This window comes from Scyliorhinus torazame, chromosome 11, assembly GCF_047496885.1.
Source record: "Scyliorhinus torazame isolate Kashiwa2021f chromosome 11, sScyTor2.1, whole genome shotgun sequence".
NCBI lineage: Eukaryota > Metazoa > Chordata > Chondrichthyes > Carcharhiniformes > Scyliorhinidae > Scyliorhinus > Scyliorhinus torazame.
In genome coordinates this window covers 149,517,648-149,639,663 of record NC_092717.1, presented here as the reverse complement: position 1 = coordinate 149,639,663, position 122,016 = coordinate 149,517,648, and the positions used below count along the sequence as shown (strand labels likewise).

At 45.7% G+C, this 122,016-nt stretch overlaps 1 protein-coding gene across 3 annotated transcripts; it reads right to left on the bottom strand.

Annotated features, from left to right (window-relative positions):
• Nucleotides 1–10,720: 10,720 nt before the first annotated feature.
• Nucleotides 10,721–113,957, bottom strand: thoc1 (THO complex 1). Of its 3 annotated transcripts, XM_072467878.1 has the most exons (22): nt 113,871–113,957; nt 111,837–111,910; nt 98,379–98,439; nt 96,307–96,373; nt 93,951–94,069; nt 83,937–83,985; nt 73,842–73,937; nt 64,040–64,122; nt 63,856–63,938; nt 53,566–53,674; nt 49,249–49,383; nt 47,108–47,208; nt 39,613–39,679; nt 36,259–36,309; nt 34,677–34,747; nt 34,059–34,154; nt 33,238–33,303; nt 26,251–26,334; nt 25,987–26,134; nt 20,388–20,472; nt 18,332–18,417; nt 11,848–12,006 (listed from the first exon to the last, which is right to left on the bottom strand). In XM_072467878.1, the coding sequence occupies exons 1-21, from the start codon at nt 113,916–113,918 to the stop codon at nt 18,380–18,382; spliced, it is 1,731 nt and encodes a 576-aa protein (XP_072323979.1). In that variant the 5' UTR covers nt 113,919–113,957; the 3' UTR covers nt 11,848–12,006; nt 18,332–18,379. The 3 variants fall into 3 exon arrangements, with proteins under 3 accessions (XP_072323977.1, XP_072323978.1, XP_072323979.1); XM_072467876.1 differs by lacking the exon at nt 18,332–18,417 and having other exon boundaries at nt 10,721–12,006; XM_072467877.1 differs by lacking the exon at nt 18,332–18,417 and having other exon boundaries at nt 10,721–12,006; nt 63,856–63,929.
• Nucleotides 113,958–122,016: the final 8,059 nt, after the last annotated feature.

Below are 122,016 nucleotides of genomic sequence, written 5' to 3'. Positions count from 1 at the left end.
TGTTTACAGCCTACAAGGAGCTGGAGGCAAAATCTAGATCAACGGACAATGCAGGAGGAGCTAATGTAGATCTCTGGAAAGTGCAGCCTCTGTTGGAAGTGTAAGGATTTCCCCTGTTGCCTTCCTACAGCTTCACCTTTCCACATTGCTGCTGTTTTTCCCTCCCTAACCAGAAGAAAATAGCCAAAATATTCTCATTTTCAGAAAAAAAGGGTTGTCAAGCAAGAGTTAGGAGTTAAACTAAAAAGTAGGACTTCAAAGATAGTAATCTCAGGATTGCTACCAGTGCCACGAGCTCGTCAGAGTAGGAATGTCAGGATAGATGGGATGAATGCGTGGCTCGAGAGATGGTGCAAGAGGGAGGAATTCAAATTCCTGGGGCATTGGAACTGATTCTGGGGGAGGTGGGGCCAGTACAAACTTGACAGTCTGCACCTAGGCAGGACTGGAACCAATGTCCTGGGGGGCAGTAAGGTGGTGGGGGGGAGGGGGAGTGTAAGACCGAGAAGGCACAGTCAAACATCAGAAAGGGCCACAGTATAGGATATAGTGACTGAGGAGAGCTCAGTGAATAGGCCCAGTAATACTAAAAGGAATAAAACGGGAAGTAAAAACACAAATGGAAAGTGAAGCAGTGGGTTATTACATGAAGATATAGGTTCAATGATAAGGAAAATTATGAGAAAAGGAAAAATAACGTAGGAGAGGTTACTGATAGAGGTGCTAAGATTCAAAACCGAGGTAGAAAAGCCAACATAAGGGTACTTTACCTGAATGCTCGTCGTATTCAGAATAAGGTAAATGAGTTGATGGCGCAAAGCATCATGAATGACTATGATGTAATGGCAATTATTGAAACATGGTTAAATGATGGTCACGACTGGGAGTTAAATATCCACGGGTATCAAACTATTCAGAAGGACAGAGTGGATGGTAAGGGGGGGGGGGGGGGGGGGGGGGTGCAGCGCTGTTATTTAAGGATGACTTCTGGCCAGTGGTGAGGGATGACAACGGTGCTATGGAGGATACGGTTGAATCCATTTGGGTGAAAATCTGGAATAGTAAGGCGAAAAAGTCACTGATAGGAGTAGTCGAGAGGTCACCAAATAGTAACATTACGGTGGGGCGGGCAATAAACAAAGAAATAACCGATGCATGTAGAAATGGTACAGCAGTTATCATGGAGGATTTTAATCTACATGTCGATTGGTTTAACCAGGTCGGTCAAGGCAGCCTTGAGGAATTACATTGACTGGCATCCTTACATTCACCGACAACTGCTTTCCCTTCGTAAACCCTGTCTGATCTTCGCCTATCACCCCCGGGACACAGTTCTCAACATCGAGTTTCTTAGGTGTACAATCATACTTGTTAGCGAGTGATCACTCGCTAGAAGTTGTTCAGAGAAAGTGCCCGAGGTTGATTCCTGAGATGAAGGTGTTGACTTGAGGAAAGGCTATACTTTATTGGCGTTTAGCCGAATGAGAAATAATCTTTCTGAAACCTACAAGATTCTGAATGGGGTTAGCAGGGTAAATGCTGAGAGGATGTTTCCCCTTGTGGGATAATCTAGAACAAGGGGACAGTTTCAGAACAAGGAGTCCCTTGTTTATGAAGAGTTATTTCTACCCCACAAAGCAGTGAAGGCTGGGTTGTTGAATACATTTAGGGCTCAGTTAGACTCATGCTCCTGCTTCTTCTGTTATATTCTTATTTGATCCTGCAATAAGCTGACTTTGTATCGCAACATTATTTTTTTTAAAATATTTTATTGAAAATTTTTGGTCAACGAACACAGTACATTGTGCATCCTTTACACAATATTATAACAACACAAATAACAATGACCTATTTTATAAACAGAAAATGAATAAATAATAAATAACAAAAATGAAAACTAACCCTAATTGGCAACTGCCTTATCACAACACTCTCCAAAAATATAATTTAACAGTCCAATATATAATTATCTGTAGCAACGACCTATACATATTATACAGTATATATTAACAACCCTGAGAGTCCTTCTGGTTCCTAGCCCCCCCCCACCCCGGATCCTGGGCTGCTGCTGCTGCCTTTTTTCCCTTCCATCTATCTTACTGCGAGGTATTCGACGAACGGTTGCCACCGCCTGGTGAACCCTTGAGCCGACCCCCTTAGAACAAACTTAATCCACTCTAGCTTTATAAACCCTGCCATGTCATTTATCCAGGTCTCCACCCCCGGGGGCTTGGCTTCTTTCCACATTAGCAATATCTTGCGCCGGGCGACGAGGGACGCAAAGGCCAAAACATCGGCCTCTCTCGCCTCCTGCACTCCCGGCTCTTGTGCAACCCCAAATATAGCCAACCCCCAGCTTGGTTCGACCCGGACCCCCACTACTTTTGAAAGCACCATTGTCACCCCATCCAAAACCCCTGTAGTGCCGGGCATGACCAAAACATATGGGTATGATTCGCTGGGCTTCTCGAGCACCTCGCACACCTATCCTCCACCCCGAAAAATTTACTGAGCCGTGCTCCAGTCATATGCGCCCTGTGTAATACCTTAAACTGAATCAGGCTTAGCCTGGCACATGAGGATGACGAGTTTACCCTGCTTAGGGCATCTGCCCACAGCCCCTCCTCGATCTCCTCCCCCAGCTCTTCTTCCCATTTCCCTTTTAGTTCATCGACCATAGTCTCCCCTTCGTCCCTCATTGCCCTATATATATCTGACACCTTACCATCCCCCACCCATGTCTTTGAGATCACTCTGTCCTGCACCTCTTGTGTCAGGAGCTGCGGGAATTCCCTCACCTGTTGCCTCGCAAAAGCCCTCAGTTGCATATACCTGAATGCATTCCCTTGGGGCAACCCATATTTCTCGGTCAGCGCTCCCAGACTCGCGAACTTCCCATCCACAAACAGATCTTTCAGTTGCGTTATTCCTGCTCTTTGCCACATTCCATATCCCCCATCCATTCCCCCCCCGGGGCAAACCTATGGTTGTTTCTTATCGGGGACCCCCCCCAAGGCTCCAGTCTTTCCCCTATGCCGTCTCCACTGTCCCCAAATCTTCAATGTAGCCACCACCACCGGGCTTGTGGTGTAGTTCCTCGGTGAGAACGGCAATGGGGCTGTCACCATAGCCTGTAGGCTAGTCCCCCTACAGGACGCCCTCTCTAATCTCTTCCACGCCGCTTCCTCCTCCTCTCCCATCCACTTACTCACCATTGAAATATTAGCGGCCCAATAATACTCACTTAGGCTCGGTAGTGCCAGCCCCCCCCCTATCCCTGCTACGCTGTAAGAATCCCTTCCTCACTCTCGGGGTCTTCCCGGCCCACGCAAAACCCATGATGCTGTTTTCAATCCTTTTAAAAAAAGTCTTTGTGATCACCACCGGGAGGCACTGAAACACAAAGAGGAATCTCGGGAGGACCACCATCTTAACCGCCTGCACCCTCCCTGCCACTGACAGGGATACCATATCCCATCTCTTGAAATCCTCCTCCATTTGTTCCACCAACTGCGTTAAATTTAACCTATGCAATGTGCCCCAATTCTTGGCTATCTGGATCCCCAGGTAACGAAAGTCCCTCGTTACCTTCCTCAACGGTAGGTCCTCTATTTCTCTACTCTGCTCCCCTGGATGCACCACAAACAACTCACTTTTCCCCATGTTCAATTTATACCCTGAAAAATCCCCAAACTCCCCAAGTATCCGCATTATTTCTGGCATCCCCTCCGCCGGGTCTGCCACATATAGTAACAAATCGTCCGCATACAAAGATGCCCGGTGTTCTTCTCCTCATCTAAGTACTCCCCTCCACTTCTTGGAACCCCTCAACGCTATCGCCAGGGGCTCAATCGCCAGTGCAAACAATAATGGGGACAGAGGGCATCCCTGCCTTGTCCCTCTATGGAACCGAAAATATGCAGATCCCCGTCCATTCGTGACCACGCTCGCCATCGGGGCCCTATACAACAGCTGCACCCATCTAACATACCCCTCTCCAAAACCAAATCTCCTCAACACCTCCCACAAATAATCCCACTCCTCTCTATCAAATGCTTTCTCGGCATCCATCGCCACTACTATCTCCGTTTCCCCCTCTGGTGGGGGCATCATCATTACCCCTAACAGCCTCCGTATATTCGTGTTCAGCTGTCTCCCCTTCACAAACCCAGTTTGGTCCTCGTGGACCACCCCCGGGACACATTCCTCTATTCTCATTGCCATTACCTCGGCCAGGATCTTGGCATCTACATTTAGGAGGGAAATAGGTCTATAGGACCCGCATTGTAGCAGGTCCTTTTCCTTCTTTAAGAGAAGCGATATCGTTGCTTCAGACATAGTCGGGGGCAGTTGTCCCCTTTCCTTTGCCTCATTAGAGGTCCTCGTCAATACCGGGGCGAGCAAGTCCACATATTTTCTATAGAATTCGACTGGGAATCCATCCGGTCCCGGGGCCTTTCCCGCCTGCATGCTCCTAATTCCTTTCACCACTTCTTCTACCTCGATCTGTGCTCCCAGTCCCACCCTTTCCTGCTCTTCCACCTTGGGAAATTCCAGCCGATCCAAAAAGCCCATCATTCTCTCCCTCCCATCCGGGGGTTGAGCTTCATATAATTTTTTATAAAATGTCTTGAACACTCCATTCACTCTCTCCGCTCCCCGCTCCATCTCTCCTTCCTCATCCCTCACTCCCCCTATTTCCCTCGCTGCTCCCCTTTTCCTCAATTGGTGTGCCAGCAACCTGCTCGCCTTCTCCCCATATTCGTACTGTACACCCTGTGCCTTCCTCCATTGTGCCTCTGCAGTGCCCGTAGTCAGCAAGTCAAATTCTACATGTAGCCTTTGCCTTTCCCTGTACAGTCCCTCCTCCGGTGCTTCCGCATATTGTCTGTCCACCCTCAAAAGTTCTTGCAGCAACCGCTCCCGTTCCTTACTCTCCTGCTTCCCTTTATGTGCCCTTATTGATATCAGCTCCCCTCTAACCACCGCCTTCAACGCCTCCCAGACCACTCCCACCTGGACCTCCCCATTATCATTGAGTTCCAAGTACTTTCCAATGCACCCCCTCACCCTTCGACACACCCCTTCATCTGCCATTAGTCCCATGTCCATTCTCCAGGGTGGGCGCCCTCCTGTTTCCTCCCCTATCTCCAAGTCCACCCAGTGTGGAGCGTGATCCGAAATGGCTATAGCCGTATACTCCGTTCCCCTCACCTTCGGGATCAATGCCCTACCCAGCACAAAAAAGTCTATTCGCGAGTAGACTTTATGGACATAGGAGAAAAACGAGAACTCCTTACTCCTAGGTCTGCTAAATCTCCACGGGTCTACACCTCCCATCTGCTCCATAAAATCTTTAAGTACCTTGGCTGCTGCCGGCCTCCTTCCAGTCCTGGACTTCGACCTATCCAGCCCTGGTTCCAACACCGTATTAAAATCTCCCCCCATTATCAGCTTTCCCATCTCTAGGTCCGGAATGCGTCCTAGCATCCGCCTCATAAAATTGGCATCATCCCAGTTCGGGGCATATACGTTTACCAAAACCACCGTCTCCCCCTGTAGTTTGCCACTCACCATCATGTATCTGCCTCCGTTATCCGCCACTATAGTCTTTGTCTCGAACATTACCCGCTTCCCCACTAATATAGCCACCCCCCCTGTTTTTCGCATCTAGCCCCGAATGGAACACCTGCCCCACCCATCCTTTGCGTAGCCTAACCTGGTCTATCAGTTTCAGGTGCGTTTCCTGTAACATAACCACATCTGTCTTAAGTTTCTTAAGGTGTGCGAGTACCCGTGCCCTCTTAATCGGCCCGTTCAGCCCTCTCACGTTCCACGTGATCAGCCGGGTTGGAGGGCTTCCTTAACCCCCCCCCCCTCCCCCTTGTCGATTAGCCATCCCCTTTTTCCAGCTCCTCACCCGGTTCCCACGCAGCTGTATCTCCCCCAGGCGGTGCCCCCCCGCCCATCCCCTCCCCTCCCATACCAGCTCCCCCCTCTCCCCAGCAGCAGCAACCCAGTAATTCCCCCCCCTCCCATACCAGCTCCCCCCTCTCCCCAGCAGCAGCAACCCAGTAATTCCCCCCTCCCCCCCCCCCCCCCCGCTAGATCCCCCACTAGCGTAATTACTCCCCCCATGTTGCTCCCAGAAGTCAGCAAACTCTGGCTGACCTCGGCTCGCACCGTGCGACGCCCCCTCCTTCCTGCTTCTCTATTCCCGCCACGATTATCATAGCGCGGGAACCAAGCCCGCGCTTCTCCCTTGGCCCCGCCCCCAATGGCCAACGCCCCATCTCCTCCACCTCCCCTCCTCACCACCTGTGGAAGAGAGAAAAGTTACCACATCGCAGGATTAGTACATAAAACTCCTCTTTCCCCCCCTTTTAACCCCCCTCTTCGCCCCACCACTTTGTTCAAACGTTCTTTTTAATAACCCGCTCATTCCAGTTTTTCTTCCACAATAAAAGTCCACACTTCATCCACCGTCTCAAAGTAGTGGTGCCTCTCTCGATATGTGGACCACAGTCTTGCTGGTTGCAGCATTCCAAATTTTATCTTCTTTTTATGAAGCACCGCCTTGGCCCGATTATAGCTCGCACTCCTTCTCGCCACCTCCGCACTCCAGTCTTGATAAACGCGGATCACCGCGTTCTCCCATTTACTGCTCCGAGTTTTCTTTGCCCATCTAAGGACCATTTCTCTATCCTTAAAACGGAGGAATCTCACCACTATGGCTCTGGGAATTTCTCCTGCTCTCGGTCCTCGCGCCATCACTCGGTATGCTCCCTCCACCTCCAACGGACCCGCCGGGGCCTCCGCTCCCATTAACGAGTGCAGCATCGTGCTCGCATATGCCCCGACGTCCGCTCCCTCTGCACCTTCAGGAAGACCAAGAATCCTCAGGTTGTTCCTCCTTGCATTGTTCTCCAGTGCCTCCAACCTTTCCACACATCGTTTCTGATGTGCCTCATGCATCTCCGTCTTCACCACCAGGCCCTGTATGTCGTCCTCATTCTCGGCTGCCTTTGCCTTCACGACCCGAAGCTCCCGCTCCTGGGTCTTTTGTTCCTCCTTTAGCCCTTCGATCGCCTGTAGTATCAGGGCCAACAGCTCTTTCTTCATTTCCTTTTTGATCTCTTCCACACAGCATTTCAAGAACTCTTGTTGTTCAGGGCCCCATGTTAAACTGCCACCTTCTGACGCCATCTTGGTTTTTGCTTGCCTTCCTTGCCGCTGTTCTAAAGGATCCACTGCAATCCGACCACTTTCTCCTCCTTTTTCCATCCGTATCCAGGGGGGATTCCCTTCTGGTTTACCACACAGTGTTTTTAGCCGTCAAAATTGCCGTTGGGGCTCCTATCAAGAGCCCAAAAGTCCGTTTCACCGGGAGCTTCCGAAACGTGCGACTCAGCTGGTCATCGCCGCACCCGGAAGTCCATCGCAACATTATTAAGACTGCCCATTTCCACCTCTGTAACATCATTCAACTTTGCTCCTGTCTCAGCTCACCTTGTGTTTCAACTCTTATTCTTGCCAGTGCTCCCTTCTGTCCTGACTATTCCAAAGCACTTTGGACTGATCTCCCATATTCATACTCCATAAACTCGAGGTCACCCGCAACTCTGCTGCGTGTGTCATACTTGCACCAAGTGCACTTTGCCTATCACACTTTGGCTCCCATTCTAACAATGCCTAGATTTTAAAATTCTCATCCTTGTTATCAAATTCCCCCATCCCGTGGCTTCTCCAACCCTCCAAGATATCGTCACTCATCTAAAACTAGCCTCCTGAGCACTCCAATTGTAATTGCTCCACTATTGGTGACTATGCCTTCAGATACCTAATTCTTAAGCTCTGATTCCCTCTGTCACGCACTCTGGCTGCTTCGTCCTTTAAGATGCTCAGCTCTTGGACCATGTGGCTGCCTTAATGCAGACATTTGTGGGTCAGTATCTAATTCTACTTTCTAGTCTTCTATGAAGCACATCGGAACATTTAATTTTGTTAAGGGTGCTATATAAATACATTTTTAACAACTTATTCATGCACAGGATGTGGGCATCACCGGTCAGGCCAGTATTTATTACGCTGGATTTGTGATGCGCAAATCCAGGATGCAAATTGCAACCGCAGCTTATGTAATAAAGATGAAAGCCCCTGCCACTCCCACTCCTACAAATAACATCACTCATCAACAAAATCAATAGTCAAACAAACAAGAAACAAACATTTTCTGGTGTTAACGATCACACCACGAGAGTTTGAAACATGAATTGAAATAAAGTGATCCATAAGTCCTGTTGTGCTCAGGGCTGGGCACTCAATTGTTGCGGAGTAGTTGCTGCCCTCAGCTGGAGCCCTCAGAAATGGCATTCAGCACCACCAGCGTGAGGTTAGTTTGAAACTCCCTTCTCACCATTGCTGGGTGGGAACCTGGCAGGGAGACTCAATGCTCATAAATCTCTGCCAGCCCATGCGAATGGCCAGTACCATCCCATTGTGCCCTACCCTGGGAGCCAATGAATTTAAACCCATTGTCACACTAATTGTACGAAGTCTTACAACACCAGGTTAAAGTCCAACAGGTTTGTTTCAATGTCACTAGCTTTCGGAGCGCTGCTCCTTCCTCAGGTGAAGGTTCTGGTTTAGAGAATGACACGAGTGTCCTTCATTGGAGTTAAATGGAGGAAGCCCCCACCCTCCGGAGCTTCTTGAGACCATTTCAGTATGTTCACTGTCAATGTGCATGCTTGTCACTGGAAAACCCACTGATTTGTGCTCTCCCCATCACTCTCACATCTGTACACTGCACTCTTACCTTCCTCAAGAGACTCTCGTCTCATCGTGTCCAGTGAAACAAGCTGCTCAATAGCTTTCTATCTCTAGGGCGTCCATCTATATTGGCTGAGTACCAGGATATTGGGCTCCCCACCAACCATTCTTCGGTGCTTCGCCACACTATGGTTTCTCTTCTGAAAGGGATGAACAGATTTCACCCATAGTGCTAACTACCCCTGCACCATTCCAGCCTGGAGAGGCCTGCCAAATGGCACACCTCACCCACCAATGCTCTCAGGCCCAGCAGGCAGACCTCAGAGCCTTGGCTGGCGCACGCTTCAGTCAATGTTGGTGCACACACTCTTACACCCCTGCACCTTATGTGGAATGGCCAGCTAAAAACATATCTCCACGCAGTTCCATGCCATCTCTGTACTCGCCCTAGCCAAATGCAAATGGTTGAACCTTTTGCATGTTCAGCACACCACATCATGCCCACTGAGTAGTCACCTCTGGCTATGCTTTGTGAGATGCAGCAGCCTCCTCATCCCACCACAGAGAATGAGGACATCAAACCTCGCATCGATCTCCTCTGTGAGGATGCCCAGGCATTCATCTGCAAAACAGAGGGCAGAGTACCCACTGGACTTGTCCTACCACATTCAATGCCCACCAGTGCAGAGGCCATTAGCGTTGCATACATTTCCTTTTTGATCCCATAAAGAACACTGCTGCAGCCGTCCCCATAACCCCCGGCAGCCTTCAAGATGCTGCCTGCAGTTTTTAAAAGCCCTCACCGGGCGCAGTGCCCAATTCATTTCCACCCTCACCTGCTTCTTCCAGCCTATCACAGGACGTGTTACATGCTGAGCAGTCCTTAATTGGCCACCCAGTGTGAAATTGCATTGACAACACAATCGCACCCAGGAGCAGATTCGACATTTGCAAGCGCAAAATTCAGGCCATGCAAAATAAATGGTAGAAGGGAACAGAAAAGCTAAGATAGATGATAAAAGTATAATTTTGTGAATTCTTTGTCATGTGCACAAAAAATGGGGAGAAGTCACTATATTAGCCAACTGTCTAATGTAACACACAGGGGCATTATTGATCGCAAGGATAATTTTCATTCCCCACACTACATTTCTTTAGTAAATCACACGTAAAGACTTCAAATTTTCTTTAGCTTCATTTCCGTAAGGAGAGAATAGTACATTATATATTTATCTCAAAATCATGTATTTTGTGGAATTTGTTGGTTTTACAAGAACATTTAATAGGTGGCACAGTAGCTAGCACTGTTGCTTCACAGCCCCAGGGACCCCGGTTCGATGCACGGCTTGGGTCACTGTGCGGAGTTTGCATGTTCTCCTCGTGTCTGTGTAGGCTTCCTTCGGGTGCTTCAGCTTCCTTCCACAAGTCCCGAAAGATGTGTTTGTTAGGTGAAGTCGACATTCTGAATTCTCCCTCAAGAGTACCCAAACAGGTGCCGTAGTGTGGCAACTAGGAGATTTTCACAGTAACTTCCTACTTGTAGCACTAATAAAGATTATTGTTAAGTAATGGTTGGTAGTTCCTGGTCATTTCATCAGGATTCCAACAAAGTTAATGGACATGGAATTTAAGAGAATAAATTAATGGCAAAATAAAATCTGAATAAACGAATAAAAGCAAATTACTGCGAATGTTGGAATCTTAAGTCAAAAGAGAAAATGCTGGAAAGTCTCAGCAGGTCTGGCAGCATCTGTAGGGAGAGAAAATAGGTAATGTTTCGCATGATAAAGCTTTGCCAAAGGGTCACCTGGACTCGAAACATTACCTCTTTTCTCTCCCTACAGGTGCTGCTGATATTTTTCAGCATTTTCTCTTCTGGTGTCGGAATAAACTAAATCTTAGTACATACTGTTTATTGTAACTTGTAGAACCACATAAAATACTTCAGTTTTGATAAGAATTATTTATTAAACAGTCACATGCAATTCAGAAATGAGTTTAAATTGAGTGGCAGTGCGTTCACACAATATAGTAAGTCAGGTTGCACATCTGCAATCCTCAGACGCTGGGATTCTTGATCTCAGTTGTGGTGCAATGGGGAACTCTGAAACTGAGACATTTCCATGTTGCCAGGGAAATAGAGGATAAAATGAAAGGATACATGTTCTTCCAGTCTACTCTCATACTCTTCTTGGTAGAAGATTGTTTTGGAATGGAACTGACTGAGGTTGTCCATCTGTTTTAGTTGGGGATGTTGTATCGCATATGGAAACTCTAAAGAAGTGGCACCAGTGTGAGAAAGACAAATGACATTCCACAACTCTGAATGGAAGCCCCTAGAAATTGAGGCGGTAAAAAGGCGACCGACTCAATGGAAGGAATAAAATGCTGGACTGATTGAAAACTTGTACCATATATCATCACAGTAAATTTTCAAGCTGCTGGCTCAAAACGACATCAGTTCACAAATCAACAGATTTGGCCTATTAATCCATAATCAGGAATACTGAACAGCTGGTCATCTGGTATACACATACTGTTATCTCAACAGAGGGTGGCAACCAATGATATTGACATTTGTCCACTAATCAAACGGAGTACAGATTTATGCCAAAGTAGTTATTGAGATTACACTAAAATATGGCAGCCAGCCACTTTCAACTTTAATGAAGAACTCCCCATTCTCAAAATGAACTTTTGTAATGGTGAAATGAACACAATGCCAAGTTTTGCTCATCAACTAAAGAAAACCTTTCAGTAACAGAGATGACTAGAAACTGCTGGTGAACGGACAGTAAGCTAACAAATTTCCACCTCAAAGAAACTGGTTTGTAAAAAAAGTCGCTTTTGTAAAATTAACCACACCCTTTTACTTAAAGTAGAACAGTAAAAAGAAATTACTTGTTCAATTTGTACACTTGCTTAGTTTTTCAGTAATTTACTAGCTGATACTATCAGTCTCGTTTGTCAGGATTTCTGCAAGTTCAGTTAAACCAGCATCAGTCAGTGCAGACAAAATACTCTCTACTGTAGCTTGCAGTCCCTCACGATCATGCCATGCAACCAGCAGTAGTTTAGCACGCATCTTCACATCCTCGCTATCAGATTCAATTCCACGGATGTCAGACTCCTTCATTTCAAAGTGTGGTGCCAATACTTTCCACTGTTCGCCAAGCTTATTGGCAAGGACATCTATCTGTTCACCTGTTACAAGCTTAGTCTGCACATCAGGGCCTAAAAAAATAAGGAACATTGTTAAATACCATCTTCAGACATTCAATCCCTAATTCATGCCAAATATTGAGTAATGTTTATGGTAAAAACTATAATCTAGATCTACAAGTTAATTGATAATAAAACATTGGACTTCAATACATATTATCATAGAAAATAAGCATAAAAATAAACACTTTCACAGCACTGAGGACCCAGATTCGATCCTGGCCCCGGGTCACTATCCGTGTGGAGTTTGTACATTCGTCCAATGTCTGTGTAGGTCCCATCCCACAACCCAAAGATGTACAGGGTAGGTGGATTGGCCACGCTAATTTGCCCCTTAATAAATAAATAAAAATAAACACTATGTGCAAGAAAATGATAGGACAGGGATATAACTCCCATGATGTACTACAACTGGAATGATGCATGCAGCTCAAATTAAATTCCACATTTCTTTGTCTATGAAAAACTACCTGGCACCTTAGTTAGGATTTTGCTACCGAGGGAGAAAGGTCACTCACTGATTTTTTTGTGGGCCTTTCCTAATATGCCTTTACTTTAACCTCCTGGACTATGGGTGTTGGTGCAAGTCCAATGCCCCAAAACTTTTTTTTTTGTTGATAAATTTAGAGAACCCAATTATTTTTTTCCAATTAAGGGGCAATTTAGCGTGGCCAATCCACTTAACCTGCACATCTTTGGGTTGTGGGAGTGAAACCCACGCAAACACGGGGAGAATGTGCAAACTCCACACGGACAGTGACCCAGGGCCGGGATTCGAACCCGGGTCCTCAGCGCCGCAGTCGCAGTGCTATCCACTGCGTCACATGCCGGCCCACAATTTAATGGTAGAATAAAATCAAACTTTAATATGCTGGGTTGTCTTGACTGGAATGGATTATTCAAAGAAAGAGTTTGCATTTTGCAACTTCAGGATGTTCGAAAGCACTTTATTTTTTTAAATTCTCCTTTTTCACATTTTCTCCCACATTTACATCCATCAACAATAAACAATAATCAGCAAGATATGTCAGTCCCCATAATAACAACGATCCATCCTACCCACCAACCCCCAAACCTCAACCCGCATGTTTACATAAACAAATGGCAAAAACGAATCAGGGATTACCCGTAGTCACCCTTAATCTTACACAGCTCTCCCCCACCCTTCACCCCCCCACAGGTCTCCAGCTCCTCCTGTCCACTGCCTCTTGTAAAACTCCACCTCCCAACCTCGGTTCCTTCCCCCCAACTTTCCACCCCGGCTAGACCACTCGGACCCTGTTCTGCCAGGCTCCGATGGCCACAGCCCCTCCCCCCACCTCACTCCCATTCACTGGCCGGCTTAAACCGGCCAGCGTGGAGGCCCCTGCCCAGGTCCCTTTCCCATTTGCCCAGCCCTAGGAAAGCCCAAAGATCCCCTTTTAGCACACAAACCCCGCATATCCACCTACACCCCAAAGAACTCTCATTTCGAGTGAAAGTCACGTCCCTTCCCTTGTCCAAATATATACCACCTTGGCTCCTTTAATCTCTACACCCACGCGCAGTGATACAAAAAAGAAGAAAATACAGTCATGAGGTTACATCGGCAAATGGCCATTCCTCAATTTGTCAGTAGTGCCACAATCCTTCTGCTTTTGCAAACTCCTCCGCTGCTTCCGCCGTTTCAAAATAAAAGTCCCTGAGCTTATAAGTCACCCTCAGCTTCGCTGGATATACAATGCCGCACCGCACCTTGCTAATGTACAGTGCCCTCTTCACCCGGTTGAAGGCAGCCCGCCTCCTTGCCAGCTCCACCGTAAAGTCCTGGTATACCAGCTCCAGCCCACTGCACCACCCGCTTCTGCTTGGCCCAGCTCAGGATCATCTCCTTCACCCTGTACCTACGGAAGCACAGAGTCACTGCCCTTGGCGGCTCACTCGCCTTTGGTATAGGCCTCCACGACCCATGAGCCCGATCCAGTTCATATCGGGAGGGATCCTCCCCCTCCCCCAATAGTTTTTTTTGCCAGCATCGCGGCAAAGTACTCAGTCGGCTTTGGTCCTTCAACTCCTTCAGGCAGCCCCACAATCCTCAAATTCTATCGCCTAGATTTGTTTTCCAGGTCTTCCATTTTTCCTCGCAGATCCTTGTTAGTATCCATCACCTTCCGCATCTCTTTCCCCATCGAGGCAAGTTGATCACCGTGCTGCAATAACGTCTCCTCCACTTCCTTCAGCGCCTCCCCTTGCTCTCGCACCTCCGCCACTGCGCTCGCCACCTCCGTCCTCACCGGGGAAACCGCCTCCTCCACCAACACACTCAAAACCTCCCTCATCTCCTTCCTCACCATCTCCATGCATTTTGCAATCTCGCCAACTGCTTTTCAAATTCTGCAGCCATCACCTTAGTTATTTCTTCAGCCGTAAGCAGTGCGGCCTTCCCTGGTGCTCCAGCCTCCATTTTTCCTGGTGACCCCGCGGTGACCTTTCCACTCCCCTTCGGACCTCCAGCTGTTTTTTTTTTCTGGCCGTTTTTTTGCTCACCCTCGACATTTTTCTCTGTGCCTTTTCTCCTCCTGTGTCTTCACTGTGCCTCCTCCGTGCCTTCTCCCTTCTTCTGCTGCCTCCACGGACCCTGGGACCGGGCTTAAAGCCCCGAATATGCCGTTGCCGACCGGGAACCCTCCATTGTGCGGCCGCCTCCCGGCCGCCGTCACCGGAAGTCTCTCGAAAGCACTTTATGGCCAATGAAGTACTTTTGAAATGTAAATTAAGTACTTTTGAAATGTAATCAGTGTTGTAATGCAGCAAAACCGGTTTCATCCAACTTCATGTGCTTAAGGGCTAAACATTCTCCAATTTGCTAATTTTAGCTTTACACTAAAATGAGAACATAGATACAAGCACGGCCTCCAATTCTTGACATGGCAATCCCTTTCAGAATGTTATTATAACATTATACATTCTCTGACTATATTGACACATTTAGAACTGAATTTGGTGTGTTCATACTTCTCTTGGATCTATCAGATTTTCAACACATTTTATGCTATTGACTCATCAATTTCAGAAAGGATTTCTTTCGGGTATAGTTTTGAATAGAGCTAACCGAAATCTTTTTTAATGTCGCACCATAAATCATTACAGTCTGTGCGGAGTCTGCACGTTCTCCCAGTGTGTGCGTGGGTTTCCTCCGGGTGCTCCGGTTTCCTCCCAGTCCAAAGATGTGCAGGTTAGGTGAATTGGCCATCATAAATTGCCCTTCGTGACCAAAAAGGTGAGGCGGGGTTATTGGGTTACGGGGATAGGGTGGAAGTGAGGACTTAAGTGGGTCGGAACAGACTCGATGGGCCGAATGGCCTCCTTCTGCACTGTATGTTCTATGTTCTTAAAAGATTACCATTCTGATGGTGGAACTTGTGGCAACAGACTAAGCGTCTACTAATGCTCCTTTAACTGCTAGCAGGTACAAAGAAAAGCTGCTCAGGCACCTCCTTTTTAAACACTTTCTCTGAGTAAGTACTTGGCTCTGCTGAGAATGAAACTCAAGATACAAAGCTATCTGCTATTGTTCCCTGGCATTGCAAGTTGAAGTTATGACACAATGTGCTATCATGTTGTCAGACATTAAATCTGAAATAAAAACAGAAAATTTGATGAAAGGTCAGCACCCTGAAACATTAACTGTTTTTCACTCTCTGCAGATGCTGCCTGACATGAATATTTCCAGCAGTTTCTGTTTTTATTTTGGATTTCCATCATCTGCAAAGCAAGGGGTGGAGAGATGACATCTGGTATCAGTAGATATGGCAAAGGTCAGCAATGGTGAAATTGCAGTACTGGTCTGTACATCAGGCTAATGGGGAAACCAAGAGAAGAACTAGCAGCAAGACCTATCATATTCGCAGCCATACCCTCATTGCCTCTCTGCATCTGGAGTTTGGGCCACTACCCGTGCAATCATTGATCACTTCCTCAACTTCCTGACCACATACGAAGTCCCCTCCAATCCCAATACTCCCTTCGCCCCAGTCATGGTGAAACCTTTCCTCCAGATCCCTCTCAAAATACAAATGAACTTACTTTTAAATACCATCTCAGGATGCCCCAAACTCTTAACAGCCAATTAAATCTAAATGAAATGTAAATATTGTTGCATTGTGGGAAATGCAGCAGCCAAACTGCACAATGTCCCACTAACAGCTATGAGATAAATGACCGGATTATCTGTTTGAGGAATAGAGTATTGACCAGGACATCTATAACACTTCCCTGTACTTCTTTTGACACCATGGGATCATTTGCATCCAACCGTGAGGACAAAGGGGGCCTCGGTTTAGCACCTCATCCAAAAATTGGCACTTACGACAGTGAAGCGCGCCCTCATTCCTACAGTGAAATAATTTGTTTGAGACTTAGGAGCATAAGAAATAGGAGCAGAATAGGCCATTCAGCCTTTCAAGCTCACTCCACCATTCAATGAAATTACGGCAATAACGTTGCAACACCATTTTTCTGCGTTATCCACGTATCGCTTTATATTTTTGATATGTAGAGATCTATCAATCTGTCTTGAACATATTCAATGATTGAGCCTCCCTCACTCTCTGCAGCACATAATTCCTTAGATTCACCACCCTCAGTGAAGAAATCCCTCCTCATCTCAGTCCTGCTCCTTATTTGGAGACTATGACCCCTGGTTCGAAAGATCTTTCCTTCGGTAAGGAGACCAAATTTGCGCACAGTACTCTAGGTGTGGTCTCACTAAGGTTCTGTACATTTGCAGTATGACGTCTTTACTCCTATACTCAAACCCTCTTGAAAATGATGCATGCAGCACAAATTACCTTGCATACTTATTTGTGGAAAAACTGCCTGGCGCCTTAGTTGGGATTTTGCCACCGAGGGAGAAAGGTCACTCACTGATTTTTGTTCTTTGGTTCTTTCCTAATTTGCCTTTACTTTAACCTCCTCGACCATGGGTAGTTGATGCAACTCAAATGCCACACCATTTCATGGCAGTTGCCCAGCCTCCTAGGTGCAGTGCTAAGATTTCTTTCCTGAAGTCAGCAGGATGCAAATTCAAGCTCACCTGGTTCAGAATAATTGGTCCAATCATTCGTCAATAGATCGGATTTAATAGTTTTAATCTCCTCAGCCAAAGCCTTTGATAAATCCTGAATCATTCTGCAACCTCTAATCTCCAAGATCAGTTGTCTCCTTAAGACCCTCCATTCTTGTCCACTTCAATCGCAATCTCTCAATTCTGGAGAGAATCCATGTGGCTTTCATCACTGCTTCTTCCTGCCCCCAACATCCAACCAGTCTCCCACCCATACTAGATGTTATCTTTCGGCTTCTTGACGATTTGTGTTTGTGCTCATCAATCACCATTCCCATAATATCCGCGTTGCCTCAACCCAGATCCCTTTCCTGACTCACATGTCAGCTGACATCAATGGGACCATTTCTTCAGGCATTGTCTCTTTCCCTTCAAAACTCAGATTATGTCCAACTTGCTCAAAATATCCAACTCAATACAATCACACTCTTTGACTGCCTCTTCCATTTATGGGGTTCTCATATTGTTGCATTTCAGCCGTGTGTTCACATCAGGTGATAGTCCCTCTTTAAATCCTCACGATAGTACTGAAACAGCCTTAACCAAAGTTACAAATTACATCTTTAATGATTATAAAACATTATTCTCCTCAAAGTTTCTGCAGCATTTGATGTAGTTTGCTATGTCATTCTCATCTGCCAGCTAATATATGTATCCTTTACATTATAGAATCCCAAGTGGCAAAAAAAAGAGGGCATCGTGTTCAAACAACTGATGAACGAGCTACACTGGAAATCTTTCATTCTTCTGCAGTTAAATATGCTACTACTATAAAAATGGGAGAACTAAACATTTATAATTTATACTTAATTTACAAAGTATAACTCCTGACAGCATACTCCTCCATTATTTAATCCCGAGAACCAATTCATGATTAAATATCTCATCTATACCAGATTCAATGTCCATTTATATTGTAGGAAGATGCAAAGTAGTCCTGTCATCTACTGCGCTCCTGAATATAAAGGAGGCAATTTTGGGAGATTCAATGAGATCAGAAATCTAGATTTTCATAAGACTTGGGAAATGCTATCAAGTTTTTACTTCAAACTGAAGTCATGAAGCTAGATTTTTTTCTCAGTTACCTACAGGAATTGCTGTGTTCAGTTTCTGATGGTCTAAATAAATGGGGCAGTGTGGCACATGAAGGTCACAGGTCTCCATTTGAGTGCTGTTTCCTGGGACCTCAAGTAACAGTGTAAAAATGCCTTCAAAGTGGATATTTCTACCTACCTGATAGCAACCATTAACTGCTTGGGAGAGGTCGTTAGCAGCCTTTTGTCACCAGACGATGATGTCAGGTAGCCTGCTGTTGTTGGCTGAAATACATGGGAAACTAGAAATGTCAACATTGGAGGTTTTCTTTAAAAAAATTAAGATTTCATTATATATTTTGATAGTTCTTATTAAACAGAAGAGGAGCATCTGTTTCAGTCACATTTGTTATTTCAAGAATGAATATCATGGATTTTCCTAGTTTTATTCGCCTTCAGTGTGATTCTTGAATGAATCAATGTAAATGTCATGATTCAAAGAAGAACAAAGAAAAGTACAGCACAGGAACAGGCCCTTCGGCCCTCCAAGCCTGCGCCGACCATGCTGCCCGTCTAAACTAAAATCTTCTACACTTCCAGGGTCCATATCCCTCTATTCCCATCCAATTTGTCAAGTTTGTCAAGATGCCCCTTAAACATCACTATCGTCCCTGCTTACACCACCTCCTCCGGCAGCGGGTTCCAGGCACCCACTACCCTGTGTGTAAAAAAACTTGCCTCGTACATCTCCTCTAAACCTTGCCCCTCGCACCTTAAACATATGCCCCCTAGTAATTGACCCCTCTACCCTGGGAAAAAGCCTCTGACTATCCACTCCGTCTATGCCCCTCATAATTTTGTAGACCTCTATCAGGTCGCCCCTCAACCTCCGTCGTTCCAGTGAGAACAAACCAAGTTTATTCAACCGCTCCTCATAGCTAATGCCCTCCATACCAGGCAACATTCTGGTAAATCTCTTCTGCACCCTCACTAAAGCCTCCACATCCTTCTGGTAGTGTGGCAACCAGAATTGAACACGATACTCCAAGTGTGGCCTAACTGAGGTTCTATACAGCTGCAACATGACTTGCCAATTCTTATACTCAATGCCCCGGCCAATGAAGGCAAGCATGCAGTATGCCTTCTTGACTACCTTCTCCACCTGTGTTGTCCCTTTCAGTGACCTGTGGACCTGTACGCCTAGATCTCTCTGACTGTCAATACTCGTGAGAGTTCTACCAGTCACTGTATATTCCCTACCTGCATTAGACCTTCCAAAATCCATTACCTCACATTTGTCCGGATTCATCAGGCTGCTATTCCCTTCCACAAGGATCATCATTGCTTTGTGTGGATAAGTGCTGTATTTTAGCAAGGCTATCAAGTATCAACACTACACGTGGCAAGTGGGCCAAATTTTGTTAAATATCTAACACTTCTTGTATTTTTAGTGACAGAATTTGATTGGACACACATAAAACAAGGTTAGCAGCAACAATGATTCCGAACTTGGTGCCAATGCAATCATGCCTTTAATCTGTGGCATAATTTAAGACAAAAATAGTGGCCAGCTCATATATAAGTTTTCATCTCATTGGGAGCCTGGAAATCCCTACGACTGTTCAGCATCTAGATGTGCCCATTTTAAATAGTTTTTTAAAATCACAACAGAGCAGTCACTTGTACACAAAAAAAGATTTTAAAACTGAAATAAAAATGTCAAATTGTGCAAGTGGCGATTTTTGCTTGTACTACACAGCAAGCTCCATCTACATTTGTTAACAACATCATTTCCCACTGACCAATTATAATAGTCAGTTTTCTGTAGTTCAGCAGTTGTCCTGCACTCTGCAGAGAAATAATATTTACAAACTTCACAATTTTAGATTCCCATGTATTTTTCAGCTGGCGGCAGACTACCTGACTGACATTTGTCATCATGCAGTGACAAAACTTTGCTAAGAACGTCCTCTAGGCACTTAGTGGCTGCTTTCAAATCGCTGAAACATTCAAAATAAAATAATCAAATTCAATGCTCTTTCGAAACCAGCTTTGTGGATGAAGTATGCTGTTTTGAGACATGAGTTTTCTATTAACATTTATTATTATCTTTGTATATTACACTTCCAGGTGAGGGTTGAAGACATAATTACATCATTAGGTCCACGATCTATCACTGTTAAGAAATTAATACTAGGTCCAAATTACTATGAATCCTCAATATACATCACATAAAAGCTGAATTTTAGACTTACTTTCATTGCTTTCCTTTAGCAATGCATCGTCATTGTCTTCTTCTTCATCTTCATCCTCTGCTGTCTTTATCTCTTCAGAAGGAGGCTGCAAGTAGTCACAGAAGTGATTGAAGAAATTTCCAATACAGCTTCAAGAGAATTACTGGGTTCAAGTGTTTTAGAGACATAACTTTTACTTTTAGGAATATAACTTTTAGATTGGGGATTAAAGTGTTGAATATAAGTCAAATGACAGCATCTCATGGTGAAACGGATTTAAAAAAAACACTGGAAAAAAGCAAATTATTGCGGACGCTGGAATCTGAAACCAAAGAGAAAATGCTGGAAAATCTCAGCAGGTCTGGCAGACCCAAAGGGTCATATGGACTCGAAACGTTTGCTCTTTTCTCTCCCTACAGATGCTGCCAGACCCGCTGAGATTTTCTCTTTGATAAAGAAGAACCGTCAGGTAAGTGCTATTCAAAAAGGCCTGGGGTAATTACAGTTCAAAGCATTTATTTAATGTCAGAATTAGAAGGGAGAAAACTTAAACAATAGGCTTAAAAACAAACCAACAGCTTAAACATCTTTGAGCTTTGGAGGGACTTCCTTCTTTGACACTATTCCTCCGCTCCTAGAACAAGAAATGGGGGGATCTCACAACACATATTGCTCTCCAAGATTGCTACCATACACTCAGTCCCTCAGTTGTCTTATTCATTTTACTCCACCCAGCAGTCTCCACACCACCACCTCTACCCGACATCAGTCGTTTCTCCCTCATTGCCTCTAAGTTCATAAATAAGATCCATTTCCTCCATTTGACTCTCTTTCAACTCATCACACAAGTACCAGTCTATCAGCACTGGAAAACTTGGTTCTCTGTTCACCCAGTTTGCCATCATTAATCTCTTTCCTCAAAAATGTTTTCCTTCTCTCCAACTATCTGCCCTTTCTCTTTAAATTTTTTGAACATATCATTGAGACCTAGCTCCATGTCAAAACATCCTTTCAATACCTTCAATTTGATTTCTGTCCTGTCTATCCAATCTAATTAATCCATTCAGTAAAATCCTATGTCACTGTCATCAGCATGCACTACCTTACTTTTCCTGATTTTTCTGTGACATTTAACCCCTCCATTCTTCCCCATCATCTTGCCATTTGCCGGCTTCTGTTGCACTGCTACAGCAAGGTTCCACCCCTACCTGCCCTCACTCAGCCAGCAGTGGCATTCATCCTGTTCTTCCAAGTTTAGGTCCAAAAGATGCACCCACGGCACTCTTCTTTTCCCCTTTATTTCTTCATGGGGTGTGGACATTGATGACAACGTCAGCATTCATTGCTATCCCAATTGCCCTTGAACTGAATGGCTTGGTAGGCCATTGCAGAGGGCAGTTGAGTGAACCACATTGCTGTGGGTCTGGAGTCACATATAGGCCAGGCAAGGGTGGAAATTTCCTGAGCCAGATGGGTGTTTGCGACAATTGATGAAAGTTCCATATTTAGCATTATTGAGATTGGCTTTCAATTAGTTTAGGACTTTGGATTATGAGTTTAATGATTTTACCACTACACTACCACTCCCTGTCTATATACATCTCCTTGGCGGGGGGTGGGGGGGTCATTCATAAGCATTGGTTCAGTTTTTACATGTATTTTGGCAGTGCCCAGTTTTATCTTTTCTGGCACCATGTTGAAGCTTTAACCATCGTCAAGCTCTGGGTGCCGAGCTGATACCAAGCCATGGATAAGCAAGAGCTATCCTTTACTTAAGTGGAAAATCTGGTCATTGGGTTGTTCACTCACTTGAAACTCTGCAGTTTAGTACTAGACTCCCTCAACCTTTGGGAAATTCATCACATTGAACCGACAGTGTGCAGTTTTAGTTTCCTGTTCAGCACTTAGCCGATAAGACCTTAAGAAATAGGAGCAAAACTAGGCCATTTGGTCCAACACTCAATAAAATCATGGATGATCTGATCATGGCCCTCAACTCCAACTTCTTACCTTTCCCCAATTACCCTTGATACTAACATATCTAAGTTTGCTGATGATAGTAAGCTACGTGGAAAAGTAAGCTGTGGGGAGTACACAAAGGCTACAAAGAGAAAAGGGCAGTTAAGAGCAGGCAACAAGATGGCAGATGGAGAGTAATAAAGGGAAGTGTGAAGTAAAAAAGCAGAAATATTTTTTGAAAGGTGTAAAACTTGTAAACGGTGATGTTCAAAGAGACTTGGGTGTGCTCATAGAAGAAATGCCGAAAGTTAACATGCGAGTGCAGCAAGCAATTAGGAAGACAAATGGCATGTTGGTCTTTAATATCTTGCTGCAATTGTATAAGTTTTGGCGAGGCCACATCTGGAATACGGTGTGCAGTTTTGGTCTCCACATTTAAGAAAGGGTATACTTGCAGTGAAGGCAGTACAGTGAACGTTTACTAGCTTGTCCCTATGAAGAAAGACTGAGTAAATAGGATTTATATTCTCTGAAGTTTAGAAGAATGAATGGTAATCTCCATTGAAACTCACATAATTCTGAGGAGCTCGTGCGGAGCTGGGTCAGAGGGGTTGATTCCCAGTGGGTCAGAATGGAGGAGAGTTTGTGTCGGGGGTCGGGATTGAAGGCGCTAGCAATTGATGCCCCGGGGAAATACTAGGGGAGTCCGGTAATAATAGCTTCATTCAGAATTTGGAGGCAGTTTCGGCAACACTTAGGGTTGGGGGCAGGGTCAAGGGAAATGCTGATTTGGGGGAACCACAGATTTGAGCCAGGGAAGTGGGATGAAAATTTTCGGAAATGGGAGGAGAAGGGGATTAAGACACTAAACGATTGGTTTCTTGGGAGTCGGTTGCAGGATTGAAGGAGCTGGGAGCGAAGTATGGGCTGGAGCAGGGGGAAATGTTTAGATACATGCAGGTTCGAGATTTTGCCAGGAAGAAGATACAGAGCTTCCCGGTGGAGCCGGCCTCCACATTGATGGAGGAGGTGCTGACAACAGAGGGACTGGAGAAGGGGATAGTGTCAGCTATTTTGGAAGAGGAGAAGGCACCACTGGAAGGGATCAAAGCAAAGTGAGAGGAAGAGTTGGGAGAGGGTATGGAGGAGGGGTTCTGGTGTGAGGTGCTCCGGAGAGTGAACGCCTGCACCTCGTGTGTGAGGTTGGGGCTGATACAACTGAAGATGATATATAGAGCACACCTCACAAGGGTGAGGATGAGCCGGCTCAACTGGACCCGGGCCCTCAGGAGGCCGTATTCGGGGTGTCGGACCAGCCAGGGGTTGGAAACGGGTGCGGAGGCAGATGTTGTAGCCTTCGCCTCGTTGATTGCCCAAAGGTGGATCCTGTTGGGATGGAGAGCAGCCTCTCCACCCTTTGCCCTGGCATGGCGACCTGTTGGAATTCTTGACTCCTGAGAAGGTTAAGTTTGAACTGAGGGGAAGGATAGAGGAGTTCTACAATTCATGGGCGTCATTCATTGTGCACTTTCAAGAATTGGATAACATAGAACATAGAAAATACAGCACAGAACAGGCCCTTTGGCCCACGATGTTGTGCCGAACCTTTGTCCTAGATTAATCATAGATTATCATTGAAACATCGAACATTGGGGGGGGGAGAGACTGTACGTGTTAATGATGACTATGGGTCATTCCTGATTCCTTGTTGTTATTTGTTTATGTTAACATGCGGGCAGTTGTTTGGGGTTTGGTGGGAGAATGGGATTGTTGTTGATAAGGGGATTGACATTATATTCATTACTGCTTATTGTTTATTGTAGGTGGGTGCAAATTTGGGAGAAAATGTGAAAAAGGAGAATAAAAATATTTTAAAAACAAATTATGAGAAGCTTGATAGGGCAGACGCTGAAAGATTGTTTTCCATTGAAACTCACATAATTCTGAGGGAGCTTGATAGGGTAGATGCTGAGAGAATGTTTCTGCTGGTCGGGGAATCTAAAACATGGTGTCACAGTCTCAAGACATCATTTCGGATTGAGATTAGGAGAAATTACGTCACTTATGTTAAGTAATTAACAAAATTTAAGAAATTTAATGTAATTTAAGAAATTACGTTAGTTTATGAATCTTTGGAATTCTCTACCCCAGAAGGTTGGGATGGGTTAAAGACAGATTTTTAGTCTCTTACGGATTTAAGAGATATGGGGAGCAGGCAGGAATATGGAGTTGAAACCCAGTATCAGCCATGATTACATTGAACATGGTGGGGTGGGGGGGGCAGGCTGGACAGGTCATATGGTCTACCACTGCTCCTATTTCTTGTGATCTGGTAATCATTCAAATCCCACATTCTCATTACCATCAAGACCACTAGTGCCCATCTCCAAAACATCACTAGTGTCTGCACCTACCTCATGCACACTTCTACAAAAATGTTCAGCCGCGGTTTTGCCACATTCAGAATCAAATAGACTCCCCTTGCCAGAGTCTTGAGTGCTACCCTTTTATAATGTGCTGATTAACAAAAATTATCTTAGCGACACCCACTACCACACTGTCGCTATATCTATGCTTGCCAACCTTCACTGGGCCTCTACCTCATCTGTATATCAATTTAAAACCCTTGTGTCCTCTTCTTTAAATCCATCCTTCAGCTTACCCCTCCTTCAACAACCACATTCACCACCCATGGGAAATATTGCATAACAGTAATGTTACTGGGCTAGTAATTCAGAGGTCCAGACTAATCTTCCAGAGACATGGGTTCAAATTCCACCATGACATTGGGTAGTTTAAATTCAGTTAATAAATCTGGAATAAAATGCTAGTTTCTTTAATAATGATCAAGGAACAATTGAATTGTTACAAAAACCCACGTCCTTCAGGGAAGGAATCGGCAATCCTCCAGATACACAGTAACGCGGTTGACTCTGAACTGACCTCAGAATTGGCATAGCAAGCCATTCAGTTGTATAAAAGCACTGCAGGAAATAAAATAGCACTCTGGGTGTATTTACATCACATCGACTCCAGCATTTCAAGAAGACGGCCCACCACCACCTTCTCAAGGGCAATTAGAGATGGGCAACAGATGATGGCCCAGCCAGCAATGCTCAAACTCCAAGAACAAATGAAATGCTCCGGCATGCACTTCTGCTCTTACAATCTAAACTAATTTGCATCCTTTCTTTTCTGTAAGGTTTACAGCCATTTTGAACAAATGTTTACTTTCTCCTCAAAACCCATCTCTTTAATTTAGCTTTTGGCCACCTCTTCTAATCCTTCTTGCTGGATTGCTTGGTCTCTGTCTTTGTAAAACGCTTTGGTACATTTTATGTGATCAACTTTAAATTGCTTCACTCAAGGTGCACAGTGGGATGTATTGGGCAAAGGTTTGTTTTCCAGTTATTCAGACGTTTGCCTGTTTCTCATTCAATTTAGCACTCCAAAAGATATATAAGCCCTACCTGTAGCAAGGGTAGTGGTAACTGTTCAGCCGACCTTGTTCCTCACAATGATGGTACACAAACAAACAGTGAGGTTTGTGACTTTGAATATCATATACTAAATTATTTCATTATTCAGGCATCTCTTCCAGATTTTAAAATACGGCACTGCTCTTCATGCTTCACAAACACGAGGCAGACAAGATACTTACAGGTAGTTCCTTGGCCAATTTGATAACCATGTTGTCTAGGTATTCAGGCAAGCTCTTGAACTGTTGGTTAGTTGGCTGGAAGAAGTGTGGACTTCGTCGTGCTAGCAGCCTCAAAGCCCTCCAGCCATAATTGGAATTGTTTACCACCCTGCATCATCCAAGTAAAAACTGTTATCAGGATATGAACAGATTCCTGATAATCATACTTTCATGGACAGGTAACAGGTTTAAACCTTCTAAGTTTGTGAAATCGCAATAACTTACTTGTACTCTTCTTCAACCATGTTTTCTGGATCAGCTTGTTCAATAGCATCTTCGAAAAACTCTTCCAAAGTGGGCATAAACTCTCTGCAATCCATATAGATCACATCAAAATAAAGATAAAAGCACAATAAAACTTATCAGAATGGCAGTACGATGTAAAATGGCCATTTGCAAAACATAATAGCCTTCACTGGAACAATTCTTGATTCTTGAACCCAGTGACGATCATTTCTCTGCTAACCTACTAGGTGCAGTTATATCCAGTTAAATCTCAATAGTTTAGACGTTAGCAGGTAAACTGATGTTCCTTATCTACCAACAAGCTAGTCAGGCGTTGAAGTCCCACAGAAAGTTCACGTCTATCGAGATTCGTCGGGAATAAAATAAAAAAGATTTACTTTATTGCAATTAGGAAATGGAGCCAGGGGCCTAAAAAAAAATTAGAAGCACGCTCAACCACTACACTGCAAATATTTACATTGGAAGATGATCTCCACACTTCAGGTGGGGACCTTTGGTAGCAATGTGGTGTAAAGCCAGATATTCATAAATGTGACTTTGAGTAACAGCACTTAAATGCCATTGTTAACATCAGAATCCAAATCAACACGACAGCATAGATTAAACATAACAGGAATCAGATCATTTGGCAGAACCGCAATCATTTGAAGAAGTTTTGCAAGAATAATAGCTGTTAACTGCTGACTGGAGCACCCAGGGATCACATCATGAAAAATTAGCCTGAGCATTTTGAATGTGATTCTTACATAGCTATTGGACAATGTACGGGTGTATTATTTTGCAGAGTAGTTTTCAAGAGCCAAAAATATAAGCCTTTTGTAGACCTCCGAACAAGGTTGCTTGAAGCTTTCCTTTAAAATCTAGTTTTTCCACTTACAACCAAGTATTCTCATATTAGGTCTTCAGTGTTAAGTTCAGACCACAAGGACAGATAGAAAATCTGCTCCCAGCATCTTCTGATATAACAATGTTACTGTCGGTGTGCATCACGTGATTATGCCAACAGTCATTTCCAATTTTCAACACCGTGCTTAGTAGGGAGGAAACCGTTGCTGCTTCACATTTCCCAGTTAGAACTGGAAATTGAGGACTTCCGGGTGCGGCGATGACCAGCTGAGTCGCACGTTTCGGCAGCTCCCGGTGAAACTGACTTTTGGGCTCTTGATAGGAGCCCCAACGGCAATTTTGACGGCTAAAAACACTGTGCGGTAAACCAGAAGGGAATCCCCCCTGGATACGGATGGAAAAAGGAGGAGAAAGTGGCCGGATTGCAGTGGATCCTTTAGAACAGCGGCAAGGAAGGCAAGCAAAAACCAAGATGGCGTCGGAAGGTGGCAGTTTAATATGGGGCCCTGAACAACACGAGTTCTTGAAATGCTGTGTGGAAGAGATCAAAAAGGAAATGAAGAAAGAGCTGTTGGCCCCGATACTACAGGCGATCGAAGGGCTAAAGGAGGAACAAAAGACCCAGGAGCGGGAGCTTCGGGTCGTGAAGGCAAAGGCAGCCGAGAATGAGGACGACATACAGGGCCTGGTGGTGAAGACGGAGACGCAGGAGGCACATCAGAAACGATGTGTGGAAAGGTTGGAGGCACTGGAAAACAACGCAAGGAGGAACAACCTGAGGATTCTTGGTCTTCCTGAAGGTGTGGAGGGAGCAGACGTCGGGGCATATGTGAGCACGATGCTGCACTCGTTAATGGGAGCGGAGGCCCCGGCGGGTCCGTTGGAGGTGGAGGGAGCATACAGAGTGATGGCGCGAGGACCGAGAGCAGGAGAAATTCCCAGAGCCATAGTGGTGAGATTCCTCCGTTTTAAGGATAGAGAAATGGTCCTTAGATGGGCAAAGAAAACTCGGAGCAGTAAATGGGAGAACGCGGTGATCCGCGTTTATCAACACTGGAGTGCGGAGGTGGCGAGAAGGAGGGCGAGCTTTAATCGGGCCAAGGCGGTGCTTCAGAAAAAGAAGATAAAATTTGGAATGCTGCAACCGGCAAGACTGTGGGTCACATATCGAGGGAGGCACCACTACTTTGAGACGGCGGATGAAGCGTGGACTTTTATTGTGGAAGAAAAACTGGAATGAGCGGGTTATTAAAAAGAACGTTTGAACAAAGTGGTGGGGCGAATGTGGGGGGCAAAGAGGGGGGTTAAAAAGGGGGGAAAGAGGAGTTTTATGTACTAATCCTGCGATGTGGAAACTTTTCTCTCTCCCACAGGTGGTGATGGGGGGAGGAGGGGAGGTGGAGGAGATGGGGCGTTGGCCATTGGGGGCGGGGCCAAGGGAGAAGCGCGGGCTTGGTTCCCGCGCTATGATAATCATGGCGGGAATAGAGAAGCAGGAAGGAGGGGGCGTCGCACGGTGCGAGCCGAGGTCACGGGGGGAAGCCAAGGTCGGCCAGAGTTTGCTAACTTCTGGGAGCAACATGGGGGGAGTAATTACGCGAGCGGGGTATCTAGCGGGGGGGGGGGGGGGGGGGGGGGGGGGGGGGGGGGGGGTGGTGGGGGGGGGGAATTACTGGGTTGCTGCTGCTGGGGAGAGGGGGGAGCTGGTATGGGAGAGGATGGGCGGTGGGGGCACCGCCTGGGGGAGATACAGCTGCGTGGGAACCGGGCGAGGAGCTGGAAAAAGGTGATGGCTAATCGACAAGGGGGGGGGTAGGAAGCCCCCCAACTCGGCTGATCACGTGGAACGTGAGAGGGCTGAACGGGCCGATAAAGAGGGCACGGGTACTCGCACACCTTAAGAAACTTAAGACAGATGTGGTTATGTTACAGGAAACGCACCTGAAACTGATAGACCAGGTTAGGCTACGCAAAGGATGGGTGGGGCAGGTGTTCCATTCGGGGCTAGATGCGAAAAACAGGGGGGTGGCTATATTAGTGGGGAAGCGGGTAATGTTCGAGGCAAAGACTATAGTGGCGGATAACGGGGGCAGATACGTGATGGTGAGTGGCAAACTACAGGGGGAGACGGTGGTTTTGGTAAACGTATATGCCCCAAACTGGGATGATGCCAATTTTATGAGGCGGATGCTAGGACGCATTCCGGACCTAGAGATGGGAAAGCTGATAATGGGGGGAGATTTTAATACGGTGTTGGAACCAGGGCTGGATAGGTCGAAGTCCAGGACTGGAAGGAGGCCGGCAGCAGCCAAGGTACTTAAAGATTTTATGGAGCAGATGGGAGGTGTAGACCCGTGGAGATTTAGCAGACCTAGGAGTAAGGAGTTCTCGTTTTTCTCCTATGTCCATAAAGTCTACTCGCGAATAGACGTTTTTGTGCTGGGTAGGGCATTGATCCCGAAGGTGAGGGGAACGGAGTATACGGCTATAGCCATTTCGGATCACGCTCCACACTGGGTGGACTTGGAGATAGGGGAGGAAACAGGAGGGCGCCCACCCTGGAGAATGGACATGGGACTAATGGCAGATGAAGGGGTGTGTCTAAGGGTGAGGGGGTGCATTGAAAAGTACTTGGAACTCAATGATAATGGGGAGGTCCAGGTGGGAGTGGTCTGGGAGGCGTTGAAGGCGGTGGTTCGAGGGGAGCTGATATCAATAAGGGCACATAAAGGGAAGCAGGAGAGTAAGGAACGGGAGCGGTTGCTGCAAGAACTTTTGAGGGTGGACAGACAATATGCGGAAGCACCGGAGGAGGGACTGTACAGGGAAAGGCAAAGGCTACATGTAGAATTTAACTTGCTGACTACGGGCACTGCAGAGGCACAATGGAGGAAGGCACAGGGTGTACAGTACGAATATGGGGAGAAGGCGAGCAGGTTGCTGGCACACCAATTGAGGAAAAGGGGAGCAGCGAGGGAAATAGGGGGAAGTGAGGGATGAGGAAGGAGAGATGGAGCGGAGAGAGTGAATGGAGTGTTCAAGGCATTTTATAAAAAATTATATGAAGCTCAACCCCCGGATGGGAGGGAGAGAATGATGGGCTTCTTGGATCGGCTGGAATTTCCCAAGGTGGAAGAGCAGAAAAGGGTGGGACTGGGAGCACAGATCGAGGGCGAAGAAGTGGTGAAAGGAATTAGGAGCATGCAGGCGGGAAAGGCCCCGGGACCGGATGGATTCCCAGTCGAATTCTATAGAAAATATGTGGACTTGCTCGCCCCGGTACTGACGAGGACCTTTAATGAGGCAAAGGAAAGGGGACAACTGCCCCCGACTATGTCTGAAGCAACAATATCGCTTCTCTTAAAGAAGGAAAAGGACCTGCTACAATGCGGGTCCTATAGACCTATTTCCCTCCTAAATGTAGATGCCAAGATCCTGGCCAAGGTAATGGCAATGAGAATAGAGGAATGTGTCCGGGGGTGGTCCACGAGGACCAAACTGGGTTTGTGAAGGGGAGACAGCTGAACACGAATATACGGAGGTTGTTAGGGGTAATGATGATGGCCCCACCAGAGGGAGAAACGGAGATAGTAGTGGCGATGGATGCCGAGAAAGCATTTGATAGAGTGGAGTGGGATTATTTGTGGGAGGTGTTGAGGAGATTTGGTTTTGGAGAGGGGTATGTTAGATGGGTGCAGCTGTTGTATAGGGCCCCAATGGCGAGCGTGGTCACGAATGGACGGGGATCTGCATATTTTCGGCTCCATAGAGGGACAAGGCAGGGATGCCCTCTGTCCCCATTATTGTTTGCACTGGCGATTGAGCCCCTGGCGATAGCGTTGAGGGGTTCCAAGAAGTGGAGGGGAGTACTTAGGGGAGGAGAAGAACACCAGGTATCTTTGTATGCGGACGATTTGCTACTATACGTGGCGGACCCGGCGGAGGGGATGCCAGAAATAATGCGGATACTTGGGGAGTTTGGGGATTTTTCAGGGTATAAATTGAACATGGGGAAAAGTGAGTTGTTTGTGGTGCATCCAGGGGAGCAGAGTAGAGAAATAGAGGACCTACCGTTGAGGAAGGTAACAAGGGACTTGCGTTACCTGGGGATCCAGATAGCTAAGAATTGGGGCACATTGCAGAGGTTAAATTTAACGCGGTTGGTGGAACAGATGGAGGAGGATTTCAAGAGATGGGATATGGTATCCCTGTCACTGGCAGGGAGGGTGCAGGCGGTTAAGATGGTGGTCCTCCCGAGATTCCTCTTTGTGTTTCAGTGCCTCCCGGTGGTGATCACGAAGGCTTTTTTTAAAAGGATTGAAAAGAGCATCATGGGTTTTGTGTGGGCCGGGAAGACCCCGAGAGTGAGGAAGGGATTCTTACAGCGTAGCAGGGATAGGCTGGCACTACCGAGCCTAAGTGAGTATTATTGGGCCGCTAATATTTCAATGGTGAGTAAGTGGATGGGAGAGGAGGAGGGAGCGGCGTGGAAGAGATTAGAGAGGGCGTCCTGTAGGGGGACTAGCCTACAGGCTATGGTGACAGCCCCATTGCCGTTCTCACCGAGGAACTACACCACAAGCCCGGTGGTGGTGGCTACACTGAAGATCTGGGGACAGTGGAGACGGCATAGGGGAAAGACTGGAGCCTTGGGGGGGTCCCCGATAAGAAACAATCATAGGTTTGCCCCGGGGGGAATGGATGGGGGATATGGAATGTGGCAAAGAGCAGGAATAACACAACTGAAAGATCTGTTTGTGGATGGGAAGTTCGCGAGTCTGGGAGCGCTGACCGAGAAATATGGGTTGCCCCAAGGGAATGCATTCAGGTATATGCAACTGAGGGCTTTTGCGAGGCAACAGGTGAGGGAATTCCCGCAGCTCCCGACACAAGAGGTGCAGGACAGGGTGATCTCAAAGACATGGGTGGGGGATGGTAAGGTGTCAGATATATATAGGGAAATGAGGGACGAAGGGGAGACTATGGTAGATGAACTAAAAGGGAAATGGGAAGAAGAGCTGGGGGAGGAGATCGAGGAGGGGCTGTGGGCAGATGCCCTAAGCAGGGTAAACTCGTCGTCCTCGTGTGCCAGGCTAAGCCTGATTCAGTTTAAGGTATTACACAGGGCGCATGTGACTGGAGCACGGCTCAGTAAATTTTTTGGGGTGGAGGATAGGTGTGCGAGGTGCTCGAGAAGCCCAGCGAATCATACCCATATGTTTTGGTCATGCCCGGCACTACAGGGGTTTTGGATGGGGGTGACAAAGGTGCTTTCAAAAGTAGTAGGAGTCCGGGTCGAACCAAGCTGGGGGTTGGCTATATTTGGGGTTGCACAAGAGCCGGGAGTGCAGGAGGCGAGAGAGGCCGATGTTTTGGCCTTTGCGTCCCTAGTAGCCCGGCGCAGGATATTGCTAATGTGGAATGAAGCCAAGCCCCCGGGGGTGGAGACCTGGATAAATGACATGGCGGGGTTTATAAAGCTAGAGCGGATTAAGTTCGTCCTCAGGGGGTCGGCTCAAGGGTTCACCAGGCCGTGGCAACCGTTCGTCGAATACCTCGCAGAAAGATAGACGGAATGGAAAAAAGAAGGCAGCAGCAGCAGCCCAGGATCAGGGGGGGGGGGGGGGGGGGGAGGAACCAGAAGGACTCTCAGGGTTGTTAATATATACTGTATAATATGTATAGGTCGTTGCTACAGATAATTATATATTGGACTGTTAAATTATATTTTTGGAGAGTGTTACTTGTGACAAGGCAGTTGCCAATTAGGGCTAGTTTTCATTTTTGTTATTTATTATCTATTCATTTTTTGTTTATAAAATAGGTCATTGTTATTTGTGTTGTTATAATATTGTGTAAAGGATGCACAATGTACTGTGTTGATTGACCAAAAATTTTCAATAAAATATTTATTAAAAAAAAAGAACTGGAAATTGACTCAGCAGGAAACCTCAAATTCAGGACAGATTCCTAACTCTTCATGTTGTGATATGCCAATGCTTCAATACACTGTACCACTGATCCACAAATACACAGATAGCTTCTTGATTTTATATAAAGGCAGTACCTGCGGTTGATTAACTATATAAAAAGATCTCAATGTCAAGATGAATCTCTCACCTGCTTTCAGACTTACAGGCTTCCATGTTGTCAGGGCAGAGATTCCAAAGCCGTGTCAGTTCTTCACTGCAGGAAACCAAAAACTTAACTTTAGGTATGTGAAGTATGATATTATAATTTACACAGACGTATTATTTAATTTTATAAGTTTAAAGTGAATAATTTAATTGGCTAAGTTTTTTTACACAGTGTTTTTCATCATAGAGGGATCCAAGGTGTAATCCAAAGGGGTAAAAAAAACTACTTCTATCCTTGTGTGTCCACTGCAAGGGAGATTGATCCAAGACCACAGTCTAACTGTAAACTATTGAACCTTCTTCTCAAAGATTATGACCGAAATAAAATGTGACCAAATAATTAACCAGGTGTGCTGGATAATATCATAATCTTGAAGTTCAAAAATCATGAACTTGACATTATGAAAACGAAACACCATCCATCAATCAAATCTTTGTTGAAAGTGAAATTAACAGGATGGTTCATAAAATTTTATGCTGAGAATTCACAAAGTTGTTTGCAAAATTAATTAGCAACACAATTTTTGAATTTATTTGGATCATTTAAATTGGAGGTAGAGGACATGCACAATTATTATTTACGGTTAGATTATTATAAATGCTATACTGACTAAGCTATTCACATATTTTACTGAGCTCAGTTATTCTTATCTGGCTTTTTGTATCTTGTATGCTGATGAAAACACTTCTTGGGTAGTAGACAAGCACCAGACTACTTGTTCCTACTGACATGCCGAATTCCAGTTTTGGTAGTGCTTGATCATGTCCCATACAACAGCTATTCAAAATAGCATTGGTACTCACTTTCCCATCAAGACCTTCTTGCCTGGTCCTTTTCCAAAGAAATCCTCAGGAGCAGGTCGTTTTCTTACAGGCTTTGGAACTTTGGATTCAGGCGGCCTTTAAAAACCAAATGAACTAATTAAATAAGATTATGATTGAGTGTGAAAAACAGAACACTGGCACAATCTGAAACATGTCAAATTTCTAGAATTATCATTTTTAGTATATGTTTAATAATTGAATCCCATTAACCATCAAGACAGAATATCAGGTGGTTCTTAGTTTATTCCTTGAATTAAATCAATTTCAGTGCTCATATTTCCCAATATGGTACAAATGAAAACCGACATGAAACCACAAAATACCAGCTACTGTCATTCATTCGGCACCATTTGATAAGAATTGCCTATTTGAAATTCACTGAACAAAATTAAATCTTCACGACAAGACTACATACAAACTTCTAAAAAGAAAATATGAGTAATCGGAGAGGTCAAATGGTATAGCTTTTAGTTTACCTGTTGTGCCATTGATTGTTAAGGAAAGTTACACGAGACAAATTATATAAGCTACGTAAAGTAGGAGGTGGAGGGTGATTACAAGCATGTAAAAAGTGATATTAAGTCTAAAAAAAAATACCTTTCTTTAACAAAACTTGGGCAACCTTCATTCTTCCATGCAATCCAATTTTCTTCACTGTGTAGTATATGCTGTAATCAAATACGTACAGAAACTCTTAATACATATTAGAACAAACCAATTTGCTTTCAGCATATAGATAAATATGAATCAAAAATATGTCTAATAAGTGGCTTTGTTGCTTTACCAATGGTTTAGTGAGGATGTGCACTGAACATTTAATGAGCCAAACAGGATCATCTGCAAATCACAGGCCATCCTGACCATAAGACGTAGGAGCAGAATTAGGCTATTTGGCCCATTGAGTCTGCTCTGCCGTTCAATCATGGTTGGTATCTTTCTCATCCCCATTCTCCAGCCTTCTCCCCATAACCCCTGATCCCCTCATGAATCAAGAATCTATCTATCTCTGTGTTAAAGACACTCAGTGATTTGGCCTCCACAGCCTTCTGATTCAGAGTTTCACAGATTCACGACACTCTGGTTGAAGAAACTCCTCATCTTAGTTTTAAAGGATCATCCCTTCAGTTTGAGGCTGTGCCCTCTGGTTCTAGTTTCTCCTACGAGTGGAAACATCCTCTCCATGTTCACTCTATCCAGGCCTCTCAGTATTGTGTAAGTTTCAATGAAATTCCCCCCTCATCCTTCTTAACTCCAATGAGTACAGACCCAGAGTCCTCAACTGCTCCTCATATGACAAGCTCTTCATTCCAGGGATCATTCTTGTGAATCTCCTCTGGGCCCATTCCGGACTTGGATATATATATATCACTGTCCCTTCACTGCCATTTTTAAAAAAAATTCCAATTAAGGGGCAATTTAGCGTGGTCAAATTGTCACTGCTAACCACTGCGCCACCGTGCCGCCCCCTTCACTGTCATTTGATTAAAATCTTGGAACTCCCCAATTAACAGCGCTGTGGGAGTAGCTTCCCCAGACAGACAAGAATGCTGCCACCAATGTCTCGGGGACAACTGGGGATGGCCAATAATTGCTGGCCTTTCTAGTGACACACACATTCCAAGAATGAATTAACAAAGAGATCTCATATTTGGCTTGTGTTACTAGTTGACCTTCGTTAGAACAGTGCACAGCAGGGCAGCACAGTGGCACCGTGGTTAGCAGTGCTGTCGCACGGCGCCGAGGTTCCAGGTTCGATCCGGGCTCTGGGTCACTGTCCGTGTGGAGTTTGCACATTCTTCCCGTGTTTGCGTGGGTTTTGCCCCCACAACCCAAAGATGTGCAGGGTAGGTGGATTGGCCACACTAAATTGCCCCTTAATTGGAAAAAATGAATTGGGTACTCTAAAAATTTTTTTTTTTTTTTTTAAAAGAACAGTGCATAGCATTATAATTGGCCTCCATGTTCCTGAACAAAGTGAGGTGTGAAAAGGGGAAGAAATGAAGGAAACATTAGCTTGAGTAGCTATTCCTGATCACAATAAAGATTATTATTATTCAGTACACTTGTAGGAAAGCATGTGGGTGCTGAAAGAAATGATAGCTTTGTTGTGGCCAATTATTTTCAATCTGGTACAGGCAGATTTAATTCAGATATTCAACGCAAATATATTTTGACATACCTCTACCATGCTGGAAAACTTTTCCCCATCAGGTGGCGTCTCTTTGAATAACTACATAAACGAATAAGGAACAAAATTGTCAAAACAACATTTTTATTCAAATAGTCCTACAGGATGATTAAAATTGGTTAATATAATTAACCTAATCAGGATTGAAGAAAGATTCCCATTAAAACACAAGCTTTTTTTTTCTTTTTAAAAATTAATTTAGAGTACCCAATTATTTTTTTTCCAAATAAGGGGCAATTTAGTGTGGCCAATCCACCTAACCTGCACATCTTTGGGTTGTGGGGATGAAACCCACGCAGACATGGGGAGAATGTGCAAACTGCACATGGACAGTGACCGGAGTCGAACCCGAATCCTCAGCTCCATAGGCAGCAGTGCTAACCACTGGGCCATCGTGCCGCTCTGAAATACAAATCTAAACTTGAAAGTTATCCTTTCTTCAAGAAAATGCTGCAAATTCACTTTGTCAAATATTTAATTTAGCGGTCAAATTTAATTACATATTGGTATTTACGGATCAAAGAAAATAACTCAAATAAACAAAGAAGTGCAGATTGATACAGCAGCACATTTTCTCTGTGCTCGATCCTTTTATAAAGGAAATACAGCACAGAAACAGGTCCTTCAGCCCAATCGATTCTAGTGTTTATGCTCCACTCAAGCCTCATTCCATCTTTCTTCATTTAAATCTACCATCATAACCATCTGTTCCTTTCCCCTCATATCCTTGTTTAGTGCCCCATTAGGTGCATCTACACTACTTACTTCAACCACTCTCAGCAGTAGTGAGTTCCACATTTTCACCACTCTTTGGGTAAAGAAGTTTCTTATTTAATTTCTATTTAATTTCATGATGACAATTTTATGGTGGCCTCTAATTATGCTCTACCCACAAGAGGAACCATTCTCTCTGTATTCACTACTTCCTTGTAAATCTTCTCTGCTCCCTCTCTCCAATGCCTCTATATCATTTTTCTATACGGTGACTGGAACTGTACATGGTTCAATACAAGTAAACGATGCTTTTCAATCTTGTCCCACTTTTATATTTTCATGACCAACTAGCTCAGTGTAGCCATTTATCTCTTTGAGCCTGTGCAGCCAGTCAATGAGATTGTGGTTGATCTGCAATCTAACCACATATACCTAACAATACACCATATTCATTAATATCTTACTAACAACTGACCGAGCATCAATTGCCATATGTGGAATAGAGTTCCAAACTTCTACCACCCTTTGTATGTGGAGTACTTTCTAATTTCATTCCTGGAAAACCTGGTTCTATTTTTAAAAAAATATTTTTATTGAAGTTTTTCCATTTTAACAAACGACACAACAAAATCACAAAAAAATGGAAAGGTTGCTCATTCGAAAACTCACTCAGCCTCTCAGAACATCCCAGCTAAGAAGGAACGTCCCAAACATAAGAGGGAAAGCGGATACAAACCACAGTACAGGACCTGGCCCAGTCCCACACACACTTGCACATAGGAGTCAGTCCACCCAGGATACCCAGAACTTTCATAGGGGATGAGCAAGGATTCTCTAAACTCAAATTAACAAAATTACAAAAACCCGATATAGATAGCTCTAACTGGGGGCTTTCCTCAATCCAAATGAGGACTTACCTAACCCACCACATCAACCATCCACCCACCACCCTGCGTGGCTCTATCATCTTTATAAACAAGATGAGGGGTGTTGGAAATGCACTCCCACTTTGCAAATGCATGGATTACAGCACATAAAAAAGGGCACAACTGTGCACAAACCACATGTCACATTACCGACTCAGTATGGTTTTTGCCAAAACAGGATAACAGGCGCCCCTCACCCTCGTGCTCATATATTGTACACCCTTGTCTTAAAAGAAGACAATAACGTGAAATCAGCAGCATAATCACAAGGGACTAACTTCCGGATTATTAATGAACTGCAGGATAATTACACCATCTATGGCGCTTGGAAAGGCCAAAGCCATGACAGGCTCCCTCTGCGTTCCAACGAATGAAGCATCTTCACCTATGCCATGCCATCACCCTGATGCCAAGGGATCGAGGGTCTGGCTGGAGGAGATGACTTGACATGGCTAGCTACCTTCAACTCCTCACAACGAGCATCGAGGACAAAACAACAGTGGTTGGGATCTCCCACCGACCCCAGGCCTTGGAAACCGGATACAATGCGCTCCATCGAAACTGAAATGCCCAGCTTTCAAACGGAGATTGCGAAAGTATAGCAGTCAACTCTCAAAATCGGCCAGGAATTTACCCCCCACTCCTCGCAAGAGACCGGGCACATGAACACTCCTGTCATGCCCCTACTCCCCAAGTCGATCAGGAAGAACAACATACTGTGCATCAGGGGTTCCAAGAACCGGAGGCGAGCCCTCACCAGGGAGTTTGCTCTATCAAATTACAAGATTCTCTTCTCCACTTCCACTATTAGCCATAGAATCCCTACAGTGCAGGAGGTATTCGCCCATTGAACTAGCACTGACCCTCTGAAAGAGCACTCTACCTAAGCCCACTCCTCCACCCTATCCCCATAACTCCGTGCATTGATCATTGCAAATTCATCTAGCCACCCATCTTTATACTGTGGGAGAAAATTGGAGGAAACCCACGCAGACACAGGGAGAACGTACAAACTGTATGCAGTCACCCAAGGCCGGAATCAAACCAGGGTCCCTGGCGCTGTCTAGCAGTTAAAAGCGCAGAGAAACCGTGTGGAGTTTGCACATTCTCCCCGTGTTCGCGTGGGTTTCGACCCCACAACCCAAAGATGTACAGGCTAGGTGGATTGGCCACGCTAAATTGCCCCTTAATTGGAAAAAATTAATTGGGTACACTAAATTTATTTTAAAATAGCACAGAGAAAGGCACCAATCCGAATCCCTGGTGGGATCTGCGGTCCACCTGGAAGTCAACAAATTACATAAGAAACCCAGTACAAACTATGAGCCTAGCAGTATAATGTGCCAGTTTACCCCAAACTGGTTGCCATCTGCCTGGTTTGAGATAATCAAGGTTGAACTATAGTGCTAATCAGATGGTTCCAACTTGAAGAAACTGTAAAAATGCAGATTTTGAGACCAGGAGAAAAGAACCTAAAGAAATGTCAAACATGAAGGATATACCCTTCACATTTTTGCAATATGGATGATTTACATGGTGCAGGGAAATCTCCTGCACATTCCCATTAGACTGCACAATTTAAGCAATGAATATGGGGACTAATGAAAAGACAGAATGCATTGAGTACTTTTTTTTTTTAAACAAAATTTCTGAGAAAGTGAATGAAGTTCCAGTACAACTAAGCAATTAATTCCTTTCGACCAACCTGATAAACTGCTTTGGTGGTATCTTCAATCCAAAGAGACTGTTCATCAGTCAACACACAGTAGGAGCTGTGAAGCAAGATTATACTAGATCATACTTCATTTAATGTGGCAAGATATTTGAAAACTGCTCATTATTTGTGGTCTCTGTGCTCAAGAGGAACACCACCAGCGTAAATAATAAGGGTGAGCATCTTCCTTACCACCATTACACTAATTCATTCTCCCATAACTCACTCTACAATCTTGGAGATGGACTCCATTGTTGAATATATATTGCAGGCAAGATTGAGCAGGTTCTTTGGAGTGGAGGACAAATGTGGGAGGTGTGGCGGGAACCCGGCAAACCACGCACATGTTTTGGGCATGCCCGGCACTGGAAGGGTATTGGAAGGGAGTGACGGGAGTGATTTCGCGGGTGGTGAAGGCCCGGGTCAAACCAGGCTGGGGGTTAGCTCTATTTGGAGTTGCGGAAGAGCCGGGAGTGCAGGAGGCGAAAGAGGCCGACGTTGTGGCCTTTGCGTCCCTAGTAGCCCGGCGCAGGATCCTACTCATGTGGAAGGAGGCGAAACCCCCCGGACTGGAGGCCTGGGTAAATGATATGGCGGGGTTCATTAAACTGGAGCAGATAAAGTTTGCCCTGAGAGGATCGGCTCAAGGGTTCACCAGGCGGTGGCAGCCATTTCTCGACTACCTAGGGGAACGTTAGAGGGAAGACAGATGACCAGCAGCAGCAACCCAGGGGGAGGGGGGGGGGGGGGGGGGGGGGGGGGAAGGGGGGGGGGGTTAGTTTAGGTCAAAGATAAAGGGGTTTTGTTACTTGTGTATTGTTTAAAATTTCTGTATTGTTATTGTTGCGTTTGCTTTGTAAGAGGGGAAAAATTGTTGTTTGGGAAAAAAATTTCAATAAAACATTTATAAAAAAAAAAAAAAGAATATATATTGCAGGTATAAAGTTTCTGGTATATTAATCAAAGTCTCAGCCATTTATTTCCCTATAGCCTTAAAGACCATCTGCTACATGTGTCCTTTAACCAAATACCATCTTGCATTACATCATAACAATGTAACTATTGGTAATTCTTCACTTCTGACACAGATAAAGTGACTAGAAAGTAAAACTGATAGAGGATCATGCTTAACAAGGCAGGTCAACTTGGGGTGGCTGGGGAGAAAGAGAACTTTACAATGAGCAAGCTGCACCATGGTTTTCACAATGGTTCAGCTGGTTTAGTCAAGGAATAGCTAGACGCTAGGGTTTGTCCGGAGGTGGCAGCCGTTTGTTGACTTCTTTGGAGAAAACAAACTGTCAGCAGAGGTGGGGGGGAAGGAGTTAGATTATTGTTTAGAGGAGGTGGGACTTGTGAGGGAGGGAGGCGGTCTTTGTACTATGTTTATATTTGTATTTGTATTGTTTACTGTTATTATTATAAAATTATAAATGCCTTAATAAAAAAAAAAATGGAATAGCTGAGCCATACAGAACAACAAACGCACTGATGTGATTCCTGGTCAATAAAAAGTTAATTGAACGGTGACTCTCGTATTTGTAAGAGGCATGTTCGCCAGGACACCCATTCCTAGTCACTATCCAGCTGCCATACTTGAATTGTGTGCAGTGCAGCTTAGCTGAGGATAATATCAGAGTCAACTGTGACAGCTTTGGAGTGAACTGTATTGGCATGGATAGAACATTGGTATGCTAACAGGAAACAGAGTTGACATAAATGGGTCGTTAACTGGTTGGCAGGATGTGGAGTGATGTGCCTCAAATTATTACAATTTAAATAAATGACTTGGATGAAGGGAGTGAAGGAATGATTGCCAAATTTGCTGATGACACACACATAGGTAGGAAATTAAATTGTGAAGAGGACACAAATAGACTACAAAGGGACATAGATTGGTTAAGTGAGTGGGCAAAGATCTGGCAAATGGACTATAATGTGGACAAATGTGAAATTTCCCATTTTGGCAGGAAGAATAAATAAGAAGCTTATTAACAAAATGGTGAAGAGATTGCAGAGCTCTGAGGTGCAAAGGGAACTGGGTATCCCCATGCATGAATCACAAAAGGGTAGTACACAGGTACAGTGAGTATTAGGAAAGCTAATTGAACCTTATCATCTATTGTGAGAGGAACTGATGCCAAAGGATGGAGGTTATACGTCAGTTGGAGGTTATACATCTGGAGCACCGTATACAGTATCAGTCTCCTTATTTAAGGAAAGATGTAAACGCAGTAGGCACAATTCACAGAAGATTTACTAGACTAATACCAGGAACTGACGGGTTATCTTACGAGGAAAGGTTGGACAGGTGAAGCCTTTATCCACTGGAGTTTATAAGAGAATGAGGCGACTTGGTCAAAACCTTTAAGATCCTGAGGAGTCTTGAGAGGATAGATTTGGAGAGGATGTTTCCTCTTTTGGGAGGATCTAGAACTAGGGGCCACTGTTTAAAAACAACATGTCACTCATTGAAGACATTTTATATCTTAAGGGGACGCATGTCTCTGGAGCTCTCTTCCTCAAAAGGTGGTGGGAGTCGCTGAATCTTTTAATGCAGTTAGATGGATTCTTAATTATCGGGGGGGGTGAAAGGTTATTGGGGTTGGCATGAATGTGGGGCGAGGTTACAATCAGATCAGCCCAAGATCTTATTAAATAATAGAGCAGGCTCAAGGAGCCAAGTGGCCTACTCCCGCTTGTAAATCGTATGCTCGCATGTAACTATATTGCAAGTACTCACTACAAGAGTTTAAATGAATAACTGATTTAGGAGGTTGGGTTGCGGGCGACAGAGGGGGGAAAGAGAGAGGGGGACAAGAGAAGAAAGAGAGGGTAGAGAGGAGGGAAAAGAATGGAGGAGAGGGGGTGAAGAGGAGGAGAGCGAGAGGGGAAGAAAGGGGGGGAAGAGAATGGGGAAGAGAAGGGGAGGAGAGGGGCGGAGGAGGAGAGGGCAGCACAGTGGTACAGTGGTTAACACTATTACCTCAGTGCCCGGGACACGGTTCAATTCTGGCCTTGGGTTACTCCTGTGTGGAGTTTGCATGTTCTCCCCGTGTCTGTGTGGGTTTCTTCCGAATGCTCCGGTTTCCTCCCTCAGTCCAAAGATGTGCAGTTTAGGTGGATTGGCCATGCTAAATTGCCCCTTAGTGCCAAAAGGTTAGCTGGGGTCATGGGTTTGTGGGGTGTGGGCAGAGGTAGGGTGCTATTTCAGAGGGTCGGTCGAATGGCCTCCATTTGCACTGTAGGGATACCTGAAAGGGGGAGGAGTGAGGGTGGAAGAAAAAGGAGAGAAGAGAAGGGGGTGGGAGAGAGATGAGGAGTGGAGGGGGGCAAAGAGAGAGGGAAAGGAGGAGAGAGAAAAAGTGAGGTAGAGGGAGCAGCCAGACAGTTGGTTTGTTGAATAATCACCACAGTGACAGGTGTTAACTTGTGAAGACAATCCATATAAAACAAGTAATCATAGTCATTAACAATCATTAAAATGAAAATAAAAGTTGAAAATAATGAAAGAATTGCACAATCATGAACATCTCAGTATACAAATACAATCACCGAATATAATCCCTACAGTGCAGAAGGAGGCCATTTGGTCCATCGAGTCTGCACCGGCCCTCTGAAAGATTACCCTCCCTAGGCTCATTCCCCTGTCCTACCAAACCTGCACATCTTTGAACACTAAGGGGCAACTTCAGCATGGCCGATCCATCTAACCTGCACATCTTTGGACTGTGGGAGGAAACCACAGCACCCGGAGAAAACCCGTGCAGACATGGGGAGGATGTGCAAACTCCATACAATCACCCAAGGCCGGAATTGAACCCAGGTCCCTGGCAGAGGAAGGCAGCAGTGCGAACCACTTCGCCACCTTGCCCCCATACCAATTTTTCCCGCTGACTCCTTTTCTGTGTAGCCGCCTAAAATGGCTGATTCCCTATTAATTTGGCCAAAACCCGATTTAAAATGGCTAACCGAAAAGGCTGATGGGCAAAGCAGCCAACAGGACACAAACGGACAGCTGCAGACAGAATAGCGTATTCGGCTCTGGGGAAGTCGGCCCAGATCGATACTCAAGACCATTAGCAGCACATCAACCCAGACATCTGCAGTTTAATCGGCTATCCCCGGGAACAATTGCAACATATTAGCAATTGAATGCCGGGCCAGACCTGTCGGCGCCTGCAGTGGCCGAAACAAAGAGAGGTGAACGACCCCCCCCCCCCCCCACCCCCCCTCTCGATCGAAGAATCACCCCGTTATTGGACGTATCGAACCCAGTGATGGGGAACAAGTCCAATCACTTGGGACTCAGGGTCAAGGGCCACCCCGAGAGGCGGGAAGCCCCTGGGCCCTATAAAGTGAGGGGCCAAGTTCAGATCTCTCTCTCTCCCTTCTTCTCCTGCTGGAGACCTTCGCAAGAACATCGACCAGAAACTGTAAGTTTGACTCCAGCGATTGCTACCCGATAAAGACTCCTAGCCATCGACCCGTATCAGCCTTTTGAATCCCGCGGGCCAGATCCGATTCGATAAGCCATTCGTTTCCCTGACCTAGTGGGCTCTTCCTAAAGTTAAGTATTGGCCAGTAGTGGTAGGTTTCGATATAGATAGTAGGATTATTGTGTAAGCATTAATTGTTGTATATAATAAATGGCCGTTGATTTCAATCTTACTAAGCGGTGTGCTGACTTATTAATCATAACTCGAGCTTGAACCACGTGGCGGTATCAGAAAGATACCTGGCGACTCGTGAGCAAAGGTGACATAATCAGAGCTAATAAACTAAGGCTAAAAAGAGCAACATAATTGGCGACTCTGGTGGGACCCGACATAGAAGTGGAAAACCACTCCGGGAGAAACCCAACAATTTGAATAGAATCCAATCGGAAACAAAAACAAAAAGACCCACAAGTGTTCAAGCGGTTCTGGTTAATAATTCACAATTCGGAAGTGTGTTATGCATGCGTAACTAACAGGGTTATAAGGTAAAACTGATAGATTTTTGTTGCGTCAAAACCGTCGGAAGTCGGTATTTTCGGAAATTAGCGCAAGCCGTACCCGCATCTACGACACCACCTGAGCCCCCTGTTCCAAATTTGAACGTAACGAGCAGATAAGAGAGATGGCCATGCAGGCAATGCAACGCCTCATGAACCCCGAAGAATTTGCGGTCGCACCGATCAGCAGCATTAAAGTGGGACAGTGTCCCATTTGGGAAGTGGAAATTCGCAAATTTCTGCAGGGCAAAGGATGGCCCGTGTGAAGCGGTTTCTGTAATAATGACGACTCGGGTCCCGGAAGTATAGGGCATACTTGGTGGGAGAACATGAGTGAAATCCATAAGAAAAGCTTAGCGAAAGCGCGCAAGCCGATGGCAATCGTGTCCTGCATGGCACAATTGCGAGGCACAGAGGAGGTCGTCAGGATGCTCCGAAAAGAAATAGAAGGCATACATGTATGAGTAAAATCGATGTATGCGAGATGGAAAAGGAGAACCTGGAATTGAAAAGGCAGTTAGAAGCCAAGGACGAAGAGGTGGCTGACGCCAAACGGGGTCACCAGTCTTGTCTGGCGCATTTAAGCAGATTTCAATCCCAGTATGAGAAGGCTTATCAGGACACGCAGCGTGCCGTCATGGTTAAGAAAGAGATGGAGAAGCAGATGGAGACGCTACAGAAGCAATGTAGTGATCTCAAGGCAGCCTTGAGAGCGCTCCACGCTGCAACCACGGAACAAAGGCAGAGTACCTTAGACCACGCGAAGTGCCGAAAGCAAATTGCAGACTTGCAAGCAATGCTTTCTGTCCAAAAAGGATTCCAAGACACCTTTGGGGAAAGTTTAGACCAGGAAGACGGCCCTGATTGGGAAGAACTGCAAGAGACAGCCCAGAGATATGTTCAGGGAACATGTGCGCAGGGAAAACCCCAAAGGAGGAGAGCACCCCCACCCCCCACACAGCAGGGAATACAGGCTCCCATGAACCCTGTAACAACCCACCGCACCGCCACAGCAGTCGAGGCGGAAGTCTTATATTCCACCCCCCTCACAGTGACCCAATTACGGGACGCATGTGATAAAATTACACCGTTCCTCCCCACTTCAGACCCACACCATTTCTTTGCCACCGTCAAACACCAGGCGACCATGTACGGCCTGGATGAGAAAGAGCAGGTAAAGCTCACGGTCCTCAGCTTAGACCCATCGGTCGCAGCAGCCCTTCCCAACCCACAAAATGTAGGAGGCACCCTTGCAGAAATGCATACCGCGATCCTGGATGCAATCGGGTATAGCCGGGGCAACCCCGTAGACGGTCTAAGTAAGTGCAGACAGAAAAAGTCTGAACACCCCACAGCGTTCGCAGGACGCTTGTGGATTCACTTTGAAGCCATTTTCGGAAATGTAGACTGTGCCTATTTGTCCGCAGACAATATGGCCAAATGGACCCGCACCCTTATCTCCCATGCCACGGAAGCAGGACAGAATGCCTGTTGTAATTATGACCCCACGGAGGAGGCTCATAATGAGAAGTGGGTGGTCAAAAGATTGTCCCGCGTTTGGGAACAAGCGGCTCACAGTAAACCCGCAGCTAGAACCCCTGAGGAAAAACAAGCCGCCGCAGACGTGCAGGCAGTAAGAACCACTCTTCACAACCCCGCCTGGGTAAACGAGGGAAAGAGCAGCCCCCCAGCAAAACCGCAAGAATGCTACAATTGCGGACAGTTGGGGCATTTTGCCAAAGAATGCAAGGCCCCTAAAAAACCACAGAAAGCCCAACAGACAGGCACTCTCAATAAGAAAAAGACAGAGCCCATACATAGCGTTAGCGCCCAGTCCGATCAGGCAGACTTGACCGGAACGGACTGACGGTGTACAGGCTCCCCCAGCTGGGTCTGCGATACCCTGTGCGATAGGTCAGGACGACCCGTAGTCGCAGCAAAGGTTAGGGGACAGCAGATCGAGCTTCTCTGGGACACAGGAGGGTCCCACACAACCTTAAATTCCTCCACCCTTGGTAAGGACACGTGGTCCACCACAGCCACTATCACCCTCAGCGGCTTCACAGGCCAGTAGTGGTAGGTTTCAATATAAATAGTAGGATTATTGTTGTGTAAGCATTAATTGTTGTATATAATAAATGACCGTTGATTTCAATCTTACTAAGCGGTGTGCTGACTTATTAATCATAACTCGAGCTTGAACCACGTGGCGGTATCAGAAAGATACCTGGCGACTCGTGAGCAAAGGTGACATAATCAGAGCTAATAAACTAAGGCTAAAAAGAGCAACATCTGCCTCCCCACCCTCATCCCATGACTTATGCCTTTGCTATGACCTTCCTATTGTTCTATTCACATGTTTAATCTGAAAAACCTAGAATGTTTTCTGATGTACCATTAAACTTAATTCAGCAGTAATGGTGCATCCTTAACTGCAGACATTAAGACTGTATAACCACCACTGATATATCCTCAACGTGTTCAGACGGTTACCTTTTAAATTTGACTTGGCCTTTCAGATATTGAAACAATATCAAATATTGTAAAAGGATATGCCGTCTAAAGTTGCTGTCGTTCAGTTGTAGATCCATCAACTAGCAAAAGAAAAAGTAATGTCAGGAAATTTGCAAGTAAAATTTTCTGAATCCAAGTAGTCAAGTATGTTTGGCAATATTTCATGTCATTACAGGAGCCTCACAAAATTATTTTGGAAAATCGGAGGTGGGAGAACAGGGGGCAGTAAGGGAGTGGGCTGTTGGTATCAATTGGGATCCTGCATAATTGGTCTCATGCCATTGATGTCAGCAACTGGAATATAAAAACGAGTATTCTCAACTCCAGTATGAAACAACGGTCCAGTAATGTGGAAATGAAAATATATATATTTTTAAAACTTTTATAAGCGGTTTTGATAAAGGTAAACAGATAAAAAATGTCAATATTTGCCAGAAATGCATGCAGATAATGTTGTATGCTGATTTATGGATGACAAAATCTATTCTACTCCCAACCTATATTAATCAATCCCAAAGAGGCTATTGTAACAATAGACATGTTTTTGTACTTCTTGGGTTTTTAAACAATTCAAATTAAAATGGAAGCCACCATTTCTTATCAAAATACAAAACTAAAATCAGAGACAAACAACATGCCATGTCCAGAATGATTGATCATGAAATTAGTCAAGAAATGGGGGCTTCGTTTGAAATGCTAATTAGATTATACTTGGTCATGGCACTAACCAGTATATTACAATCCCAGACCAGACGCCAATAGTGGCCAGAACACTGGACCGAAACTTCAAAATTTTAGTTTATTTTGTAATACTGTGTGGAAAAAAGGATCTACTCCAGGAGTGATTGCACGAAGCAATAGGGATTTGATATGTTTAAAACAAAACTTTATGAATACAATATTAAAACTCTTTAACTTCACAATCGAAAAGAGCAGCTTACAATTATCCCATAAACACTACTATTCTATTCCCCACTAAACAACAAGAAAAGAAACAAACAGCTCTCAATCCATCTTAAAATCAGCATGGCACAGAGTAACACTTGTTTTGCAGAACAGATCTGGACTCCTGTTAGACTCTGGCTCAATGTCTTCAAAAAGCTGTTTCAACTGGCTTGTTTCATTTTCTTTCTTGTCTTCAGACAAAACTGCTCTGCTTTAAATATTATTACTCTTTTTTAACTACCCTGCTGTGAGAAAACTGTCTTTACTTGTGGTCAAAACAAGAGTTGCCAGATGAGACTTCAACTCCTCACCAAAGCTTTCTCAAAGTCTCTCTGAATCCCTCAGCTCCACCCAGCAATGACATCATCTTCCCCAAGCTGAAAAACAAATCAACTCTCCAGGCTGAAAGCACATCAACTCCACAGGGACTTTCCATAGTCAAACCACAGTACATTAGCCCAGATTGAAAAACACATTCCTTTGGTCAATTTCATCTTCTGGCTCCTAAAAGCTTGCAGACTCTGTAAAACAAAATCCTTTTTAAAAACATGACGCTGCAGTTAAAAACGCTATAACCCCAGGCATTTAACCCTTCTGAAATCATTGGTTATATATATTGACATGATCGCCTTAGGCTTTGGTGCTTGCTGCAGATTTGAAATCCATGATTGAAGATCATGTTCAGCAGTACATTGTGTAAGATCACAAAAGCCCCATCAATTATCCAGTGATGGAATAAATCTGTTCTGAAAAAAAGGCCTTCTTGGACTGATTCTAATTTTGTATTTGAATATTGTGTTGATTGTACCTTACTCTACTAGTTTGCGTTTGTGGTTTAATTAACTTGCAAATGTGGAATAAGTAGGGTCAACCTATTAGGTGATAATATGTCACTGTGTAATAGCTACCCTTTGAGAGACAGGGGAACATGGACAACCCACGGAACCTCTACTATGTTATATATTGTAATTAGTGAGTGTATTAATCTTGAGCAATTTATTTTATATGCAACGTGTATACAATTTTGTACCACAGTAAACTCAAGTTTACTTATGAAAGCTGCAAGAGAAAAAGTCACAGAAAAAAGCAATCACTTGTGCATGCAATTCCATATCCAAAAGAATGGAAATCCAACGACCAAAAGAAAAATTTGTGAAGAACTATCAAATAATTACCTTTTCACTAGTCAAGAATTTTGCAAAGTAAACATGCTCCTCCCCTGAACATTTTAATTCTTCATGCTTCTTCTTTGAAGCCTGCATATCATCCAGTTTGTAGCTTCTGAAAACATCCAACACTTCATCTGAATGCTGTGAAATAAATGCACATAAGTGAGTTAAGATAAAAGTTATTTAATTGTGCAGGACCATGAGGGGTACCTGGACCAGAGGGGTACCAAAATCCTGGGGGGGGGGAAATTTGCTAATGCTCTTCGGGAGGGTTTAAACTAGTTCAGCAGGGGCTTGGTAACCTGAATTGTAGCTCCAGTATACAGGAGGTTGAGAGTAGTGAGGTCATGAGTAAGGTTTCAAAGTTGCTGGAGTGTACCGGCAGGCAGGAAGGTGGTTTAAAGTATGTCTTCTTCAATGCCAGGAGTATCTGGAATAAGGTGGGTGAACTTGCGGCATGGGTTGATACATGGGACTTCGATGTTGTGGCCATTTCGGAGACATGGATAGAGCAGGGACAGGAATGGTTGTTGCTGGTGCCGAGGTTTAGATATTTCAGTAAGCTCAGGGAAGGTGGTAAAAGAGGGGGAGGGGTGGCATTGTTAGTCAATGACAATATTACGGTGGCAGAAAGGACATTTGATGAGGACTCGTCTACTGAGGTAGTATGGGCTGAGGTTAAAAACAGGAAAGGAGAGGTCACCCTGTTAGGGGTTTTCTATAGGACTCCGAAAGTTCCAGAGATGTAGAGGAAAGGATTGCAAAGATGCTTCTGGATAGCAGCGAAAGCAACAGGGTAGTTGTTATGGGGGACTTTAACTTTCCAAATATTGACTGGAAATGCTATAGTTCCGAGTACCTCAGATGGGTCCGTTTTTGTCCAATGTGTGCAGGAGGGTTTCCTGACACAGTATGTAGATAGGCCAACGAGAGGCGAGGCCATTTTGCATTTGGTACTGGGTAATGAACCAGGACAGGTGTTAGATTTGGAGGTAGGTGAGCACTTTGGTGATAGTGACCACAATTCGATTACGTTTACTTTAGTGATGGAAAGGGATAGGTATATACCGCAGGGCAAGAGTTATATCTGGGGGAAAGGCAATTATGATGCGATGAGGCAAGACATAGGATGCATCGGATTGAGAGGAAAACTGCAGGGGATGAGCACAATGGAAATGTGGAACTTGTTCAAGGAAAACCTACTGCGTGTCCTTGATAAGTATGTACCTGTCAGGCAAGGAGGAAGTGGTCGAGCAAGGGAACCGTGGTTTACTAAAGCAGTCGAAACAATTGTCAAGAGGAAGAAGGAGGCTTATGTAAAGATGAGACATGAAGGTTCAGTTAAGGCGCTCGAGAGTTACTAGTTAGCTAGGAAGGACCTAAAGAGAGAGCTAAGAAGGGCCAGGAGGGGACATGAGAAGTCTTTGGCATGTAGGATCAAGGATAACCCTAAAGCTTTCTATAGATATGTCAGGAATAAAAGAATGACTCGGGTAGGAGTAGGGCCAGTCAAGGACAGTAGCCGGAAGTTGTGCGTGGAGTCCAAGGAGATAGGAGAGGTGCTAAATGAATATTTTTCGTCAGTATTCACACAGGAAAAAGACAATGTTGTCGAGGAGAATACTGAGATTCAGGCTACTAGACTAGAAGGGCTTGAGGTTCATAAGGGGGAGGTGTTAGCAATTCTGGAAAGTGTGAAAATAGATAAGTCCCCTGGGCCGGATGGGATTTATCCTAGGATTCTCTGGGAAGCTAGGGAGGAGATTGCTGAGCCTTCGGCTTTGATTTTGAAGTCATCTTTGTCTACAGGAATAGTGCTAGAAGACTGGAGGATAGCAAATGTTGTCCCCTTGTTCAAGAAGGGAAGTAGAGACAACCCTGGTAACTATAGACCAGTGAGCCTTACTTCTGTTGTGGGCAAAATCTTGGAAAGGTTGATAAGAGATAGGATGTATAATCATCTGGAAAGGAATAATTTGATTAGAGATAGTGAACACGGTTTTGTGAAGGGTAGGTCGTGCCTCACAAACCTTATTGATTTCTTTGAGAAGGTGACCAAACAGGTGGATGAGGGTAAAGCAGTTGATGTGGTGTATATGGATTTCAGTAAAGCTTTTGATAAGGTTCCCCACGGTAGGCTACTGCAGAAAATACGGAGGCATGGGATTCAGGGTGATTTAGCAGTTTGGATCTGAAATTGGCTAGCTGGAAGAAGACAAAGGGAGTTGGTTGATGGAAAATGTTCAGACTGGAGTCCAGTTACTAGTGGTGTACCCCAAGGATCTGTTTTGGGGCCACTGCTGTTTGTCATTTTTATAAATGACCTGGAGGAGGGCGTAGAAGGATGGGCGAGTAAATTTGCAGATGAAACTAAAGTTGGTGGAGTTGTGGACAGTGCGGAAGGATGTTACAAGTTACAGAGCGACATAGATAAGCTGCAGCCCTGGGCTGAGAGGTGGCAAATGGAGTTTAATGCAGAAAAGTGTGAGGTGATTCATTTTGGAAGGAATAACAGGAAGACAGAGGACTGGGCTAATGGTAAGATTCTTGGCAGTGTGGATGAGCAGAGAGATCTCGGTGTCCATGTCCATAGATCCCTGAAAGTTGCCACCCAGGTTGAGAGGGTTAAGAAGGTGTGTGGCGTGTTAGCTTTTATTGGTAGAGGGATTGAGTTTCGGAGCCATGAGGTCATGTTGCAGCTATACAACACTCTGGTGCGGCCGCATTTGGAGTATTGCGTGCAATTCTGGACGGCGCATTATAGGAAGGATGTGGAAGCATTGGAAAGGGTGCAGAGGACATTTACCAGAATGTTGCCTGATATGGAGGGAAGATCTTATGAGGAAAGGCTGAGGGACTTGAGGCTGTTTTCGTTAGAGAGAAGGTTAAGAGGTGACTTAATTGAGGCATACAAGATGATCAGAGGATTGGATAGGGTGGACAGTGAGAGCCTTTTTCCTCGGATGGTGATGTCTAGCATGAGGGGACATAGCTTTAAATTGAAGGGAGATAGATATAGGACAGATGTCAGAGGTAGGTTCTTTACTCAGAGAGTAGTAAGGGCGAGGAATGCCCTGCCTGCAACAGTAGTGGACTCGCCAACACTAAGGGCATTCAAATTGTCATTGGATAGACAAATGGATGATAAGGGAATAGTGTAGATAAGCTGTAGAGTGGTTTCACAGGTCGGCGCAACATCGAGGGCCGAAGGGCCTGTACTGCGCTGTAATGTTCTATGTTTTATGAACATTTTACAAACATAAAACGAGGTGCTTTATTCTATTATGGAGACTCTTCATAGGTTGCATTCTGAAATTAATTGAATGGACAGAAGCCAACGGTCAAATTAAATTGGACTCATTTAAATGAATCAAAACCAGAAAATAACGGACAATCTCAACAGGTCTGACAGCATTTGTGGAGAGAAAAGGGAGTTAACTTTTCGAATCTGGATGACTCTTTGTCAAAGCGTTGGACATATTTTTTGTTACTTGTCCCATTTCGACTCACTTTGGCTCACCCCTGTCATAATATCCACACATGTATATAATGAAGTGCAGGCAGGCAGTGATTGACACACAGGATGACCAGTAAGCACACAGCACAGTGCAGCCAATCACCAGACAGGACACCACCACTATAAAGCCAGAGTGCACTAGGTTTCTGCTCTCTCTGGACCCAGCCACTGAGACAGTCAGAGTCCACGAGTTAGTACAGTGCAAACACCATGCGGTAGCTAGTAAGTCTGGTCAGGCTAGTACAAGGTCTCCAGTCAGTTCAGTATAGTGTCGACCCACAGTTAAATATGTATGTTAGTTCTATCGTTCAATAAAACCGTGTTGGATCTTCTAGTGTTAGAGGTCTGTTTCTCGCATCGCTGCATCAAGTGTAGTCCACACCGAACCGACCTGCCTAACACATCAACCCCCACCAATTATTTTGTCATTTAATATCTCCTATTTCTGTCCTATCACAGATCTTTCCTTTTGTTCATTTTCCAACCTCCATTTGACATGCTGAAAACGTATTACATTTCTAACGTTTCCCAGTTCTGATATAAGTTCATCAACCGGAAACATTAACTGTTTCTCATTACAGATACTGCCAGACCTGCTGAGTATTTCCAGAATTTTCTGTTTTAATTCCAAGCTTTAGCAACAGGTGGAACGAATATCTCACTTCCTCCAAAAACAACTTGTACACAATTACAGGATCTCTTCTGGGAATTGTAACAATCTAACACCATCACTTGATGAATGTGAATTTTTTATAATAAAACACAAGCACAACTACAGCTGCATCATGCTAATGAATGGATTTTACCTTTAGAAATGTCTTCCAATAGATTTTCTCATAACATTGCAATGGATTTCTGAAGAAGTCTTGGAGTGACCAAAACTTGCGGTATAGGTTGTAATCAATTGGAACAGAGCTATTCAAAACAAGAAAACACACATAAATACCGACACTAATTAAGGCTATGGCAGAAAACAATTAAACCTGGGTTTTGTAAGTGACAAGAGTGGAACGATATTTTGAATATGCAAGCCTGAAAAGTAATGAACAAAAATCCAATCACTTTCTTCAATTATGACAGCTTGCAGCCAATTTTGAGATGGGCTTATAAAAAATATATATACCTAAAAGAATGAAACACAAGAGCTTATAAAGCAATATACATAAAGATCTAGTTACACAATCGTTACACATTCAAAGATCATTTCATAACCCAAAAAACAGCATCATTTGACATATCACATCCTTATCATGAAAATCTGCTGAAATCCAATAGATTTTTCTGACATCGACAATAATATCCTACTTAATGCTCATATAAATATACTTCAAGTTTCTATCTATTATAGTGGAAGTTGGTGAATACAATTAATTATTTTTTTTTAAATTAAGGATCACATACATTCTAGTGTTTGCTTGTACACTACAAATGATTGATTGAATAAAGGGGAAAAAAATGGCTTTCTCTGGCGCATGCTTGTTAGTGTTAAAATGTTTAACAAAGAAAAGTTATTTTACGGTGACGCAGAAGCTTGGTTTGACCTCATTGGAGTGTTGTGCACTATATAATTATAAAAAGACAGTTGAAAAACTGGAGAAGGCGCAAAGAGCATTTACAAGGGTGAAAACAGAACTGAGGTTATCGACTAGAAAATAAAAGTTCGAGGAATGACCTGAAACAGGTGGGACGAATGTAGGAATTTCAGCTATATTGTATTATTAGTATTTGTGAAGGGTTAAAAGCCTGGTTACAGTGTGTTTGACTGCTAAAGTCATGTTTTAAAAGAATCTAGTTTTGAAAGACAACAAAGCTTTTAGGAGCCAGAGATGCAATTAACCATAGGAAAAAAGCTTGGGCTAATACAATTTTGTTTTATGGGGATTCCCTGGGGAATTAATTAGTTTTCAACTTAGTGAGATGATGTCATTGCTGGGTGGAGCCAAGGCTTTTTGAGAGAGCATTTTCAGTTCTGATCGGGCTGAAGCTGTGTGCACAGTGAAACAGTTCTGCTCTTGTTGTAAGTTAGTTAAAAGAGATTAAAGATATTTAAAACAGTGCAAACTTGTCTGAAACAAGCCAAGTGAAACAGGCTTTGAAGACATACAGCCAGAGATTCTGCATGGGTCTGACCGGAGTTAGGTCTGTTCTGCAAAGTAGTGTCAAGTGATCTTTCTCAAAAGAATATCTTCGTAAAGCAAGTATTCCTCTGTGCCATTGGTATTTAAAACATACATATTTTGTTAGGTATGTTACTTTGGGTTTTTTGCGTGTGATGGATCTCTCGGTTGTTTAAAATGTGAAAATGTTAAAATTATAAATGCCTCAATAAAAAAATAAATATAACATAAATATTTTTATTAAAGATTTTACAATAAAACCCATAGTCCACAGCAGATGACACACAAAAACCAACATAACAAAACCCCCAAACGATCATACCCACCCCATCCGCCAAGATAAAAATGACAACCAAAAGAAGTCTCCTTTCCAACAGAGACTCCCCAGGTGCTTCAGGAAATGTTGGGAAGGCCACCCGCACAAAGTTCCTTATCTGTAGGTACATGAAGGAGTCTCTCTCTCTCTCTCTCTTCCCCCCCCCCCCCCCCCCCCCCACTCCACCCGGTCGATTGCCTTTTCGGTATCTAATGACACAATCACCTTTGGCACGGACTCCTCAGACGAAGAGACCACACATTCAACAGCATCCGAACATTGGCTGACAACGTCCAGCCTTTGACAAAGCCTGTCTTATCCTCCACAATCACCTCAGGGAGACAGGGCCCCAGCCTTACCGCCAATGTCGAAGCCAGTATCTTGGTGTCCACATTTAGCAGCGAGATAGACCGGTATGACCCACACTCCTTTTGGTCTTTATCCTTCTTCAAAAGCAGCAAAATGGAGGCCTGCGAAAGTGTAGTCGGCAGGGTCCCTGGGACAGAGAGTCATTCAACGTGTCTACCAGCAACGGAACCAACTGATCTGCAAACTTCTTACAGCAATTCCACTGGGAACCCATCAGAGCCAGACAATTTACCCATTTGCATCTTCCCAATACCAGCCAGAATTTCCAGTGCCAAATGAGGCCTCCATAAGACCATAAGACAGAGGAGTGGAAGTAAGGCCATTCGGCCCATCGAGTCCACTCCACCATTCAATCATGGCTGATTTCAACTCCATTTACCCGCTCTCTCTCCATAGCCCTTAAATTCCTCGAGAAATCAAGAATTTATCAACTTCTGTCTTAAAGACACTCAACGTCCCGGTCTCCACCGGCCTCTGTGGCAATGAATTCCACATACCCACCACTCTCTGGCTGAAGAAATTTCTCCTCATCTCTGTTCTAAAGTGACTCCCTTTTATTCTAAGGCTGTGCCCCCGGGTCCTAGTCTCCCCTGCTAATGGAAACAACTTCCCTACATCCACCCTATCTAAGCCATTCATTATCTTGTAAGTTTCTATTAGATCTCCCCTCAACCTCCTAAACTCCATTGAATATAATCCCAGGATCCTCAGACGTTCATCGTATGTTAGGCCTACCATTCCTGGGATCATCCATGTGAATCTCCGCTGGACCCGCTGCAGTGCCAGTATGTCCTTCCTGAGGTGTGGGGCCCAAAATTGCTCACAGTATTCTAAATGGGGCCTAACGAATGCTTTATAAAGCTTCAGAAGTACATCCCTGCTTTTATATTCCAAGCCTCTTGAGATGAATGACAACATTGCATTTGCTTTGTTAATTACGGACTCAACCTGCAAGTTTACCTTTAGAGAATCCTGGACTTGGACTCCCAAGTCCCTTTGCACTTCAGCATTATGAATTTTGTCACCGTTTAGAAAATAGTCCACGCCTCTATTCTTTTTTCCAAAGTGCAAGACCTCGCACTTGCCCACGTTGAATTTCATCAGCCATTTCTTGGACCACTCTCCTAAACTGTCTAAATCTTTTTGCAGCCTCCCCACCTCCTCCATACTACCTGCCCCTCCACCTATCTTCGTATCAGCGGCAAACTTAGCCAGAATGCCCTCAGTCCCATTATCTAGATCGTTAATATATAAGGAGAACAGCTGTGGCCCCAACACTGAACCTGCGGGACACCACTCGTCACCGGTTGCCATTCCGAAAAAGAACCTTTTATCCCAACTCTCTGCCTTCTGCCTGACAGCCAATCGTCAATCCATGTTAGTACCTTGCCTCGAATACCATGGGCCCTTATTTTACTCAGCAGTCTCCCGTGAGGCACCTTATCAAAGGCCTTTTGGAAGTCAAGATAGTTAACATCCATTGGCTCTCCTTGGTCTAACCTATTTTTTATCTCTTCAAAGAACTCTAACAGGTTTGTCAGGCACGACCTCCCCTTACTAAATCCATGCTGACTTGTCCTAATCCGACCCTGCACTTCCAAGAATTTAGAAATCTCATCCTTAACAATGGATTCTAGAATCTTGCCAACAACCCAGGTCAGGCTAATTGGCCTATAATTTTCCATCTTTTTCCTTGTTCCCTTCTTGAACAGTGGGGTTACAACAGCGATTTTCCAATCCTCTGGTACTTTCCCTGACTCCAGTGACTGTTGAAACATCATCACCAACGCCTCCACTATTTCTTCAGCTATCTCCTTTAGAACTCTAGGATGTAGCCCATCTGGGACCGGAGATTTGTCAATTTTTAGACCTCTTAGTTTCTCTAGCACTTTCTCTTTTGTGATGGCTACCATATTCAACTCTGTCCCCTGACTCTCCGGAATTGTTGGGATATTACTCATGTCTTCTACTGTGAAGACTGACGCAAAGTACTTATTCAGTTCCTCGGCTATTTCTATGTCTCCCATCACAAAATTACCAGCGTCATTTTGGAGCAGCCCAATGTCAACTTTTGCCTCCCGTTTGTTTTTAATGTATTTAAAGAAACTTTTACTATCATTCCTAATGTTACTGGCTAGCCTACCTTCAAATTTGATCCTCTCTTTCCTTATTTCTCTCTTTGTTATCCTCTGTTTGTTTTTGTAGCCTTCCCAATCTTCTGACTTCCCACTACTCTTTGCCACATTATAGGCTTTCTCTTTTGCTTTGATGCATTCCCTAACTTCCTTTGTCAGCCATGGCTGCCTAATCCCCCCTCTGATAAACTTTCTTTTCTTTGGGATGAACCTCTGTACTGTGTCCTCAATTACTCCCAGAAACTCCTGCCATTGCTGTTCTACTGTCTTTCCCACTGGGGTCTGATCCCAGTCGATTTTCGTCAGTTCCTCCCTCATGCCCCTGTAGTTACCTTTATTTAACTGTAACACCTTTACATCTGATTCTACCTTCTTTCTTTCAAATTGGAGATTGAATTCGACCATATTATGATCACTGCCTCCTAAGTGCTCCCTTACTTTAAGATCTTTAATCAAGTCTGGCTCATTACATAACACTAAGTCCAGAATGGCCTGTTCCCTCGTGGGCTCCATCACAAGCTGTTCCAAAAAGCCCTCCTGTAAACACTCAATGAATTCCCTTTCCTTGGGTCCACTGGCAGCATTATTTACCCAGTCCACCTGCATATTAAAGTCCCCCATGATCACTGTGACCTTGCCTTTCTGACACGCACTTTCTATTTCGTGGTGCATCTTGTGCCCCTGGTCCTGACCACTGTTAGGAGGCCTGTACATAACTCCCATTATGTTTTTTTTGCCTTTGTGATTCCTCAACTCTACCCACACAGACTCCACATCATCCGACCCCATGTCGTTTAGTGCTATTGATTTAATTTCATTCCTAATTAACAAGGCAACCCCGCCCCCTCTGCCCACCTCTCTATCTTTTCGATAGGTTGTGAATCCCTGGATGTTTAAATGCCAGTCATGAACCCCCTGCAACCATGTCTCTGTGATGCCTACCACATCATACCTGCCAGTCACAATCTGGGCCACAAGCTCATCTACCTTGTTCCGTACACTGCGCGCATTTAAATATAGCACCTTTAATTCTCTATTGACCGTCCCTTTTTGTTTTCTTAGTGTGGTGGACCTTGGTTTACTGAGCCTTTCCATACACTGTGTCATATTTTGTGGGATGGGGACTATCGTAACCTCTCCTGAGTTTTGTCTTTTCGTATTCCTAAGCAGCTACGCTTCCCACTGATTACTTCACCTCTTGGTTCCCTGACTTTCCCTTCCCCCCCAATCTTTAGTTTAAAGTCCTATTGACCACCCTATTTACTCTTTTCGCCAGAACACTGGTCCCAGCTCGGTTCAGGTGGAGACCACCCCAACGGTATAGGTCCCCCCGTCCCAAAACTGATGCCAGTGTCCCATGAAAAGGAACCCCTCATTCCCACACCACTCTTTCACTCACCACTCTCCAACGCCTCCCGTCTCTTAACCCCCACCTCCGGAACCTCCAACCCATCTAAATATGTCAACGTGTCAACTCCCCCCACCGATGGCTCCGACCTGTAAAGATTCTTGTAAAAAGTCTAAATACCACGTTGGCTTTGTCTGGGGCGGAAACTATACCACTCGAATTCTGAACCTGAATAATTTCCCGAGAGAACGCTTGCCGCCTCAGCTGATGAGCAAACAGACGGTTCGCCTTCTCCCCATACTCATAAAAGTTCCCCCTTAAACGCCACACAATAAATGGTAGAACTCCTGCGAGTACTGGCAAGCAATTTAAATCACCCCCAAAAATCAGTTGTACGTCTCCAAATCCAGAATGGAAGCCAACAACTTCCTATCAAATGTTGTGTCGTCCCAGTTCGGTATACGTTAACTAACACCACCAACCACGGAACCTGTAACCACCACATAGGTACCACATGGGTCCACCACTACCTTGTCTGCCGAAAAACAAACCCATTTGTTGATTGAAATCGCCCGCCCTACCATCGAAGTCTGAATGTTGCTTCACAGTGCCAGGGTCTCAGATTCGATTCTGACTTGGGTAACTGTCTATGCGGAGTCTACACGTTCTCCCAGAGTCAGCGTGGGTTTCCTCCGGGTGCTCCCGTTTCCTCCCACAAGCCTCGAAAGATGGTCTTGTTAGGTGAATTGGACATTCTGAATTCTCCCTCAGAGTACCCGAACAGATGGCAGAGTGTGGCGAGTAGGGGATTTTATAGAACATATAACAATACAGCGCAGTACAGGCCCTTCGGCCCACGATGTTGCACCGAAACAAAAGCCATCTAACCTACACTATGCCATTATCATCCATATGTTTATCTAATAAACTTTTAAATGCCCTCAATGTTGGCGAGTTCACTACTGTAGCAGGTAGGGCACTCCACGGCCTCACTACTCTTTGCGTAAAGAACCTACCTCTGACCTCTGTCCTATATCTATTACCCCTCAGTTTAAAGTTATGTCCCCTCGTGCCAGCCATATCCATCCGCGGGAGAAGGCTCTCACTGTCCACCCTATCCAACCCCCTGATCATTTTGTATGCCTCTATTAAGTCTCCTCTTAACCTTCTTCTCTCCAACGAAAACAACCTCAAGTCCATCAGCCTTTCCTCATAAGATTTTCCCTCCATACCAGGCAACATCCTGGTAAATCTCCTCTGCACCCGCTCCAAAGCCTCCACGTCCTTCCTATAATGCGGTGACCAGAACTGTACGCAATACTCCAAATGCGGCCGTACCAGAGTTCTGTACAGCTGCAACATGACCTCCCGACTCCGGAACTCAATCCCTCTACCAATAAAGGCCAACACTCCATAGGCCTTCTTCACAACCCTATCAACCTGGGTGGCAACTTTCAGGGATCTATGTACATGGACACCTAGATCCCTCTGCTCATCCACACTTTCAAGAACTTTACCATTAGCCAAATATTCCGCATTCCTGTTATTCCTTCCAAAGTGAATCACCTCACACTTCTCTACATTAAACTCCATTATCCACCTCTCAGCCCAGCTCTGCAGCTTATCTATATCCCTCTGTAACCTGCTACATTCTTCCACACTATCGACAACACCACCGACTTTAGTATTGTCTGCAAATTTACTCACCCACCCTTCTGCGCCTTCCTCTAGGTCATTGATAAAAATGACAAACAGCAACGGCCCCAGAACAGATCCTTGTGGTACTCCACTTGTGACTGAACTCCATTCTGAACATTTCCCATCAACCACCACCCTCTGTCTTCTTTCAGCTAGCCAATTTCTGATCCACATCTCTAAATCACCCTCAATCCCCAGCCTCCGTATTTTTTGCAATAGCCTACCGTGGGGAACCTTATCAAATGCTTTGCTGAAATCCATATACACCACATCAACTGCTCTACCCTCGTCTACCTGTTCACCTTCTCAAAGAACTCAATAAGGTTTGTGAGGCATGACCTACCCTTCACAAAGCCATGCTGACTATCCCTGATCATATTATTCCTATCTAGATGATTATAAATCTTGTCTCTTATAATCCCCTCCAAGACTTTACCCACTACAGATGTGAGGCTCACCGGTCTATAGTTGCCGGGGTTGTCTCTGCTCCCCTTTTTGAACAAAGGGACCACATTTGCTGTCCTCCAGTCCTCTGGCACTATTCCTGTAGCCAATGATGACATAAAAATCAAAGCCAAAGGTCCAGCAATCTCTTCCCTGGCCTCCCAGAGAATCCTAGGATAAATCCCATCAGGTCCCGGGGACTTATCTATTTTCAGCCTGTCCAGAATTGCCAACACCTCTTCCCTACGTACCTCAATGCCATCTATTCCATTAGCCTGGGGCTCAGCATTCTCCTCCACAACATTATCTTTTCCCTGAGTGAAAACTGACGAAAAATATTCATTTAGTATCTCGCCTATCTCTTCAGACTCCACACACAATTTCCCATCCCTGTCCTTGTCTGGTCCTTCGCTTATTCCTGACATACCTATAGAAAGCTTTTGGGTTTTCCTTGATCCTTCCTGCCAAATACTTCTCATGTCCCCTCCTTGCTCGTCTTAGCTCTCTCTTTAGATCCTTCCTCGCTACCTTGTAACTATCCATCGCCCCAACCGAAACTTCACACTTCATCTTCACATAGGCCTCCTTCTTCCTCTTAACAAGAGATTCCACTTCCTTGGTAAACCACGGTTCCCTCGCTCGACGCCTTCCTCCCTGTCTGACCGGTACATACTTATCAAGAACACGCAGTAGCTGATCCTTGAACAAGCCCCACTTATCCAGTGTGCCCAACACTTGCAGCCTACTTCTCCACCTTATCCCCCCCCAAGTCACGTCTAATGGCATCATAATTGCCCTTCCCCCAGCTATATCCCACAGAAACTTAGCCTCCCACCCCCCACCATACACTTTTTGCAAAACAACTCCCTTCCAATAAAAGAAACAAAGAAATAACAAATACATACAAAAGTACCCCAAACCCCTTCCCATAAACAACCGCAACAAGTCCACTCAAGAGTCCATTTAACACAAAGTATCGAAGTAATGGTCCTTTGTGTTGCAGCCTCGCTGGGTACACCACTCCAAACCTTATTCCTCTCTTGTATAAAGCTGCTTTGGCCGCCCACTGTTTCGGCAGCTCCGCACTACCATCCTGATATAGTCTAACATGGCTTCCTTCCCATCTCATGTCACGATTCTCCATGGCCCACTTCAGGACCCGTTCTTTCTCCTGGAAGCTGTGGAATCTGGCTATCACCACTCGTGGTGGCTAATTCGCCCGAGCCTTCTGCCAGAGTGTTCGATGGGCCCTATCCAACTCACGAGGGGACGCCAGTACACCTTCCCCAACCATCTTACCAAACATCTGTGAAGGGTACGCAGTTGGATTTGGGCCCTTCACCCCCTCTGGCAACCATACCGCCCTGAGGTTTTGTCTCCTCGACCAATTCACCAGGTCATCTACCTTCGCACTCAAATTCGTCTTCACCACCACCGAGATCTCAGCCTCCAACAAAGCGATTTGGTCGTTGCGCCTCGACAAACCTTCCTCCGCCCCTTTCAACACCTCGCCATGCTCCTTTATAGCTTCCAAAGTCCTCTCCAACTTGTCACGGACAGGACCCAGCGCCTCCTCAACATCGCTCTCCATTGCCTCTCAAAAACGTTTTCAAAGTGCTCCTCAAACTCCGTAGCCAATTCCTCAGTTAGCATATACACTGTGGTCGGGATGGCCACAACTGCCAGAGCCCCCAATCGCCATCTTACCTGCTGAGACTCAATGCTAAGCCTCCGAGTAGGCTGAGGAATCTCCACCTGCAAACGACTTAGTTGTGGTCTTCTTTGGCATACTTCCACACTAGGACCCCTCTACCTTCTTGCAGGAAGCGATTAACCACCAAAAAACCCCGGGAACTATGTAAAAAGAGCCAAAAAGAAAAGTACCCTGGAGGGAGCTACCTCATGCACGACCATTTCCTAAAAGCCACACTGGAAGTCAAGCCTGCCATTGGTATTTAAGATGGATTGAGAGCCGAGATTGGGTTTTGTCTTGTGTTTAATTAGAAATAAAGATAGCAATTAAGGGTATTGTATTCACTGTATTGAATAGCATTGTTGAAGGGGTATTTGTAAATTATTTTCAGCTATGATGTTAAAGATTTTAATACTGTGCCAGTAATAAAGTTTGTTTTAATATGCCCTAACCCTATTGCTTCATGCAACCACTCCTGGAGCAAAGTATCCTTTCCTCACAATCTTAAAATAAAATATTAGGGTTTCTGCCACTAATACAGCCACTGCTGGGATCTGGTCTAGGTTCATAATACAGGTCTGTAGAATCATTAAGGCATTTGATAGGGTAAATGTAGAGATGATGTATCCACTTGTAGGGGAGCCCACAATTAAGAGCTGTAATATAAGACAGTCACTGGTTAAATGTGGAACTTGAGTAACTAAATAGCACAGGTGCCTTTAAGTCATAGCTAGTTAGGAGAAACGAATAGAAGAATATGCAGTTAATGACAGAAGATTGGAAGGGTCTCGTGTGGAGCACTAACAACAATACAGACCAGTTGAGCCAAATGGTCTTTTTCTATGCTGTAAATTTTATGTAATGCTATGCTTACATTGCAAATTTCATACAAATTATATTTAAACACACATGCTCTAGATAAGGCTAAGTATGGGTCATTTCTGTTATTCTCCAAGGTTAATAAAAAGTTCTTCACCAAGTTGTGGTGGGCTCCTCATCACCCGTCTCTCCTTCTTCAACTTCCATTCCATCTTCTCTATCTTCGGTGTGCTGCAAATTCTCAAAATATATCAAACATAATTAATAATCACACAACAAACATATAACAACATTTAATGGTATTTAGCTCGATTATAGTTTCTCGCCCAATAAATACTCACCTTAAGCCCCAAGGTACTATCCTGTTCATTCGTGTTAAATACGGTAACATTTTCCAAGTTAAACTGGCTTTGCAAGTTGAGCCCTGAAATTTAAAAAAGCAGACTTACACCAATAAACTAGGACAGTGATGCTAAACCTGCGACAATTGTGGCTACTTCTTGTGGCATAGCTCTAGACATGTTTTTCCTTAACACGATGATTATTGGAGTCAAATTGGATAAAGTTCCTGGATTGGGGAGAAAGCTTTTTGAAAATTTATTCTTACCTGGGATGTGGGCATCACTGGCAAGGCCAGCATTTGTTGCTCATCCCTTAGTGTCCTTGAACCCAGTGGCATGCTTGGCCATTACCGAGGGCAGTTAATCCACATTGCTGTAGATCTGAGGTCTGTTGCTCTCTTTGGTTGTTTCTAAATATGGCGGTCAATCTGGTCGCCTACCTTAATTCTAATTACGTTTGCTTTAGAGTTCGGCAGGTATCTTTCGATACCGCCACAAGGTTCAAACCCGAATACTGATCAAAGAATCGGTACACCAGTTAGTTAGTTCAATTCAATACTATTTATTTACATACACAGCAATATCTACTCGGGCACAAAATACTACAGACTAAAATATCACTACTGCTGAAGCCTGTACTTAGCTTCGGGCGCCCATTCAGTCAGGGGAACAATGGCCGTTGTTCGGTTCTGAGGCTGCTGGGGTCGAAATGGTGAAGGGGAACAGCTAAGGTCGTCCGTCTGGTAGCGAGCGTTGACCTTGGACTTACTTGCTTCTGGTGTCGCTGGTGGCCGGGTCTCTCCACTGTGAGAGCCAAGTCCAAGAGAGCGATTCTCTCTTGGGGCCTTCTTCTTATACCCGATGGGGGCTTCGAGCACGTATGGGCGGGCCTTGAACTTGGCCCCAATCAATTGGGCCGTTTCTTGATCATTCGCATTGATCCGGACCAATAATGGGGTGGGTGCCCTGATGGCTGGGTGTGTCCTAGGTGGCCTGCTTTGTTTTCTGCTTTCGGTTTGGGGAACTGGCGTCGCGAGGTCTGGGACCAGATCGGTTACTTAAGTATCTTCCTTTGTTCCCGGTGATGGGCCATCCATATGCTAATGGGCCTACAGTTTCAGTCTTGCTGGGAGCTGCGGCTCAAATATGCAGACAGGCTCTGTGCCTGCTTGCTTTCTTAGCATTGTCCATTTTTCCCTGCAATCTTTGCAATGTCCATTTTGTATTCTGGAAGTGGCCATCCCAGATGGCTACAGGTCACATGCAGGCCAAGCCAGTAAGAATGGCAGATTTCCTTCCTTAAAGGGCATGAGCTAACCAGATCGATTTTTAATGACAATTGTTGATGGTTTCATGGTCACCATGGCTGAGACTAGCTTTAAATCCAGATTTAATTGAATTTAAATTCCACCAGCTGCCATAGTGGAATTTGAATCCATGTTTCTAGAGCATTCGCCTGGACCTCTGGATTACTAATCCAGTGACATAACCAATAAGTGAGTGTCCCCACATGGGTTTATGAAGAAGAGAGAATCACACCAACTAAATCCAGTGTCCATTCGCAGATCAAAAGAACTTGCTGTTGTTTACTCCCTCACCCCGATTCCTGATATTAAAAGGCCAAGGTTTGGGTTGATGTGGAGGGGGGCCAAAGTTGTCATACTATCAGCAGCATCCAGAGCATGCTAAAGGTGCAAGAACCAACATTTTGGTACAAGCCGAAAGGTAGCAGAAAAACAAGTACATTTTCTTTTTAAAACGCCCAAATACAAAAAAAAGGAGCGATAAGAAACTAGGTGGCGTGAAAACTCAAAAGAGTGCAGACAAAATTAAATGAAATAAATAGGTTTTTATGGGGAAAAACAAGTAAAAGAAAGGAATCGCAGAAAATACAATGCAGAAGAGGCCCTTCGGCACATGGAGTCTGCATCGACACATGAAAAATATCTGACCTACCTACCTAATCCCATGTGCCAGCATTTGGCCCATAGCTTTGAATGTTATGACATGCTAAATGCTCATCCAGGTACTTTTAAAGAAAATGTGAGGCAACCCGCCTCTTCCACCCTCCCAGGCAGTGCATTCCAGACTATTACCATCCTCTGGGTAAAAATGTTTTTCCTCACATCCCCCCCCACATTTCTGCCCTTTCATCATGAACTTGTATCCCCTCGTGACTTACCCTTCAACTAAGGGGAACAGCTGCTCCCTATCTATGCCCCTCAATCTTGTACACCTCGATCAGGACTCCCCTCAGTCTTCTCTGCTCCAACAAAAACAACCCAAGCCTATCCAACCTCTCTTCATAGCTTTAATGTTCCATCCCAGGCAACGTTCTGGTGAACTTCTCTGCACCCGCTCCAGTGCAATCACATCCTCCTGAAAATGTGGTAACCAGAGTTGTACAGATTACTCCAGCTGTGGCCCCATCAATATTTCATACAACTCCACCATGACCTCCCTGCTTTTGTAATCTACGCCTTGATAGATAAAGGTAAATGTCCCAGAAGCCTTTTTCACCAGCCTATTAACCTGCTCTCCCGCCTTCAGAGATCTATGGACAAACACGCCACGGTCTCTTTGTTCCTTGGAACTTCCCAGTGTCATGGCGTTCATTGAATACGTCCTAGTCACATTACTCCTTTCAAAGTGTATCACCTCACTTTCTAGGGTTAAATTCCATCTGCCACTTATCTGCCCATTTGACCATCCTATCTATATATTCCATAACCCAAGACACTTAATGCTACTGTTAACCACCAGGCCAATCTTTACTTATCCCATCCCCCATATAGTCATCAATGTTGTTCATAAAAATGACGAATAACAAAGAAGCCGTACCAAGCAGAGCCAAGGAAAGAAAATACGATTTTAAAACAGCCTAATTTTGCAGAAGGGGGAGCTGGAACTCAAAATCAAAGACAAAAAAGAAAAAGCCTAAAAACCAGCCGAAGACAAACACAGCTAACTACTGGAAACATACAGGAGTCGCGATAACCACGGAGGGAAATTGAACCAACTTAACATGACAGCAATGTCCTATGTTTAAGCACAGAGCAAGAAGGTGGTCACACTAGTATTTAAAATAGAGAGACTTTGAGACATGGCACCGGTAATCCAGGCTTGGGCTGACAAGTGGCAAGTAACATCCATGCCACACAAGTGTCAGGCAATGACCATCTCCAGTAAGAGAGAATCAAACCATTGCTTTTTGACATTCGATAACTGAATCCCCCATTATCAAAATCCTGGGGTTACCACTGAAAATAAATTGTACTGGACGAGCCATATAAATACTGTGGTTACAAGAATAGGTCAGAGGCTAAGAATCCTACAGCGAGTAATCACCTCCTGACTCCCCAAAGAATGTCCACTGCCTGCAAGGCACAAATCAGAGGTGTGATGGAATACTCCCCGCTTGCCTGGATGAGTGCAGCTCCAACAACACTCAAGAAGCTCGACGCCATGCAGGAAAAATACAGGCGCTTGGTTGGCACCCCTTGCACAAACATGCACTCCCTCACCCCCAATGTACAGTAGCAGCAGTGGTCACCATCTACAAGATGTACTGCAGGAACTCACCAAGGTTCCTTTGGCAGCATCAAACCCATGACCACTACCATCGAGAAAGACAAGGGCAACAGATACATGGGAACACCTCCACCTGGACGTTTCCCTCCAAGTCACTCACCATTCTGACTTGGAAATATATTACCTTTCCTTCACTGTCGCTGGGTCAAAATACTGGAACTCCCTCCCTAAAAGCACAGTGTGTGTACCTGTCCCACATGGACTTCAGCGGTTCAAGGCAGCAGCTTGCCACCACCTTCTCAAAGGCAATTAGGGATGGGCAACAAATGCTGGCCTAGCCAGCTATGTCCACATCCCACATAATGAAAAATCCTCTTGTTCTAAACAGAGGCTGCTTGGATAAACAAGAATGATGGCTGCAGAAATTAAAACAGGTGAATTATTATTTTCTCTCCCTCTGTTCCATTGAAAGTTTTAGCTTGGATCAGTTGGTGGCACCCCTGACCTCTTAAGTTAGAGGGCTCATGTTATGAAGCATATGTATAGCAATGTATAACACTGGTTTGGCCTCAACTAGAGTACTTTGTCCAGTTCAGGGACTACACTTTAGAAAGCATGTAAAGGCTTTAGAGTGGGAACAGAAAAAAAATGATTCTAGGGATGAGAAACTTCACATGTATGGATGAGAGAAGATGTTGTTCTCCTTGGAGAAGATAATATTAAAAGGAGATTTAATAGAGGTATTCAAAATTACGAGGTATTTGGTCAGAGTAGACAGGGAGAAACTGCTCCTGTTGGTGGAAGATTCGACAACCAGAAAACACCGATTTACGGTGATCAGCAAAAGAAGCAACGGTGACAGAAACAAAAACTTTCTTTGCAGAGCGAGGGTTATGCTCTGGAAAGCACTGCCTAAGTGTGTGGTGGAGGCAGATTCAATCAGTCTTCAAAAGAGAACTGGATAATTATCTGGAGAGGAAAATGTGCGGGGTTTTGGGGAAAAGGCAGAGGAGTATGGCTAAATGAGTTGCTCTTGCAGAGAGTCAGCAAAGACACGAAAGGAGAATGGCCTCCTCCTGTGCTGTAACATTTCTATGATTCTATATAGATTTGGCAGCTCTCTGGCAGCTCCTACAATTCAGGCAACTTCTACAGCAGAGCTGGTACTAACCAATACTGGTTTCATCCTTTCATTTGGATAATACTGGCAATGCTGAGAGGGCGGTGCTGATGTTTGGGCAACTTCGAGTCTCAAAATATTTGCTCAGCCCTGTGGCCTGCAGATGACACCCCAATTGTATGGTTTAACATTGGTACAACACGGGAAGCAACAATTACTGGTTATATAGAACAAAGAACAAAGAAAATTACAGCACAGGAACAGGTCCTTCGGCCCTCCCAGCCTGCGCTGATCCAAATCCTTTATCTAAACCTGTCGCCTATTTTCCAAGGATCGACTTCCCTCTGTTCCCCGCCATTTCATATATCTGTCCAGATGCATCTTGAATGATGCTATCGTGCCCGCCTCTACCACCTCCGCTGGCAAAGCGTTCCAGGCACCCATCACCCTCTGCGTAAAAAACTTTCCAAGCACATCGCCCTTAAACTTTCCCCCTCTCACCTTGAAATCATGACCACTTGTAATTGACACCCCCATTCTTGGAAAAAGCTTGTTGCTATCCACCCTGTCCATATCTCTCATAATTTTGTAGACCTCAATCAGGTCCCCCCTCAACCTCCGTCTTTCCAACGAAAACAATCCTAATCTACTCAACCTTTCTTCATAGCTAGCACCCTCCATACCAGGCAACATCCTGGTGAACCTCCTCTGCACCCCCTCTAAAGCATTCACATCCTTCTGGTAATGTGGCGACCAGAACTGCACGCAATATTCCAAATGTGGCCTTAGCAAAGTCCTATACAACTGTAACATGACCTGCCGACTCTTGTACTCAATACCCCGTCCGATGAAGGCAAGCATGCTGTATGCCTTCTTGACCACTCTATCGGCCTGCGTTCCCACCTTCAGGGTACAATGGACCTGAACTCCCAGATCTCTCTGTACATCAATTTTCCCCAGGACTCTTCCATTGACCGTATAGTCCACTCTTGAATTAGATCTTCCAAAATGCATCACCTCAAATTTGCCTAGATTGAACTCCCTCTGCCATTTCTCTGCCCACCTCTCCAATCTATCTATATTTTGCTGTATTCTCTGACAGTCCTCCTCGCTATCTGCAAATCCACCAATCTTAGTATCATCTGCAAACCTTCTAATCAGACCACCTATACCTTCGTCCAGATCATTTATGTATATCACAAACAGTGGTCCGAGCACAGATCCCTGTGGAACACCACTAGTTACCTTTCTCCATTTTGAGACACTCCCTTCCACCATTACTGTGTCTCCTGTTGCCTAGCTAGTTCTTTATCCATCTAGCTAGTACACCCTGAACCCCATACGACTTCACTTTTTCCATCAACCTGCCATGGGAAACTTTATCAAACGTCTTACTGAAGTCCATGTATATGACATCTACAGCCCTTCCCTCATCAATTAACTGTGTCACTTCCTCAAAGAATTCTATTCGGTTTGTAAGACAAGACCTTCCCTGCACAAAACCATGCTGCCTATCACTGATAAGTCTATTTTCTTCCAAATGTGAATAGATCCTATCCCTCAGTATCTTCTCCAACAGTTTGCCTACCCCTGACGTCTAGCTCACAGGTCTATAATTCCCTGGATTATCCCTGCTACCCTTCTTAAACAAAGGGACAACATTAGCAATTCTCCAGTCCTCCAGGACCTCACTCGTGCTCAAGGATGCTCTTGCTTGATTTGCAGAGAGCAGGACCCCAGAGTTTATTTCCAACTGTGGGAGAGATCTTTGCATCTCATTGGATAGCTGTTGCGTGCTTCAAGCTCCCAGTCAGTTCGGAGCTGTTCCACCACCGTTTGTTTGTTTCAATGGGTGCTTGGAACTTAGAGAGTATTTTCTTGACTACAAGTATAGGCACGGCAAACTCAATAAGACGACAGCAGTCTTTTGCATCGCAAACAGGAACATAAGGACTATGCTTGGCTTTACTGGCGACCTTCTGCAAGTTGATAATGCATGCAAAACAGCTGTGATTGCCAAAGAACTTATAATGCTCAACGTGGACATTGCAGTGTTGCAAGAAACCGGGCTTGCTCGGAATGGATCCCTTAAAGAAAAACATTACATGTTCTTCTGGCAGGGGAAAGCTCAAGGAGCAACATGTGAGCATGGAGTGGATATCAAGGTTAAAAAAAATACACTCCTCACCATGATTGAACCCCCATCCCCACAGAAAGCTCAAAAAGACTTCTTACTCTTTGCTTGTCAACAAACGCAGGCCAGTTAACCCCATGTGCAATTATGGCCTGACACTCCCCTCCACCCCAGATATCAAGGATCCGTTCTATGAAACACATGATGTTGCCATCAGCAGAATCCCCTGCATGGAGGATTTGTGCCTTCGAGGGGACTTTAAGGATGGGTACCATCTACATAAGTTAGGCAATACGCATAGTGCCCCAGCAAATTGGCAAGATGAACAGAAATGGACAGGGATTGCTGGAACTTTGCTGTTACCATGGACTCTGCGATGAACAGCTACTTCCAAACCAAATCATGCACACAAGGTGTCCCGGAGACTGCTGAGATCACGCCACTGGCATCAGCTAGATCTCATCATCGCCAGGTGTACATCCCTCAACACTAAGTCACAGTGTAGACCAATAGCAAACTAACTGTATGTAAAGCTCTGCATATATAAGGCTTGTGTTTTCTGCACCTTCCCTTACCGTAGTGAGGCATGGACAACTTATGCATATGCAAGCCACGAAAAGCCGCTGAACAGCTTCAGCTCCTCTGCCTCAGACGAATATTGGGCACCTACTGGAAGGACAGTGTGCCAAATTTGGAAGAACACCAGCATGGAGGGATCCTCAGCACGTTTGCCCTCTTGAGTCCTCAGTGACTCTATTGGCTGACATAAGAGAGTCAAATAGTTGACGGCTGCATCCCTAAAGATATGCTCTATGGCAAGTTTGCTATCAGCATGATACCAACAGATCACCCAAATCTGCAATACAATTGTCTGCAAGTGAGACCTCAGGTTGACCAGAATTGGAGTCGATGCATGGCAAGTCTTTACTGAAGGAAGGCCTGGAGAGAAGGACATGAAAAAAGCAGAGGAAAAAAGAAACAACCAGATGGCTGAAAAGCCTAGCGGAAGAAAACAAAACATCAATCGATCTTGGGCCAATGTTATTCATCTATGCCAGCTGTGGAAGGGATTGTCACTCACGAAACAACCTCCATAGCCACAACAGACGATGTTCAATCCAGAAGTGCAATACACCCTGGACACAGTCCATTGTTCCACCGAGATAGATGGGTGCATCTGTCTGACACTTCAGTATCAACTAAAGAGGCTCTGCATTGCTGAGAAGCCAACTTTTGGATGACATATGAAAATGAAAGGCTGCCTGCAAAAAATTGCACTGCTCCTGACCCTGGCCAACAATGCTCCCTCACCACTAAATCTATAAACTTCCTTTCTGCTGTTTATGGAGTCTGGTTGTGCACAAAATGGCTGCCACATCGACCTGCATAGCATGATTGTTGTACAATGGTAATTCATTGGCAAAGGTGTCCCGTGGACATCAAAATGCACTTTATACATGTGTTGGTTAGATGGAGTTGCGGGGTTCGGGTGGTGCAGCGGGCCTATGTAGGCTGTTCTTTCAGAGGGTTGGTGCCAACTCAATGGGCCGAACGGCCTTTCTGCACTGCAGCAATTGTATAATTTCCCTGATTAATAGAATTGTAAAACTTCTACCCTGCTGCTTGCTTTACTTCAGGTGATGATGTGCTTTATAAAGACTAGAATATGACACAAATGAAAAGCATGCTATTTAATCCTGCTGCTAAAGTACATGTATATCTGACTTTAAGGCTATACGGTGTAATTGCTCTGCTTTCTTGAAATGACTGCTCAGGCTTCAGATGGGAACACAAGCTAATTATGGGAAGGTTTATGAAGAAGCTTTAGACATTTGCAATTAAAAGCATATTTATTATCATAAAAGACACAACGTGCTTCAAAATGGAGTCAAGAAAATTATATGCTGAGCCAGGAGGATATTAGATCGGGTGACAAAATGCTTAACAAAGCTTGAGAAATCTTCTAAAGAGTGTATAAACAAAGTTCCAAACAAAACTCTGGAAAATTAAAGAGTCTGAGCCATAAACTACCACAAAGATAGAGCAAGCGGGGAGAAAACTGCATAGACATGTGCCCAAATTTTGTGGTTGTAATGATGGTAAGAATATCAGTGTACACCTTCATTATTCTATGAAACTGACAGCAATTTCTGGCATCCACACATATGCAGTTAAACACGGAAATCCAAAAGTTGCTGTCAGTGGTTATCGCTCCTCCACGAAGTGCACAGTTGAAATCCTTGCAGATGGAAATCAATTAGAAATTGCTGATTTGACTTGAGATTCCACATCCTACACTAATTATCTCATTTTTAAAACTCTGGAAAAAGTTGCGCCTTACTGAATCAGGTGTAACTGGGTTTTGAACTTCCTACCAGGTCATAATTACTTCTGAACAACCTCTCTGACCCTGAAAAAACTTTTATACTGATGGGTTGTCAAATTTCACCATTCCATTCTAAAAATAACATTGATTTTTAAAAGAGTAACGTTTTATTTTGAAGTTTATATTTCAGCTTCTACTTTAATCCCATGACTAGGTCTCAGTCTTTATTTGGCTTTCTGTGAAAGGTACAAGAAGTGAACATCAAACCTGATCAATACCTCCTGGTTTGCTCTCTGCAAGAATTTGTCAATACGATTGGCTGCTGAGCCTGCTTGATGGCATCACTTTTGCTGAATGACAGAGATCCTTCATAGCTAGTATCAAAGTGCAATTAATGCTGGGAAAGGTGAAATGTACTCCAGTGTGAGATCGCTGGATCTTTGTGGGCAGCTTTCCCTGAAGTCAAGACAAATGCCATCCCTCCACCTCTACCCAGGAAGTCTGGATCATGCTCAAAGTATTGTTGGGAGACATATAATGAATGTCCATCAATTCCCAAACTTCTCAGATGAACTTCTCGGAGATGTGTAGAGACGCGGCCAACATACAAAATCTATTCTACCTAACAGTCTCTACAGCAAAGGTTCATGAATAGAAATGGAAATTCCTTTCAATCATTCTACTTCCTTACCTGATTTTTCTGATAAAGGAAACAATCTGGCCAAGAATAACTGAATTCTTCCACAGAAAACAGTGTTTTGTGACTTGGAAAGCCTTCGGAGGAGATCTGCAAAATTATTGACATTTAGTAAAAAATATATAGACAGAACATTACAACAGGAAAACAAGAAGCAACTTGTTATCACCAAGGAGGTAGTGATGGGCAAGCTAATGGGGCTAAAGGTAGACAAGTCTCCTGGCCCTGATGGAATGCATCCCAGAGTGCTAAAAGAGATGGCTAGGGAAATTGCAAATGCATTAGTGATAATTTACCAAAATTCACTAGACTCTGGGGTGGTCCCGGCGGATTGGAAATTAGCAAACGTGACACCACTGTTTAAAAAAGGAGGTAGGCAGAAAGTGGGTAATTATAGGCCAGTGAGCTTAACTTCGGTAGTAGGGAAGATGCTGGAATCTATCATCAAGGAAGAAATAGCGAGACATCTGGACGGAAATTGTCCCATTGGGCAGACACAGCATGGGTTCATAAAGGGCAGGTCATGCCTAACTAATTTAGCGGAATTTTTTGAGGACATTAACAGTGCGGTAGATAACGGGGAGCCAATGGACGTGGTATATCTGGATTTCCTGAAAGCCTTTGACAAGGTGCCACACAAAAGGTTGCTGCATAAGATAAAAATGCATGGCATTAAGGGGAAAGTAGTAGCATGAATAGAGGATTGGTTAATTAATAGAAAGCAAAGAGTGGGGATTAATGGGTGTTTCTCTGGTTGGCAATCAGTAGCTACTGGTGTCCCTCAGGGATCAGTGTTGGGCCCACAACTGTTCACAATTTACATAGATGATTTGGAGTTGGGGACCAAGGGCAATGTGTCCAAGTTTGCAGACGACACTAAGATAAGCGGTAAAGCAAAAGGTGCAGAGGATACTGGAAGTCTGCAGAGGGATTTGGATAGGCGAAGTGAATGGGCTAGGGTCTGGCAGATGAAAGACAATGTTGACAAATGTGAGGTTATCCATTTTGGTCGGGAATAACAGCAAAAGGGATTATTTAAATGATAAAATATTAAAACATGCTGCTGTGCAGAGAGACCTGGGTGTGCTAGTGCATGAGTCGCAAAAAGTTGGTTTACAGGTGCAACAGGTGATTAAGAAGGCAAATGGAATTTTGCCCTTCATTGCTAGAGGGATGGAGTTTAAGACTAGGGAGGTTATGCTGCAATTGTATAAGGTGTTAGTGAGGCCACACCTGGAGTATTGTGTTCAGTTTTGGTCTCCTTACTTGAGAAAGGACGTACTGGCACTGGAGGGTGTGCAGAGGAGATTCACTAGGTTAATCCCAGGGCTGAAGGGGTTAGATTACGAGGAGAGGTTGAGTAGACTGGGACTGGACTCGTTGGAATTTAGAAGGATGAGGGGGGATCTTATAGAAACATGTAAGATTATGAAGGGAATAGATAGGACAGATGCGGGCAGGTTGTTTCCACTGGCGGGTGAAAGCAGAACTAGGGGGCAAAGCCTCAAAATAAGGGGAAGTAGATTTAGGACTGAGTTTAGGAGGAACTTCTTCACCCAAAGGACTGTGAATCTGTGGAATTCCTTGCCCAGTGAAGCAGCAGAGGCTCCTTCATTAAATGTTTTTAAGATAAAGATAGATAGCTTTTTGAAGAATAAAGGGATTAAGGGTTATGGTGTTCGGGCCGGAAAGTGGAGCTGAGTCCACAAAAGATCAGCCATGATCTCATTGAATGGTGGAGCAGGCTCGAGGGGCCAGATGGCCTACTCCTGCTCCTAGTTCTTATGTTCTTATGTAATATCCAACATTCAGGAAGTGTGTGAAGCCACATACTCAACTCCATGTTCTGTGATGTTCAACACTGTGTTACCAAAAGGTATCAAGTGGAACGAGATTAGTTACAACAGTGGCCTTGCACATCCTGCACACAGTAAAGTTCAGATGCAGGTTGCCCTTCCGTCATTTCAATAACAATTGATGGAAAGCCTCCAAAAATGTGGGAAGGGAGGTGTGTGAAGGAAAGGAGAACGGTTTGAGAAACTGATGTACATTATCTTAAGGCTAAAGAATTAATTCAAATCAAAGAAAAAGGCTCAATTGTTGAGGACATGCAATGAAATGGGCTGAAAATACCATGTTTTCACCTCTAGTATCGGACGTTTCTGTGAATTTGATATTTTGCTTGAATAAATAATCTTTATTCTGGGATGCATATCCCAGAAGTAAACCAAAACTGAGCAACCTTACTTCAATTCTTCATGTGTCCGAATCAATGTCGCAAAATTGTCTACAATTGATTAATAAATATCAAGTTTCATAGAATCATTACAGTACAAAAGGAGGCCATTCAGCCCATCGAGTCTGTACCAACCCCCCAAAAGTGCACCCTAACTAGGTCAATCCTCCACCCTAACCCAATGACCCCACCTAACCTTTTGACTCTTAGGGGCAATTTAGCATGGCCAATCCACCTAACCTGCACATCTTTGGACTGTGGGAGGAAACCGGAGCACCCAGTGGAAACCCACGGGGAGAACATCCAAACTCCGCATGGTCACCCGAGGTCAGAATGAAACCCAGGCATTGTCAGGCAGCAGTTCAGTGAGTTCTTCAATTATGCTGTGTACCAAAAACCAGAAAGACCAGCTTGGAATAGCAGAGATCAAGGGACATGATTCAGGCAGAAGTGGTATCTGAAGTGGCCATTTGACGCATGTTCCTCCCACCTGTGTGTATCTGATATGCAGGCACTGGTATGCAAGGGATACTGGGAGGAGGAGGAGGAGGAGGGGGGTGGGGGGGGGTTGTTCCAGCAGTATGGGTCAGCGGACCAGTTTAATTTATACCCGTGTCAGAATAGGATGTGTCATTACATAATTGCATTGGGTATAATTGTGTGGTTAGTTTAATTGTTTTGCAGATTTTATTTCTGCTTTAGTTACTTCACTGACTAGAATTACATTTGAAATAGAGAAGTTCACATTAAAAACAACTAACACGAATACACTAGACCCAACAATCCTTACTCCAAATTACATTCATACAGTAACATGCTGTGGAAAGGGCACAAAGGATCCATTAGGACTACGTTGTGATGCATCATGCTGAGGCCAAAATTAACCTGATCTTCATCAAAGGAGGCCACATAGACAGTCAGTGGCTCATGGGAGAAAATAATGAAGAAAGTAAGCTAATGGGCGAAGTAAATAGAAAGCTTCTGGCTTTAAGCATCCTCAACCAATTCACATTTATCCCATAACTACAAAATTTAGAGGAGCAGTGTTAAGTTATTAAGCCAAGTTCTTGCCATATTATGAAAAGGATAGAGGCAATGGAGAGGGTGCAGAGAAAATGTACACGGATGATACCAGAAATGCATGAATATACAAAGGATTGACAGCTTCATCTATTTTCTCTGAGAAATAGATAGGTATAGAGGCATTTAAAATTATGAAAAGTTTTGATAAAATGGTAACAGAGTGTTTCCTCTTGTGAGGAAGAGCATAACCAGAGGGAATAAATATATAGAAAATTATGGATAAACTCAGCAAGTCTGAGACCATCTGTGGAGAGAGAAACAGAGTTAACTTTTCAAGTCCAGACTTCCGGGTGCGGCAATGACCAGCTGAGTCACACGTTTCGGCACCTCCCGTTGGAACGGACTTTTGGGCTCTTAATAGGAGCCCCAATGGCAATTTAAACGGCCAAAAACACTGTGCGGTAAACCAGAAGGGAATCCCCCCGGACACGCATGGAAAAGGGAGAGGATAGCGGCCGGATTACGGAGGATCCTCTGGAGCAGCGGCAAGGAAGGGAAGCTCAAAGCAAGATGGCGTCGGCAGGTGGCCGTTTGTTATGCGGCCCGGAGCAACAAGAGTTCCTGTGGCGCTGTGCAGAAGAGCTGAAGAAGGAGTTGAAGAAGGAGCTGTTGGCCCCGATAGTACAGGCGATTGAAGGGCGAAAGGAGGAGCAGAGGACCCAGGAGCTGGAGCTTTGGGTCGTGAAGGCAAAGACTGCTGAAAATGAAGATGAAATACAGGGCCTGGTGGTGAAGGCAGAAACGCACGAGGCACAGCACAAAAGGTGTGTGGAGAGGTTGGAAGCACTGGAGAATAATTCGAGGAGGAAGAATTTAAGAGTCCTGGGTCTTCCCGAAGGCGTAGAAGGGGCGGACGTCGGGACATATGTGAGCACGATGCTTCACTCGCTAATGGGATCGGAGGCCCCGACGGGCCCTTTGGAGGTGGAGGGAGCCTATCGAGTTCTGGCGCGAAGACCAAAGGCTGGAGAAATACCTCGAGCTATAGTGGTGAGGTTTCGCCGCTACAATGACAGAGAGACGGTCCTCAGATGGGCAAAGAAAACTCGGAGCTGTAGGTGGGAGAACGCGGTGATCCGCGTATACCAGGATTGGAGTGCGGAGGTGGCGAGAAGGAGGGCAAGTTTCAATCGGGCTAAGGCGGTGCTTCACAAAAAGGTTCAATTTGGAATGTTGCAACCGGCGAGACTGTGGGTCACACACCAAGGGAAGCACCACTACTTTGAGACGGCAGAAGAGGCGTGGACATTCATTGTGGACGAGAAGCTGGAATAGTCTGGCGAGAGAAAGAGCTTCTGGGACAAAGTGGTGGGGTGATTATGGGGGCGAGGAAGGGGAAGGGGGGGGGGGGGGCCGAGGACAAGGGGGGAAGCCGAGGTCAGCCAGAGTTCGCTGACTTCTGGGAGCAACATGGGGGGTGCAACTACGCTAGAGGGGGATCTAGCGGAGAGGGGGGGGGTTAACTGGGTTGCTGCTGCTAAGGAGAAGGGGGAGCGGTTATGGTATGGGGTGGTCAAGGCGGGGGGGCACCGTCGGTGGGATATACAAGTACGTGGGAACCGGGTGAGGAGCTGGGTTAAAAAAGGGGATGGCTAGTCGACAAGGGGGGGGGGTGGTAAAGAGCCCGCCAACCCGGCTGATCACGTGGAACGTGAGAGGGCTGAACGGGCCGATTAAAAGGGCGCGGGTACTCGCACACCTAAAGAAATTAAAGGCAGATGTGGTTATGTTGCAGGAGACGCACCTGAAACTGATAGACCAGGTCAGACTACGTAAAGGATGGGTGGCGCAGGTGTTTCATTCGGGTTTAGATACGAAGAATAGGGGGGTGGCTATCTTAGTGCGGAAACGGGTACTGTTTGAGGCAAAGACCATAGTGGCAGATAGTGGGGGTAGATATGTGAAGGTGAGTGGCAGATTGCATGGGGAGGCGGTGGTTCTGGTGAACGTATACGCCCCGAACTGGATGATGCAAATTTTATGAGGCGTATGCTGGGACGTATCCCGGATCTGGAGGCGGGAAAGTTGGCAATGGGGGGAGACTTCAATACGGTGCTTGATCCAGGGCTGGACCGGTCGAGGTCCAGGACCGGGAGGAGGCCGGCAGCGGCCAGGGTGCTCAAGGACTTCATGGAGCAGATGGGAGGAGTAGACCCCTGGAGATTTATTAGGCCTAGGAGTAAGGAGTTCTCATTTTTCTCCCATGTTCACAAAGTATACTCACGGATAGACTTTTTGTCTTGGGAAGGGCACTGATTCCGAAGGTGACAGGGACGGAGTATACGGCCATAGCAATTTCGGACCACGCTCCACATTGGGTAGACCTGGAGGTAGGAGAGGAAAAAGAACAGCACCCACTCTGGAGAATGGATATGGGCTTATTGGCGGATGAGGGGGTATGTTTAAGGGTGAGGGGGTGTATCGAAAGGTACTTGGAGCTTAATGACAACGGAGAGGTTCAGGTGGGAGTGGTCTGGGAGGCGTTGAAGGCGGTGGTCAGAGGGGAACTGATATCCATAAGGGCACATAAAGGGAAGCAAGAGGGTAAAGAAAGGGAGCGATTGTTGAAAGAACTTCTGAGGGTGGACAGGCAATGTGCAGAGGCACCGGAGGAGGGACTGTACAGGGAAAGACAAAGGTTACATGTGGAATTTGACCTGCTGACCACGGGTAAGGCAGAGGCACAGTGGAGGAGGGCACAGGGTGTACAGTATGAGTATGGAGAGAAGGCGAGACGGCTACTGGCCCACCAATTGAGGAAGAGGGGAGCAGAGAGGCAGATAGGTGGGGTGAGGGATGAGGAGGGAGAAATGAAACGGGGAGCCGAGAGAGTGAACGGGGTGTTCAAGGCATTCTATGAGAGGTTATATAAGGCTCAGCCCTCGGAAGGGAAGGAGGGAATGATGTGTTTCCTGGATCAGCTGGAATTCCCGAAGGTGGAGGAGCAGGAGAGGGCGGGACTGGGAGCACAGATTGAGATGGAGGAGGTGGTAAAAGGGATTGGGAGCATGCAGGCGGGGAAGGCCCCGGGACCGGACGGATTCCCGGTGGAATTTTATAGAAAATATATGGACCTACTGGCCACGCTTTTGACGAGAACCTTTAATGAGGCCAGGGAAAGGGGGAAGTTGCCCCCGACTATGTCGGAGGCGACGATATCGCTCCTTTTGAAGAAGGAAAAAGACCCGCTGCAGTGTGGGTCCTACGGGCCCATTTCCCTTTTAAACGTAGATGCTAAGCGCCTGGCCAACGTGATGGCGACGAGGATAGAGGACTGTGTCCGGGGGTGGTCCACGGGGATCAAACTGGGTTCGTTAAGGGGAGACAGAGGAACACGAACATACGGAGGCTGGTAGGGGTGATGATGATGCCCCCACCAGAGGGGGAGGCGGAGATAGTGGTGGCGATCTGGGACTATCTGTGGGAAGTGCTGAGGAGATTTGGTTTTGGAGAAGGGTTTATTGGATGGGTACAGCTGCTGTATAGGGCCCCGGTGGCGTGTGGTCACGAATAGGCAGAGGTCTGACTACTTCCGTCTTTATAGAGGGACGAGGCAGGGGTGTCCCCTGTCTCCGTTACTGTTTGCTTTGGCGATTGAGCCCCTGGCCATAGCACTGAGGGGCTCCAGGAAGTGGAGGGGAGTACTCAGGGGAGGAGAAGAACACCAGGTATCATTGTATGCAGATGATTTATTGCTGTACGTTGCGGACCCAGTGGAGGAGATGCCTGAGATAATGCAGACACTCGGAGTTTGGGGAATTCTCGGGGTACAAATTGAATATGGGGAAGAGTGAGTTGTTTGTGGTGCATCCGGGGGAGCAGAGCAGGGGAATAGATGATTTACCGCTGAGGAAGGTAACAAGAGATTTCCGATACTTAGGGATTCAGATAGCCAGGAGTTGGGGAACCTTACATAGGCTTAATTTAACACGATTGGTGGAACAGATGGAGGAGGATTTTAAGAGATGGGACTGTCACTGGCGTGTAGGGTGCAGGCGGTCAAAATGGTAGTCCTCCCGAGATTCCTTTTTGTGTTTCAGTGCCTCCCGGTGATGGTCACGAAGGCTTTTTTCAAGAAAATCGAGAAAAGTGTCATGAGTTTTGTGTGGGCTGGGAAGACCCCGAGAGTGAGGAGGGGGTTTTTGCAGCGTAGCAGGGATAGGGGGGTACTGGCACTACAGAGCCTAAGTGAATACTACTGGGCCGCCAATATCACAATGGTGTGTAAGTGGATGGGAGAAGGGGAGGGGGCGGCGTGGAAGAGATTGGAGATGGCATCCTGCAAAGGAACCAGCCTACAAGCACTGGCGACGGCGCCGTTGCCATTCTCCCCAAAGAAATACACCACAAGTCCAGTGGTGGTGGCAACACTAAAAATTTGGGGGCAGTGGAGACGGCATAGGGGAAGGACGGGAGCCTCGGTGCCGTCCCCGATAAGAAATAATCATAGGTTTGTCCCGGGGAGAATAGATGGGGGATTCGGAGCATGGCAGAGAGCTGGGGTTGTGCAACTGAGAGATCTGTTCTTAGACGGGACGTTTGCGAGTCTGGGAGCGCTGACGGAAAAATATGGGTTGCCCCAAGGGAATGCATTTCGGTACATGCAACTGAGGGCTTTTGCGAGGCAACAGGTGAGGGAATTCCCGCAGCTCCCGACGCAGGAGATTCAAGATAGAGTGATCTCAGGGACATGGGTGGGGGATGGTAGGGTGTCAGGTATATACAGGGAAATGAGGGACGAGGGGGAGATCATGGTGGATGAGCTGAAGGGAAAATGGGAAGAAGAGCTGGGGTAAGAGATTGAGGAGGGGCTGTGGGCTGATGCCCTACGTAGGGTAAACTCGTCGTCCTCGTGCGCCAGGCTAAGCCTGATACAATTCAAGGTTTTGCACAGGGCGCATATGATCGGAGCAAGGCTCAGTAAATTTTTCTGGGTAGAGGATAGGTGTGGGAGATGCTCGAGAAGCCCAGCAAACCACACCCACATGTTTTGGTCATGCCCGGCACTGCAGGGGTTCTGGGTGGGGGTGGCAAATGTGCTTTCGAAGGTGGTGGGGGTCCGGGTCGAGCCAGGCTGGGGGTTGGCTATATTTGGGGTTGCAGAAGAGCCGGGAGTGCAGGAGGCGAGAGAGGCTGATGTTTTGGCCTTTGCGTCCCTAGTAGCCCGGCGAAGGATATTGCTTATGTGGAAGGAAGCCAAACCCCCGGGCGTGGAGACCTGGATAAATGACATGGCAGGGTTTATAAAACTAGAACGGATAAAGTTCGCACTAAGGGGTTCGGCTCAAGGGTTCACCAGGCGGTGGCAACCGTTCATTGACTACCTCGCAGAACGATAAAGGAAATGGGAAGGTAACAGCAGCAACCGGGGGGGGGGGGGGCTCGGGTGGGTCCTCAGGGGTGGTTTTTGTATAGATATTTGCACTTGGTTATGTATATTGGATTGTTTGATTTTATTATCTGGAGAGTTATTATTTTTGTTATGGCAGTTGCCATTTAGTTTATATACTATTTATTTACTTGTTAAAACGGTCACTGTTATTTATATTGTTTTATTGTTGTAAAGAGGGAAAACCTTTGTATTGTTTTGTTTGGCCGAAAAATTTGAATAAAATATATATTTTTTAAAAACTTTTCAAATCCACGTGACTCTTCTACAGAACAGTGTTTTTATTTGGGCATAAACATAAGATAGTCACCAAGCAATCTAATAGGAACTCAGAAGAATGAGGTATGAATGTGGACCTTGCTGCCACAGGAATTAGTTTAAACGAACGGTACGAATGCATTTAAAGGGAAATCAGACAAGTGTGTAAGAGAGAAGTGAACAGATGTTTATCGTGGTAGATTTAGATGAGGAACGATGGGAGGAGGCTCGAGTCCACCATAAGCATGGCATGGACTGGTTGGGTTCATAGAATTTACAGTGCAGAAGGAGGCCACTCAGCCCATCGAGTCTGCACCGGCCCATGGAAAGAGCACCCCACCCAAGCCCACACCTCCACCCCATCCCCGTAACCCAGTCACCCCACCCAACCTTTTTGAACACGAAGGGCAATTTAGCATGGCCAATCCACCTAACCAGCACATCTTTGGAATGTGGGAGGAAACCGGAACACCCGGAGGAAATCCACGCACACAAGGGGAGAACGTGCAGACTCCGCACAGACAGTGGCCCAAGCCGGGAATCGTACCTGGGACCATGGAGCTGTGAAGCAACTGTGCTAACCCCTATGCTATCTTGCTGGTTGAATGGCTTGTTCTTGTGCCGTATATCCTATGGAAATTCCAATTATGTGGTTAATGGATGGTGACTCTCCATGGTTCAAGAAATTTAAAACTACTGACTTTTATGATTATCTTCTGCTACAAAGTTTCACTAGGTCAATACTGCTCTGTGTTCCACATGCTCTTGGACTCCAAGGGAAATGACTGAATGCCGAAATAAGCCAGAGAACGTTTAAGTCGGGCTGTTTTATAAAAAGACCAAAAAATCTTCAAAACAATTCTGGTGCTCACTTGAGACTGCCAAAACGTAATGCGTCAAATTCAAATCGCCTGAAGTTTTAAGCAGCTTAGTTTATAGCAGATTTGGTTTATACTCATGATTGATATATTTATCAAAACTGCCTTGTTGCACAGGGACAGTGTTTTAAGAAAAGGGTCTTTAAAGAGAGCCTCAAGAGCAGTGCTGATTGGATCCCATTTGTACATAAATTTTGCTGTAATAACGTACAAAATTCTGGACTGATTGTTTTATACCCACTTACCATTGCACATTCTTAGTAAGTAGTTTTTGCCAGCAGAGTAAAATGTTGCCTAAAAGCAAAACACAATCGTTACCATGACCATTTTATATAGGTTTATCTCAGTCCACTGAGTGTCCCCAACCTTCTGACTTTCATTCCCCCAGTCCAGCATATATTTGATTTTCTAACAAGCAAAAAATGCAGGTGTATAATAAGCGAGCCACTTTACTGCTCCAGCATCCACCACATTAAACGTGCGCTCCACCCACCATTGGTGCACCGGAGCAGAATTCAAAGCAGCGTTGCACTAATATTCATATAGTATTCCACCGGTGCACCAATGATCTACAAGATGCACTGCAGCAACTTACCAAGGCTTCTTTAACAGCACCTTCCACACCTGTGAACCCTAGTACCAAGGACCAAAGGCAGCAGACACCGAACACCATCACCTCAATGCCCCCTCCAATTCACACACCATTCTGACTTGGAACTATATTACAGTTCCTTCATCGGTGCTGGTCAAAATCCTGGAACTCTAAACCAAAAGGCACTGCATGTGTACCTAAACTAGACTGACTGCAGCAGTTCAAGGAAGCAATAACCACCACCGTCTCAAGGGAAACTAAGGATGGGCAATTAATGTTGGCCATGCCAGCAGTGCCGACATCCCATGAACACATTTGAAAAATAAATACCTTTTCTTTTTGCTCACAGCAATTTACTTAACACTGGTAATTTAAAACAGTTGAGAAATTGAGAGAACAAACACTTGAATAATATTTGGAAAACTATTAAAAATGTAACTAAACACACTAGTAATGGAAACCAATAAGTGAATTCAACAATTGACCAACATTAGGTTTGTGCCATAAGAATATTTAGGGGAGGCAGTGGCGTAGTGGAGTTTTCGCGGGACTAGTAATCCAGAGACCAAGGGTAATTCTCTGAGGACTTGGGTTCGAATCCCACCACAGCAGATGGTAAAATTCTGGAATTTCTGGTTAATTCGTTGTCAATTGTTGTTAAAACCCCATCTGGTTCAGTGATGTCCATTAAGGAAGGAAATCTGTCATCCTTACCTGGTCAGGCCTACATATGGCTCCAGAGCCACAGCAATGTGGTTGACTCTTTAATGCCCACAGGAATAGGCAATTAATGCTGACCCAGCCAACAACTCCCACATCCCATGAACAAATTTATTTTAAAAATTGTTTTAATGAAGTAACCTTGGTGGTGGGAAAGCTTTCAGAAACAATAAGTCGGGATAAATCGAATGGCCACTTGGACAAGTCCAGATCAATGAGGGAAAACCCTCACAGATTTCTTAATGGCAAAGTGTGCATAACCAACCTGATTGAGTTTTGTAATGAGATAACAGAGATTTATGGTGGGCTTTCGGTGGCGGCTATGAAGGAGTAGGTCTCACATTTGGGGGCTCCCGCTCGGGTTGGACCTTGTCCCCCGATTTTTTGTCGGATTGGATTTGGAAAATTGATGGTGGATGCAACTGTGAAGTGGAATCCTACATCAGTGCATGGAGAGGCGGACCAGGAGTGCTCGCAAAGGAAGAAATAGGCGAACAGAGAAGGCTTGGGCTGAGGCTGCAGTGGGAGAAAGCATGGTGGATGACCGGAGTCCTGGCTCGACTACCCAGCGGTCGACGGAGCAGCTGATGCAGTTCATACAGGAGGGCTTCGCCAAGCAGAAACAAGAATGCTTGGACCCGATTAAGGAATCGATTGCGTGGCTGGATGCTCAAGATCGGGCGATCCAGAAAGTGGAGAAGGCACTGACTGAGCAGGAGGAACACCAAACAGCAGTGGAGTTGGAGGTGGGGATGCTGAGAGACAAACAGAAAAGGCTCCTGGAAAAGGTGGAGGACCTAGAGAATAGGTCCCGCCTATTGTTGGTCTTCCGGAGGGATCCGAAGGAGTGGACGCAGGGGCACACATAACGGGCATGTTCGAGAAGTTACTGGGGGGTGGGACGTTCTCCCGACCCTTGGAGGTGGACAGGGCTCACAGAGGGCTCGTGAGGAAGCCGCGTGTGCCCCCCCCCGAGGGCGATGGTGGTGAGATTTCACAGGTACCTGGACAAGGAGTGTATTTTACAGTGGGCCAGGCAGACACGGAGCTGTAAGTGGGAGAACAGCAGCCTGCCTATGTATCAGGACCGGAGCGCGGACGTGGCCAGGAGAAAAGCAGGGTTCAACCAAATAAAGTCAACCCTTTTCAAGAAGACGGTTAAGTTTGGACTACTGTACCTGGCCCGTCTTTGGGTTACGCACGAAGAGCAACATTTCTACTTTGAGTCGCCCGAGGAAATGATGGACTTCGCTAGGAGCAAAGGGCTGGTAGTGACTGAGGTCTTTGAACTTTGCTGCAGCATTCATGTTAAAAAAATTTTTGGACGTTATCTGGAACGCCTTCTGTATTGATTTGGGGCCTGCCGCAGAGCTGTGTGAGTTAAAGTTTGCACTGATGGGGTATGGAGGTGTGAATCTTGGATGTTGGGTCTTCTTTTAGATTTTCTTAGTGTTTCTTTCGGGCAATTGGGTTGGGATTGCTTGCTTTTGCATATCACATGGAACGTACGAGGGCTAAATGGCCGGTTAAGAGGGCACACGTGTTCGTGCATTTATGGGGACTGAAGGCGGACGTGGCAATGTTGCAGGAGACGCACCTTAAAGTAACAGATTAAAAAAGGGATGGGTCGGACAGGTTTTTCACTCGGGGCTGAACTCTTAAGGCTAGGGGGGTCGCGATCCTGATTACCAAGCGAGTGTCATTCGAGGCGGGAAGAATAGTTGCAGATGTGGGAAGCCATTACATCATGGTTAGTGGGAAGCTAGAAGGGCTGCCAGTGGTGCTTTGGCGTGAATGTGTACGCACCAAATTGGGTGATGTGGAGTTCATAAGGAGGATGTTGGAGAAGATCCCGGACTTGGATTCGCATAAGCTGGTCATGGGGGGGGATTTCAACACAGTCATTAACCCAGGGCTAGACCGGTCGGTAAAGGGGTTTATGGAGCAGATGGGGGTGGACCCATGGAGATTTGGGTGGCCGAGAGTGAAGGAGTTCTCCTTCTACTCGCACGTGCATAAAGTGTACCCCCGGATTTACTTTTTTTATCTTGAACAGGGCTTTACTGATGGGGGTAGTGGACACTGAGTATTCAGCGATCACGATCTTCGAGCACGCTCCGCACTGGGTTGACCTGCAGGTGAGCAAGGAGGGTGGTCAACGCCCGCACTGGAGATTGGATGTCGGACTTTTTTTTATTTGTTTTATAATTTTTTTTATTCTCCTCCATTTTCACATTTTCTCCCACATTTACATCCATCAACAACAAAAACGATCCCATCTACCCACCAACCCCCAACCTCAACCCACATGTTTACATAAACAAATGACAAAAATAAATCAGGGATTACCCGTAGTCACCCTTAATCTTACACAGCTCCCACCCCCCCACCCCAGGTCTCCAGCTCCTCCCGTCCACTGCCTCTTGTAAAACTCCTCCCCCTACCCCCGGTTCCTTCCCCCTCCCCCCCCCAACTTTCCACCCCAGCTAGACCACTCGGACCCTGTTCTGCCAGGCTCCGATGGCCGCAGCCCCTCCCCCCCACCTCACTCCCGTTCACTGGCCGGCACACACCGGCCAGCGTGGAGGCCCCCGCCCAGGTCCCTTTCCACTTGCCCGGCCCCAGGAAAGCCCAAAGATCCCCTTTTAGCACACAAACCCCGCCTATCCACCTACACCCCAAAGAACTCTCATTTTGAGTGAAAGTCCCGTCCCTTCCCTTGTCCAAATATATACCACCTTGGCTCCTTTAATCTCTACACCCACGCGCAGTGATACACAAAAAAGAAGAAAATACAGTCATGAGGTTACATCGGCACATGGCCATTCCTCAATTTGTCAGTTCTGCCACAGTCCTTCTGCTTTCGCAAACTCCTCGCTGCTTCCGCCGTTCCAAAATAAAAGTCCCTGAGCTTGTAAGTCACCCTCAGCTTCGCTGGATAAACAATGCCGCACCGCGCCTTGCTAATGTACAGTACCCTCTTCACCCGGTTGAAGGCGGCCTGCCTCCTTGCCAGCTCCACCGTAAAGTCCTGGTATACACGTATATCAGCTCCAGCCCACTGCACCAACCGCTTCTGCTTGGCCCAGCTCAGGACCTTCTCCTTCACCCTGTACCTACGGAAGCACAGAGTCACTGCCCTTGGCGGCTCACTCGCCTTTGGTATAGTCCTCCACGACCGATGAGCCCGATCCAGTTCCAATCGGGAGGGGTCCTCACCCTCCCCCAGTAGTTTTGCCAGCATCGCGTCAAAATACTCAGTCGGCTTCGGTCCTTCAACTCCTTCGGGCAGCCCCACAATCCTCAAGTTCTGTCGCCTGGATCTATTTTCCAGGTCTTCCATTTTTCCTCGCAGATCCTTGTTAGTATCCATCACCTTCCGCATCTCTTTCCCCATCGAGGCAAGTTGATCACCGTGCTGCAATAACGTCTCCTTCACTTCCTTCAGCACCTCCCCTTGCTCTCGCACCTCCGCCACTGCGCTCGCCACCTCCGTCCTCACCGGGGAAACCGCCTCCTCCACCAGCACACTCAAGACCTCCCTCATCTCCTTCCTCACCGTCTCCATGCATTTCGCAATCTGCGCCAACTGCTTTTCAAATTCCGCAGCCATCACCTTAGTTATTTCTTCAGCCGTAAGCAGTGCGGCCTTCCCTGGTGCTCCAGCCTCCATTTTTCCTGGTAACCCCGCGGTGACCTTTCCACTCCCCGACGGACCTCCAGCTGGTTTTTTTCCGGCCGTTTTTTTGCTCACCCTCTACATTTTTCTTTGGGTTTTTTTTCCCTCCTGTGTCTCCTCAGTGCCTCCTCCGTGCCTTCTCCCTTCTTCTGCCGCCTCCGCGGACCCTGGGACCGGGCTTAAAGCCCCAAAATTGCCGTTCCCGAGCGGGGGCTCTCCATTGTGCGGCCGCCTCCCGCCCGCCGTCACCGGAAGTCTCGGATGTCGGACTTTTAGCGGATGAGGAGGTGTGTGGGTGGGTGAGGAAATGTATCCAGAACTATCTGGAAGTGAATGACACAGGGAAGTCTCGGCTGCAATGGTCTGGGAGGCACTGAAGTCGGAGGTTAGAGGAGAGCTGATCTCGATACAGGCCCACTGGGAGAAGGCAGACAGAGCAGAGGAGGACCGACTGAGGAGGAAAATACTACAGGTGGACAGGAGTTATGCGGAGACCCCAGAGGCAGGGCTTTTAAGGGAACAATGGAGGCCACAAGCGGAGTTTGGCTTGTTGAGCAGGGCGAGGGGGGCGATTTATGAATATGGAGAGAAGGCCAGCAGAATGCAGTTCAGAAAGAGGGAGGCGGCCAGGGAGATTGGGAAAGTAAGGGACAGGGATGGGAACCTGGTCGGAGATTCAGCAGTGGTTAAAAAAGGCATTTAAGGTGTTTTACAGCAGGCTGTATGAGTCGGAACCCCCAGCTGGGCCGGAGGGGATGAGGCAATTCTTGGGGGGGGGGGGGGGGGGCTGAGGTTCCCGAAGGTGGATGAAGGGTTGGTAGAAGGGCTGGGGGCCCCGGTCGGGTTGGAAGAAATAGCAGAAGGGCTGAAGGCCATGCAGTCGGGTAAAGCCCCGGGACCGGACGGGTACCCAGTGGAGTTTTATAAAAAGTTCTCTGGGATACACGAGTTGCTGCTGACGAGGACGTTTAATGAGGCAAGGGATGCTTCCCCTGACGATGTCACAGGCCACTATCTCATTGATCCTGAAGCGGGAGAAGGACCCGGAGCTTTGTGGGTGCTACAGACCGATCTCCCTACTAAATGTAGATGCCAAACTGTTGGGCAAAATCTTGTCCTCTAGGATTGAAGACTGCGTTCCGGACATGATTGGAGAGGACCAGACAGGATTCATTAAGGGTAGGCAGTTGGCGGCCAACATAAGAAGGTTGCTGAATGTGATTATGATGCCCCAGAGGGTTGGGACGTAGAGGTAGTGGTCGCAATGGACGCAGAGAAGGCATTTGATCGGGTGGAATGGGATTATCTGTGGGAGGAGCTGGGGCGGTTTGAGTTTGGACAAGGCTTCATCGACTGGGTTAGATTGCTGTATCAGGATCCTGTGGCGAGTGTACGGACGAACAGGTTGACATTGGGATATTTCAGGCTGCACCGGGGGACAAGGCAGGGATGTCCCCTCTCTCCGTTGTTGTTTGCGCTGGCCATAGAACATAGAACCGCTGGCAATTGCTTTGAGAGCCTCAAGGGGCTGGTCCGGGGAGGGGTGGAACACAGAGTTTCGCAGATGACCTGCTCCAATGTGTTTAGGACCCACTAGAAGGGATGGAAGAAATTATGAGGATTCAGGGGTAATTTGGCCGGTTTTCAGGTTATAAATTGAACATGGGAAAAAGTGAAACGTTCGCGATCCAGGCAAGGGGACAGGAGAGGCGATTGGGGGAGCTGCCGTTTAGAGTGGTAGGGGGAAGCTTTTGGTACCTCGTCATCCAGGTGGCACGGGAATGGGAACGGCTCCACAAGTTAAATCTGGCCCGTCTAGTAGACCAAATGAAGGAAGAATTCCGAAGGTGGCACATGCTCCCGTTATCACTGGCTGGGAGGGTACAGACTGTGAAAATGACAGTCCTCCCGAGATTCCTGTTTGTGTTTCAGTATCTCCCCATCTTTATTCCACGGTCCTACTTTGAACGGGTCAATAAGGTGATCTCTGGCTTTGTATGGGCGGGTAAAAAAGGGGATGCTGGAGCACAGCCGAGGAGATGGCGGGCTGCCGCTGCCGAACTTTAGTAATTATTGTTGGGCGGCAAATATAGCCATGATTAGGAAAGGAGGGGAGGGAGGGAGGGGGGGGGGGGTCGTCGATGTGGGAGCGAGTAGAGGTGGCATCATGGAAGGACACTAGTTTGGGGGCATCGGTAACGGCACCTCTGCCGTTCCCGCCGGCACGGTACTCCACCAGCCCCGTGGTGGTGGTGGCCCTGAGAGTCTGGGGGCAATGGAGGAAACATGTGGGAGCAGAGGGAGCATCGGTCTGGTCTCCAATCTGCAATAATCACCGGTTTGCCCCGGGGAGGCTAGATGGAGGGTTCCGGAGATGGCAGAGAGCAGGGATCGAGAGGATGGGAGATCTGTTTATAGAGGGGAGCTTTCCCATCCTGAGGGAGTTGGAGGAGAAATTTGAATTGACGAGTGGAAATGAGTTTAGGTACTTGCAGACGCGGGACTTCCTATGCAGGCAGATCCCAACCTTCCTGCTCCTACTGCCAAGGGGGATACAGGACAGGGTAGTTTCCAGAATGTGGGTGGGAGAAGGGAGGGTTTCGGACATTTACAAGGAACTTGTGGGGTCTGAGGAAACGCAGACTGAGGAGCTGAAACACAAATGGGAAGAGGAGTTAGGAGGAGAGAAAGAGGATGGTCTCTGGGCGGACACGTTGAGTAGAGTCAACGCGTCCACAACACGTGCCAGGCTCAGCCTGATACAGTTTAAGGTCGTTCACCGGGCCCACATGACAGTGGCCCAGATGATCAGGTTCTCTGAGGTCCTCCCGCAAGGTTTGCGGGAGGACCAGCGAACCATGTCCATATGTTCTAGGCATGCCCGAAGCTTAGGGGATTCTAGTAGGGGCTTGCGGATGTCATGTTCAAGATGTTAAAAACAAGGGTAGCACCGAGTCCAGAGGTGACGATTTTCGGAGTGTCGGAAGACCCAGGAATCCAGGAGGAGAAAGAGGCAGACGTTCTGGCCTTTGCCTCCCTGGTAGCCCGGAGACGGATATTATTAGCTTGGAGGGACTCAAAGCCCCCGAAGTTGGAGACCTGGCTAAATGACATGGCTAGCTTTCTCGGTCTGTAGAAAATCCAAGTTCGCCCCAAGAGGGTCAATGGTAGGGTGGGACCTGTGAGGAAGACGGTTTTTGCACTAGGTTTATATTTGTATGTAGACTGTTTCTTCTGTTATTGTTATAAAACCATAAATACCTCAATAAAATGTTTACATTAAAAAAAGATGGTTTATGGTGGTAATATGGTGTATACGGACTACCAAAAGGCATTTGATCAAGTGCCACATAATAGATTTTACATAAAAGTTGAAAGCCATGGAGTAAACGGGAAACTGGCAGCATGGATACAAAATCCTGAATGACAGGAAACAGAGTAATTGCGAATGGCTGTTTTCAGACTGGAGTTAAGTAGACTTCCTCAGGGATCAGTGCACTGACCACCGCTTTTCTTGATATATATTAATATTGGGTGTGCAGGGAAGTTTCAAAATTTGCAATGACACAAAGTTTGGAAGTATTGTCAATTCTGATGAAGATAGTAACAGACGTCAAGAGGCCATAGACAGGCTGATGGAATGGATGAACACATGGAGGGTGCAATTTTATGCAGAGAATTGTGAAGTGGTACATTGTGGGAGGAAGAAAGGGGAGAGACAACAAAAATTAAAGAACACGATTCTATAGCAGGTGCTGGGACAGAGACTTGGGGGTATGCATACACAAATCGCTAAAGGTGGCAGGCAGGCTGAGAAAATAGTTTAAAAAGCATGCAAATTAGTGTTTCCAATTATGGGCATGACACTTTAGAAAGGGTGTGAAGGCTTTCGAGAGGGTGCAAAAAATATCCACAAAAATGGGTTCCGGAATGCATGACATTAATTATATCAGTAGATTGGAGAGTTGGGGCTGTTATCCTAAAAGAGAAGATTGAGAGGAGATTTGACGGAAGTGTTCAAAATCACAAAGGGTTTAAATAGAGTAGATAGAAGCTTTCCCACTGGCGAAGGTGTTAAGAAACAGTGGTTGTGATGGAAACAGATATAATCGGGGCTTTCAACAGCAATCGGATAAGTGCTTGAAGAGAAAAACATTACAGGGGCACGTGGTTCCCAGTTCTAATACAACCAAATTTTTGACGAACTGAACAAGAATCAGCATGTGTGCATTTTAATCCTATTTTGTTGTGGTTCCAATTTAAAGATTCATTTGCTTCCATGAAGCTCAATTTTATCCAGTTTTAAAACTATTCTCGTTCAACAAGTGCAATATAACTGGATTGTGAGTGTACAGATTGCACCTGCAATCATTTAACATTGCATGGTTCCATATATTTATTGATGTGATTTTGTCATGTTTGACTATTAAAAATGCTTGATCACTGAATGCACAACCAATGATACCCTAATAATGAAACTCTCTCAATATTATGATGCAAATTATATAAATGGAGTGCAAACCTCCGAAATGGCACAGTGGCAAAAGTATGCTATTGAGCCATACGTGAATTGGCAAATTTCAGCAGGGATCGCAGGGCAACTACAATTTATTGTAAAGCTAACATCGGTATAAGCAGTCAGTGTTGTCAATAGCAGTCCATTGTTCCACATAAATGTGCACATGAAAGTACCTGAGAATTAATCTCAGCCGTGGTGGCCTTGGAAGCCAAAGCCATGCAACACATTGTCCAGACTCACATGTAAATAATGGCCAACTTGTTAAAATACCAGATGACTGCCAATGCCCATGGAAATGTGCCCAACATAAGTCATTACTTTTAGGACATTTCTAAGAAGAAAATTAGGGGACAGTGGGATGTTGGGGTGTCTTTTACATGATCTTTTACTGTTAACAGCTGACTATTTTTATTTTTAATCATAGAGTTTTCAGTATGCTATTACATGTGCATTTCATTTGTTTTTAAATTCCTCCATCTTCTTTTTGTGTTATAGTTCCATCATTAACCAATATATGAAAGCAAGCCTCCACTGCTCTGAAATTGAGAGAATTATGGGGTGTCTCAATGGTGTTACGTGACTGAGATTCCCAACATGCAATTTCATTGGAGTTTATTTTCACTCATTATAAAATGACAAATAAATTAATTTGTAGAAATTAAACTGCAGTGTTTGTCCTTCAGGAAATAAATTTGTCAATTATTTCATCTGAACTGTTTTTGCTGAATTTTACTTCAGGCATTACTTACGGATTTCCAAGTTGAAACTTTTTTTTCAACAAAAGTGAATATTTTGTCGCACTGGTCAAGAGGAAGGCAATCAAGAACATCACCAAGCAGTAGAAAGGGTGTTGTTGCAGAGCAGATACCTTTACAAACACAAAATAAGCACAAAAGTTACCAAATTATCACAGCGTAACATACTTGTTGGTTTAGAATAAACATGCTGTTAAGCAGTGACGCTATTCTGCCCCTAGTGAAAGCTAAATGGTCTTCCACTAATAAATTAAAATATTTATCTGACACTTTCGCCACCTTAATTATTTAGCTGGATTCAAGGAGGCAACAGATTTTACAATTATAAATGGTGGCAGAAGTCTATAATACAAAGGGTTCACGATGAGGCACAATCCACTTTGAGGATTTGGAGGCAGTTTAGGCAGCATTTTAAGCGGGGCTTCATGTCAATGTTAGCCCCGATTTTGGTGGTTTATTTTGAAATGGTGTTTGCTGTATGTTACAGTCTTGTTCGACTTTGGTTTTTTTTAATAAATGTTTTTTATTGGATTTTTGAACAGAGTATATTTTGCCGTTATGTACACAGGATATGATATATCATATGCAAGCAGGCATCCGTTTGTGCCGGCGAGGCACTTCCGGAGGGCAATCCTCGAGTGGGTCTGGTACCGGTGTTCCCCCTGGCCAGCTGGAATTTCTCTGTTAGTTCGTCCAGTGTCGCGACCCTGCCGTCGGTGTATAGGTCCCTGGCTGTCAGTGTCCCCTCGTCCTGTCTCCACCTTTTGAAGATGGCATCAGTCAGTGCTGGTGTGAACCTATGGTTGTTACAGATGGGAGCCTTGTCCGCCATTTTGGTCAGGCCAAATTGCTGCTGTAGCTGATTCCAGGACTGGAGGGTGGCTATCACCACCGGGCTGCTGGAGTGTTTTTTGGGTGGGGATGGGAGTGCCGCTGTGGCGAGGGCCCGGAGGGAGGTCCCCTTACAGGAGGCCTCTTCCGCACGCACCCACTCGGCTTCTGGCTCCTTGACCCATCCCCTTATTCGCTCGGCCGTCGCCACCCAGAGGTAGATTGTAGGTTTGAGAGGGCTAGCCCTCCCCTTGATTTTGTTTTTTGTAAGACTTTCTTTGTGATCCTAGCATTCTTTCCCCCCCCCCCCCCCCCCCCATACGAACGCCATGATTAATTTGTCTAATGCTTTGAAAAAGGCCTTGGGGATGTAGATCGGGATGGCTCTGAATAGAAAGAGGTACCTGGGCAAGTTCTACTTTGTTATAATGAAAAGCCTTTCTGAATAAAAATATTTAAAATTAAAAAAATGTCCAAAAAACAATCAATAAGGTGTCACATCAAAATCACCACATTAAATAAGAGTATAGGGGATATTATAATAGCATGGATAGAGGATTAGTTAACTTACAGCACGATAAATGTGACTTTTTTGGGTTGGCAAACCCATAGCTAGTGAAGTGCCACAGGGATTAGTCCTGGGGTCTCAACAACTTACAATCTACACCAATGACTTGGATGAAGGGACCAAATGTATGGTAGCTAAATCAGCAGAGATCAATAAACAGGGGCACTGTCACAAACTAATTGGTAAAAGGGTTAAAGAAGTAAATGAGGGAGTTGGGAGATTGTGGTTGGGCAAGGAATTAACTGGCGGAAAGGGAAGTAAAAAATATTTGGATATGCATTTGAAGGGTCATAAACTGCAGGGTTGAGGGTCAAGAGCTGGAAAGTGAGATGAGACTGGACAGCTTTGTTTCAGCAGCAGAGACACACTGGGCGAAGGTCTCCTTCTGATCTGTAAGTTTTTATGCTTTATCTCATTGAGGCTTGACAGGGTAAATACTGGGGGATGTTTCCCATGGCTGGGTGGAGAGTGTAGAACTAGGGTTCACAGTCTCATCGTAAGGGGTCATTCATTTAGGACTGAGGTGAGAAGAAATTTGCAAAACTTTGGAATTTTCTACTGCAGAGAACTGTGGGTGCTTAGTCAATCATGAGTGTATTCAAGACAGAGATCAATAGAATTTTGGATACAAAGGGAATCAGGGGGTAATGCAGGAAGATGGAGTTGAGGAAGATCAGATGTGAATGGCAGAGTAGGTTCAAACGGCCATATGGTTACTCCTGTTCCTATTTGTTCTATTCTTATATTGTATATAATAAATTGGCAACATCACATAATGGCACATTAGCCACACAAAACATAATAATAGAATAGTAATAATCTTTATTAGTGTCACAAGTAGGCTTACATTAACACTGCTTGTCCTTGATTATGTTCTAACATTTTAACATCGTAGTGTTCAATATTGAATAACGACACTCATTTTGGATCAATTTTTAATTATTTAATTACCTTCTGTGACTCCATTAATGCTAAGTGAGATGATAGACAAAAAAGCTTCACATTCCCCTTGTTCTAACTGAAAAAAGAGAAAAAAAGGTTTCAAGAACAAAATTACTAACGTCTACATGCTTGAGGTCATAATATTTCTAACCCAAATAGATTACTCTCCATTAAATTTAAGGCATGTAAAGAAAGACCCGAGTAGCCTAAACTACACAAGTTAAAATGTTCTCATTATCAGAACTAGAATTCAAAACAATTTTTAGTTTGATTTCAAAATGAAATGGTCACACTCTTCTAGAAGACTTCGTTCAAAACACTTTAATTCCAAGAATTCAATGCCAAAAAAAAACAAAACTAGGTGACAAAGAGTAGGCAACTATCTAAGAAAATGGTGAACTGACAGTAGCTTCTTAATTGCTGGATCAAAATCCGAGAATTCCCTGCCTAACAATATTATGGGTGCAACCTCACCACACAAACTCCAGTGTTTCAAGGAGGTGACACACCATCAACTTCTCAAGGACAAGTAACAACAAATGCTGTCCTTGTATGTGACACCCATATCCGGAGAATGAAAAAAACATTGTCCAATAAAATTCAATGTGCCAGAGAGCAAATACATTTCTTATTTAGAAATGTTACTTTTAATCTTACTTTATCTACATTCAAGGCTATGGGCCAAGTGCTGACAAATGGGATTAGATGGGCAGGTCAGATGTCTTTCTTGCATCGATGCAGACTCGATGGGCCGAAGGGCCTCTTCTGCACTATATTATTCTGTGATGCATCTACTTCAGTTTGGTTGCCTGCAAACATCACCTTTCGATCAGACAGGCAGAGAGTACATCGATACTTGATTCGAGTTTGGGCACACTGTGTAGGGAAGCATAGAATCACTAACTGCAACTTCTAAAGATTGCACATGTGCAGCTAAACATGGAAAACCAGAGATGGTATTAATTGATTCAACATTTCACTACACAGTGCGCGAGTGAAGTACTCCTAGATTGTAATCAAGTAGAATTCACCAAATTAACAAGACACTGCCCTGTTATTCCATTACTCTCGAAAAAGTCACACATGGTTGAACGGGGTGGAATTGGATTTTTTGTGGTGCATTAAGTTCATAACTACATTGGAACATGCTCATTGGCCCTAACAAATTATGTTTATATTTGTGAAATATACAATTTCCCTACTATGATAGGAACATTCTAAAAATAATTTATTTACAAAAAGGTTTATGAGATTTCATTTACTACCTTAATTCCATGTGTTATGTCCCAATCTTTTATTTTGCTGCATAATTAAAAGTGAAGAATTCAGTGCATTTCCTGGTTTGGTGTCTGAGAATACTTCAATGTCACTGATATTGCTGTTAGTGGACACCTTCAGAACTTCTTCACTTGGGCGCCAGATCCTAACTAATGTCAGGAAAGGGGACATCCATGGTTTGCTGCTAACTGCGAAACCGAGGCCAATAAAAATAAACTGAGATATACCAATAAACAACATACCAATAATCAACCAATGAACAACTATACTATCTTTCACAATTTAGGAAATAAGATGAACAACACACATCTTCCCCATGAACAGGCATGTTTTCATTTACCCTATCTCAAATCAAAATTCCCCAAGTTTGATTACAATGTCAAGCAACTTGCTAGATCACCCTGAACAATGGTTCAGACGGTAAATTCCTCAAATGCAAATCCCCCAGTTCCAGTACTCCTATAAAGAGAGTAGGTTCACTTTTTTGTTTTCCAGTTTGAGGTCTCATTGGATTATGGGCAAGGCCCTATCTGGCATCGTTGGATCTGGTGTCACTGATACTTCATTCTTCGGTCACAAGTCCTTCTCACTTTGATACACATTTATGCCATGAAGACGAAAACAACTATGTCCATAATTGATGAACATAGCACATGACACTAACTAAGTTCTTTCTGACTGCCCAGTTCATTCTTAACTCCATTAGTGTTTATTTCATAGTCATTATCATTACATGCAGTACCTAAAATTCTAAGAGAAATATCTCACTCTGCCATATCTAACAAAATTCCATTGAAACTTACAATCTTTTCTTCAAGAACGCCTCTGAACGCTTGATCCAATGTCGTTTTCTTTTCTGTTTCACTGCATTGAAACAAAGCATACATTCTTTTAAAAAATCACCCTCTGAGAGGAACATAGCATCATGCCGTTCAGCCCCTCGTGCCTACTCCGCGATTCAACTAGATCATGGTCAATCTTTTTTTCTTCTATAAATTTAAAGTACCCAATTCTTTTTTCCCCAATGAAGGGGCAATTTAGTGTGGCCAATTCACCTACCCTGCACATCTTTTTTGGGTTGTGGGGGTTAGACCCACGCAGGCACGGGGAGGATGTGCAAACTCCACACTGACAGTGACCCGGCGATGGGATTGAACCCAAGTCCTCAGCGCCAGGAAGCAGCGGTGCTAACCACTGCTCCACCATGCCACCCAATGGTCGATCTAACCCGAAGCCATTTTCCTGCATAATTCTCATGTGCCTTGATATCTTTTAATATCTAGAAATCTATCCATCTCGGTTTTGAATATACTCAATGACTGAGCCTCCACAGCCCTCTAGAGTTGAAATTTTCAAAGATTCACCACTCGGGAATTCCTCCTCATCTCAGTTCCAAGCAGCCTACCTCTTATATGGAGACTGTCCCCTGGTTCTAGACCCCCATCCATAGTCAGGGGAATATCCTTCTTGCATCTACCCTATCGAACCCTTTGAGAATTTTGGATGCTGCAATGAGATCTCACTCTTCTGAACTCTAGCTAGAGTCTGTCGAATATAGGTCCAATTTTCCCAATCTCTCTTCACAGGACAATCCTGCTAGCCCAGAAATCTGATTGCATTCCCTCGAAGGAAAGTATAGATTTCATTACTTTGGAGACCAAAACTGTACACAATACTCCAGATTCAGTCTCCCCAAGACTTTAAACAATTGCAGCGAGACTTATTTACTCCTCTACTCAAATCCTTTTGTAATAAAGGCCAACATACCATCTGCCTTCCTAATTTCCTGCTGCACCTGCAAGTTTGTTTTCAGTGAGTTTTGAACAAGGACACCCAGGTCCCTTTGGACATTAACATTTCCCAATCTATCATCATTTAACAAATATCCTGCATTTCTGCTTTTCCTACCCAAGTGGATAACTTCACATTTTTCCGTATTATATTCCATCTGTCATGTCCATTCCGACTCACTTAGTCTGTCTATATTCCCATGAAGCTTTTTTCCCCATGGAGTGCTCCTCAGATCTCATTCCCATCTAGTTTTGTGTCATTACATTTGGCCCCACATCCAAATCATAGATATAGATTGTGAATAGCTAGAACCCAAGCATTGATCCTTGCAGTACCCAACAAGCCACAGTCTACCAGCCTGATAATGGCCTGTTCCTTTCTACTTTGGTTTCTGTCTGTTAACCAATTCTCAATCAATTCCAGGATATTATCCCTAATTCCATTTGCTGTAATTTTAATTATTAACCTCCTGTGTGGGACCTTACTGAAAGCCTTCTGAAAATCAAAATACATCACATCCATTGGCTCCCCCTTATCTATTCTGCTCATTACATTCTCAAAAGACATGATCAGGTTGTCAAACATGATTTTTCTTTCATTAACCCATAAATGACTCTAGCATTTTCCATTCTACTGATATCCGGCTAATCGGCCTGCCGTTCCATATATGCTCTCCCCCTCCCTTCTTAAATAGTTGGGCGACATTAGCTACCTTCCAAACTGCAGGAACTGCTCCAGAACCTATAGAATTTTGGAAAATGATCACCAATACTTCCATCAATAGCTACCTCTTTCAACACTCTGAGATGATCCAAGGGATTTATCAACTTTTAGTCCCATTAATTTCTCTACTATTACATTTTTACCAATAATAATTTCTTTCAGTTCCTCATTCTCACTAGTCCCTTGGTTCTCTCGTATCTCAGTGGATCTTTGTATTTTTCTCCATGGAGACAGACACAAAGTACTTGTTTAGATCCTCTATTTCCTTATTCTCCATTATAAATTCTCCTGTCTCTGCCTATAGACATTTGTCTTCTTTAATATTTTCCTTTAGCTACCTATAGAAGCTTTTAGAGTCTATTTTTATATTTCTTGCTAGTTTATTCTCATTCTATTTTCTCTTCCCTTATCAGTTTTTTGATCCTCCACTGCAGAACTACTTGTTCTGACAATTTTATTAACTTCTTCCTTTGATCGAATACAATTTTTAACTTTTCTTGATAATCATATTTGGATCACATTTCGTGGTGGGTTTTGTGCCTCAAAAGAATATAATTTTGTTTCAAACCATGTATTAATTCTTTGAATGCTAGCTATTGCCTGTCTGCCATCATACCTTTTAATGTAGTTTCCCAATCTACCATTGCCAGGTGCCCCGATACCTTCGTTGTTTCCTTTGTTTTGTTTAGAGACCCCAGTTTCGGATTGAACTACATCACAAAATCACAGGAAATACAGTGAAGAGGCCCTTCAACCCATCGAGTCTGCATTGACACATGAAAAACACCTGCTCTACCTACCCAATTACATTTGCCAGCACTTGGTTCATAGCCTTGAATGTTAAGACATATTAAATGCGCATCCAGGTACATTTTGAAGGATGGGAGGAAACCCATCTCCACCCTCTGGTTAAAAAAAAGGTTTTCCCCCACCCCATCCCCGAAACCTCCTGCCCCTCACCTTGACCCTTCAACTAGGGGGAACATCTGCTCCCTATCCACCTTAACCATGTTCCTCATAATCTTGTGCATCCCTCAGTCTTCTCTGCTCCAGTGAAAACAACCCAGCCTATTCAATCTCCCTTCATAAATTTTTCATCCCAGGAAACATCCTGGTGAATCTTCTCTGCATCTCCTTCAGGGTAATCACATCCTTCCTATAATGTGGCGACCATAAGTACACACAGTATTCCAGCTATGGCTTCGCCAAAATTTCACACCTCCAACATGACCTCCCTGCTTTTGTAATCGATGCCTCTACTGATAAGGGCCAGTGTCCCATGTGCCTTTTCACCACCTTACTTTTTGTTTAAATATTTTTACTGAACATTTTTTGAATGCATAAATACAAAAATACAGAACAGATAAACAACCCCAGAAAACACCCAACCCCAAGCTTTTGCCGGTGACCAGTTCCTTGAAACACATGACAAATGGCTGCCATCTTATGTAAAACCCCTCAATCGAACATCTAAACATTTTCCCATGGTACAAAAACTGCATGAGATCCCCCAGCCATGCTGAGGCACTGGGTGGAGTAGTTGACCTCCACTCCAACAGAACCCGACTGCGAGCAATCAGTGAGGCGAAGGCTAAGACACCTGCCCCCACACCCATCTGGAGTTCCGGCAGGTCCGACACCCTGAAAATTGCTTCTAGGGGACTGGGTTCCAAATCCCTTTGTAAGATCTCTGACATGTGCCAAAGAAGGAATCCCAGACGTTCGCTAGCTTAGGACATACCCAGAACCTATATACATGATTCGCTCTCTCCCACACCACTCACACCTATCCTCTCCCCCCTCAAACACTTAATTTGTTGTTAAATGTGCCTGATGTACCACCTTTTGTTTTAAAACAAACATTTTATTAAGGCATTTATGGTTTTAGAACAACTGAAGATACAAATACAAATGTAAACATAATTCAATGCGTAACACCCTGCATCCAACAACCATACCCCCCAACATAGCTTGTACCCACAATCCCCAAGTCCCTCCAACTCCTCTTGCTGATCCCGCCTAAATTGAACTAACCTAAACTAAACTAACGCCCCCCCACCCCTAATCCCTCCCTTATTCTATCTGCTAACAGTTTAGTTTTCCCCAAAGAAGTTGATAAACGGCTGCCACCTCCAGACGAATCCTAACGTTGATCCTCGCAGGTCGAACTTAATTTTCTCAAATCTGAGAAACCCGGCCATGTCGCTAACCCAATACCCCAATTTTGGGGACTCCGAGTCCCTCCACGCGAATAAGATCCGTCTCCGGGCTGCCAAGGAGGCAAAAACCAAAATATCAGCCTCTCTCGCCCCCTGGGCTCACGGGTCTTCCGACACTCCACAATTCGCCACCTCTGGACGCGGCGCCACCCTCGTTTTTAGCACCATGGACGTGATATCTGCAAATCCCTGCCAGAATCCCCTAAGCTTCAGACATACCCAAAACGTGTGGACTTGATTTACAGGCCCTCCTGCACACCTCACACACCTGTCCTCTACACCAAAAAACCTGCTCATCCGGGCCACCATTATGTGTGCCCGGTGAACTACCTTGAATTGTATCAGGCTGAGCCTGGCACATGATGAGGACGTGTTGACTCTACTCAGAGCATCTTCCCACAGACCTGCCTCTAGCTCATTACCTAGCTCATCTTCCCACTTACGCTTTACCTCCCTTATCTGGGTTCCCTCCCACTCCATGAGCTCTTTATAAATTTCCGAGACCTTCCCTTCCCCCACTCCCCTTTTTGAAATTACCTTGTCCTTTGTCCCCTGTGGTGGTGGAAGCAGAAAGGTTGAATCCTGCCTTTGCACAAAGTCCCTCACCTGCAGATAGCGAAACCCATTCCCACCCGGCAATTCAAACTCCTCCTCCAAATTCTCCAAACAAGGAAAGCTCCCATTAATAAACAGATCTCCCAGTCTCTCAATACCTGCTCTCTGCCACCTCTGAAACCGCCCCTCCAACCTCCCCGAGACAAACCGGTGATTGCCAGAAATTGGAGCCCACACCAACGCTCCCTCCACTTCCATATGCTTCCGCCACTGGGCTTGTGGAGTACCGGGCCAACGAGAACGGCAGAGGAGTTCCTAAAGTTCGGCAGTGCCAGCCCTCGCCCCCACCCCCGGCAGTGCCAGCCCTTGCCTCTCTCTTTCCCCTCCCTCCCCCCCCACCCCCCCCCCCACTCCACTCCAACAGTATTTTCTTTACTTGCGGAGTTTTACCCGCCCAGACAAACCCAGATATCACCCTATTCACCCGCTTAAAAAAGGCCTTTGGAATAAAAATAGGGTGGCACTGGAAAACAAACAAAACTCTCAGGAGGACTGTCATTTTTAAGGTCTGTACCCTCCCCGCCAGTGACAAAGTGACAGTGGGAGCATGTCCCACCTCCGAAAGTCCTCCTTCATTTGTTCAACGAACCAGGGCAGATTTAATTTATGTAGCTGGTCCGGGAGGCTTCCAGCGTCCCGGATGGCTTCATCTGCAGAAAGTGCACCCAACTGCAGCTCCTCACAGACCGCATGGTTCGGTTGGAGCAGCAATTGGATGCACTTAGGAGCATGCAGGTGGCGGAAAGCGTCATAGATCGCAGTTATGTAAGTGTGGTCACACCCAAGGTGCAGGCAGAGAAATGGGTGACCACCAGAAAGGGCAGGCAGTCAGTGCAGGAATCCCCTGTGGTTGTCCCCCTCTCGAACAGATATACCCCTTTGGATACTGTCGGGGGGGATAGCCTATCAGGGGAAAACAGCAGCAGCCAGAGCAGTGGCACCACGGCTGGCTCTGATGTGCAGAAGGGAGGGTCAAAGCGCAGAAGAGTAATAGTTATAGGGGACTCTATAGTCAGGGGAACAGATAGGCGCTTCTGTGGACGTGAAAGAGACTCCAGGATGGTATGTTGCCTCCCTGGTGCCAGGGTCCAGGATGTCTCCGAACGGGTAGAGGGAATCCTGAAGGGGGAGGGCAAACAGGTAGAGGTCGTTGTACATATTGGTACTAACGACATAGGCAGGAAGGGGCATGAGGTCCTGCAGCAGGAGTTCAGGGAGCTAGGCAGAAAGTTAAAAGACAGGACCTCGAGGGTTGTAATCTCGGGATTACTCCCTGTGCCACGTGCCAGTGAGGCTAGAAATAGGAAGATAGAGCAGACAAACACGTGGCTAAACAGCTGGTGTAGGAGGGAGGGTTTCCGTTATCTGGACCACTGGGAGCTCTTCCGGGGCAGGTGTGACCTGTATAAGATGGACGGGTTGCATCTAAACCGGAGAGGCATAAATATCCTGGCCGCGAGATTTGCTAGTGTCACACGGGAGGGTTTAAACTAGTATGGCAGGGGGGTGGGCACGGGAGCAATAGGTCAGAAGGTGAGAGCGTTGAGGGAGAACTAGGGAATAGGGACAGTGTGGCTCTGAGGCAGAGCAGACGGAGAGAAGTTGCTGAACACAGCGGGTCTGGTGGCCTGAAGTGCATATGTTTCAATGCAAGGAGCATTACGGGTAAGGCAGATGAACTTAGAGCTTGGATTACTACTTGGAACTATGATGTTGTTGCCATTACAGAGACCTGGTTGAGGGAAGGGCAGGATTGGCAGCTAAACGTTCCAGGATTTAGATGTTTCAGGCGGGATAGAGGGGGATGTAAAAGGGGAGGCGGAGTTGCGCTACTTGTTCAGGAGAGTACCACAGCTATACAGCGAGAGGACACCTCAGAGGGCAGTGAGGCTATATGGGTAGAGATCAGGAATAAGAAGGGTGCAGTCACAATGTTGGGGGTATACTACAGGCCTCCCAACAGCCAGCGGGAGATAGAGGAGCAGATAGGTAGACAGATTTTGGAAAAGAGTAAAAACAACAGGGTTGTGGTGATGGGAGACTTCAACTTCCCCAATATTGACTGGGACTCACTTAGTGCCATGGGCTTAGACGGGGCAGAGTTTGTAAGGAGCATCCAGAAGGGCTTCTTAAAACAATATGTAAACAGTCCAACTAGGGAAGAGGCGGTACTGGACCTGGTATTGGGGAATGAGCCCGGCCAGGTGGTAGATGTTTCAGTAGGGGAGCATTTCGGTAACAGTGACCACAATTCAGTAAGTTTTAAAGTACTGGTGGACAAGGATAAGAGTGGTCCGAGGATGAATGTGCTAAATTGGGGGAAGGCTAATTATAACAATATTAGGCGGGAACTGAAGAACATAGATTGGGGGCGGATGTTTGAGGGCAAATCAACATCTGACATGTGGGAGGCTTTCAAGTGTCAGTTGATAGGAATACAGGACAGGCATGTTCCTGTGAGGAAGAAAGATAAATACGGCAATTTTCGGGAACCTTGGATGACGAATGATATTGTAGGCCTCGTCAAAAAGAAAAAGGAGGCATTTGTCAGGGCTAAAAGGCTGGGAACAGACGAAGCCTGTGTGGCATATAAGGAAAGTAGGAAGGAACTTAAGCAGGGAGTCAGGAGGGCTAGAAGGGGTCATGAAAAGTCATTGGCAAATAGGGTTAAGGAAAATCCCAAGGCTTTTTACACTTACATAAAAAGCAAGAGGGTAGCCAGGGAAAGGGTTGGCCCACTGAAGGATAGGCAAGGGAATCTATGTGTGGAGCCAGAGGAAATGGGCGAGGTACTAAATGAATACTTTGCATCAGTATTCACCAAAGAGAAGGAATTGGTAGATGTTGAGTCTGGAGAAGGGGGTGTAGATAGCCTGGGTCACATTGTGATCCAAAAAGACGAGGTGTTGGGTGTCTTAAAAAATATTAAGGTAGATAAGTCCCCAGGGCCGGATGGGATCTACCCCAGAATACTGAAGGAGGCTGGAGAGGAAATTGCTGAGGCCTTGACAGAAATCTTTGGATCCTCGCTGTCTTCAGGGGATGTCCCGGAGGACTGGAGAATAGCCAATGTTGTTCCTCTGTTTAAGAAGGGTGGCAGGGATAATCCCGGGAACTACAGGCCGGTGAGCCTTACTTCAGTGGTAGGGAAATTACTGGAGAGAATTCTTCGAGACAGGATCTACTCCCATTTGGAAGCAAATGGACGTATTAGTGAGAGGCAGCACGGTTTTGTGAAGGGGAGGTCGTGTCTCACTAACTTGATAGAGTTTTTCGAGGAGGTCACTAAGATGATTGATGCAGGTAGGGCAGTAGATGTTGTCTATATGGACTTCAGTAAGGCCTTTGACAAGGTCCCTCATGGTAGACTAGTACAAAAGGTGAAGTCACACGGGATCAGGGGTGAACTGGCAAGGTGGATACAGAACTGGCTAGGCCATAGAAGGCAGAGGGTAGCAATGGAGGGATGCTTTTCTAATTGGAGGGCTGTGACCAGTGGTGTTCCACAGGGATCAGTGCTGGGACCTTTGCTCTTTGTAGTATATATAAATGATTTGGAGGAAAATGTAACTGGTCTGATTAGTAAGTTTGCAGACGACACAAAGGTTGGTGGAATTGCGGATAGCGATGAGGACTGTCTGAGGATACAGCAGGATTTAGATTGTCTGGAGACTTGGGCGGAGAGATGGCAGATGGAGTTTAACCCGGACAAATGTGAGGTAATGCATTTTGGAAGGGCTAATGCAGGTAGGGAATATACAGTGAATGGTAGAACCCTCAAGAGTATTGAAAGTCAAAGAGATCTAGGAGTACAGGTCCACAGGTCATTGAAAGGGGCAACACAGGTGGAGAAGGTAGTCAAGAAGGCATACGGCATGCTTGCCTTCATTGGCCGGGGCATTGAGTATAAGAATTGGCAAGTCATGTTGCAGCTGTATAGAACCTTAGTTAGGCCACACTTGGAGTATAGTGTTCAATTCTGGTCGCCACACTACCAGAAGGATGTGGAGGCTTTAGAGAGGGTGCAGAAGAGATTTACCAGAATGTTGCCTGGTATGGAGGGCATAAGCTATGAGGAGCGATTGAATAAACTCGGTTTGTTCTCTCTGGAACGAAGGAGGTTGAGGGGCGACCTGATAGAGGTATACAAAATTATGAGGGGCATAGACAGAGTGGATAGTCAGAGGCTTTTCCCCAGGGTAGAGGGGTCAATTACTAGGGGGCATAGGTTTAAGGTGAGAGGGGCAAGGTTTAGAGTAGATGTACGAGGCAAGTTTTTTACGCAGAGGGTAGTGGGTGCCTGGAACTCGCTACCGGAGGAGGTAGTGGAAGCAGGGACGATAGGGACATTTAAGGGGCATCTTGACAAATATATGAATAGGATGGGAATAGAAGGATACGGACCCAGGAAGTGTAGAAGATTGTAGTTTAGTCGGGCAGTATGGTCGGCGCGGGCTTGGAGGGCCGAAGGGCCTGTTCCTGTGCTGTACATTTCTTTGTTCTTTGTTCTTTGTAGCTGTTCCCATCCCCGTGCCACCTGAATACCCAAGTCAGGAAAACTCCCTCCCACCACTACTTTTTTGTTTAGCAAACATTTTATTGAGGCATTTATAATTTTAACATTCTAAATAACAGAACGGTCTGACACATGCAAAAACCCCAGTAACATACCCAATTTCTCCCCGCCCGAACTCCTAGCTACCCATATATTAGATTCCCTGCCCTTCTTCTCCACTTCCATGCTTCCCCTTTCCCCCCATCATTTCCGCCCCCCTCTGCTGACGGTCAGTTTTCCTTAAAGAAGTCGATGAACGGCTGCCACCTCTGAGCGAACCCCTGTATTGAACGCCTTAAGGCGAACTTAATCTTCTCTAGCCTGAGAAACTCTGTCATGTCACTGACCCACACCCCTGACTTTGGAGGCTCCGAGCCCTCCATCCCAGCAAAATCCGTCTCCGGGCCACCAGGGAGGCAAACGCCAAGACGTCAGCCTTTCTCCCCCCCGGGCTTCCAGATCTTCTGACATTCCAAATATTGCCACCTCTGGACTCGGGGGTAACCCTCCCTTCCAAGACCTCTGACATGACATCTGTGAATCCCTGCCAAAATACCCTCAGCTTTGGACACGCCGAAAACATATGTACATGATTCGCCGGACTTCCCCCGCACCTCCCACACCTGTCCTCTACCTCCTCAAAAAACTTACTCATCCGGGCCACAGTCATCTCAGCCCTGTGGACCACTTTGATCTGGATCAGGCTAAGCTTGGCACATGACGAGGATGCATTGATTCCTTTCAGGGCCTTCTCCCACAACCCGACTACCAACTCCACCCCACCCCCCCTTTCCACTTCCTCTTGGGACCCCTTCCCACTCCATCAATTCCTTATATATTTCCGAGACCCTCCCCTCCCTAACCCCTGTTTTTGACATCACCTTATCCTGTAGTCCCCTAAGAGGGAGGCAAAGGAAGCTTGGAACCTGTCTCCGGACAAAGTCCCGTACCTGCAGGTACCGAAATCCGTTCCACCCGGTAACACAAACTCCTCCTCTAGGTCCTCCAGGCTCGGGAAACCCTCCTCAATGAGAGATCCCCAAATCTCTCAATCCCTGCCGCTGCCACCTCCTAAAGCCCCTATCCAGCCCCCCTGGAGTGAACCGGTGATTGTCACAGATCAGTGACCACACCGATGCCCCCTCCAGTCTCATATGCTGCCTCCATTACCCTCACACTCTCAGGGCTGCCACTACCACTGGGCTTGTGGAGTACCAAGCCGGTGAGAACGGCAGAGGTGCTGTTAACAGAGCCTGCAGACTCGTGCCCTTACAAGATGCCGCATCTACCCGCACCCATACCGACCCCTCCCCCACTATCCACTTCCTAACCATCAAAATATTAGCCGCCCAGTAGTTATTAATAAAGTTCAGAAGAGCCAAGCCTCCCTCCCTGCGCCCCCGCTCAAGAAGGACCTTCTTCACACTCGGGGCTTTCCCCGCCCATATAAAACCCGAGATCGCCGCGTTCATTTTCCTAAAAAATGCCTTGGGGATAAAGATTGGGATACACAAACACAAACAGCAATCTCGGGAGGACTGTCATTTTCACAGTCTGTACCCTCCAGTATTCCCATAATTCCTGCAATCCGCCCCAATGGGTCTGTTATATACAGGAGCAAATTGTCCGCATAGAGCGAGACCCTATGCCCCTCTCACTATCCCCCGCCAAATGTTCGATGCCCTCAGCGCCATTGCCAAAGCAAACAGTAGTGGGGAGAGGGACACCCCGGACTTGTCCCCTGCACAGACTAAAATACTCTGGCCAGACCCGGTTGGTCCTTACATTCGCCACTGGTGCCTGATATAGCAACCGGGCCCAATCCACGAATCCCTGCCCCAACCCGAACCTTCCCAGGACATTCCACAGGTACCTCCACTCTACCCAATCTAAGGCCTTCTCTGCATTCATGGCCACCACCACCTCGCCCTTGCGCCCCTCTGCAGGCATCATTATCACATTTAGGAGCAGTCTAATATTGGACGTCAGGTGTCGTCCCTTCACAAATCCCGTCTGGTCCTCCCCTATCACCTCTGAGGCACAATCCTTATGCGCATAGCCAAGATCTTTGCCTCTCCCACCACGTTAAACGGCAACTCCCCCAGTCTCCTCTCCTGCCCCCTCACCTGGATCACAAAAACCTCGCTTTTGCCCATATTTAATTTGTACCCCGAGAACTGGCCAAATTCCCCTAAGATCCACATAATCTCCCCCATGACCCCTAACGGGTCAGAAATATATCGGAGTAGGTCGTCTGCATATGACAAGGCCTGTGTTCCACCCCGCCACCCACCCCGGACAAGCCCCCTCCAGTCTGGTTTAGCTCACTGGGCTAAATCGCTGGCTTTTAAAGCAGCCCAAGGCAGGCCAGCAGCACGGTTCAATTCCCGTAACAGCCTCCCCAAACAGGAGCCGGAATATGGCGACTAGGGGCTTTTCACATTAACTTCATTGAAGTCTACTCGTGACAATAAGCGATTTTCATTTTCATTTCCATTTCCTTTGACGCTCTCAGCACCATTGCCAATGGCTCTATAGCCAAGCCAAACAACAGGAGGGAGAGGGGACATCCTTGCCTTGTCCCCCGGTGCAGTCAAAACAGTCCGAACTCACCCGGTTCATCCGCACACTCGCCCCCTGGTCCCGAATGGACCCTACTCTTTCCATGGTTATCCTCTTCCTGTTTACATACTTATAGAATATCTTGGGAGTTTCCCTACTTTTACCAGCCAGAGCTTTCTCATGTCTCCGCTTTGCTCTAATTGCTTTATTAAGCCCCATCCTGCACTCTCTGTAGTCCACTAACTTGCTCCCCTTGTATTTGCTAATAGCCCCGTGTTTCCTTCTCATCGTATCCTGAATATCTCTGGTCACCCATGATTCTCTTAGTTTCTTACGCCTTCCCATCACCTGAGAGGGAACATGTTGGGCCCGTACTCTCCCCATTTCCTTTTTGAACACCACCCCACCCCATTACTCTTCTGTACCTTCCAGTCTACCTTGGCCAGATCCTGTCTTATTTTACTAAAATCCGCTTTCCCCCAATCCAAAACCTTTTTGAGCAACTTGTCTATTTCTTTGTTCATAACTAGTTTAAATTGTACCATGCTGTGATCGCTATCACTAAAACAAGCTTAAATTGTACCATGTTGTGGTCACTTATCACTAAAACAAGCTTAAATTGTACCATGTTGTGGTTGCTATCACTAAACATCACTTTCAAACTGCGTAAAATTCTATCATATTATGATCACTCCAGAGGCTCCTTTGCAAGAAGGTTATTAATTAGCCTTTCTCATTGCACAATGTTAGATCTAAAATAGCCCATTCTCTAGTTGGTTCCTCAACATATTGTTCTGGAAAACCATCCTGTCCATTCTAGAGGGTTGTCCTCCACAGCATTCACACTAGTTAGGTTTACTCAGTCTATATGTAGATTGAAGACCCCACAATTACTGCATTAAGCCTGTTACATGCATCTCTAATTTCCTGATTTGTACCATCCCTAACCTCCCACGACCAATTAGTGGAATTTAGGCAAATCCTACCAATATTTGCATCCCCTTACTGTTTCTTAGCTCCACGCAAACTGATTCTACATCTCAATCTTCTGAACCAAGAATCTCTCACTAATGTACCACCAGCCTTTATTAACTGCACTAGCTCACCTCCTTTTCCTTTTGACTATCCTTCTGAAATGCTGAATACCCTTGAACATTCAGGTCACCCTGTTAGAACATACTTATTTATTTCCATTTGTGCCGCCAATTAATCTATCTTGTTACAAATGCTATACGCATTCAGTGAATAGTGCCCCTAAACCCATCTAATTTTTGCAACCTCTAGCCTTATCTGCTGGTGCACTCTTCAGTTTATACACTCTGTCCCTCTCTGCCAAACTCAGATTATCCATTTTTGCTACCTTGTTGTCTTGCCTTGTTCTCTCTCCTTACTTTATCATATCTTCTCTCGCTTGATCCTTCGCTCCCAGTATTTAGTTTAAGTCTTTTCTACCACGTTGGTTATACAACTCACCGTAACACCGGTCCTATAACGGTTCAGGTGAAGACCAATCCAACGATACAGTTCCCACTTTCCCCAATACTGCGGCAGTGCCCCATGAACTAAATTCCATTTCTCATACCAATCTCTGATCCATGCATTCAACCCACTAATCTTATTTACCCTAATCCAGAGATCATTACTTTTGAGGTTCTTTTTAATTTAACCCCTACATGCGCAGCGTCTTGAATCAGAACCTGTTCTAGTCCTGTAATTATAATAATTTAATTGCGACATTTTACTCCATCAGGAGCTCGAAGTTTTAAATGTCAAAACTGAAATGTTAATTCACTCACCCGCCAGTCAACTGGCTGAAGATAAGAATTAGTGGCTTGACATTCTTGCTGTCCAAAGCTTCTTTTGTACAAATCTAGTAAAACGAAAATAAACTATAATAAAGCTCATTAAGTAATTTCATGGTTAGTATTCAAAGTATCATGCCTATTGAATTAAAAGTTAATTTACTTGAAATACTGTCTTGCCTGATCAGGCTTAATGGGTCAAAATGCTCGACCTCGTGCAGGAGCTACCAAGTTTGCGCCTGTCTGTGGCATGGTCGGCACCGGAAATCTGGTTCTTACCTTCTTGACCAGTCTCCCATCTGGGGCCTTGAAGCCTTACTGAAGTCCATGTAGAGTATATCAACTGCACTATCCTCATCTAGTCATCTCCTCGAAAAATTCAATCAAATTTGCACGTCATAATCTCCCTTTGACAAAGCTATGCTGACTAGCCTTGATTAATCCTTGCCTCCCCAAGTGGAGATAAATTCTGCCCCTCAGTCAAGGATAAATGGGAAGGGAAGTTGGGGGCGAGATCAGTTGGGGAACATGGAGTGAGGCACTGCATAGGGTTAATTTGTACAGACTGTATAGTTGATTGCTGAGAAGTATGTTTCCCGGGGTGTTTATTTGCTGTAACCTGTCTTGATACATGTTTGTAATAAAATACATTTTTTTTAAACCTCTGCCCTTCAAATTTTCCCCCACCCAATAGATTCCCTACCACTTAAGTTTGACTCGCTGGCCTGAAATTCCCTGGATTTTCATTAATGCCCTTCTTGAATAATGGTACCCCCCACATGAGAAGATTTGAATACTGTCAAAGTCTCTGCAAAATTTTATCCCTTGTCTCCCACAGCAGAATTGTGTGGAAGTGGAGTTCATTCCCATGCTAGTGATAGAATCTGTGTTAATATTAAAGATTAGACAGGAAAATTAGAAGAAAAATTAATTTAAATGTGGGATCACAGCTACTTGCTCATGTGGTTAGTCTATTTCTAAGTAAATTCCAATCTTTTTTGTTTACACGTTTATTAATAAACTAATCATGGCATATCAAAAAATCTACACATCAGGGTTTTTGCTGTATTCCCAGTTTCTTTGAAAACTATAGATGTACTGTTAACCTCATGTCTAAGCAGATATCTCATCTCAGCCTGTTACTGGGCTGCATTTCCCTCCCCCGCTTCTCCAAAAAGCAGGCTTGTACAGTCCTCACCGCACCAAGCACAGCAGCTCACACCCCAGTTTTGATAGAGTCACCCAGACTCAAAACATTAGTTCCCTTCTCTCTCCACAGATGCTGTCAGACCTGCTGAGATTGTGCAGTATTTTCTGTTTTTGTTACTGCAGCTCACATTACTCCCAGAAATATATTCTTTGCAGTTTCCCTTCCTGCATAGATATTTTACTCCGTAACTGACAGCCATACAGTGTGCAAACACCAGTAAGGGAAATCCTCTTTTAAAGAAAAGTGGGGTAGGTTACTCAAGTTACAATATTGAGAATGCTTTGGGATAGCTGAAACTTCACTTTCACATTTTAGCCTCAGCTCATTGGTAACCCTTGAAGGTTGCAGCTCCAATCGAGCTCCAGAGATTTGAGAATATAATGCAGACAGAGCTTTCAATCTAATACTAAGGGAGTGAGCAGTCAGAGGAACCATCTTCAGGTGAGACTTTAAACAAAGACCCCAACTGCCCCCTTAAGTGCATACTGTACAATGAGGAGCATGGCAGTTTTCTCGATGATCTCGCCAACAGTTAATTTTAAAACAACATAATTAAACATCATATAAAAAGCATACAGAGAAAGCTACCCGAGTAGTTTTGTACATTATAGTACACAGTGGACTTTAGCCGCCGATAATGCGGGTCATTGTAAATTATTGCCGCCTCACACGACCCAGATCACGGTGTTTGATGCCGATGACAGCAGTCCTTTCCCCTCCCCAACCATCTCACTGAGCCTAAACCATCCCCACCCCATACAACAAAACTGAATAATAGGCTGATTAATACCGGACACAAAACGCCTACAATTCCTTACACTGAATTTCTGTCGTGCCTCATTAAACTGGAACAGGCTGGGAGACATCTTGAACGGAAGTCCCGAGAGCGATGCGAGCTGGGAAACGCGATTTGGGCGCAAAAGCGCCCTCTAAGGGCGAATTGTTAAATGAAGCACAGAATCCAACACTTCAGTTCAGAACATCATTGAGTTAAACGTGAAAGTCCAGACTATTACACAAAGTCAAACATTACAGTCTGCAATATGATCCAGAGAGCATTTTTTTCCCCCAAAAATATACTTTATTCATAAAATATCTGAAAGAACGTTACAGACATTTCAAAATATCCATCACACAAAGTGCAATAATATTGCAGTTCGCGACATACATCAATTTTTCTTTTAGAAATGTTTTTATTGGGGGTTTTCACACTTTATTTTACACATTTCAGTTCATGCATTAAATTACAAGTTTCATAATCACGCATAATACCAAGCAAAGCAGCCCAGGAAAAATTACCCAAGAGTGATAAACCAAAGAACAAGACGAAAAACACAAGCAAACAAGGATCACTATACATATTTACATCCACATCCCTCCCCCCCCAGGCTGTGAACATCATTTGGCTGATCTGCCTCCATTGCACTGCCCAGTGTTGACCCTAGAGTGTATTACCCGGCGTATTGCTGCTTACTCTGATATTCCGCTTGTCCTCGGGGGCCTAGCCCCTGCAGTTTTGCCCTTTGTGTCCTATGGTCCTTTTTCTGGGCTTTTACCCCCCTTTTCGTTCCCCCTCCCCCCTTCCCTTTACAATCCGTAACTCATCTGTGCCTTCTGCTTCCCCTTCCCCCTCCACCCCACTGGTTGCTGGCTACGAACAGGTCTTGGAACAAGTTGGTGCTCTACATCCATCATGTTGCATTCTGGAGGTGCTTCAATTCAGTCAAAGAAACAGTGCACACATTTCAAAGTGGCCGCTGCAAATGGTGCAAAGGTATTTAAGTTATCTACTGAGATTAAATTGCACTCTGAGGTGCTTCAATACAATTGTGATTCATGCTTTAGTGCATCCCTCAGCATGTAGTCCTGGGCTTTAGAACATAGAACATTACAGCGCAGTACAGGCCCTTCGGCTCTCGATGTTGCGCCGAGCTGTGAAACCACTCTAAAGCCCATCTACACTATTCCCTTATCGTCCATATGTCTATCCAATGACCATTTGAATGCCCTTAGTGTTGGCGAGTCCACTACTGTTGCAGGCAGGGCATTCCACGCACTTACTACTCTCTGAGTAAAGAACCTACCTCTGACATCTGTCTTATATCTATCTCCCCTCAATTTAAAGCGGTGTCCCCTCGTGCTAGACATCACCATCCGAGGAAAAAGGCTCTCACTGTCCAATCCTCTGATCATCTTGTATGCCTCAATTAAGTCACCTCTTAACCTTCTTCTCTCTAACGAAAACAGCCTCAAGTCCTTCAGCCTTTCCTCATAAGATCTTCCCTCCATACCAGGCAACATTCTGGTAAATCTCCTCTGCACCCTTTCCAATGCTTCCACATCCTTCCTATAATGCGGCAACCAGAATTGCACGCAATACTCCAAATGCGGCCGCACCAGAGTTTTGTACAGCTGCAACATGACCTCATGGCTCCAAAATTCAATCCCTCTACCAATAAAAGCTAACACACCGTACGCCTTCTTAACAACCCTCTCAACCTGGGTGGCAACTTTCAGGGATCTATGGACATGGACACCGAGATCTCTCTGCTCATCCACACTGCCAAGAATCTTGCCATTAGCCCAGTACTCTGTCTTCCTGTTATTCCTTCCAAAATGAATCACCTCACACTTTTCTGCATTAAACTCCATTTGCCACCTCTCAGCCCAGGGCTGCAGCTTATCTATGTCGCTCTGTAACTTGTAACATCCTTCCGCACTGTCCACAACTCCACCAACTTTAGTGTCATCTGCAAATTTACTCGCCCATCCTTCTACGCCCTCCTCCAGGTCTACGCCCTCCTCCAGGTCATTTATAAAAATGACAAACAGCAGTGGCTCCAAAATAGATCCTTGTGGTACACCACTAGTAACTGGACTCCAGTCTGAGCATTTCCCATCAACCACCACCCTTTGTCTTCTTCCAGCTAGCCAATTTCTGATCCAAACTGCTAAATCACCCTGAATCCCATGCCTCCGTATTTCCTGCAGTAGCCTACCGTGGGTAACCTTATCAAACGCTTTACTGAAATCCATATACACCACATCAACTGCTTTACCCTCATCCACCTGTTTGGTCACCTTCTCAAAGAACTCAATAAGGTTTGTGAGGCACGACCTACCCTTCACAAAACCGTGTTGACTATCTCTAATCAAATTATTCCTTTCCAGATGATTATACATCCCATCTCTTATAAACCTTTCCAAGATTTTGCCCCCAACAGAAGTAAGGCTCACTGGTCTATAGTTACCGGGTTTGTCTCTACACCCCTTCTTGAACAAGGGGACAACATTTGCTATCCTCCAGTCTTCTGGTACTATTCCTGTAGACAAAGATGACTTAAAGATCAAAGCCAAAGGCTCAGCAATATCCTTCCTAGCTTCCCAGAGAATCCTAGGATAAATCCCATCCGGCCCAGGGGACTTACATATTTTCACACTTTCCAGAATTGCTAACACCTCCTCCTTCTGAACCTCAAGCTCTTCTAGTCTAGTAGTCTGAATCTCAGTATTCTCCTCGACAACATTGTCTTTTTCGTGTGTGAATACTGACGAAAAATATTCATTTAGCACCTTTCCTATCTCCTCGGACTCCAAGAACAACTTCCCACGACTGTCCTTGACTGGCCCTACTCTTACCCTAGTCATTCATTTATTCCTGACATATCTATAGAAAGCTTTAGGGTTATCCTTGATCCTACCTGCCAAAGGCTTCTCATGTCCCCTCCTGGCTCTTCTTAGCTCTCTCTTTAGGTCCTTCCCAGCTAACTTGTAACTCTCGAGCGCCCTAACTGAACCTTCATGTCTCATCTTTACATAAGCCTCCTTCTTCCTCTTGACAAGTGTTTCGACTGCTTTAGTAAACTACGGTTCCCTTGCTCGACCACTTCCTCCCTGCCTGACAGGTACATACTTATCAAGGACACACAGTAGCTGTTCCTTGAATAAGCTCCACATTGCCATTGTGCCCATCCCCTGCAGTTTTCCTCTCCATCCAATGCATCCTAATCTTGCCTCATCGCATCATAATTGCCTTTCCCCCAGATATAACTCTTGCCCTGCGGTACATACCTATCCCTTTCCATCATGATGTCCAGCACGAGTGTCATAACTTTAAATTGAGGGGAGATAGATATAGGACAGATGTCAGAGGTAGGTTCTTTACCCAGAGAGTAGTAAGGGCGTGGAATGCCCTGCCTGCAACAGTAGTGGACTCGCCAACACTAAGGGCATTCAAATGGTCACTGGATAGACATATGGACGATAAGGGAATAGTGTAGATGGGCTTCAGAGTGGTTTCACAGGTCGGCACAACATCGAGGGCCAAAGGGCCTGTACTGCGCTGTAATGTTCTATGTTCTATGTTCTATCTTAAAGTAAACATAATTGAATTGTGGTCACTATCACCAAAGTGCTCACCTACCTCCAAATCTAACACCTGTCCTAGTTCATTACCCAGTATCAAATCCAATATGGCCTCACCTCTTGTTGGCCTATCTACATACTGTGTCAGGAAACCCTCCTGCACACATTGGACAAAAACGGACCCATCTAAAGTACTCGAACTATAACGTTTCCAGTCAATATTTGGAAAGTTAAAGTACCCCATAACAACTACCCTGTTGCTTTCACTCCTATCCAGAATCATCTTTGCAATCCTTTCCTCTACATCTCTGGAACTTTTTGGAGGCCTATAGAAAACCCCTAACAGGGTGACCTCTCCTTTCCTGTTTCTAACCTCAGCCCATACTACCTCAGTAGACGAGTCCTCATCAAACATCCTTTCTGCCACCGTAATACTGTCCTTGACTAACAATGCCACCCCTCCCCCTCTTTTACCACCTTCCCTGAGCTTACTGAAATATCTAAACCCCGGCACCTGCAACAACCATTCCTGTCCCTGCTCTATCCATGTCTCCGAAATGGCCACAACATCGATGCCAACCCATGCCGCAAGTTCGCCCACCTTATTCCGGATGCTCCTGGCATTGAAGAAGATACACTTTAAAACACCTTCCTGCCTGCCGGTATACTCCTGCAACTTTGAAACCTTACTTATGACCTCACTACTCTCAACCTCCTGTATACTGGAGCTACAATTCAGGTTCCCAAGCCCCTGCTGAACTAGTTTAAACCCTCCCGAAGAGCATTAGCCAATTTCCCCCCCCCAGGATATTGGTACCCCTCTGGTCCAGGTGTAGACCATCCCGTTTGTAGAGGTCCCACCGACCCCAGAATGAGCCCCAATTATCCAGAAATCGGAAACCCTCCCTCCTACACCATCCCTGTAGCCACGTGTTCAACTCCTCTCGCTCCCTATTCCTCGTCTCGCTATCACATGGCACGGTTAACAACCCAGAGATAATAACTCTGTTTGTCCTAGATCTAAGTTTCCACCCTAGCTCCCTGAATTCCTGCCTTACACCCCTATCCCTTTTCCTACCTATGTCGTTGGTACCTATGTGGACCACGACTTGGGGCTGCTCCCCCTCCCCCTTAAGGATCCCGAAAACACGATCCGAGACATCATGAACACTGGCACCTGGAAGGCAACACACCAACCGCGAGTCTCTCTCGTTCCCACAGAATCTCTTATCTATCTCCCTTCCTATGGAGTCTCCAATGACAAATGCTCTACTCTTCTCCCCCCTTCCCTTCTGAGCAACAGGGACAGACTCTGTGCCAGAGACCTGTACCCCATGGCTTACCCCTGGTAAGTCCCCCCCCCCAACAGTATCCAAAGCGGTATACTTATTACTAAGGGGAACGACAACTTTGGAATGTGCTGGTCAGCAACACTTTGTCAGGAACGACTCTTTGCACTGGAAGACCAACAAGTTTCAGGAAGACCAAAAAGCGTCTTCTACCAAGTTGATGATCCTCCAGCAATGGCTGATGTTTGTCTCAGTGTGTCCCCCAGGGAACAGACCATAGAGCACAGGGTTCTGCGTCACAGAGCTGCTGGGAATGAACCTTGACAAAAATCACCTCATCTCTTTCCAGACATTCTTTGGAAAGGCATATTCCACAAGGACAGTCTCTTCTCCACCACAGTTATCTCAAGGGCAACATGTGGATGGGGTGAGACTCTGGGCATGTAGGAAGGATCCGATGGGGAGGGCCTTTCTCACCACCAGCCAAGCTAGGTCTTAATGCTTGTTTGAAAGTTCTTGTGATGAGGCATTCTGCCAAATGGCTTTGACAGTCTGCTCAGGGACCCATCCGACAGGATCCAGCATCTCCTTTTCCCAAAGTGCCTCAAGGATGTTACGTGCAGACCACTGCCTGATGGACTTGTGGTCAAAAGATGTTTATCTGCATAAATCTTTCCATGAGGAACAGGTGATACAGCTCAGTCCAATTACCTGGAACAATCTGAGACAGTGTGGCCAGACCCATCCTTCTAAATACTGGGGACAGATAGAACCTCAGCACATAGTGACATTTGGGGTATGATTCATCGGCCACGTTGCACTCGAGCGAGAGCACTACATGGCCATAGAATCTCGGGAGACCCCCCCCCCCCCCCCCCCCCGCAGGCTTCCCGACAGCCTCCACGCCTCGTGGGATTCACCCAAGTCCCATGAGGTGTCAGATTTAGAACTCCACCCAAAAAGGGTGCGACCAAACGACACTACCAGAAGTAGGTCTTATACCTACTTAAGACCTACTCACCCGGGATACACCGGCCTCCCTCGATTCTCCGGCCTCCCCAGGGAGGCTGCACCTGGATGCCGATCAGTGCTGGTCCACAAGAACGGTCACCTGGGCTATCGGAGACCACTGGGTGGTGAGTGATAGTGTAGGGTGGCCCCCGTCCCTCCCCCGGAACATGGGCACCATGGCACTTCCCAGCTGGCACCTTGGCATTGCCACCCTGGCACTGATGGGCTACCAGGGACGCAAAGGCCAGAATACCGGCCTCTTTCACCTCCTGCACTCCCGGCTTGTCCGATACCCCAAATAATCCCCAGCTCGGCTTGACCCGGGCGTTCACCATCTTGGACATAGTCCTCGCAAAACTCCTCCAAAACACATCCAGCGCCGGGCATGACCAGAACATATGGTCGTGATTTGCTGGGCTCCCCGAGCACCTCTCACATCTGTCCTCCACCCCAAAGAAGCTACTCAACCTCGCCCCTGTCATATGCGCTCTGTGAGTAACTTTAAACTGTATTAGGCTGAGCCTGGCGCAAGAGGTGGAAGAATTAACCTTACTCAGGGCATCAGCCCACAGACCCTCATCTATCTCCTCCCCAAGCTCCGCCTTCCACTTGCCCTTTAACTCCTCCACCGAGGCCACCTCCTCTTCCTTCAGCTCCTGGGAAATCGCCAAAACCTTGCCTTCTCCAACCTATGCACCCAAAATCACCCTGTCCTGAATCCTACGTGCCGGAAGCAGTGGGAATTCCCTCACCTGCCGCCTCACAAACGCCTTCACTTGCATGTACCTGAAAGCATTTCCCGGGGGTAGCCCAAACTTCTCCTCCAGCGCCCGTAGGCTCGCAAACGTCCCATCAATGAACAAGTCCCCCATTCTTCTAATCCCTGCCCGATGTCAGGTCCGAAACCCCCCATCCATCCTTCCCAGGACGAACCGATGATTCTCCCGAATCGGGGACCAAACCGAGTCTCCCACCTCGCCCCTATGATGCCTCCACTGCCCCAGATCTTCAGCGTCGCCGCCACCACCGGACTCATGGTGTACCTTGTCGGCGAGAGCGGCAGCGATTCCGTCACCAGCGCCCTCAGGCTCGTGCCCACACAGGACGCCATCTCTAGCCTCTTACACGCCGCCCCCTCTCCCTTCATTACCCACTTACGGATCATCCCCACATTGGCTGCCCAATAATAGCCACATATATTCGGCTGTCCCTGCTACGCTCCAGAAACACCCTCTTCACCCTCGGGGTCTTATTCGCCCACACAAATCCCATGATGCTCCTGCTTACCCATTTGAAAAAGGCCTTGGAGATCAAAATGGGAAGGCACTGGAACACAAAGAGGAACCTCGGAAGGACCGTCATTTTGATCGACTGCACCCTACCCGCTCGTGAGAGTGGCAGCATATCCCATCTTTTAAAATATTCCTCCATCTGCTCCACCAACCGCGTCAAATTGAGCTTGTGCAGGGCCCCCCAACTCCTAGCTACTTGGATCCCCAGGTACCGAAAGCTCCTTTCCGCCCTCTTCAGCGTAGCTCGTCTATCCCCCTTCCCTTAGCCCCTGAATGCACCACAAAGAGCTCACTCTTCCCTACGTTGAGTTTATACCCCGAAAAGTCCCCAAACTCCCTAAGGATCTGCATGACCTCCGCCATCCCCTCCACTGGATCCTCAACATACAACAACAGGTCATCGGCATACAACGACACCCGGTGTTCATCTCCCCCCGAACCAATCCCCTCCATTTCCTGGACTCCCTCAGTGCCATGGCCAGCGGCTCAATTGCCAGTGCAAACAACAAGGGGGATAAGGGACACCCCTGCCTCGTCCCACGGTACAGCCGAAAGTGCTCCGACCTCCGCCGGTTCGTAGCCACACTCGCCACAGGGGCTCGATATAGCAGCCTGACCCAACTGATGAACTCCTCCCCGAACCCAAACCTCCGCAACACTTCCCAAAGATACTCCCACTCCACCTGATTAAAGGCCTTCTCCGCGTCCATAGCTGCCACTACCTCCGCTTCTCCCTCCACCGAACGGTCTAGAATGGTCCAGTGCTGGGTCCAGCACCGTGTTGAAGTCCCCCCCCATTATCAAGCTTCCTACCTCCAGATCCGGAATCCGACCCAGCATGCGTTTCATAAATCCGGCATCATCCCAATTCGGGGCATATATGTTCACCAGTACCTCCCGCACCCTCTGCAACCTACCACTCACCATCACATATCGACCTCCGTTATCCGCTACAATATTCAGTGCCTCGAACGACACCCGCTTCCCCACCAGTATTGCAACCCCTC

Bases quoted from the DNA above. Each gene is read 5' to 3' on its own strand.
- thoc1 (XM_072467876.1), bottom strand. From the start codon at position 113,918: ATGTCTCCCAGCCTGTTCCAGTTTAATGAGGCACGACAGAAATTCAGT. The intron at 94,070-96,306 runs GTAATTAAATAA...GTGTTTGTAAAG, and splicing joins CATTAATGGAGTCACAGAAG to GTATCTGCTCTGCAACAACA. The intron at 34,748-36,258 runs GTATGTCAAAAT...ATTTGATTACAG, and splicing joins AGTTTTCCAGCATGGTAGAG to CATATACTACACAGTGAAGA.